Source organism: Rhineura floridana, chromosome 3 (genome assembly GCF_030035675.1).
Source record: "Rhineura floridana isolate rRhiFlo1 chromosome 3, rRhiFlo1.hap2, whole genome shotgun sequence".
Lineage (NCBI taxonomy): Eukaryota > Metazoa > Chordata > Lepidosauria > Squamata > Rhineuridae > Rhineura > Rhineura floridana.
In genome coordinates, this window is record NC_084482.1 from 50,791,687 (window position 1) to 50,935,865 (window position 144,179).

Sequence of the window (144,179 nt, forward strand, 5' to 3'; positions counted from 1 at the left end):
CGAACTCCTGACGGATGTAGTCATTCTTTGGTGAGTGCTTCCACTAAGTTGTATGTAAAAGCGGTTAGGGCGGCAAAAAAGTCATATTTTGCTGCCACCATCAGATCATCTCTTTGCCGCCCAGCGGAGCTTTTTAGGGTGGTACGAGGGCTTTTACATTCTGGCCCTCCTGATACTAAGGAAACATCGGAAGCCCGCTGCAACGAATTTGCAGAGCACTTCCAGGACAAGATTGCTTGCATCCGTCAGGACTTAGACTCTGATGTTATGACAGATGACTCCATTGAAGTGTCCAGAGCGCGGCCTTGTCCTTCATTGTTGGATGAGTTTCAGTTGGTGCAGCTCAAGGAAGTGGACAAGGTGCTTGGAATGGTGCGGGCGACCACGTCTGCCCTTGATCCTTGCCCATCTTGGCTAGTGAAGGCCGGCAGGGCTGTAACCACCGGCTGGGCCAAAGAGGTGATAAACGCCTCCTTGAGAGAGGGAGTAGTCCCTGGTAGTCTCAAGGAGGCAGTAGTGAGACCTCTGTTAAAGAAACCTTCTTTGGACCCAGATATTTTGAACAACTATAGACCGGTGGCGAATGTCCCTTTTTTGGGCAAGGTCTTGGAGCGGGTGGTCGCCGGCCAGCTCCAGGCGCTCTTGGATGAAACCGATTATCTGGATCCGTTTCAATCCAGTTTTAGGCCCGGTTTTGGCACTGAAACAGCCTTGGTCGCCCTGTATGATGACCTTTGTCAGGAGAGGGACAGGGGGAGTGTGACTCTGTTGATTCTCCTTGACCTCTCAGCGGCGTTTGATACCATCGACCATGGTATCCTTCTGGGGAGGCTCGCGGAGTTGGGAGTTGGGGGCACTGCTTGGCAGTGGCTCTGCTCCTACTTAGCGGATCGTCGCCAGAAGGTAGTGCTTGGGGAACATTGCTCGACACCCTGGACTCTCCAGGGTCGGTCTTGTCCCCCATGCTCTTTAACATCTACATGCAGCCTCTGGGTGCAGTCATCAGGAGTTTTGGAGTGCGTTGCCATCAGTACACTGATGACACGCAACTCTACTTCTCCTTTTCACCTTCTTCAGGTGAGGCTGTTGATGTGCTGAACCGTTGCCTGACCGCGATAATGGACTGGATGAGAGCTAATAAACTGAAACTTAATCCAGACAAGACTGAGACACTGTTGGTGAGCTCTTTACCTGCCCAGATGGTGGATGTTCATCCTGTTCTAGATGGGGTTACACTCCCCTTGAAGGAACAGGTTCGTAGTTTGGGGGTCCTTTTTGACCCTTCCTTGTCGCTTGAGGCTCAAGTGGCCTCGGTGGCACGGAACGCGTTTTACCATCTTCGCTTAGTAGCCCAACTACGCCCCTATCTGGACAGTGACGATCTCGCCTCAGTTGTTCACGCTCTGGTAACCTCTAGACTGGACTACTGTAATGCGCTCTACGTAGGGCTGCCCTTGAAGACCGTTCGGAAACTTTAGCTAGTGCAAAATGCGGCAGCCAGGTTGTTGACGAGGACCCGCTGGTCTGCGCATATAACACCTGTCCTGGCCCGCCTGCACTGGCTGCCTATTTGTTTCCGAGCCAGATTCAAGGTGCTGGTTTTGACCTATAAAGCCTTATACGGTGTTTGACCACAATACCTTGTGGAACGCCTCTCCCGATATGAACCTACCCGTTCACTTCATTCAGTATCCAAGGCCCTCCTCCGGGTACCAACTCATCAGGATGCCCGGAGGATTGTTATTAGATCTAGGGCCTTTTCTGTGGTGGCCCCCAAACTGTGGAACAGCCTACCTGAGGAGATACACCTGGCGCCTTCGGTACTTTCTTTTAGACGCCAGGTTAAGACCTGGCTATACTCCCAGGCATTTTAATGTTCAATGTGTTTCATTTAATGTTTTTCGTTTAACTTGTTGCTGATTTTATTGTAATTTTATTGTAATATTGTATTTTAATCTTGTTTTGTTCACCGCCCAGAGAGCTATTCGCTATAGGCGGTTTAAAAATGAAATAAATAAATAAAATAAATAAATAAATAAGAGGGACTTTGACAGAATTTGGTAGGTTTGGGAGTAGCCAGACTGAGCACTTGATTGCACTTGCCTCTCATGCCCTGTATTGTATGGGAGCCCTTTTTAATGAAAAGGATTTGTAGGTATAGCCTATAAACGACATGTGGGGAACTTCAAGGGCAACCTTCATGGGCCGTATGTCAGCGGTGAGTGGGACTAGAAGCAAAAGTCGATGGAGCAATGGGTGTGGCACTTCTTTTGTACAGTAGGCTTCACTCTAGCCACACCACCAGGCATATTCTTTCCATCCACCATTCATGGAAACAAGAGGCATGATCACAGTTCAGGGACACATTCCAGCCAGGCAAAAGCACTCAAGGAGGCTGTGGAGCAGAGCCCATGAGGAACATAACCTTAGGGATGTTTTATGGGGACCGATTCATAACTTAAAGTGAATAAACATTGTCCTAACCAATATCTGTGAATAGGGAAAGATGTTTGTCCCCCCACTTTCTTTCAGTGACTCACCCCTTTTTTTCTGAATGGCTTCCAGAAGCAGCACATTTTCACACTGAGCCTTTATGCATGCTTTTCTGTTCTCCCGTGGTGCTTGCGGCAGCGTCTGGAAACAGGCCACCAGCAGATAACTGTTTTCATAGTGAATGACACTGCGCTGTAATAAATCATTAAGATAATACAAAAAAAAACCCACAGCAGTCTTTTTTGTCTGATTTTCTATTTTTGAAAGCATGTCATGTACTTGTGTAAAGCAGCTGGGTTAGAATGAGATCTGTTCCCTTGTGAGGTCTGGTCTTAAAAGCTGCTCTGTTCAATCAAAACTCTCTTTTACAAAAAGAGGGTTTTGTTTTGCGTGTGGTTTTTTCTCCAGCTCCCAAGAAATTCTTTGAATTTCTAGCTGGTGAGGCTGTTTTTAAAAAAAGCAATGGTACTTATGACACAGGTAGTACTACATGTAGTTAGTTAACCAGTTAGAGATTTTATGGGTGAATGAGAGAGCGGCTCCTTGATACCCCTGCATTTAACAAGACTAACTGCACAAACTAACAATGTCTATGCAGAAGTAAACCCTATTGAATTCAGTGGCCACTTACTTCCAGATAAGTGGGGTTAGGATTATGAACTAATTTACAGAGGGTGACTTCACCTGAGACCATATTACATAATTCTGTATATATTCTGTAAAATAACGCATGAGCTAGTGTGTCATAGTGCTTAGAGTGTCAGAGGAGACCAGGGTTCAAATCCCTGCTTGGCCATAAAGCTCACTGGGTGACCTTGGGCCAGTCACTGTCTCTCAGCCTAACCTACCTCACAGGGTTGTCATGAGGATAAAATCAGGAGAGGAAGAACCATGTTTATAGACCACCTTGAGCTCCTTGGAGGAAAGGTGAGATATAAACGTAATAAAATAAATCTGATAAGTGTCCACTTCCATCTTGGCCCTGTGATACTACAACCCTAGATGGGGAATTGTATTGGCAGTTGAATAGAGATGATGGACTCATAAGGACTTTGCCGTATTTGTATTACAGCTTACCTATAACTGGAATGGTTTCCTTTCCTTTGGTTATGCAGAGACACCAATAAAAGCTGAAGATGTCCTTTCATCACACAGTTTCTGCTATCATTACTGCTCATCACACCGTCTCATAGCAGGAACAACCTCTTTTGAACCGTAGCTGTGGTTGTTCTAAGTATGTTATTAATCCCATCCTGAACTTTGGTTAATGTCATAAAGACAGAGACAACAGCTGGACAAGGTCTGACTTATGACCAAATGGGGAGGACTAGGAGCTATGCAGGTTAGTATACCTGTTTCTAATACTTCATAACAGCATCCCTTCTATCTTGCTTTCAGGATAGATGCCAGATACCCCTTTATTTCAGAATGTCACAACCCTCTACAGTATAATGGCACCATAAGCCAATCTGATCCAAACTATTACAGGGTTCACTTAGTCTGATCTAAGGCAGTTTTCTATGTACTATTTGCCCATCTAGCTCAATATTGTCTACTCTGGAAACGGCAACCTGGGGTCTCAGGCAGAAGTCTTTATATCACCTGCTTCTATTTATTTTATATTTATTTATTTATTAAATTTATATACCGCCCCATAGCCAAAACTCTCTGGGCGGTTCACAACAAACAAAACCAGTAACATACAATCAAAAACCACATATCATCAATTAAAATAAGTTAATTATACAAAAGTTAAGACATAATTAAACACATATTAAATGCACATTAAATACTAAAATACAGGAATGTTAAAATGCTAAAATACTAAAAATGCTAAAAGTTAAAATGCTAAAAATGCCTGGGAGAAGAGGAAAGTTTTTACCTGGCGGCGGAAAGATAGTAATGTTGGCGCCAGGCGTATCTCATCAGGAAGGGGGGCCACCACTGAGAAGGCCCTTTTTCTTGTCGTCATCTTCCGGGCTTCTCTCTGAGTAGGCACCCGGAGGAGGACCTTCAATGCTGAGCGTAGTGTACGGGTAGGTTCATATCGGGAGAGGCGCTGCCTCAGGTATTGTGGTCCCATGCCGTGCAAGGCTTTATAGGTTAAGACCAGCGCCTTGAATCGAGCCTGGAAACATATAGGCAACCAGTGCAAGCGGGCCAGAATCGGTGTTATATGTTCGGACCGTCTGGTCCCAGTAATCAGTCTGGCCACCGCATTTTGCACAAGCTGCAGTTTCCGAGCCATTTTCAAGGGCAACCCCACGTAGAGTGCATTGCAGTAATCTAATTTAGAGGTTTCTAGATCCTTTTGAAATGGGGTATTTCAGGAACTGAATCTAGAACCATTTGCATGCAAAGTATGTGCTCTTCCACTGAATGACAGTCCCTTCCATGAGTTGTGCCAGGTTAAAGCCTGCCTCAAAGTCCTCCTATCTGATAGCTGCACATTTCCAGCTTCCTCCCAGATTACACCACATAATCAATTGTCTGTAGTCAAGATCCATGATACAACTGCATTTGTTCCAGTGTATTGGCCAAGGACTTGCATTTTAAGGATTTACAGTAGACATTTCTTATATTAGGCCTGATGAAGCAAGGAAAACAGCTCAGAGTGGCATCCAGGAATAATCTGTTATGGGACAAACCCGGAGCAGAAGGCAACATAGTTAAATTACAGAATATGCTACCATAAAATGTGGTAAAGGCTGCTAACTTAGATGGCCTTCAAATGACAATGAATTCATGGAGGAAAAGGCCATCAATGGCTGTTAATCATGATGGTTCTCTACTGCACTTTAGTATCTGAGGCAGTATGCCACCAAATACCAGTTGCTAAGTGGGGAAAGTGCTATTGCACTCAGGTCGTGCTTGCGGGCTTCCTACAGGCATCTGGCTGGCCACTGTTGAGAACAGGATGCTGGACTAAATACGCCTTTAGTCTGGTCCATCAGGTTCTTCTTATGTCCTTAAGACAGAACACATTCTTACTTATTCAATTTATGAGTTGCTTCCCATGAGACACCCTGAAGAGACTTACAGTACAACAAAAACATACACAAAACCATTGAATATTTAAACCAGCTAAAATATTTGCATACATTAAAACAATTTAAAACACCACCACACATATAAAATCAATGCAAATCCAATACAGATGCCAATATAGGTCATCTGCAAGCTAGGCTTCTGCTAAATCTCTCTCCGGTGTATCATTAGTGATCTACAGCCCATCTGGACAATAATACTTCCCTCACAGGCCTTGGGTTGTAAGCCTGAATGTCCTCACTTACAGACAGCCCCCTGATCCAAAATGTGTACTCAGCAACACCAGGCCACGCAATGGATACATACACTCAGGAACCAAACCCTGAAACAAATCTAGCTGCCAATTCTGGGAGGAAGGGTGAGAGATTCTGCTTCCTGACTCCTAACAGAGCAGAGCAGAGAGAGCTGTCTCAGTTGATCTACATATAAGCAAGACAGCTTTCAGAGAGAGAGAGAACAGGCAGAGCAAACAGGAGTTTGACAAAGGAGCTGTAGCAAGGAAAGGAAAAAGACGAGGGCTCTGAAGCCATGTGCTCTAAGCCGTGTGCTCTGAAGGGCTCCATAGCAGCTTGATTGGAAGGGGGTGTGGCCTGATAGCTATTGCCTTAAGGGCATGGCCTGAGAACTGCTGAGAGCAACAAGCAGCAGCTGTGTGTGCTGGGACTCTCATTCTGCTTCCTGACTCCTAACAGAGCAGAGCAAGCTGTCTCAGTTGATCTACAGATGAGGACATATAAGCAAGCCAGCTTTCAGAGAGCGAGCGAACAGACAGAGCAAACAGGAGCTTGACAAAGGAGTTCGACAGGGGAGGTCAAGGGGGAGGTCCATAAAAAAACAACCAAACAAATTACTAATTCTCCTTGTACAGCACACTGCATACTAGTGGGACTCTCAAGTTTACCCTGAAGTAGGACAGGACAAAGCACAGGCCACTGCAAAAGAAGTAGTTAGAAACAAAAGGTAGAAGAGAGTATGAACGGGAAGGATTCTCCAGTGGTGGTGACCTGCAAGGTGTGTGCCATGTTTGTTTTCTTGCCTGAGAATAACATGGCGTACACCTGCAACAACTGCAAGCTCGTGGCACTGTTGGAAGAAAAGGTGAGAGGCCTGGAACGGCGGGTGGCCACACTGAGGACTATAATATGGTCTGAAGGCACATATGTCCAACTCTAAGCAGGGTCAGGTCTGGTCAGTGCCTGGATGGGAGACCGCCTGGGAACCGTATGTAAGCCGCCTGGGGTTTCATGAAAAAAGAAAGGCGGGGTATAAATGTAATAAATAAATAAGAGAAGATGAAGAGTTCTTAGACAGAACGGTGGAACAACAGCAACAAAGAGATGTGGAGGTGGAGGAGCAATAGCATGCGGTAGCAGAAGAGACTGCTTTGGAGAGGAATAACAAAGTGGAGGAAACTCTGTGGGAAAGGGTGACAATTAGAAGCAGAAGAGCTAGAAGACACCCTTCACCAGTGGAGCTATGGAACCGCTTTCAACCACTTGAGGAGGAGACTGGAGGACAGCCTGTGGTGGAAGAATTACAGGAGACCCCATGCAACAAAGAGCAAGAGGCTGAAGCTCAATAAAGCAGGGACAATGAAACCATGCCCCACAACAAGAAGAGAAGAGTACTAGTAGTGGGAGACTCCCTACTGCGTGGGATCGAAACCCAAGTATGCCAAGAAGATCCGTGGACTCGCCAGGTATGTTGTCTACCAGGACGACGGGTTAGAGATGTGATGGAAAGGTTGCATCACTCATCAAGCCCACCGGCAGGTATCCCTTTCTCCTCATCCATGTAGGAACAAATGATACTGCCAAACGGAGCTATGAAGAAATCACATCAGACTATGAAGCTCTGGAAGGAAACTCAAGGACTTTGGGGCCCAGATAGTTTTTTCATCCATCCTTCCAGTACTCAGAAAAGGAGTAGAAAGGGGAAGAAAAATACTCCGTGTGAATGAATGGCTACAAAGGTGGTGCCGACGTGAGAGATTTGGATTTTGGGACCATGGGCTATGCTTCTTGGAAGAAGGACTGCTGGCAAGTGATGGGTTGCATCTCACAAGGACTGGGAAGAATGTGTTTGGCCACAGCATGGAGAAGTTCATCAGGAGGGCTTTAAACTGAATCCTAAAGGGGTGGGAGACATAAACTTGGTGGTAACGACTGATGAAGGCTTATGCACAGTAGTGGGACCAAAGAGATCGGCTCTAATCAGTAACAACCCTCAGAAAAATGTAGTAAGGAAGCCAAACCATAAATCACATAGTCTTCGATATCTGTATACTAATGCGCAGAGCATGGGAAACAAGCAGGACAAACTTGAACTCTTAATACAGGAGGGCAATTACGACTTGATAGGTATAACTGAAACTTGGTGGGATGACTCCCATGACCGGAATACAGCAATTGAAGGATATAACTTGTTCAAAAAGAACAGAAGGAATAAAATGGGAGGCGGAGTCGCACTATATGTTAAAAATATATATCCCTGCACCGAAATTCAGGAAGATGAGCTTGGTAGCTCCACCAAGAGTATCTGGATTAAAATTAATGGGGCAAGTAATAAAAGGGATGTGGTGCTTGGAGTCTACTACCGACCACCCAGTCAAGGAGAAGATGAGAATGTAACTTTTGAAAAGCAAATTGCCAATGTTTCGAGGAGGCATGATGTAGTAGTAATGGGGGATTTCAATTATCCCGATATGTGTTGGGAGACAAATTCTGCCAAACACGATCCCTCCAAGAAATTTCTGACTTGTGTTGCAGATAACTTCCTCCTACAAAAAGTGGAGGAAGCAATCAGAGGATCAGCTATCCTGGACTTGATTCTAACCAATAGAGATGATTAGGTGGATGAAGTGGCAGTTACGGGAACTCTGGGGGAAAGTGACACCATACTTGAATTCTTGATTTTAACAGAAGCAAAAGCTGAGAGTAGCCATAAGTGCACCCTGGACTTCAAGAAAGCTGATTTTAATAAACTCAGAACAATTGTAAGTACAGTTCCATGGCAAGCCACCCTAATGAGAAAAGGAGTCCAAGATGGGTGGCAGTTTCTAAAAAAGGAAATTCTAAAAGCGCAATGGCAAGCAATTCCAACAAGGAAAAAAGGAGGAAACAGTGGAAGAAGCCAATGTGGCTTCACAAAAAGCTTAGAGATGACCTGAAAACAAAAAAGGATACATACAGGAAGTGGAAAAAAGGCCAGGCCACAAAGGAAGAGTACAGGCAGGTATCACGGAATTGCCGGGATGGTGTCAGGAAGGCTAAAGCTGAGAATGAGCTGAGGCTAGCGAGGGATGCTAAATAATAAATTTTATTTTCAGCCGCCTATCTGTCCGGGTTAGGGACACTCTAGGCGACAAACAACAAGAATAAAAACAATACATATAGATCAACATAATCAAATGTTAAGCTAAAAAACCATTCATTAATTCAGTTGTAACATAAATTAATCTGTCCCAATCTTGTAGGCCTGCCTGAACAGCCAGGTCTTCAAGGCTTGGCGATAGCTGGACAGGGAGGGAGCATGTCTGAGATCGAAAGGGAGAGAGTTCCAGAGGGTGGGGGCCACAACAGAGAATGCCCTCTCTCTGGTCCGTACCAGCCTAGCTGTTCTCACCGGTGGGACCGAGAGAAGGTCTTGCGAGGCTGATCTCGTCAGGCGGCACAATCGGTGATTCTGGAGGCATTCCTTCAGATATACTGGGCCGAAACCGTATAGGGTTTTAAAGGTCAACACCAACACCTTGAATTGGGCCCGGTAGACAACTGGTAGCCAGTGAAGATCTAATAACACTGGGGTGATATGATCCCAGCGACACCTATGCGTAATCAAGCGTGCCACCGCGTTCTGTACCAGCTGTAATTTCCGGACCGTTTTCAAGGGTTACCCCACGTAGAGTGCATTGCAGTAGTCTAAGCGAGAGGAGACCAGGGCATGTATCACCTGAGGGAGCAGGTGAACAGGAAGATAGGGACACAGTCTCCGTATCAGATGTAATTGATACCAAGCTGCCCGGCTCACTGCTGTAATCTGAGCCTCCATGGACAGCTGGGAGTCAAGTATGACCCCAAGACTGCGGACCTGGTCCTTCAGGGGTAAACTTACCCCATCAAGCATCAGGTCAGTAATTCCTAACTTCCTTTTATCTCCCACAAGTAATACCTCAGTCTTGTCGGGGTTCAGCTTCAGCCTATTCTCTCCCATCCATCCACTTACAGATTCTAGGCACTTGGACATGGTATTCACAGCCAACTCCGGTGAGGACTTAAAGGAGAGATAGAGCTGAGTGTCATCTGCGTACTGATGGCACTGCAACCCAAAACTCCTGATGATTGCTCCCAGCGGTTTCACATAGATGTTGAATAGCATGGGAGAGAGGATAGAACCCTGTGACACTCCACAATGAAGAGGCCAAGGGTCTGAAACCTCATCTCCCAATGCCACCCGTTGCTGCCTATCCGAGAGATAGGAACGGAACCACTGCAAGACAGTGCCTCCTATTCCTAATCCCTCTAGGCGGTTTAAAAGGATACCGTGGTCAACGGTATCGAAAGCCGCTGAGAGTTCCAGGAGGACAAGGAAGGTGTATTCACCCCTATCCAATGCCCTCCGCATATCATCTACCAGAGCGACCAAGGCTGTTTCCGTACCATGACCAGTCCTAAAACCCGATTGGTATGGATCTAAATAATCCGTTTCCTCCAAGTGTGTCTGTAATTGCGCAGCCACCACCCTCTCAATCACCTTGCTCAAGAATGGTAAATGAGAGACTGGGCGAAAGTTGTTTAACTCTTGGGGATCCAAGGACGGTTTTTTTAAGATGGGCTTTATTACCGCTTCCTTGAGGGCTGATGGCATTGCACCATCTTGCAAGGATGCATTCACCACCACCTTGATCCCTTCGCCCAGTCTCTCTTTACAGCTCATGATGAGCCATGATGGGCAAGGATCAACCAGACAGGTGGCCGGCTTCACAGTACAGAGCACCTTGTCCACTTCCTCAGAGAGAAGAGGCTGAAACCGATCCCAACAGACCGGAATGCAACTGGCCAACTCTGGCCCACTTCCTGTCTCCACGGCGAGCGGAAGCATGCTCTTCAGACGTTCGATTTTATCGGCAAAGTGTTTAGCAAAAGTATCACAGGAGATTTTAGAATGTTCCATGGGTTCCTGAGCAACTGGACCGACCAGGCTTCGGACCACTTGGAACAATCTCCTGGGACAACACTCTGCCGACGCAATAGAGGCAGCAAAGAAAATTTTCTTTGCTGCCTTTGTTGCCACCTGGTAGGCAGCTATTGCTGCTCTAACCCGTGTCCGATCATCTTCAGTGCAAGATTTCCGCCACCGGCGCTCAAGTCGTCTCACCTCCTGTCTCAGACCCCGCAGCCGTGGTGTATACCAAGGTGCTGTCTGAGTTCTGTTGAGGGGGAGAGGACGTTTTGGAGCCACCCAGTCCACCGCCCTGGCGATCTCCTTATTCCACTCCATCACCAGGGATTCGACCGGGCGACCTTCAGTCAGCTCCATATCCCCCAGCGCATTCAGGAATCCTTTGGGCTCCATCAGGCGTCTGGGGCAGACCATTCTAATAGGTCCTTGTCCCCTGCGGAGGGCATGCGGCATCGAGAGATCTATATTCACCAGATAGTGATCTGACCATGACATGGGGTTAGAAGAATTCACCCCCATTTTCAGAGCACTATCCTCCCCTCCCGAGACAAACACAAGGTCGAGAGCATGACCGGCTACATGGGTAGGCCCTATATTACTAAGGTGCAGATCCCAGGAAGTCATGGTTTCCATGAAATCCCGAGGGGCTCCTGTGAGGACAGCCTCGACATGTACGTTGAAATCCCCCATCACCACAAGATTGGGGGAGAGCAATCACACAGCCAAGACTACCTCGAGCACCTCAGTCAGGGATTCTGCTGCGCAGCGGGGTGGGCGGTACACAAGCAGAATCCCTAAACTGCCCTTTGGGCCCAACCTCCAGTACATGCAATCAACAAACTTGGTCTCGTGGAGAGGGGGTCTGGCGAAACACAAAGATTCCCGGTAGATAACTGCCACTCCCCCTCCCCGCCTCCCAATCCTAGGCTGCTGTGCATATCGGAAACCGGCTGGACACATGGCCTCAAGTATAGGAGCTGAGGCCTCATCCAGCCATGTCTCCGTAATACACACCAGGTCTACGTCCTCAACCAGGATCATATCCTGGATGAGTGATGTTTTCTGTACCACAGACCTGGCGTTACACAACAGCAATCGAAGATTGGATGGAGTTCTGCTTCCCCCAGATATCTTCTGGTGGTAAACAGGCCCGGAACAAGGGATGGATATTAAGCATCTATCCCTAGTTCCCCGATGCTGGCTTGGCCTGCTACCCACGCCCCTACAGAATCTGCCGCCTAGCCTTTCAATATTGTGGCCCCCCACCCCCCCACACACTAACCCCCTCTGATCTACACATAGCTCCCTCCAGTACGCCGACAGGCAGGCCTTCTCCTTCGGTAACAGTAAAACAGTAAAACAACCCCCCGCCCCCCCCCAAAAAAAGAAGCAGCAAAACAAAACAAAACAACTAAAAGCAACAAAAAAGCTTTCTTCAGGTATGTACATAGTAAAAGACAGAGAAAATAAATGGTGCCACAGCTACTCAATGAGGATGGCAAAATGGTAACAGATGACAAAGAAAAGGCAGAAGTGCTCAATTCCTACTTTGGCTCAGTTTTCTCCCAAAAAAGGGCCTATGACCCTCCCGGGAAACATGAAGTAGAAGGGTCAGGATTGGACCTTGAGACTGATAGACGAATGGTCAAGGAATACCTAATTACTTTGAATGAGTTCAAATCGGCAGGGCCCGATAAACTGCATCCTAGAGTATTGAAGGAACTGGCTGAAGAACTCTCAGAACTGCTGTCTATTATCTTTGCAAAATCATGGAGGACTGATGAAGTGCCGGATGACTGGAGGAGAGCTAATGTTGTCCCCATCTTCAAAAACGGCAAAAAGGAGGAACCGGGGAACTACAGACCAGTCAGCCTAACATCAATCCCTGGAAAAACTCTGGAGCAGATTATAAAGCAGTCAATCTGTAAGCACCTTGAAAGCAATGCAGTGATTACTAGGAGCCAACATGGATTTATAAAAAACAAATCCTGCCAAACTAATCTCATCTCATTTTTTGATCAGGTAACCTTCCTTGTAGACTGTGGGAATGCTGTGGACATAATATATCTCGAATTCAGCAAAGGTTTTGACAAAGTGCCCCCTGATATTCTGATTAGCAAGCTAGCTAAATGTGGGCTGGATGGAACAACTATTAGATGGATCCACAGTTGGCTCCAGAATCATACTCAAAGAGTGCTTATCAATGGTTCCTTCTCAAACTGGGTGGAAGTAATGAGTGGGGTACCACAGGGCTCGGTCCTGGGCCCAGTGCTCTTTAACATTTTTATTAATGACTTGGATGAGGAGGTACAAAGTATGCTTGTCAAATTTGCAGATGATACAAAATTGGGGGGTATAGCTAATACCATGGAAGACAGAAGCAAAATTCAAAGGGACCTTGATAGGCTGGAGAAAAGAAGACTGAGGGGAGATATGATAGCACTCTTCAAGTACATGAAAGGTTGTCACATAGAGGAGGGCCGGGATCTCTTCTCGATCGTCCCAGAGTGCAGGACACGGAATAATGGGCTCAAGTTGCAGGAAGCCAGATTTTGACTGGACATCAGGAAAAACTTCCTAACTGTTAGAGCCATACGACAATGGAATCAATTACCTAGAGAGGTAGTGGGCTCTCCGACACTGGAGACATTCAAGAGGCAGCTGGACAGACATCTGTTGGGAATGCTTTGATTTGGATTCCTGCATTGAGCAGGGGGTTGGACTTGATCGCATTGTAGGCCCCTTCCAACTCTACTATTCTATGATATAAATTTAATAAAAAATAAATAAACTCTGTCCTCATATTTAATTAATTAATAGGCATTTGTAGCCCACCTGTCACTGTGTGGTCCCAGAACAGCTGCATACAGCTCAATACAATAAGTAAACTGAGTAATAGCTAAACATTAAAGCAAATGCATAAAAACCAAAATCCACTCAGCCAATTGTATTAGTGGACCTGATGCCATCAGCCACACCATCAAGGGTTTGCTTGCCTGCGTGCTCATCTTCCAGTGTGGTATATTCTCTCACCTGCCTACAATGCCCTTCTGCTTTCTACATAGGACAAACAGGGCAGTCTCTAAGCAAAAGAATTAATGGACATTAATCTGACATATGAAATGTCCTCATTCAGAAACCAGTTTCACAGCACATCCTGCTGCTGACCTGAAGTTTGCCTTTTTCCAGAAAAGAAAATTTAAAGGGAGACTCCAGTGAGAGGTGAGGTTGTCAGGCTTTGGGATTAGTTCTGTTTGTTTAGGCTTGAACTGAGACAATGGTGTCCTGCCCTGCGGCAGCTGTTTCTTAACACTGCAAAGTTGGGGTGATTGTGTTATCACCAGTTACTGCAATTGTAAATATTCATTTTGCTTATCTGAAGCTTAAGCAGAATTGCACCTTTCCCCCCTTCATTGCTATTTGGCCCCATTCCTGCCCCCCCATCTCTCTGTGTGTCAATATATACACACACCTATACACCTGCCAGCTGAGGAGGATAGCACATAATCATTATGCAGCTGATGAAGTGTAGTAGACTCTACCCAAGAAAGCTTATGCTATCATCAGTCTTTAAGCTGCCACAAGACACTTGGTTGATTTTATCTGACTGGGAAAACCTCCCTATAATCCTAGGATGGGCTACAGATAATGGCATGGTGTTACATATGAAGAGTTAAAGGGGATTGACTGCAATCATTGCCCCTCCTATGGCTCAGTGGGTGGGAATTATGGTCTCGGTGTACATTTCAGCCTTGTACCAGTTCAGTACTGTGTAAACCAGTCTCAGTTCTGTAGCCAGGGTACACATACACACCAAGCTGTGCTTTGCTGCCCCCCCCACAGATTTTTTTGGAAATTTGTTTTTTAAATTTGTGACATGACAGGCAAATGGCAGCTCCCACTTAAATAATAACAGATTGTTTTCAGAGCAGAAGCAAATTAAGAATAGGAGCCTCTGAAAAATTCAGCAATAAGGCAAAGCTGGTGCACAACAAAAGCCTCAACTGGAAGACTCCCCAAAAGTCTGCTCACTCAAGACTTTCCCTGACTGAAAGTGGATTTTTCATGATCACAATCACTCTATAATTACTTAACCTATCCTGGGGGGGGGGCAGCCTGTATAAGAACATGACCCTTGAAGAGTTAAATATTAGAACTGTATATTAGGAGCTAGAGTTAGACTCCACCCCTTGGCTTTTCCTTTGCTCTCTTTTTCAGTTTCAGCAATAAAGCAGCATGTTCATGTGCCTGCAAATAAGGTCTGTTTATTCTACAGTATACTCATGATAATTATAGCAGGATTGGGTGCTTATTGCTAAAGGGTGAAATAAAGAGAACTTTTTAAAGCACTCACTGTAGTCACTATCAAAATTGCTTTTTTTTCCACTTCTTTTTCTTGAGTATCTGACGGCAAAGGATAAAAAAGCCCCAGAGGAATAGAAACACTGCTGTGCACACTGTGCATGTTACAGTTAGCTGGCTGGCTGGCTACCCAGGCTGTAACTCAGTCCTAATTTCTTACTTTTCCAACGTGTGCAGCTCAGCATGAGATCTTTTTGGGGTTTCTGGTCAGAAAAATCAACTCAGCAACCAGTAAAAAAAATCCCAATAACTTTCCACAATTAGTTTCCAACTGCTTAGTTAGTCCTTTATAAAGCAGTCAGTTAAAAAGTTGTCCCTTGATCGTCCAACAGGAATGAAAATCTAAAGGTCAAGAACAAGCCTAGAAGGAAGGGTCCTCAAGAAGGACAGACAAAAGGAAGTACTTCTTTACTCAGCGCATAGTTAAACTATGGAATTTGCTCCCACAAGATGCAGTAATGGCCACCAGCTTGGATGGCTTTAAAAGAAGATTAGACAAATTCATGGAGGACAGGGCTATCAATGGCTACTAGCTGTGATGGCTGTGCTCTGCCACCCTAGTCAGAGGCAGCATGCTTCTGAAAACCAGTTGCTGGAAGCCTCAGGAGGGGAGAGTGTTCTTGCACTGGGGTCCTGCTTGCGGGCTTCCCCCAGGCACCTGGTTGGCCACTGTGAGAACAGGATGCTGGACTACATGGGCCACTGGCCTGATCCAGCAGGCTCTTCTTATGTTCTTATGAATTAACACCTTTTGGTATCCACTTGTCCCTTGGCTGGGCTGGCCCTCACATCCTCTCCACCATTGGGGGGTTGGAATTAGCAGGTGCTATGTGCCTCTCTCCTAAAAAATGCCCCACCTAACAAGGAAGGCTGGTGACGGGCTGACTGGCCTCAGAGATAGTCCTATTTATCTCCTGTTTAATAAAGCAACTGTTTCGCAGTTCTACTGGAGTCTTCTGTGGTGCATGGTCAACAGGAAGGTGTATAACTATGTGCGTAGATTGCAAGAGGGACCCACTTAAGAATATTACATCCAGCAACACGCTTTCTACAATCAAGGTGCTCCGGCATAGCAAATTAGGCTGCTTCCTCTACTGATCTCCCTGACCCCGTCTCCAATTAAGCCTTGACTGCCAAATCCCTATACTGTATGAACAATTCCACATCCTCTCATTCTCCTTTAAATGGACAGGGACGGAGGGACGGACACTAGTGAGGTTTCTTGACTTCCGCTTTAATTCTCCCTCGGAGGATCTGCAGTTAGCTTCTTCCTCACTTCTGAGAACGAGTTCTCTCCGCCACTTCCTCCTATAGCCCCGCCCAGCTCGGCACGTAATACTCGCGGCGGTTGCTAGGAGACGAGTAAACGCTACTCCAATCGGCGGAATCTGCCTGGTCGGGGGAAGAGCAGGGTAAGGAGGCGCGGGAGAGGGGGGGCATTGAGGGTTTTTATCTCGGCGCATGGAACACGCACGCACCCTTCAGCACTGCGCTTCCCACCTTCCCACCAAGGAATGGTACAAACCTCAGCTGCCGCCGCCTCCCCCCCGCCCCGCGTGCTCAAGGCTGTTCAGGCAGTTCTCATTAATAGCCACCATCTCCCTCCCTGCCTGCCGTGCCAACTTTCTCACCAGAAAGGTGTTGGGGCTCAGATTCTCTTTGCCGGGCAGTCCTCATCCCAGATGTACGAGATGCTGATTATGGTTGCCCAGTATGATGGGGGAAAGGATAGTCCATTTCTCTCATGCTCAGAGGCACAGTTTTACTGTTCGCATGTCCCAATGCTTTTTCTGGCACTGAAAAGAAAAGGATCCAAATGTCAGCCCAGGTGAGCCTCGGCTCAAATTAAGCCTCCCACCCCTTCTCCCCCCTTCCCACCCCTTCATTGTCTCTTAATCCCACACACTCTGGCACCTTTTAATGTGAATCCCACATCACTGCTGCTGTTTTGTTGTTCTTGGTTCTTAATTGGAGGTGGGGAAGCTGTGGTTGATTTCCTCCACGACTGGACCTACCATTGTCAAGTGTATGAAAAAATAGGGGTTGCTTTGGCTACTTCTGCTCTGCCTATTTTCTTTCATATTGGACTATGTCAGGCTCAAGAATAATTTAAGCCTTATACAGACATTTTAAAAAATCTATGATTTCCCAGTAGTGTTGTACTTATAAATATTTAAAGATCACAACATGGAGCCGCCATGGGAATATTGCATCACTCTTCATTAATGATGTCATAGTCACTAACCAATTAGTGCCTGTGACATTGGTGTAAACATAATCTGCATGGAAATGGCAAGGTTAATTGACTCCCTAAGCTAGTTTCCCAGGAACAAAATATTGTGGTTTGAGTTCTGGGGAAATTGTGATATCTTCATAATAGAAGTCCTATCCTGAATAAAGATGTCTGGAGCTGTGACAATTTCACTCCCATAGCCTAAAAAAAAAATTCAATATAGGATGGTCACTTTAGCTATATTGATCTTCCATTGTTATCTGCCTTTAAATTAGTTAAGAGTCTGCTGCTCCAGTATTTTCAAGGTTGTTAAGCCAGGCTTGCAGTGGACTCTGTTTCCCCACCAAGGATCATTTTGTAGGGTATGGATTATGCTCTAAAATAATAACTGTGAAAAAGTGATGCTGAAGGAGCAACAGGAGCTTTTTCTGTCCCATTTGCAGTGAGCACCATGGAGATTGTCTACGTTTACGTGAAGAAGCGCAGCGAGTTTGGTCGACAGTGCAGTTTTTCTGACCGGATGGCGGAGGTCAATGTGGACATTCAGCCAGATCCAGTGTTGACTATGAATTTTATTGAAAGAGACCCCATTGATACTGGAGTACAATGTGCCAGTGACATGTCAGAGCATGAGGTAGAGTGCCTGATCTTGAAACCCCATCTTCTACAGTACATTAATTTTCTGCCTATTGGGGACTATCTGATGATGAGAGAGAAATTTATGACTGATTATGTAGGATTTCCAAGCTGCAAAATTCAGCTGGACAAGAAAAAGAGAGTTCTGTTTACAGAACCCTGGCACTTGGAAGAAAACATAGTCAAGGGATCTAGATTTCTGTACTTTTCAGAAACCATTGTAAAACCTGCAAACAATGTGGCTTTGTGGCAGCTGTTGTTTTTGTTGTTTTATTTTTCAAATAGAAGCTGAAGTTAGAAACCCTAAGTCCTGAAAGAAGCATACATTTCATTAATTGTCTGAATTAATTAATGGCAACATCTGGATTTTGCTACACATTTAACAGTAGGTGGAGCCAAAGCCAATGATAGCTGGAGTCCACTAATTCTGGTTTGGTTCTCCTCTTCCCTGCTGAATTCTACAAGGGCAACACTGAGACTAAGGAGGAGGCTGACAGCCAGTGCCGCCCCAGGGCTGGTTATAAGTATGGAGGCAGGTGGGGGCTGGTTGAGAACCAGTTATGGTGATTCATAATCATCCAGCTTCCGCTACCCCAAATTGTCCATGCTGAGAGTGTCCAACCACGTTAAGATACAGTGCCCTACAGCCTGCATCTCACACAGGTTGTCTAGCCCTCAGCTCTCACAGAGGGTGTGTTTCTCCATGGACGTCTCCTCCTCCTCTTATTCATGACTATTGAGAATAATGGTTGTGTATGTGAGGCCTCTGCTGCTGCTATTTAAAAAGAAAGGGGGAAAAAGACTGAAGGCATTTGTCCTCTTTCTTTACATCAGGTTAACACTGAAAGGTTTGAAATGGAAACTCGAGGCATCAACCACATCGAAGGTGGCTGGCCTAAAGATGTCAATCCCTTGGAAATGGAACAGACCATTCGCTTCCGCAAGAAAGTTGAGAAGGATGAAAACTACATCAATGTGATCACTCAGCTTGGCAGTGTAAGCCCCTTTGGCCCCACCCTGTTAGTGCATCCCCCTATATCAGACCTTGGCAACTTCCTTTCCTGATTTTGTTTTCTGCAAAACCTCCCCAGATTTGTTCTCCATTGCCTCTTTTGTAGTTGATGGATCACTGCATCAAACAGAATAATGCCATCAATATCTACGAGGAATACTTTGAGGAAGAGGAGACGACAGGGGTTACCGATGAACCTCCATCAGCAAAAACTATCAACGTCTTCAGGTAACTCTGTCTTGAGCGGCCAGAAACCTCTAGGCTTTCAGGGGATGCTTCTAATCTAACCTGAGATGATCTTTGGTGTTGCCATAATGACTGAAATATTTCTGCTGAAGCAGTCTTAAAAAATACAGTGATCATTATTAACCCTAAATTATTTGGACAGTCTGTATTTGAAGAATGAGGTTGTCTTTTTTTATGTTCACGTTCATTTTCTTCTGGCTAGCTGCAAATTGCGTCCAGCTGCCATTCATTGATGATCCCTAAAACCAAGCAGTGTCTATGAACATACTCCTGGCTATTTTCAGTTAGCTTACCAGGGTGGGGTGGGGTTTATTATTATAATAAACTTTTTATTTGCATTTCCCACTTTTAGATTATTCAGGGCTAAATGTAGTGGTAAATGTGAGGTTGGAAACCCTTGTCATTCCAGACATAATGCCCATAGAGTTAAAATAAGTCTAAAGTAACAAACAGCTGTCACTTTGGGCTCTTCCAGATGACCTATTTATTGAGCATTCATATTGATTTGTTTACAGGGCAGTTATACGACAATGAGCATTCACCCTGAAATCTCACTGATTTGATTGCAGGGTGTTTATACATCTTCCTGTTATTCATTAATTCATCCCACACTTTTCAGCGTATTTCCACATCACTTTCCAAATTTCAAAATGTCCAATTCTTTTTGCCCTATTAGATGAAGAAGAAACTGAAAAACTATATACTAATCAACCCGTAATGATAATTTTTTGAACAATTGATTTGTAGGCATTTGAGATTAGAAATAGCCTGTCTGCCCAGTGAAGTACCTGCTTCAAAATGCTGATGCACATAAGCCTAATTTCCCTGTGAGATTTCATAGTACAGTTTGTTGCATCTTAGCGAATGAAATGACATTGTCTTCTGCTTTCTCTTCAAAAAGGGACCCAAACCCAATCAAAAGAACAGCCACACATCTGTCCTGGCATCCTGATAGAAGTCAGAAGCTGGCAGTATCTTATTCCAGCCTAGAATTCCAGCGGAGTTCAAAAGACATGAGCTATGATTCATACATATGGGATCTTGGTAAGAAGGGGGAAAAGTAGGGATTATAGCTTCTGCATAATTTTCCCTAGACAGAACCTGAGTGCTGGCAGATCCATCTCTTGACTGGGAACTACAGGGGACATTCTTACTTCCTGCCGTGACCATCCTACACAGTGCAGAGGAAGCAGAAATTGTCTCTGACTTGGATTTTGCCTGACTCTAATGCAACTCTAAAGAGTAGTTCCCCTATTACTTCTGCCCTCCATTTCCCTGTTCTAGTCTTCAGTGCACCTGCACTTTCAGGTGAATTTGTTCCAGTTGAAGAGCAGGCTTCTTACTGATGGCAGCCATGGGGGAGAGATGAGTGAACAAGACAGAGAAATCTACCATCCACTGTAGAACTGGAAAATCTGGATGTTTCTTTCTTTCCCCCCTTTCTTAGAAACCCCCAACAAACCAGAACTTGTTATCCGGCCATCCTCACCTCTGGTGTGTTTAGAATATAACCCAAAAGACTCGCATATCCTGATTGGTGGATGCTACAATGGACAGATAGGTAATGGAAATAGCATAGCACAAGGTGAAAGTTGTGGGGGAGGGGTTCTTTGTGTACCTTGAATTCTATTATTGTTTGACGCTAACTGTCATGAATCATCACTAGCCAGCCTTAACTCCTGAAGAGGAAATGGAGGAAGGTGGCATGTAAAACCAGAGCATGTGCTTTCAAATAACATTTATCTATATTATTATTGTTGTTGCACTGACTTCAATTTTTGAAAATGTTTGCTGCTTTCAAATTGCACACAAGTTTTTTTTTTTAAATCTATAGCTATGGGCACTTAAAACCAAAAATAAAATAAACTGGATGCAGTGTTTCTCAGTATCTAGGTTTAGTGGATGATCTCCTGATTTGAGAACAAAGAAAGACCATGGCCGAGGCTTCAAGTGCATAACTGCTCATTCTCTCAGATGCACTTGTACACCCACTGCTTTTGAAAGATAACACAAATAGTGTAATAAGAATGAACTATGAGGAAAAAATGTGATTGTGTTAGATTTGCACAACTCAGAATTTGGAATTTCTTGGAATGGCATTTGAACTGTGGAAAGCAAGATGCACACCCCTATTTTTATTTTTTTATTTATTAGATTTCTACCATGTCCTTAAAACTTACACAATTCTGACTTAAAATAATATCACCAAAAAAATTAAAATAAGAAAAATAATAGAGCAAAGAAAAATGTATTTCTCTTTAAAAGCCTGGAAAAATGAAGTCTGCCTGGTGTAGAACAGATGGCAGCACAGATGTCAGGCAAGCCTTCCAGGGGAGAGCATTCCATAGGCAGGGTGCCACCAATGAAAAGGATCTTTCCCCAGTTGCCACCCACTGCAACCAGTGACCCAGAAAATCTGTGGCTTTACATTCCAGATTATTCCCTCCACTTTCTTAAAACCAAAGGCTTAGAAACAGGAAGTGGACAAAACAATGGCAATTGAAAGTATGTGGGTGTGTTTAAAGCTATTTTCAGTGCTCATGAAATCACAATGCCCTAAGACTGAAGTCTTCCACAAATTTCCCCCCTAAACCAAGGCATTCCTGCACTGTTATTAATTCTTATTAACTGATGGGTTCTATTCTGAACACATGTATTAAGGAAACCACTTTAGAAGGTGGGCTCAAACTCTCTCTGTGGGTTCTCTGGTTGATCTGACATACTACCTGGGTTACCACCTACTAGCTCCACTTCATCCCCCATTCCTTAGGTCAGTGGTTCTCAATCTTTTTTGGTTCGTGACACACTGTGAGACATATACAAATTTTCTGGTGCACTTCGTCTACAAAATTTAAAATATATTAATATATTTTAAACTATGAATAAAAATATCTTAATAATAATATACTTTCATAATGTTCGCGGCACACCTAGCCACCTCTTGCGGCGCACCAGTGTGCCCTGGCGCACCGTTTGAGAATCACTGCCTTAGGTTATAATTGCCAGAAGTTTCATGTGGTTCTCCTTTGGCTGCTGGTTGGTTTGATGCATCTTTCATCATGGGCTGTAACGGAGAGGCATACTTGAATGTCCTGCTCCAACTGGTCACCTAGCACCATTCTTTGTTTTGAAAAGAGACCCTTGGGTGTGCTGTATCCTCTGTCTCGTACTAACTGCCATGCAGATGGACCATAAGGACCTTATTCACACATGACACATTGTTGATACTTGCCTTGAGTTCAAAGAAGAGAGGGAAACTGCTACAGATGCAGATCACTGGGATCTCTCATGCTTGAAAGAATCGCATGTGCAGCTGGAATTTAGCTTCCTACTTTCATTACAGAGGTTCCCATGCCAAAGCCATCACCCTAGTAGTAGGACAAACTGCTCCAAAGAAAACAGGAAGCAAAGTTCTGACTGTGCACACAATTATCTCCCATGCCTCTCATGTCCTTTTTTTGGATAGGCACTACTGTTGGAAGCAGGAAACTGGGTGAGAGGACCTCAAGGCTGACCCACTCTAATCATTCATTATTGTCCCACAGATACCATTGGGGGCTCCTGCTTCCCATAGGAATGAGTCTTACCATGTTGTGCTAATGTTAATCCTTTTCAGTATTATGATGGTTTGCTATTCTGCACACTCCAGCCTGTCTTTGGCTGGCTTTGCCAGGGTGCTGTGGGACTGAGTAGTCGCATGCGTAGCAAGCAACAAGGCTGCTCTAGGGATCCTGTTCAGACTGAGAATGATATGTTACATTGCTGCTGCTGCTGCTGCTGTGTGTTACCCAAGAAGTGCATGGCCCCTTTATTCATAATTGCCCGTTTGATTAACAAGAATTATTTTCCCCTCCATTGTTTCAAGGGTTCCACAAGGCCCAGGTTTGCCAAGTTCATTTATGATCCTATTACTTTTCCATTCACATGTGCCCTTTGATTTAATTACACTCCCTTTTATGTTTCTGTTGCCATTTTCAGCAGCAATCAGATCTGACAAGATATATATTTCAGGGATGTTACCAGGCACTCCGTAGGTGATGGAAGAGAGAGTTGATTTCACTTTGTCCTTCACAGGCCTCCCAAGGCAAGCAATAATGGCCCAGTGAAACACACTCTGTCACTTCCAATTGCTTAATTGTAACAGAACCATAGACAGCAAAAGCAATTCTCTGCTGCATCTGCATAATCCAGCCCATTTGTATGTGTTTTTTTTAAGTGGTGGGCTTATTTAATATAAGTCTTTGATAATGAACCCATTGTAACATGGGGCTTAAGGGGCAGAGCACATGCCAGAGACATCTGGCCAATTTCTGCTTCTGCCACAGATCACTTGTTTGGGGGGGGAGAGGGTTATCTGTAGAGAGGCAACCAATAAATGCAAATAATAATCACCTTCTGTGTCATTTGAGGTAAGGTTGGGTAAGAACACAGAACACTTCGTGGCAATCAAGAGCACCAAGTATTAGGCCAGTATGACACTTACATTGGCTTTTCCATTTGTGCATCTGAAAGCGGAATGCAAATGTTAGAAAGCTAGAATGTATACTTGATTTTAAAATCGTTCAATATATACATATTCCTGTTATTAATGAAGAGAGTTTTTTTCAAAATAAAATGTATTTATGGCAACACTTTTGAGGGTGAACTGTGGACTCAAATGTTGTGGTTGGCAAGAAGAAGCTAGATTTAACTTTTTAGAGTGGCTTTCTGCATAACCATAACCAAGAAGTGTGACATATTTTCAACAACATAAGCTAGGACCTCGAGTAATGTAACAGCCAAAATGAAATAAGCTTCTGTTAACCGTGTTTTTGAAACACAGTGGAAGGAGACGATCAATGGCAGCTTTAATGTGGAAGCCTGACAGCAGATAGTAGGGAAGGTGGCTCTGAGCATATTGCAAGCAACCCACAACTAAAGGGAAGAGGGAAAAGAGGAAGCTATAAAACTACTGGTAATTCTTTTTGGCTTTCACTGTCCCTCAGCTTACTGGGACACCCGAAAAGGAGGACTGCCGGTGGAACTGACCACAGTCGAGCTTGGCCACCGGGATCCTGTGTATAATGTGATCTGGCTACAGTCAAAAACTGGAACTGATTGCTTCTCTGGCTCCACTGATGGGCAGGTAAAAAACAGAACAGGGTCACCATAAATATTGCAGTTTGTTATAACTAATTATATCAATGGATGGCCGTTACATAGTAATGATGGTGCAATAGGTGCTATTGGGGAAGGGCCGTAACTGAGTGGTAGAGCACCTGCTTTGCATGCACAAGGTCTCAGGTCCAATCCCCAGCATCTCAAGAATAGGGCTGGGAGAGACTTCTGCCTGAAACCCTGGACAGCCTGCCAGTTGGTATAGACCACTGTCCTTCAACCTTGGGTCCCCAGATATTGTTGGACTATTGTAGTCCAACAACACCTGGGAACTCAGGGTTGAAGGACAGTAGTATAGACAATACTGATGGCCCAATGGTCTGACTCAGTTATAAGGCAGCTTCCTATGTTCCAGACCTCTGGTGCAATTGGAGACAGCTTCTGCTGCAGCAGCTTGGCTCTGGGCTCTGTTATAAAAAATGGCATGAGCTTGTCCCTCGGTTGGTTCAAATGACAGACTGCATTTATCAGGTAAGAAGCAGTGTTGAATACAGTAGTTGTATTATGATGGTATTCTGATATAGCACAGTGGGGAGGAGAGCCTGGCTGGGAGTCCAGAGTCTGTGAGTTCAAATCCCCGCTCGTGTCTCCTGGGTGTCAAGGGCCAGCTAAAGATTACCCCCACAGTGAGTGGCTCAGGGGTTACATGCCCTGCCACCTGTGCAGCCGTGGGCAAGCTGCATAGGCCCAAAGAGCCCAGTTGCCCCCCAGCTGGCAGTTGCGGACAAGGAAGGGGCTGGCTTGTGCAGCTGTTTCAAGCTGGGGAGGACTAGCCTCAGAGGGAGGCAATGGGAAACCTCCTCTGAATACTGCTTCCCATGAAACCCCTATTCATAGGGTAGCCATAAGTTGGGATCGACTTGAAGGGAGTCCATTTCCATTTTTCATGGTGAATCTAGCTGATTATATTTATCTCCTAAGAGTAGCCAATAAGGGTTCTGGGTCTGTGCCCATCAAATTCAATCCAGGCTCATGGTTGATCATGATTCAATCCAACTGTGAGAACTGTAGTAGAATTTGGAGCTAGATTGAAAGAGGAAGATGGAGTGGTAGATGCTAGGAGAATTGTATTGTCCCAGAAAGTGAAGACCTCTCTGATAGACTGCATATAATATTTGTGGAAGGTTAAAATAGAGTTGGACATTTAAAGGGCCAAAACTGTAAAACCATTTTAAATAAATTTAACATGGAGTTTCAGCAGTTGCCTATGCCACATTCACACTATACATTTATTCCACTCTTATTCCACTTTAAATAGTCATGGCTTCCCCCAAAGAATCCTGGGAAGAGTTGTTTGTGAAGGGTGCTGATAGTTGTCAGGAGACACACACACACCCATTCCCCTCACAGATCTACAATTCCCCAAGTGGTTTAACAGTTAGTCCCTCTTCCCACAGAACTCTGGAAATTGTAGCTCTGTGAGGAGAATTGGAGTCTCGTAATAACTCTCAGTGTCCTTTACAAACGACACTTCCCAGGATTCTTAGGGGGAAGCCATGACTGTTTAAAGTTGTATAATAATGGAATAAATGCATGGTATGAAAGTGGTTCTAGTATAATCAGGAAGGTGAGGTTGAAAGTACATTTATAAGCCATCATTGATGACCACCAATGGAGGGCATTTGGTTAGGAAGAACTGTGCTATACAGCTGATAAAAACTTTATCTTGAGGCTCTGTGAATGGAATCAGTTTCAACATTCCATTTCAAACTGATGACTGTATATTGAGGTTGGTAGGTGACTTTCTTCCAGATCAGATTGCCCAGTGACTTTGAGTTTCTCTTTCTCTTTTTCCTTCCCTTGTGTCACATGACGCAGCTTGCTTTCTTGAGCCACCTGAGTGTCGTCGTCCCTTGGGCACCTTTGCTTCCTCTTGTTCTTTGCTTGCATAGCATAGTATAATCTGAAGGCTTGGAATAATCTGATAGGAATGTTTTGGGTACAGCAAATCCTGGCTCTGTACAGAGGATTCAACTAAATGATGATCCTTTTTTTTTTTTTTTTTTCAATAATTTTTTTATTCAGATTTTCATAAAACATACAAGACAAAATCATAAAACATTCAAAGACAAAAAACAAAATCAAAAATAGTTAAACAAAAAGAAAAAAAGAAAAAAAAAACAAAAATAAAAAATAAAGAGTAAAATATTGACTTCCCATTTGTCAAAGATCAAATCAGTTATAAGTCTATAATATATAACAATCCTGTCTCTTAAGTCATATTATAAAATCACTTTCCTCCAGTAGTTATCTTACTTAATCATCAAATCTCATAAACATTACTTTATTCTTTCCACAAAAAGTCAAAGAGAGGTTTCAATTCTTTAAGAAATATATCTATCAATTTTTTTTTCCAGATAAGCATATCGATTAATCCATCTCATTACTAATTATGATAATCTTATTGTCATAACCATAGTCAAAATAAACATTTCAATTAATCCATCACATCAGAATCTGTTAGGTTCAGTAATTTCAGTAGCCATTGTTCTATTATCCCTATTAGTTCCATTTTCCATCTTCCATCTTCAGTAGTCTTGTTAAGTCCAGTAATTTCAGTATCCAATCTTCCATTATCAGTATTCCATAATAATCTTGCTGTCAAAGCCATAGTCATATAGTAAGAGTCTAATGGGAATTACCTCTATCCCAAATATTTTCTTGCCATCCATTCTGAATAGGTTGCTGAAATACAGCTGTAAAATCATATCTCTGTTCTTTTTTTCAAAATACACTGGGTCATCTCTTGAAAGTTTTTCCATTGTCACATGGCTGCAGTTAATTCCATAGATTTTCTCTATATTGGGCTCCATCACATCATTCCAGTCCAGAAGATTATCCATGCCATTAATAACTTTATCTCTAGAATCTTCATTAATTTCTTCAGAGATAACATTGAGTTCCAAACAGTAGATTTTATTTCTAAAGTCCATAGACTCCAAATCTTGTTCCTGTTCCACGTTTGTTCCAATCTCCGGGATCTCCTCTCTCACAGGGACCCCTGTTCCAGTCTCCAGGGTCTCCTCTCTCACAGGGACCCCTGTTCCAGTCTCCAGGGTCTCCTCTCTCACCCCTATGTCTTTAATCTCCTGTGTCTCCAAACAATAGATTTTGTTTCTAAAGTCCATAGACTCCAAATCTTTTTCCTGTTCCACGTTTGTTCCAATCTCCGGGGTCTCCTCTCTCACAGGGACCCCTTCCAGGGTCACCTCTCTCACAGGGACCCCTATATCTTTAATCTCCTGCTTCATTTTACTCAATTCAACTTTCAGCTCCTTACAACCCTGTCGCAGGTTTTGTTTCGTTATCTCAATCTCATCCATTATTTTCTGAAACATAGTTGTTTCCAGCTTCTCAGCCACTTTCTTAATTGCCATTTTAAAAGAAAAATATAGGAAAACCACTTCTTATTTCAGCAACAATTGGGTTAATACTCCAAACTTGGTGACATCACAGTATAAACAGAGCAGACAGCCTTATCTCTCCATAGTTAAGTAAACAAAATGCAGTTCCCAGGATCGAAACAATTAATGGCAGTCGTCAAGAAACAGATTCGTCAAAATAAAATAGACCAAAAAGAGAGTAGTCTCAGACAGTATAATATTCTTCAAAATAAAAATCTGGAATAGAAATCCCTCTTCTGTGTATATCTTTAGAATGCAAATCCAGGACAGCTTTTTGCAACAAAAACAGAGATAAGCTATTAATTAGTGCGTAGCAGAGAGAAGTTATGGCTCCCCAGTGAGATGTCAAAAACCGATCAATCTGGCAAATCTCTTTTAAACAGCAACAATTTAAGTCAAGTAAAAGAAAAATATAGAAAGAAGGGTGCTTGCCTGTTAGTGCGTTCTCTCTTAGAAGATAAGATGAACGTTCGCTTTAACAGATAGAGCTTGCTGTTGAAAATCCGTCCCACCTTCGTCGGCTGGACCTCGTCCCATAAATTAATGAGATCTGGTCGTCCCAACAAAAATAGGCTTTGAGGTTAATCTCTTCGTTTCTCCCTACCCGGGAGAAGTTTAATCAGTCAAAAAAAAAAGAAAAAACTGACTGATATATCTGAATAAGCTTCTTTTGAGGCAGGAGCCCGTCTCAAAAGCAGGCACAGGCTAAGTCACCCTTCCCGGAAGTCTAACTAAATGATGATCCTGAAACTTCCAGTCCTACAGTTCAATGATACGGTGAACGCATTTACCAGGAGCAGGGTTGAAGGCCAAGATAGTGGATTGGAAGAGTAGTGTCTAGAGGAGTTCAGGAGACAACTCTAGGAAAGAGCATACATGTCTGGTTCAGGCACAATGTACAGTCAATTTGGCAGGAGCTATTGATGAAAGATTAGGCATTTTGAGATTAGGCTGGACTCCTGCAGTTCCTGATATTATAGATTCAGATGACCATGTTATCCACCTGATAGTTTCAATTAATATGATAGCCTGGTCATTTGAAAACTATGAACATTTTTTCATCACTTGAAAGCAAACTAATAGGACCTGCAAACTAATAGGACCTGCAAACTAATAGGACCTGCAACATAGTGTTGCAGTGTGGATAGTTCCAAGATGCTTGCCAGCCAGTCATGCCCTTTTCTGAGATATACCATTCCCATTCCCCATAGTTTTCCATTCTCTTTCCCAACAGATGCTCAGTATTCCATGGCCACTGAATATTTACAGTCCTCATTGTGTTGATCTTGTAGTTTGCTGGATGGGATCCCTGTATTAGGATTTTTTCTGAGCTTTTTTGTTCTTCAAACTTTGGGGTTCTCCCGAGCTTGCTGATAACTCCCTATTGCATGTGGTTGGTGCCATTTTGGTTGTATAAAGGTCGGCAATCAGAGAATTGAGTTTGCTATGAGCATAGCAGAAATCATTCATGTGATGAAATTATCACCAACTCAGTGAGTTGTAAAATGGCCATCTGAAGCCACCCATAATGTGGGCAAAAAAACCAACAACCACCAGCAGTAATGTGTATTTCTCTTATCCAGGTCCTGTGGTGGGACATTCGTAAACTATCCGAGCCCACCGAGACACTGGTGATGGACGTCAGCAGGAAAGGAATCTTGGAAAATGCTTTAGGAGCCATTGCCCTGGAATTTGAGCCAACCATGGTAAGTGTGCCCTGAATTCACTTCTACATATGTGAGCTCTAGGGAGGCTTTAGCCCTTCTTTCCCCACTTTTTAGGCTTTGGGAGCTATTAAAATCTGCCTTGGGTTCCTAAGCAATAATATGGAGATAAGTGACTTAAAGGAAGACAAATGAGAATTAAAAAACAATCTATCAAGGAGAAAGCTTAAGGGTGAAAAGGCAATAGAGATGTGCCTAGAGGAACAGAGTTTAAAACCAGGATGTTCTGAGTTAATCGGGGCCAATTCCATTTCTAGCACAGGATAGGGCATCCTGTCTTTTTATAGTACAGAACCTCCTTACTGGCATTTTCTTTTGCAGAAATTTGACTAGGAATTGGAGAGGTACAGGGGAGCAAACTGGACTTTTGAGGATGTAACATGGAACAGCTTACCTGAGGAGATACGCCTGGCGCCTACGGTACTTTCTTTTAGGCGCCAGGTTAAGACCTGGTTATACTCCCAGGCATTTTAACGTTCATGTTTTATATTCAATGTTTTTTACTCTACCTTGTTGTGACCTTGTATGTTTTATTGTAACTTTGTATTTTAACTCTGCTGTTCACCGCCCAGAGAGCTATTCGCTATGGGCGGTCTATAAATAAAATAAAATAAATAATAATAAATAAATAAACAGCGAGAGAGCTGGGGAAGGTGAGGAACAGAGAAATTCTCATCGTTCAGATGTCATACTTCTCTGACAGCTAGAAGACACTCCCAAGGCCTCTTCATTACTTTTTTTCCCCTGGTATGAACATCAGTATTCGTATTGGACTACCACTTTAGAGGACCATCTGAGACCATTTTGGATTCCTGGAGAACTTGTGATCTCCAGAATGTATTGGGAGCTCAAAAGTGATGAAGAACCTTGCCACACTGTATCCAATGGGTAATCACACCTCTTTTTCAAAATGAAAGAATATGCCTGGAATATTTTGGCAATGCATAGATCTTCACAGAACCTTCCTGTATTCCTTTGCCATACTAACTACCTGAATTTCCTTATCAAAAGCTTGAACACAGATCACAGTCATTCAAATTCCACTGTATTTCATCAATGAGTTTAGCAGAGAACTAGCCTCCCCACCTCCACCCCACTGTGGTAAGCCCAGACGTAGTGGAGGACAGAAAGAATTTGTTTATTTGATTTCAGTCCCACCCTTTATAAAATTAGCAATCCCAGGATGGGTTACAACAACCAAAAAATCCACCAACGCAAAACACTTTAAACCACCATTAAAATGGCACAGTCTTAATAACAGAGCAGATAATCAAGTTCATTCATTTGTAGCTGGCCTCATTTACATCCAGCCACCATAAAGGCTTGAGCAGAGAAGTGTCTCTTCCAGTGGCACCAAAAGGTATACAGCAAGGGTGGGGAATCTCTGGCCCAGGGGCCTAATTACCACCATTTGTACCTCAGAGGGGAGAGCATCCTCTTACTGGAGTGTCACCAGGGGAAAAAACCATCTCCCAAGGCCTTCCACAATGTGCTTCACCCATTGGTGAAGCAGGAAGAAAGCCTCTGCAGCAGGTCTTAATACATCTCAGGCTGATGTACAGGGAGAGGTACTCCTTCAAGTATTCTTCAAATGTTTAACCCCTGTACTTGCTAATTTGAGCTGCTGTAGTAGATTTCCTTCCTTCAAGCACAACTGAATGCAATAAAATCACAGTTTATTATTAAAGTTCTATTCTATATATTAAGGGCCATAACTCAGTGGTAGAGCATCTGCTTTGCATGCAGAAGGTCCCAGTTTCAGCCCCAGGTATCTCCAGATAGGACTGGTTAGGTCCCCTGTCTGAAATCCTGGAGAGCCATTGGCAGTTAGTGCGGGCAATACAAAGCTAAATGGACCAATGCTCTGACTTGGTATAAAGTAGCTCTGTTCCTAAAATACCCAACCTTCTTCTTTTCAGTATAAAGCCTGAGGCCTCCATCATCATATCTGAGTAATAATAACTCACAAGCGCGCCTTGTAAATTGGAGCATTTATTGAAGAATCATGCAATTCTAGCATGTTGCTCACCTCCATGTGTGGGGAGGGGGAAACCAATTTTCTAGCATTGTTGTCAAATCTTCTAGTTCTAAAATGGCTGCTTCTGAGATTGGGGTGTGGGAATCAGTTGCAGCTTGCAACGGGGTTTAATCTGTACAGCCAGCAGGGACTGAATCTTGATAAGTGTCTTTATCTCTTTGTTAGGTGGCCAAGCAAGCCCCTAATCACTGAGACTGCAGGTTTTCTGAGAGCCAGCAGAGAAGCTAAATTGATATGTGCATCATGCACCCCACCCCCACCATACAAGCCTAACTTTGAAGATTTGCTGGGGAGGGTGGGGGGGGAAGCACAAGGCCACAGATCCTAAACAACATAATATAGTGTTGCCAGTGGGAAAATATTGTTCTCCCCTTTCCCCTCCCCTTAGCTTGAGAGTCTGCATGCTGGAAGTGGAGGGGAAAAGGAGGAATCACCATGTTCTGCTGTTTGCTATGGCGCAAGGTATGAGGTCAAGACATAGGACATCCCTTAGGCCAGGTTTCAGAATAAATCCAAAAGTCAGCAGTAGTTTGTCATGGCATGGAGATAATCGGATGTCTAAAGCAAAAGTCCAGAAGAGGGAGGAGGGGAATTAAGAGGGGGCAGGGATTGGGAGGAATTGCTTCACAAACCACTAAGGCAGAGATGGGAGAACCTGTGGCCCTTCACACATTGTTGGACTACTACTCCCATCATCCCTGACCACTGGACATGCTGGGTGAGACTGGTGGGAGCTGGAGTCCAACAATATCTGGGTGGTAACAGGTTCCCCCATCCCTGCACTAAGGGATTCTGATGACTGATTAAAGCAGGGGTTCTCAAACTGTGGTCCATGGATCACCTGTGGTCTTCAAGTTTCATTCAAGCAGCCTATGGCGCATCTATAAAAAATACAATTAAAAATCATGCAGTGTCTAGCATGGCACATTGCAATCGCTACAAAAGGCAGAAAAATCCATTAAGTGGTATGACAAGATCCTCAGCAACTTTCAAGTGGTCCAGGAGGAAAATGGTTTGGGAACCACTGGATTAGAGCACAAGCCCTTATAAAAGTTCTAGGAACAAATACAGGGAATTGGTGCACTAGCAACTGTTGCTTCCCAGTTGAGGGGTTAATATTTGGCCTTATCTCGGCCATTCCCAGCCATACCTGGCCAGGACCCAGTAGTCACCCCTCAGCCTAAGATTCCTCAGACCAACATTTGGACTTAGACCTAGTCCTCCTGACAGAGTACATCTGTTCCCCTCCCATCCTTCCTTCGTTCCGCACTAGATCTGTATCGCTCTGGGATTTTTTACTAGATTAGATAGCATGCCCTGTCCCGAAGGGAGCTCACTGTAGGAGAGCTCATCTAGTTTTTATAAAAAGTTATGAATACCGCAAATCTATGGGTAGAAACACACTCACTATTCTGCTGTTTCCAGTGCATCTCCACCTCTCTCTTCTGAAAACGGGCACATAACACTAGTCAAACCCTGTCCCTTTTTACGGTAAAACTTGGTGGGAGCAGCTTGAGTGCATTTTTAAAAAATTCAACTGCGATGAGATTTCGCAACTGATTGGCAGATCAACCCATTCCCCCTCTGGGTGTGGCTAATGGAAACGCTTTGCTCTTGCGACTAGTGTGTTCACAGCCTATCTCTTTAAAAATCATTCATCCAGCATTGCTTGCCTTTCAACTCCATGCGGGTCCCTTCCTGAGGTTTGTTCTTCATCCAGTGAAAGAATTTCCCCACACCTAAGTAACAAAAGCATTCTGTTGTGTTTCCACAGCCAACCAAGTTCATGGTGGGAACAGAGCAAGGGATGGTGATTTCCTGTAACCGCAAAGCCAAGACTCCTGCTGAAAAAATTGTCTGCACGTTCAGTGGACACCATGGCCCCATCTATTCCCTGTCGAGGAATCCTTTCTACCCCAAGAACTTTTTGACAGTTGGGGACTGGACTGCGCGCATCTGGTCAGAAGAAAGCAAAGAATCATCAATCATGTGGACTAAGTAGGTAACACATTCACTAGATCTCTTATGGTTATTTTTGTAATAACAAACATGGCAAATGGCCACAATGGTAGGTGCCTTGGTACTGTCTATCGGAAGTAATGAGGCCACAATGTGGCGAGAGACAGTCTGCCTTGCAGGTGCTCCAGTGTCTGTTTTTTGGCATATGTATCCATGAAGTACATGTCAACATAACAATTGGAAGAATCCTGTGTGTGTCTTTTCATCCTTTCCTCATTCAGTTGCTGTTATGACTTATGCTTGTTGCGTGGTTTGGGGAGACAGCATGTTTTAACCAATTACTTGGTTGAAAGCCCACTGAAACAAAACATCTCAATGTAAGGGGCTTGCTTCTCTGTGCATAACATGCAAGGCAACTCTAGCCAGCAGAAAAATCAGTAAGCTGGGGGAGTTTCCTTCCTTCAGCTGTCTTCCTCTAAATCATCTGCCTGTCTGTGAGCCTTAGAGCACAGCCAGGACAACAGTGAAGAGTCAAGGCACCATGTTGGACTTATTTGATTGGGAACGGCTGCAGAAAGACAGAGCAGGCAGTAGATACAAAGAGCAAGTTCTACTGAGGATGGGATGGGCGAGACTTTAGAATCAGTTCACATTTTAGGCCAAATCTATCAAATTCACACTTTCTGAAACAATATGAGATCTGAAACACAGCCATCCTTCAAAATTTGCACTTATTAGAATTGTGCAATGCAGTTCGCCAACCAACCAATGTTACAAAAATGCATGTTATAGGAAAGTATACATAAAAAGGAATATACGAGTGAAAATAACATAATAAAATGTATTATGTGATGAGAAATTGCCTATAAAAAGTGTTCATTAGGAGAAGTTTACACTAACGTGCTGGTGAATGTTCATGAGGATCTTATTAAATTGCAAATTGCTGCAGAAATGTGGAGAACTGAATTTATGATTGGAAAATGAGAAATTGAGAGAATTGAAATTGACAGATCTTTCCATCTCTAATTGAGGATAATGGGAGAATTCAGAGATCTGAAAGCAATTAACCACAGCTCTATTTTAAATCTGTTTTTTAATTACCAATCAAGTAACCCATTGATTAATTCATGCTTTCATTCCTAGTATTTACAAATGTTGATCTTATGGAAATATGGGATTTTGAGGTTTAGGAAAGATCTGGTCAACCAAAGAACTGTGAGACTGATATTAGGAGCAGCTGAATGTTTGTATCACAACCATAGGAAATTAATCAGGTTGAATTTGCCCCTTTGTTACAGTGGACACATATAAATGGCTGATCCCTCCTTTAAAATATACTGTTTCATGCAAAGCTTCACTTGTCATAAGCAGCATGAGTAGGAAGTCTCTTAAATGGCATCTTCAGAACATAAGAAATACTGTGTTCTTTGACAGATACCATATGGCTTACCTCACAGATGGGTGTTGGAGCACTACTCGGCCAGCCGTCTTCTTCACCACCAAGATGGATGGGACTCTTGACGTCTGGGACTTCCTCTTCAAACAGAACAACCCTACACTCAACCTGAAGGTGATTCTGGGAGGAGAGAAAACATGCACCTTTCAGATTTCTGTATCAGTTTTTTTGCTCTGAGATTTCCGTTCAACTAGTTGGAACATTAATCAGAAGATCTCTGGCTTGGTGTACGTATTCAGCACAGTTCAGAATAATGGCCTGAGTCACTTCTGGTGGGCTTCACAGTAGCCCTAAATGACTCTGGTGCACCTCTAATGACCTAGTAGTAGGTCTGAAAGTTAGGTGGGCTCCAACAACTAGCCACTTCCTTGGAAGGGAAAAACATGCACATCTGTGTGCATTGTCATATTTGAAAATGGCACAGGTGCTTAGTTTGCAGCAATTACATTTGTTTGAAAAGCCTGTGCATGAAATGGTTTCCAAACATATGTAAGATCTGTAAGCTGAATACTGATTTACAAACTTGTGCCTTTTCTTTATTCTGTATGGAGATAACCTCTGTGCAAGGAAAATGTGTGGGTGAAGCATCCCCCATGAGGGGGCAGGATTGGGCACCAAAATGGCATTGGGGGAAAATCCTGACAAACTCATCTGTTCTGCTGTTGATCATTTCCTATGAATTTGAGCTGAGCACTCGGTCCTTGAAAAGGTTTGAAAGGACTGACATTGAAATACAGCCCCCTTCCCTCCTGAATTGGTCTTTCTTCAATAGGTCTGTGATGACCCTCTCTTCAGTCTGCGCTTACAGGACAATGGACGTTTTATTGGTTGTGGCTCCAAACTAGGTACAGTGACACTACTGGAAGTTTCCTCTGGCCTATGCACCTTGCAACGGAATGAGAAGAACTTGGCTTCAGCAGTGAGTGTCCCTTGCCTCTAGGAGGCAGATTCAAGGCTGAGGCACACATACCTTGCACCAGGAACATGTGTATGTGTTGTTGCTTTTCTCTAGCCCAGGGGTGGGAATCTCTGGCCCGGAGGCTGAATGTGGCCCTCCAGGCCTCTCCATCAAGCCCCAGACTACACCCCTCTGCCAGGCCACACCCCTTACTGTGGCCTGCTCTGCACCCTCCTCAAGTGCTTTTGCCTGGCCTGAATGTGTCCTTGAACTGTCTTGATATCTCTCTTACTTGCCAGGATGGAGGTATGCTTATAAACCTCTGTTTTTTGCATGGCTGAAATGTGGCTATTGTGTAAAGGTAAGAAGTCGCATTTGGTGCCCCACCCACTTTTATCTGTGTCCACACCCACCACTGGCATACAATTCCTAGAAGGTTACCCACAAGAGACTGCGGTCCTTGGACTGAAAAAGGTTTCCTGCCCCTGCTCTAGCCAAATGAGCTCTGCTCTCTGCCCTTGTTCCACAGTCTAGTTTAGATGTGAAGCTGCCCATGTGGAACCCAGCACAGATACACTTTTCCTTCTTTTCTTTTACATGTCTGAGGTCACATTTAAACTAAGCCTGAGCCCAACAGTTTAATCACTAAACCACAGTGGTGGTGGTTTTTTCCTATTTCTAGTGTTCTAGCATTTCCCCCCCCACAAAAAACAACAACCCAAAGGAAGGCTTTTCCCTGCTCCTGCATCAGTCCCTGACTACCATAAGAAAATAAAATGGAAATAGAATGGAACTCTTCCCTAGTTCTCTGGCCATTCTGGGCCCTGCACCGAGAAGGGCTCCACTTCTCCTGCCCTTCCATTTTTAACCAAAGTTCTGGGGCAAAACAGCAACTGCTGGTGGACTGACGGTATTGGGAGAAGGATTTTGTGGGGCTGGAGCAATTACAATTCTTTTAGTGCCTGACTCCAGTTTGGTTTCTCAAAATGGGTTGCCTGACACCCCATCCAATAGAAATGTGAGGATCCACATGAAGAGAGGGAAATGGGTTAGAGGCAGGTCAAAAGAAACTGAAGGCAATCTGGTCTTCTCCATGGTGCCATGCTGGATTGGAAAGAAGCGGAAGGCACTGAGACCTAACTAGGTCTGAACCAAGTAGGCAGCCTAGGTCGCAGCCTGCAGAATAGGATAATATCTTAGTTTCTTATAAACCTTTTTACCATAAACTTTTGGAAAACAGATGGGATGGGCAATTTATTTAAAAGGGGATAGGTCTGCAACTCCTTAATAGAGGCATAAGGAATTACCACAGGACCCAAAAGAGTGAGAGAAAAGTGCTCAAAAAACCATGGTCCAAAGTGATGGCGTTACAATTTAGCCGCCATAAGGTAGACCACTTAGATTCCCCCAGTGTTTTGGATTCCCCATCTCTGATGGGGCTTGATTGAGTTCTTTGGTTGAGAAGCTATAATCCTTCTGTGCATCCCAGATGTTTGAGCGGGAAACGAAACGAGAGAAGATACTGGAGGCCCGGCACCGTGAAATGCGGCTCAAGGAGCGAACCAAGACAGAGAGCAAAGAGGACGAGGTCAAAGCTGACATAGAGGAGGAGAAACCCGAGGAGATCCTGGCCCGAGTAGAGAAGGAGTTCTTTGAAGTAATTGAAGGAGAGCTCAAGCGCAGGGAGCGTGCTCAAGCCAAGCTCAGAACCACTGTTGGCCAGGTAAGAGGGCCACTAATAGGCGAAAGAGGGAAATTCCTAACCGATAGAGGATATAAAGGCTACATCTGCTTCTCAGCGCAGTACAAGGTCAAGGGAGGTTGATGAGTCTTAAAATGGCTGCCAGGTATAATTTCTGTATAACCCTGGGATTGTCCAGTGATGAAGGCCAGCACAGAAATTGCATGGATGGATGGACAGACACATATAATGTCATTAATCCAATGTCAGTATGAAGTAGACAAAATCGCCTCCAAGATACCATGTGATAATTTGTGATACAGGGGCATTTATGCATAGCAAGAGATGTAACTCTCTAAAGATTTGTCCTCAACTCTGCAATGCACTTACATAAGAACTACCCAATAATATTCTATTGCCAGGAGAATTTTTATGGACTGTGTGTTAGGTCCTCCATATTAGAAGTGCAGCCTAACTGCTGTGCAACATTGCAGCCATAATGTTTGCTTTCTAGCAGTCACCTTGAGAAGATAAGTAAGGGATCAAAAAGGGATCATTCTTTGAAAACATATCCTGCCTAGAATGGCATTACAGGTGGCTTACATCAATTGATAGGACATCAAGCCATAAAAATTAAAGCAATAAAACAAATCATAATATATGCACACAAAAATGAAAGAAATTTGAGCAGCAATAGTAAAAAAAACAAAAACAGGAGAATCAAAAGCTAGAAGTATACAGGCTTAAAGCAACGAATGGAAAACTCAGAACTGAAACCAAATCAATGGCAAGACAAAATATAACCTCAGTCTGACTAATACAACTATACATCTATTCACTAATAGGCAAAAAACCCTTGCAGTTTAAGAATGTACCTACAGCCAATAGATATTTCTATAAAACATTAAAAAGCAGGGAAATTGGGCAGCTATAGTGATTGTACCAGGGGAACAGGAGACCTGACCTCCTCTCTCAGATATTGTATTGTCCTACACATTTGTAAAAATGCAAACACCATTTGGGTTGGTCTTTCACAGTCCAATCCACTTCCTGTGTAGCTTGGAAGAATTTGGTAGCATGTGCCTCTGAGCATATGGTGAGTGGTGGCAACACCTGCCATCTCCAAGATGGAGAATTACATTTTTGTATGTTTGTTGGTGTTCTTCTTACTTTGCTTCTTTCCTGTGTTACTACTGTTTCTACAGTGAATCTAACCTAGACAATTATATTTTCTCATTATTCATCATAGAAATCTGTGTCAAATTTATTTTCATTAATTTCAAAACCCTTTTATTGGTCAGTGGCATGTGATAGTGAAGACAGGCTTCTGTGTTTCAGACTGGAGGTTATGTTCTGTTTCTATTTGGGGTGCATTAACAGTTGAATCTGAAACTGCAGTTTGGTGTAAAACCAGACTGTTTACAATATGTTGCTACTTAAGCAATGACTCTAGCTGTTGGAAAAAAACAAACTTGGCCTGCCCAAGATGCATGTTTTCAGCCTGCTGTGCTTAAACCACTCCACTTAAGGAAAGGTGGGCATGGTCAATTAAAAACATAGAGCACACCTAGAATTTTGCTAGAATATATTTCACCTCCCACTGTTTTATCTTGTGCAAACTGAGACACTCTTCATGTCCATTGGAGACTATTCTGCAGGATAGTCAGTGCCATTATTCCACAATTGTTTTTGGAGTTTTTTTAATGCAAATTATGCAGTGTTGCTGTATTTCACATATGCACAGAAACAGAAGCAAAAGAAAATGATTTACTATAGGAAACTAAAATTGCAAAGTAAAACATATTTAAAGTGACTTTCTGAACTATATCAACTGTCTTAATATTGTTGGTTCCTCTCTGCTAAAACAAGATCAGCATAGCACATGTCTTGTTTCTGTTATTTGGGCTGATTGACCACTCACCATATGCTCAGAGGCACATGTTACCAAATTCTTCCAAACTACACAGCAAGTGGATTTGGACTGTGAAAGACCAACCCAAATTGTGCTTGCATATTGACAAATTTGTAGGGCAGTACAATATCTCAGAGAGGAGGTCAGGTCTCCTGCTCCCCTTGTGCATTCACTATAGCTGCCCAATTTCCCCGCTTTTTAAAGTTTGATAGAAATATTGGCTATAGGTACATTCTTAAACCGCAAGGTGTTTTTTTGCCTATTAGTGAATTTCTGTTTTTTCATCCAGGAGGTAAGAAATGGCATCCTGTGCAAGTTTGCTGAGAATGGATTGATCATTTACATGCTTATTGGGTTCAGTGGGATTTACTCCCATGCAATCATGCTTAGGATAGGTGAAACTGACCATGGGAGAAGAGGGAGGAAGGGCTGAAGTGGTCAGAGGAGGAGGAAGAATGAAGAGGGGAGGGGAGGAAGAAGGGGGGGAGGGTGCAGGGGAGGAGAAAGAGGGAAGGAGAGAAGGGGAGGGGAAAGGCAAGTCTGATCATTTGCATGCTTAGTTTAATGGGATTTACTCCCGTGCAATCATGCTTAGAATAGCTAAAACTGACCATGGGGAGGGAGGCCTGGAGTGGGCAGGGGAGGAGGAAAAAGGAACAGGGGAGGGGAGGAAGAAGAGAGGAGGAAGGGAGAGGAGTTGGGAAGGAGGGAAAAAGGAGGTTTGATCATTTGCATGCCTTTTGAGTTCAATGGGATTTATTCCTGTACAATCATGCTTAGGATAGGTGAAACTGGCCTGGAGGAGGGGCAGGGAGAGAGGAAGGGGGAGAGATGGGGAGGAAGGGGGAGGGAAGGAGGAGGGGGAGGGGAGGAGATTGAGTAGGTGGGTGGGCACCAGGCAGAGGGAAAGCCCCTTTCGTTTCCAAAAGGAAAACATTGTGAAAAGGAAAACATTGTGAACAGTATCATCAAAGGTGGGTTTCCCCCACCTTTTTATTCTACAGCAGGCGCATGTAGCTTCCCACCCAAATTTAAACCAAAGCTGTCACTGGCCACATCCACACCAGACCTTTATTTCACTTTAGATAGTCATGGTTTCCCTCAAAGAATCCTGGAAAATGTAGTTTCTGAAGGGTGATGAGAGTTGCTTGGATATGCCCTATTCCCCTTACCCCCAGGAGAGGGGGCTGACTGTTAGGGCTGACTGTTAAAGCACTCTGGGCACTGGAGCTCTGTCAGGAGAATAGAAGTCTCCTTTCAACTCTCAGCACCCTTCACAAACTACACTTCCCAGGATTTTGGGGGGAAGCCATGGCTGTCTAAAGTGAAATAAATGTCTGGCGTGGGTGTGGCCACCTGATTAGCCAAGCCAAACAGCTGTGAGTCTGGCTTTTAGAACGCTGACAGTTGGTTCTTACTAAGCATGCTCATACTTATCATTGACTCTAAATTTCCTAAATTAATTAAAAATCAGTCAGGCATTTTTTTAACTTTTAAACCGCAGAAGATGACAAAGTATGGGGCAAGGTCAGCAACAGGATTACAGCTATTTGGTGAACATGGCTGATTTTTAACTAATTTCAACAAATTAGAACTGATAGAAAAAAGTCCAACGGGTCTGGATTTCTTTTCTCTTTTTTACACTTTGAACTCTCGATTCTCTCTGACTGTTTTATATATCACCGTGAAAACTTAGAGGGTTGTTAAGCAAGCATTTCTGGGTTCAGGACTATACATTTTGTAAGGTTTTGTTTTGAAATGAGCTTATGGGAAGCAGCAGAATGGCATGGGGGGTATTTTCAATGTAACATGGCTGTTGCAAAAAAACCATACTTGCTGTAGCATACAGCCACTCTTGCGGCTGTATAATCCATCACAAAAGCTCAGGAGAACAGGACTAACTTTGCCCAGCACTTAAAGATAGCCATGATGGCATCAAGCAAACGTTTCTTGGGAGGAGCTTCCATAATCAGGGTGTAGCCACAGAGAAGACTTTATCTCTAGTAGGCACCTACCTAATCTGTGATGGTAAAGGCTCTGCATAAGGGCCTCTATCTTAGCTGTTGGACAAGTTCATTTAAGAGAATACAGGCCTTAAGGCACCCCAATCCCAGACTATTTAGGAATGTGTAAGGTCAAAAACATCACCAAATGTATCACCTAAGACTCTGTGGCAGGGATGGGTCCTCCAGCTGCTGCTGGACTCCAGGTCCCATCATCCCTGACCATTGGCCATGGCTGATGGGATTTGTAGTTCAGCAACATCTGGAAAGGCAATTCCCTGCTCCTGCTCCTGCTCCTGCTCCTGCTCTGTGAGGTTAAATTTCTTACACCAATAATTGAGGCTATTTTTGCATCTGTTTTGTTTGTTTAATCATCTGTTCCCTGCTTTTAAATTATAACATTTCCCCAAGACAAGTTACATAATAAAAGCTGCAAGACAATAAAGCTTCAGTTAAAATGAACTAAAACAAATGAAAAGCACATCTGGCTTAATAATGTATACCAGAGCCAGAAAACAGGCTTTTTTAAAAGCTTTGCAAAATGAGCAGGTCTGAGTTAATGGGATACTAGAGAGTGAAGCCTGAGATGATGATGATCTAAAAACTTGAGTAGATTCATAAGGACAAAAGTATAATAATAAACTTTAATTTGTTAGTCGCCTATCTGTCCAATTTTTGGACACTCTAGGCGACTTACAGCAGCAACAAATACAATTCAATAAATACATTACACACGACAATAAATAACCATATTCATCAATTTAAAACTAGCATCAAAACATCAGTTAAAACATTACAACTAATCTAGCTCGAATTCCTGTAGGCCTGCCTGAAGAGCCAGGTCTTTAACGCTCGTCGAAAGCTCATCAGGGAGGAGGCATGTTGAAGATCGTAGGGGAGGGAATTCCAGAGGGTGGGAGCCACTACTGAGAACGCCCTCTCTCTGGTCCGCACCAGCTGAGCTGTTTTGGCCGGTGGGACCGAGAGGAGATCCTGCGTGGCTGATCTTGTAAGGCGGCTCAATTGGTGATACTGGAGGCGGTCCTTTAGATAAACTGGGCCGAAACCGTATAGGGTTTTAAAGGTCAATACCAACACCTAGAATTGGGCCCGGTAAACCACTGGTAGCCAGTGAAGATCTATCAACACCGGGGTGATGTGTTTCCGGCGACGGCTATGTGTAAAGCGTGCCGCCGCATTCTGCACCAGCTGAAGTTTCCGGACCGTCTTCAAGGGTAACCCCACGTAGAGCGCATTACAATAGTCTAAGCGAGAGGAGACCAGGGCATGTATCACTCGCGGGAGAAGCTGTACAGGAAGGTAGGGTCGCAGCCTCTGTATCAGATGTAATTGATACCAAGCTGCCCGGCTCACTGCCGAAACTTGAGCTTCCATGGACAGCTGGGAGTCAAGAATGACCCTGAGGCTGCGGACCTGATCCTTTAGGGGCAATCTTACCCCGTTAAACACCAAGTCGATGTCTCCTAACCTTCTCCTATCACCCACGAGTAACACCTCGGTCTTATCAGGATTTAGCTTCAGCCTGTTCTCGCCCATCCATCCACTAACGGACTCCAGGCACTTGGACATGGTCTCCACAGCCACCTCTGGTGAGGACTTAAATGAGAGATAGAGCTGAGTGTCATCCGCATATTGGTGACACTGCAGCCCAAAACTCCTGATGATGGCTCCCAGCGGCTTCATATAGATGTTAAATAGCATGGGGGAGAGGATAGAACCCTGTGGCACTCCACAAGTGAGAGGCCAAGGGTCTGAAACCTCCTCACCCAATGCTACCCATTGATACCTGCCTGAGAGATAGGAATGGAACCACCGTAGAACGGTGCCCCCCATCCCCAATCCCTCTAGGCGGCTCAACAAGATACCGTGGTCGACGGTATCAAAAGCTGCTGAGAGATCCAGGAGGACGAGGAAGGTATATTCTCCCCTATCCAACGCCCTCCTCATATCATCTACCAGGGCGACCAAGGCTGTTTCAGTTCCATGTCCAGTCCTGAAGCCCGACTGTAATGGATCTAAATAATCCGCTTCATCCAAGTGCGTCTGTAGTTGTTTAGCCACCACTCGCTCTATCACCTTGCCTAAGAATGGTAAATTAGAAACTGGGTGAAAGTTCTTCAACTCTTGGGGATCCAAGGAGGACTTTTTCAAGATGGGCCTTATCACTGCCTCCTTGAGGGCTGATGCCATTGCACCCTCTTCCAAGGATGCATTTACCACCGCCTTGATCCCTTCGCCCAGTTTCTCCTTGCAACTCACAATGAGCCACGAGGGGCAAGGGTCGAGTAGACAAGTGGTTGGCTTCACAGTAGAGAACACCTTGTCCACTTCCTCAGCGAGAAGAGGCTGAAACCACTCCCATCGGACTGGAATGCAACTGGCCAACTCTGGCCCACTACTTGTATCCACGGCGTACGGAATTGTGCACTTCAGACGCTGGATTTTATCAGCAAAGTGCTTAGCAAATATGTCACAGGAGGCTTTAGAATGTTCCATGGGTTCCTGCGGAACTGGACCGACCAGGCTTCGGACCACTTGGAACAACCTCCTGGGACAACATTCTGCCGACGCAATAGAGGCAGCAAAGAAATCCCTCTTTGCTGCCTTTGTTGCCACATGGTAGGCCGCTATTGCTACTCTAACCAGTGTCCGATCGTCTTCAGTGCAAGACTTCCGCCACCGGCGCTCTAGTCGTCTCACCTCCTGTCTCAGACCTCGCAACCATGGTGTGTACCAAGGTGCTGTCTGAGTTCTATTCAGGGGGAGAGGGCGTTTCGGAGCCACTTGGTCTACCGCCCTGGTAATCTCCCTATTCCAATTCATCACCAGGGTTTCAACCGAGTGACCTTCTGACAGCTCCATATCTCCCAGCGCATTCAGGAATCCCTTAGATTCCATCAGGCGTCTGGGGCAGACCATCCTAATAGGTCCTCGACCCCTGCGGAGGGTGAGCGGCATTGAGAGGCCTATATTTACCAGATAGTGATCTGACCATGACACGGGGTTAGAAGAAACAGCCCCCATTTTCAGAGCACTACCCTCCCCTCCCGAGATAAACACAAGGTCAAGAGCATGACCGGCTACATGGGTGGGCCCTATATTACTAAGGTGCAGTTCCCAAGAAGTCATGGTTTCAATGAAATCCCGAGGGGCTTTCACGAGAGTGGTCTCAGCATGCACGTTGAAATCCCCCAAAACCAACAAATTGGGGGAGAACAACCGCGCAACCGAGACCACCTCAAGCACCTCGGCCAGGGAGTCTGCTGTGCAGCGGGGTGGGCGGTACACAAGTAGAATCCCTAAACTGCCCTTTGGGCCCAACCTCCAGTACATGCAATCAACAAACTTGGTCTCGTGGAGGGGAGGTCTGGCAAAAATCAAGGACTCCCGATAGATCACTGCCACTCCCCCTCCCCGCCTACCAATCCTCGGCTGCTGTGCATATCGGAACCCAGCTGGACACATGGCCTCAAGTATGGGAGCTGAGGCCTCGTCCAGCCAGGTTTCCGTAATACATGCCAGGTCTGCGTCCTCGTCCAAGATCATATCATGGATGAGAGATGTCTTCTGTACCAGATCTCAGATTCTTTAGGGTTTTTAAGATCAGTACTGATATCTTACAAATATTCAGGAAGCTGTTTGAAATCACTACGTATACCATGTCCATCAATTTTTCAGGAGCGGGAGTTTGAAGATGATGATGAGGAAACAAACCTTCCTAAGGTCAGTATCCTTATGCCTGACGCAGTTCCCAAATATCTTTTGATATCATTTGATTGGTCCCAGGCTATGGTCAGAAGGTACATAAGGCCAGCGCCCTGCTGAAGCTAAGCAGGGTCAGGTCTGGTCAGTGCCTGGATGGGAGACCACCCGGGAACCATATGTAAGCCGCCTTGGGTTTCTATCATGAAAAGAAAGGTGGGGTATAAATGTAATAAATAAATAAATACGGAGTGCCCTGTTCTTGATCTTCCAGATATCTGCAATGCTCACGACCAGCCCCAACCTCCTATTTTAGAAGATGTATTTTAAGAAAGCTTTTGTTAATGGTGTTTGCTCTCTGAACAAAGCAAACTTGTCACACTGTTTAAGCAAACTAGAACCTGCTGGATCAGACCAGCGGCCCATCTAGTCCAGCATTCTGTTCTCACAGTGGCCAACCAGATGCCCATTGGAAGCCTGCAAGGAGGACCTGAGTTCAAGAGCACTCTCCCCTTCTGCAGTTTCCAGCAACTGGTATTCAGAAGACTACTGCCTCCAAACTATGGAAGCAGAGTATAGTCATTATGGCTAGTAGCCATTGATAACCTTATCCTCCATGAATTTGGCTAATCCTCTTTTAAAGCCATCCAAGTTGGTCGCCATGACTGCCTCTTGTGGAAGTAAATTCCATTGTTAACTATTCACTGTGTGAAGAAGTACTTTCTTTTGGCTGACCTGAATCTTCCAACATTCAGCTTCATTGGATATCCCCAAGTTCTAGCATTATGAGAGAGGGAGAAAAACTTTTCTTTATCCACTGTCTCCATGCCATGCATAATTTTATGCACTTCTATCATGTCACCTTACTTGCCTTTTCACTCAACTAAAAAGCCCCAAATGCTGCAACCTTTCCTCATAGCAGAGTCACTCCATCCGCTTGATCATTTTGGTTGCACTTTTTTGAAACCTTTCTGGCTCTCCAATAACCTTTTTGAGGTGAGGCAACCAGAACTGCACACAGTGTCCCAAATGAGGCCACACCATAGATTTGTTTAATGGCATTATTATATATTTATATTATATTATATTTTCTATTCCTTTCTTTTTTTTTTACAATAATTTTTATTCAAATTTTCATAAAACAAACAAAACAAAATCATAAAACATTCAAAGACAAAAAACAAAACAAAACAAAAATGATTAAACAAAAAAATAAAATGTTGACTTCCCATTTGTCGCAGATCAAATCAGTTATAGGTCTACAATATATAACAATCCTGTCTCTTAAATTATATTATAAAATCACTTTCCTCCAGTAGTTATCTTAATTAATCATCAAATCTCATAAACATTACTTTATTCTTTCCACAAAAAGTCAAAGAGAGGTTTCAATTCTTTAAGAAATATATCTATCAATTTTTCTCCAAATAAACATGTCGATTAATCCATCTCGTTAATACTAATAATAATCTTATTGTCATAACCATAGTCCAAATAAGCATATCGATTAATCCATCTCATCAAAATCTGTTAGGTCCAATAATTTCAATAGCCATTATTCCATTATCCATATTAATTCCATCTTCCATCTTCAATAGTCCTGTTAAGTCCAGTAATTTCATTGTCCAATCTTCCATTATCAGTATTCCATAATAATCTTGCTGTCATAGCCATAGTCATATAATAAGAGTCTGATGGGAATTTCCTCTATCCCAAATATTTTCTTGCCATCGATTCTGAATAAGTTGCTGAAATATTGTTGTAAAGTCATATCTCTGTTCTTCTTTTTTACAAAATGCACTGGCTCATCTCTTGAGAGTTTTTCCATTGTCACATGGCTGCAGTTAATTCCATAGATTTTCTCTATATCAAGCTCCATCACGTCATTCCAGTCCAGAAGATTATCCAAGCCATTGATAACTTTATCTCTAATATCTTCATTAATTTCTTCAGAGATAACGTTAAATTCCAAACAGTAGATTTTATTTCTAATATCCATAAACTCCAGATCTTTTTCCAATTCCACATTTGTTCCAATCTCCAGGGCTTGTATCTTCCCTTTATTTTTTTCTTTTCTCATCTCTGATCTCATTCTCCTCTCTCACAGGATCCCCTATTTCTTTAAGCTCCTGCGTCATTTTGCTCAGTTCAATTTTCAGCTCCTTACTGCCCTGTCGCAGGGTTTGTTTCGTTATCTCAATCTCATCCATTATTTTCTGAAACATAATTACTTCCAGATTCTCAGCCACTTTCTTGATTGCCATTTTTAAAACCACGAAAACAAAACAAAACAAAAATAAAGAACCACTTCTTATTTCAGCAACAATTGGGTTAATATTCCAGGCTTGATGACATCACAGTATAAACAGAGCAGCCTGCCTTATCTCTCTATGTTCAAGAATACAAAACAAATTTAGTTCCCAGCATCAAAACAGTTAGTGGCGTCGTGAAGAAGCAGATTCGTCAAAATAAAATAGACCAAAAAGAGAATAGTCCCAGACAATATAATGTTCCAAAGTTCATATTTTTTATTTTTTTCTCCTCGGAATAGAAATCCCTCTTCTGTTTATATCTTTAGAATGCACTTCCAGGACAGCTTTTTGCAATAGAAACAGAGATAAGCTGTTAATTTCGTGAATAACAGAGAAGAGTTATAGCTCACCCAGAAGTTCTTTAAAGCTGATTCATTTGACAAATCTCTTTTTGCTGCAACAATTTAAACCAAGTAAAAAATAGAATAGAAAGAAGGGTGCTTGCCTGTTAGTCCATTTTCTCTTTGAAGAAAAGATAAACGTGTCGCATTAATTAGATAGAGCTTGTTCGGAAGTCCGTCCGGCATTGCTGGCTGGACCTTTTCTCATAAATTAATGAAATCCAGTCCTCCCAACAAAAACAGGCTTTTGAGGTTGATCTCTACGTTTCTCCCTGCCCGGGAGAAATTTCATCAGTCAAAAAAAAATGTTCTGACTGATTTATATCTGAATAAGCTTCTTCTGAGGCGGGAGCCCGTCTCAAAAGCAGGCACAAGCGAAGTCACCCTTCCCGGAAGTCACCGTTTTCTATTCCTTTCTTAATGATTGCTAGCATGGAATTTGCCTATTTCACAGCTGCTGCACCCTGGATCAACATCTTTTGGGCTGTCCACTATGACTCCAGTCATTCGCTGCCAGTTCAGACCCCATGAGCATATATGTGAAATTAAGATTTTTTGGTCCCATATACATCACTTTACAGTTGTTTACATTGAATTGCATTTGCCATTTTACTGCCCATTCAGTCAGTTTGGAGAGGTCCTTTTGGACCTCTTTGCGATCTTTTTGTTTTAACAACCCTGACAATTTAGTATCATCAGCAAACTTGACCACCTCACAGCTCACTCTCATAAACTCTAGAAAGTTTATGAACAAGATAAAAAGCACAAGTCCCGATACTGATCCTTGAAGGACTCCACTTTCTACATCTCTCCACTGGGAGTACTACTCTCTGCTTTCTGCTTCTTAGCCAGTTCCTGATCTACAAGAGTAGATTTATAGTAAAGACTCTAAAGAATAGAAGCATCTTACAACAGTCACAAAGCCACAGATCCCTATGACTTGGTGACCTTTTTGGTGTATCCAGATGTTGCATTTATCCTCCAGTGAATAGTTATGCCTGTTGCACTTGAAAATATTTGTCACCAAAACATACTTGTAAGTCTCTAACATGTTCCCATTTATTCAGCTGTAACTAGAAGTGACATACACTTTTTACACAAAATGCTAGTATTTCCCATTTTCAGTGCATCAGACAAAGTGGGAAGACTAGCCCATAACCATTTCCAGATTTCTCTAGCAATATTCAGTATGTTCTAGAATATGCTCCTGAAATTCATTTGTGAATGGGTTCTGTTCTTGTGAGTGGATGATGTGGCCAGGTTAGATAGTCTTTAGATTTGAATACATGGATGGGATTGGTAGATCAGTACAGGGTACTTGCCATAACTATTGTTATTATTATGTGCCTTCAAGTTGATTTTGACATATGGCGACCCTATGAATCAGTGACCTCCAAGAGCATCTGTCATGAACCAACCTGTTCAGATCTTGTAAGTTCAGGTCTGTGGCTTCCTTTATGGAATCAATCCATCTCTTGTTTGGCCTTCCTCTTTTTCTACTTCCTTCTGTTTTTCCCAGCATTATTGTCTTTTCTAGTGAATCATGTCTTCTCATTATGTGTCCGAAGTGTGATAACCTCAGTTTCATCATTTTAGCTTCTAGTGACAGTTCTGGTTTAATTTGTTCTAACACCCAATTATTTGTCTTTTCCGCAGTCCATGGTATCTGCAAAGCTCTCCTCCAACACCACATTTCAAATGAGTTGATTTTTCTCTTATCCACTATGCTGGGACATATCTACTCTTATCACCTTCTTAGCATTGTTTCTGTGCCAGCTGGTTTGCATAGCCGCAGTGACCACTTGATGCTCAGGGCTGATCTGCACTTTCAGCAACATCATACGATAGAGATCCTCAGGGGCTGCATTTTCTCCTAGTGCTAGTGGGGTTCCATACTTTTGAATGCTCCCTACATTTTTTTAAACTTGTTTGTAGAAAGTAGTTCACCAGGGAGAAGGTTAAGTGAAAACCCTTCCCCTCAAAGTTTTAGTTTTCTATGTACCATGAGGTGTTTTTTTTTACATATGGGAGAATTTTTTAAAAATGCAATACCCCACATGTAGTCTGAAGTGGTACAGTCCAGGTAAGTGACTTCTCTGAACTTGTTAACTTGACTGTCATTATAGTAACTTTTCATCTAGAAGTTATAAGGATATACCTCTCCCAAGGACTGATTTTGATAGGGGATCATTGCTAATGAGAACACAGAAAAGAAATAATCCTACTTTCTCTGCAGGAGGAAGAGGAGGAAGAATGAATGCTGAACTCTGAAATTCCTGCATGGAAATTATTTGTCCTCTTTTTTGGATTTTGTTCTCTCTTTTTATCCTTCTTTTTTTTACACAGACTGCATCAATAAATGTAGCAACATTTTTTATACCTTTCTCCTCCTAATCTGTTTTAATCTATATGAGTGTCCAACTGAGTTCTGACTGCCTTTGCCATGGAAACTCACAGTAACTCACTAGAGGGACAAAAATAAAATTCAAAATAGTATGATGAATGGAGAACAATTTTGGACTGAAAACAACGAAAGGAACTTCAACATATTTCACCATTTAATATTACATACACGAGAGATAAATACATGAATGCCAAAGAAGGGAAATGAACTCTCTTTTGTAGCATCTCTGAGGTGGGGGAGCAAGGTGATTTTGTTGATTCCATCTGAACAGGAGTCAGCAAAGTGGTACAGTACCGTTACAAAATGACAACATGTTGAGTGGCATTAACAAGCATGTTATGCAAATCAGCAAAGACACATAAGTATACAGAGTTTTCAGATGAGGGCTTAATTCACAAACAGATCACTGAGACATTGTAAGCAGATCGTTTGCAATAGGGTTCTCCCACTCCAGATTTTCCCAGAAAGGGTAAATCCACATTAAATAGGGAGAAAATACAGGCTGGCATGCATGAGGAACACCGGTCCACCAATAAATACCAATTTGAAAGCACCCCAAGTTGGTTTTTAAGTAATACCAAGCCTCTTTCCCCTACCTCCTACCCTGGCATGCTCTGCTTAGTTAGTTCCTGCTTTGTGACAACCCATAATTTGTCATTACATCCCAGCAAGCAAAGGATGGGGGAAATCTATCCAAAGTTACAGTTGCACTTGTCAAAAGACTTTTGTTCCAGCAGAGGAGCCCACTAACAAGAAGGGAGGTGATTTCCCTGCATCCCCCAAAATCTGTTTCAGAGGGTTGAAAGGCCATCCAGAGTAGAGTGAAAGATAGTAGTGCAGACAGCTGCAGGAGGAAGGGGGGAAATCAGAGGAAACTGCCTCCCCTCTTTGCTAGAACAAAAGCTGCTCCACAGATACAGCAGCCGCATTTACTATAATTTCACCATATGAGTTGCACCTGTCCTCCAAACCAGGATTGCAATGGCTAGAACTTGGTTTGCAGCTTTGCTGGTCTCTGCCACGTTGAGGTAACTGCTAATTCTTCATTGTGTTTCATCATCCCTTTCAAGAAGGAAACTTGATGCATTTTTGTTTTGTTTTGGCAGCCTCATGCTTTGTGACAGGGCAGCAGTACTTTCTGTGTAGTCATTTTCAGTGGGGTTCTTTCATACCTGAGGCTAGGCTTGTATCAAGACTTCTGTATTGGACTAAAGAAGCAAGCATGTGAGCATGAACCCAGCCATGGGTTGTCTACTTAAGTATCCTGATAATCTGTTGTTTGCATTACTGGTTACTCAAAACTCCTTTGAAGACAAAGTGCAGCTCAGAAGTTGCTTTTCTTCGAAACTCCTTTGAAGAAAAGAGTCAAACCCCCAAGTTGCCCCAGGTGAGAAACTATGCAATGCATTGTATTTTTTCCCTTTGGAGTTGCTAGCTTGGTTTTATTAAAATGGTTTTACTAAATAAATTGTGACCAGAAAGATTGAATCCTTAGAGCTCTGGCAGCTGAATATGTTCCCCAATGGATGGGTTTTCTTTTCCATGTCGCCACTCACTTTTCCAAGCGATAGGTATAAGGTTTCCTCTTTTTTCATCTGGCCAGTAGTAGCCATCTCCTTCTCCCAAAGCCCTCTTTAATTAGATGCCAGATCAGAACTGGCCATCACAGCACTGTTTTCACTTTGTGTGGCTCAGGGTGTGGCATGTGGTCTTATGATTGTGGTTGGGGAGGAGGAACAATCCTTTTCCTGTATTCTGTAACATTTTGGAAATATTATGCCTGATCTTTAAACGGAGCACTGTTGTCCTGCTCTTATTCATGCATGAGCCAAATGCAGCTTCACACAGCTGCTTCCAAAGTGACAACAGAAGAAATCCCGTTTCTACTCAAATGCACCATGTTTCAAATGGCAAATGACACATGCACAGCCGGTTGAACTACAGCATCCAGAAGCATCAGTGTCTGATGAACCATCCAACCAAGAGAGAATGCCAGTTATCGCAGCAATGTCAACATATCCAGCGCTTATTATTGCAGGGCAACAGCTCCACCAGTCAAGCTGTTGGTTAAATTATTAACGGGATACTCATCTTACAGTTCATGCAAAACACTTTCTCCTCAAGGTGGAAACAGAGGATGAGACTAATGGAGAGGAGCTGCCTCAAATGGAGTCTTGTTTCAGGTGTTTTTTTCTCAGACCAGGTGTGCATGCAACATATGGCCCATGGGCAAAATGCACTTGAAACAGCAGCCCCTGCTATTAGTTTGCTAATTAGTTATTACTAAAATATGGATTCCGCTCTGTGGTAAACTCCCCTCCAGTCTACAGTAGAGCCCCACTCATACGGCGGGTTACGTTCCAGACCCCCACTGAAAAGCGGAACTCATTGAATAGAATGATGCACGATGCCCCAAAACCACTGTAAAAGCGGAACAAGTGCCATATGAGTGGGGCTTTAGTCTAATTGGGTCTAATTGAGACCGCCACATTAGCGAAGCACTGTAAAGTGAAGCACCGTAAAGTGGGGCCCTACTGTATAGGAAAAAACAGCACCTATATGATTTAAAATACTTATATACTGCTTTACAGGTGAACTTCACAAACCATTTTACTTAATACTGGGTGGTATTCAGAGTAATTTCCCATTGAAATTAATCTGTTAGTCATGTCCATTAACTTCAGTGGGTCTACTCTGAGTAGGACTATCGTTGATTGCCACCCATTAAATCAATAAGCATCAATTAAAATTATATAATGAAACAGCAAAGACAAGCTACAAGGGGCAAAAAAGTAATTTTGGAGAGGTCGCTCTCTCCTCCCTCAGGGTAAGATAGTTCTTGAGTAGCCCTGTGGTGACAGCTGAGGGAGGCCACCTCAGCAGGATCCCCAGGAGCTGGAAGGGGAGAAGGTCAGCCAGGCTGTTCTTTCCCCTCTCGCTTTCCTCCCCTCAGGGCAAGATGGTCCTTAGGTTAGCCCTTCAGTGGTAGCTGGAAGAGGGGGGGAACCCAGAAAGGGTAGCATTTTTGATATTACACATGAGTATCATTCATAAAAACTAGTATATGCAACATACACAACAAAAAATTATTTTCAGGGCTTCCAGATTATCTCAAGCACAGTTCTTTTGATAATAATTGAGAACTTGACTGACTGACTCTCGTGATTCTTTTCATTTTATTTTATTTATTATTTTATTTATACCCCGTCCTTCCTTCCAGCAGGAGCCCAGGGCGGCAAACAGAAACACTAACAACACTTTCAAACATCATAAAAGGACCTTAAAATACATTAAAACAAAACAACGTTAAAAACATTTAAAAAAAACATTAAAAACATCTTTAAAGGGAAAAAGGGTTAAAGATATTAAAAGACATATTAAAAGCAATTCTAACACAGATGCAGACCTGGGATAGGTCTCAATTTAAAAGGCTTGTTGGAAGAGGAAAGCTTTCCATGGCTTCCAGATGATCTCAGACATAGTGCTTTGGATAGTAATCCAGGAGAACAGCATTGTCTGACTCTTTCTCAAGGAGATCCACCTCTTGAACTACTGAGATTGTAATTCCAAATGACCAGCCAAAGTGTTCAGGAATAACATTAAGAGGACTTGAGTACACATTCTTAGCTTTCCCATCCACCCTGACTTGTCTACGTAAAGTGCAAAAGCAAAATTCCTAGGGCCAATCCCTACATAATTGAACCCCCCCCGCTGCCCACTGATGGATGGAGGAAGGTCAGTCCTGCTTTCTGAAGGGATTGGATGCCCGCCCTAATACCACACAGGAAACTAGAGCTTGCAGCTGAACCAAATAGGGTTGGGGGAGATACCATCCAACAGGTGACATCACCCGCCTGTTGAGGTGACATCACCTGACTGACAGGTGGATGTGAGTTAGGAAAAATGCCCTCGCAGGCCAAATTGGAACCCCCTAGTGGGCCAAGATTGTAAAGCAAGAATCATGCTTTACTCTGTGGCTGCGCAGCACCCTTTGCCAACCTGGTGCCCTTCAGATGTCTTGGACTACAACTTCCATCAGCCCCAGCCAGCACAGTCAGCCTGCCCATGGGCAGGTGAGATGAACTAAATGGAAGTCAAAACTGAGTCTTGATCAGACAAGCTGCTCCAGTGATTTGCAGACACAGCTAGCAATGCCATGGGAACTACTGCTAAGGCAACGTCTGGAATGGCTGGCACTCAGCCTCATCTGAGTGTAAGAGCTTTTGCCTCTAGAAAAACCTGAACCTCTGGGGAAGCTTCAGAGGAGGGAAGCATCTATGGAGAAAGTGTTTCCTTTAGATAAAGCCTGCTCAGCTGGAAGTGTTAGAGGTCAAGGGCCAAAGGTTTGCAGGCAATGTGTTGAGCTTGGACACAGGAAATCCGGGTTCATATCCCTGATCAGCCAAACAAGCCCACTGAGTGGTTTTTGCTCAAGTCACTAGCCTACTTTACAGAGCTGCTGTGACAATGAAATCAAAATTATAAAAGTCTCTGCACACTGGCAGGTGCTATCAAAATAATCAGTGATCATCTCTTTGCCACTGACCAAAGTTTCTTCTGGAAACAGAAGGCAGAGCCTTATTCCACACCTTTGGAAACATGTATTTCTTTCCAGTGTCTACTTCCACTTCATCCTGAAATATCTTATCTGCTGGCTGAGCAGTTCCAAGTTCGCTTCTGTGTCCCAGAAGAGAGAGAGAGAGATCCTATCAGGGCTATTTAACAAATAGGGCTTTTTTCCCAATGGAGATGCCTTGTTAAGGTAAACTCCAGTCGCTGAAGTTCTGGCTTGGGCACAGATGTAAAATGTGCCACGTTCCTTGCTTTGGTATACAGATTTAGGGGCACAGCAGGAAATATCTTACAACAAGGGGGGTTTCAGCCCCTGTAAGTTGCCACCACCACCCTGGGCAACAAGGGCTGCCTCCTTTCCTCTTGTTCTTATTTGTGGGTAGGGATGGAAAGATCTGTCAGTTTTGATTCTCTCATTTCTCATTTTTCCAGTCTTAAATTTGGTTCTTCAGCATTTCCATGCAAATTTCTCCAGACAGGTTTTGTCTGCAGTTTTGACTAATGTGCACATTTTTGCAAGCCATTTCTCCTAATATAATGCATTCTTGTATTTTTTTCACTAATATTTAATTCAAATTTTTTCATATATATGCAATGGTTAGAGAATTGCATTACAAAATTCAGATAAGTGTGAATTTCAAAGGATGGCTGGTTTCAGTTCTCACATTGTTTCGGTGAGAATTTGATAAATTTGGCTTTAAACGTGATCAGAATCAAATTTCTCCCTCACTCCTACTTATGAGTGATATAAGAGATCAAATTGCATGAAGTCTTTGACAACTGCAGCTCTCCCACTCACTCATGTGGGTAACAATTATCTTGCCAGGTATGATGCTGGACAAATCAGGGGTGACCATGAGACTCTGGGGCAGCACTGCAGGCAAACAGGTTAGAACTGCAAGTTGTGTTATTTTGTGTGTTGGTAGAAACCATTTGGACTGGTCCCAGTAGATCCTTGTGGCAGCCTGACTGTAGCCACAAGTGCATCCGGGGGTGCTGGGTAAATTCCATACCCCTTTCTTGAATGAATGAATTGTGATGTCATAGACCAATAAAATTCGATAAAAACAAGATAAGTGACATAATACAACTGTAGATAAATTCACAAAGCCAAAAGAGAATCCTTACTTTACCATCTGCTTCCAATGGAAGGTAAAAAGAATTTAGCTACCTTTTCAGTAGTACAGAAAAAGTCGCCACATAAAGAGAAAGATATTCATGTTTCTGTGGTCTTCTGGGTAGAGTTCTTCATTAAGAAACAATCAGCCCCTCTTTTGAATGTTCAGCTTTTAAAAAGAAAAACTGCCCCTTTTACTTATGGAGATATTCGGGTGGGTGGGTATGCACAGACAGTATTCCACATACTTGCTGTGTCAGAAGGAAACTTGTTCCCACCTTCCAGCATTCTCTGACCCATGAGTATGAAGATACATGCAGGGACTTGGGGGTAATTGGCATCTATTTTGAAATTTTATTTTATTTAAAACAATAACTTGAAACATAACTTTAAAGTTGACTACTTGGATATAGGTTTCTGCTCCCTCTTTTCCCTCTCCCCCCACCAAATTCTGACTGTCCCTGCCAGGGCGGGGGGGGGTGGAGAGTGCCACAACAGGGAGAGAGAGCTTGAAAGTAGGAGGTTGAAAAGTGCTACCTCAACCTAGACGAATGCCAAGTATGAGAACCTGGATCATGAACTGGAAGAATTAGAAGCATGGGTATTGTTGTGTTGTGAAGGCAAAATGGCAAAACTTTCTGTCGAGCAGCGATGGGGAAACCTGTGGACCTCCATAGGTTGTTGGGCTCCAGCAACACACATCAGCCCCAGCCAGCATGGCCAGTGGTGGGGCCACAACTCAGTGCCAGAGCCACTGCTAGTCATGCAGTGAGTAGCCTGCCAAAGGTCCCAGGTTCAATCCCTGGCATATGCAGGTAGGAATGGGGGAAACTCCCGGAGAACCACTGCTAATCAGCTCAGACTGAAATACTGAGCTCCATGAACCAATGGTTTGATTCTGTGTTAGGCAGTCGCCTCTGGTTGGGGTGATGGGCGTGGGAATCTAGCAACACTGGAAGGACTCCTCCCTGCTTTAGAGAGAGTGGAATATACGTTTGTTTGATTTTTTAAGCCACTGGTGGGACAAATATGGCATTCAAAATATTTCCTTGCCTGCACAACATCGCACAGGACAAACCAGAAACAAGCGACTGCAGCAGCCAACTATAGCGCCTCTTGCAGTTACCCATTCCCCTCTCGGAGGTGTCTCCCCTTAACACAGCTTCGCAGCCTTTCAACTCGGCACCTTTAGCGCTGCGTCCTCTAAACAGGAAACCTTTTCACCTTATTTCGGCTCATGCGCTGGGGATTAATTCAGTGGCGAAGGAAACGCACTCTGCACATGTCCAGAGGCAAACTGATTTATGGATTCTAGGATTGAGCGCTAGAGATCAGAATCTGGGGGCAGGGGCTGAGATTTGTTTGCCGTAAAACTCTACCCTTCTCTCCATCCTTCCAGACTGCAAGGACACCCCTATTTTCTCTTCTGTACTGAGCGGCAGAGGGCGACGGAGAGCCCAGCCCAGCCAATGGTGCGCCACTGTGTCACCAAGAGGAAGCCTCCCCGCGCGCCTGGTTGTTGTGTACACTTTGGAAAGATCTCCAGGGGACCCGAAACACCGGGAGGCAGACAGAGAGAGGCGTGAGACTGCGGGGGCAGGGAAAAGGCTGAGCCTCTGCAGATCCCCGATGGGGAACGGCAGAGTCGCCAAAGGCGAGGCGCAGACAAAGCAGCAGCTCGCGAGAGCTCTCCAAAAAGGGAAGGCGCCGGCGTAAATTTGTGGGGTGAGGTGGGGCGCAGTTGACAGGAGGGGGCCGGCTAGGGGGGCGAGTTCCAGGTGCCTGCTGAGTGGCGGAGCCGAAATCCCTCAGGTGGGAAAGTGCCTTCCTTGATTTCACCGGCTAGAATTAATTGAGCTTGAAACAGACGAGACTCGGGAAAAGAAGCCAGAAAGAGAGAGGTGAAATTGGCCAGCAACAGAAGATCCGCACGTGGCTGCCGCGGTTGTGTTTTGTTTCCTTTCATTGCGTAGTCTTCAGCTGGCCTTCTGGGTCAGTACCTGTCATGATCATGAAGGAGACGAGCGACTCCAAGGACCAGCAGCTCACGGTGAGTGAACGTTGCCTCACATTCCTTACTCATCTCCAGGGATGAAAAGGAAGGAATTGAGGCGATGGGATGAGGGAGAAAGGACTATTCAAGAGCTGAGGTAGAGTTTAAAGTCCATCAGGGCTTCCTGGGCAATTGGAAATTAGCGGGGAAACGTACAGTCCCCGTTAATACTTGGCAAATGTTTTCTTAAAAAATAAATAAAATTAACAAGTAACCCGCCGAATACAACGGAATGGGATTGCTCTAATTAGCTTTTATTTATTTTTTATTTGATTTATATTCCGCCCTTCCTCCCAGCAGGAGTCTAATTAATAACGGAGTTGTGTCAAGACGGTAATTGTAGGAAGGGCCAGAGCAGATAGTTCTAAGGGTGCCCTTTGGCCTTAAAAGATCACTTTCCTCATGTATCAAAGTGGGATCCAGAGAGAGCTTAGCTGACTGTTTACATCAGCAAAAACCATCTGGCAGGCTAGAATAGCTGTTGTTATGCACTAAACTAAATCCTCTTACCTTATGCCTAGACCTAAGAGGTCAAGTCGCTATAAGCATCTTTAGCTGCAAATAATCACCTGGAGCAGAGAAGTCTGTCTGAGTTCTTCTTCCCACTAGTTTAATTACCTAGGTAGAGATAGAACTACCAGTTGGCTCATCATTGCCTGGATCATATTGCTAAATAAAATGTTAGCCAATGTGGGTTGGACTGCATCTTTGTGTAGTTTTGCCCTCGGGATGCTTTGTAGATGCTTTGTGACTGTAACCTGTGGTGCAAAAATACAAAAAGCTGTGTGTTTTGTAGCCCACTGTACCCGTGCAGTCTTGAATATATGGATGGATATTTGGGTAAGAAGCAGAGAGGGGCTACCCCGGGATGAAAACAATGGGAGCTGGCATGAAGATTATATTACAGCCATTACTGTGCACAGTCCAATCATCTTGGTAATCAGTCTTTCAATAATTAAATTTCTACTGCAGTGTACATACATTCTACTGTCTTCCCTCCCCCCAAAATTATTTCAATTACAGCATCATAAATGCACATGCATGGGTAACCTAAGTAAAAACAAAACCAAGTTCCCAGCCCATGGACCTTCTCGAATAAAATTCAGTAAAGGAGAGAGACTGCCCAATGGGGATGGAAGGGTGAGAGGCAAGGGTAGTAAAGGGAAGGGCCACAGCTCAGTGTCTGCAGAGCATCTGCATTGTATGCAAAAGGTCCCAGGTGCAATCCCCAGCAACTCCAGGTAGGGCTGAAAAAGACTCCCTACCTGAAACATTGGAGAGCTGCTGCCGGTCAGTGTAGACAGTACTGAGCTAGTTGAGACAATGGTCTGACTGGGTATAAGGCAGATTTCTATATTCCTATGTATGAGTATAGAGTGAAAGATGCCCATGTGGAACCAACCCTGCTGAGAAGATAAACATCTTTAATCAAACATGTTTGTAAGCCATGTTGTATTACATAAACTGCTTTGAGACTTTCTGTTGAAAAGCAGTATACACATTCTAACTAAACAAATAAATAAAGAGGCAGTTTACACCCACTGCTCAAGAGGATGCCCTTGATCTAAACCCCAGTAATCTGAAATTCTAATTCAAACAGGAAAGCTCGCTTAGTGCTGTGCTTGGACATACATGTGTGAACAAAGTCCTAGCCATACAAACTGACTGGTTCCCCTAGGCTACTCAGTCATTTGTAAACTGCATTCCATCTTAATTATCCAAATTTTGCATTTCCTCTCTGCTACTGAATGATGCTCTGGCTTAAGATAGGTGAAGTTCTACTGTGTGCATACAACAAAATGTCATTAATCAGGTTTCAGAGGGGTGGTTTAAAAACTATCAGCAGAGTTGCTTCAGAACCATTCATATGGTGCTGTATAAAATAGGATGCATTGGGGGTTTTTTAAGGAAAGGGGAAATACACTCTACATATGCTTATAGGTACTTTCTTCAAGGGCTCTCCTCCCTACACAGAAGCAGGTCCCAGGATTGCACCCTGCTCCAGCTAAGCCTTGGAAATGGATTTTGTACTTTGGGGAGTTTGTATTAGGGTGTGACATCTGGTTTGACTACCACTCACAGAAGGAGACGGAAGTTTGAACAACAAGCAGCTCAAGTTATTGAATATCTTGCAGCTTCAGGCTGTTGGCTTTAGAGGGCGAGTGGGACCAAGAAATGAACTTTGTTGGGTGCACTTTTTGGCTCACGCAGCTGCAACGGCTTCTGTGGTTCCATGGCTCAGCAGTGTGTGAAGCCAGAGATACTGCTCCTGAGGCAGAATTTCCTTTCATCCAGGAAAAATATTGTAATTGTCTGTGTGTGGCTGTCTGCCAGGGCCTCTGAGAGATGCAGATTGTCTCTCTAGACAGGCAGTGCCCGAGGTGAAGCACACTGGGCTGTGCAGAGGTGGAAGGAATTGACGAGAAGTGCTTTTCATAAAGTTTAGACGTGGAAGGAACTTTCTTCATGCTTTTTGCCTCTGGAATGGCTGCGGCTCCCATGAAGGTGCTAATTCTAACCCCCCTCCTCTGCTAGGTAAGGAATACCTGTGTAGCTCACCCATCTCCTCTTTGTATTTTAGGTGGCCCTTCGCATACGGCCAATCAGCTTGGCAGAGTTGGAAGAAGGAGCCACGCTCATCGCCCACAAAGTGGATGACCAGGTATCATGGTCCCTTCTGTATGTCTTGCAAAGGGGTGGGAAGGGGACGGTGATTGATAGCTCCTGAGCTGTTGAACCAGACTTTAAAATCCAGGGTCAAAGCAAGCTTCAGGAAGAGATTTCAGGATGGGTTTCATGAATTTCAGCACATATCTGCACATAGAATGTGACGTGGGTCACTGACAGGCTGTGCAATGACAGGCATCAGTTCAGGACAGCGAGCTGAACTGTGAATAGCCAAGGGAGTAATAAATTACATTAAGAGAGCCACTAGGACTCCAATCTGCCTGGGCACCACAACGTCTGATTCAGACGTTCTGGTGCGTCGTCTTGGAGGCTGTGGCAGAGTGGTGAGGAAAATGCATTCCGCATAGGGATCCAGGAAGCTACTTTGCCCTGTTGCCCTTTTTATCCATATAGCCCAATGGTAGCCAGCATGGTGCCCTCCAAAGCATTTTGGACTACAAGTCCCATGATCCCTAATCATTGCCCCTCCTGGCTGGGGCAGATGGGAATTGCAGTCCAAAACATTTTACTACCGCTGATCCAGCCTGTTATTGGAAGGCAGTTGGCCTTCTCCATCACCTGCTACCTGGCTCCTTTGACCGGTGTTGCCTGAGATTGAACATGAGACCTTTTGGGTGCAAGTATGAGTTCTGAGCTACTGCCTGCAAAGCATGTGCCACTGAGTTATGCTCCCTCTTAAAGTGATGGGGGTCTTATTCTTAGCATTCTCCATGGTGGGGCTTGAACCCACATTCTTGGTTCCCAACCCACCCGGTGCCTGAGGCAGTGAGCTACTAGAGGCTGCAGAGGCGTTTTGCACTTTATTCTTGTGATACATGCTTCAGGATTAGATGCACTGGCGGTGAAAACAGGGTAACCCTTGCTTCAAGTGGGGCACTGGCAAATTTTAAAGTAGATGAGAAAGGGGAATCCTAGAGTTGGCACAGTGTCAGGACTGAAGATTATAATTGCAGGGCACAGAACTGCCAAGAGACTAGGAAAATGTAGGCTGTCAGTTAAGACTAAGCAACGTTAAAAATCTCTGTGTGTGAGAGAGAGTGAGAGAGACAGTGAGAGTGTGAGTGAGTGTGAGTGTGTGTCCGTCCTGGTAGCATGGATGACATTAGGTTAGATTTCAGGCTTTCTATCTGCAAACAGCCCTTTTCCAATTGGCTTCCTTACTGGGGATTCCCTATAAGTGGCTTGAGGGATGCAATCAGGTGCACTCTCAATTCACATTGGGCTTGGCTGCTGCCCCTCCCCTGACCTGATGAACTGAGTGCCTCTGTCATTCAGGGAAGGTTGTCCGATATAGCTGGTTTTCCAATTACTTGTGAAGAATCCAAAAGTTCTTATGAGCACAGTTCGGAAGTAATTGCTATAGACTGAGCTGGAGGAAAAAGGCATTTTAGGTTTTAATTTCTTTCTGCGCAAGGCCGGCCCTACCATGAGGCACAGCGTGGCAATTGCCTCAGGCAACAAATGTTGTGAGGTGGTGGCAGCAGCAGCAGTTCTGTTGTGTCTCCCTGTTGGAAGTCAGAGCTGTGTGTGCCGTGTGGCCTGCCCAGCACCCCCTAAGCAAGTGCTGCCCTTGGGTACAGTGGAGAATGCCAATGAAGCTAGATTCAACAGTCAGTCCAGGTAGCTTCTGTACATGGAATGGGGGCTGCCTGTGGGGTACCATCTTGTCCTTTGCCTCGGCAGCAAAATGAGGCTGGCCCTGCTTCTGCGTATAGCACCCTGAATTAAGCGGACTTGGTCTCCTATAGTTAACTTGCCTTATCTGTAGTTTGTTATGGATGCTGGAAATGGTAGGTCTGTGAGGGGAAACTGCAGTTCCCTGGATTCTTTGGTGGCACTAATGTGCTTTAAATGTATAGTGTGTAGGGAGCCTTAGTGTGCATTCTCAGTGAAGTGCTAGAATGACCTGAAGTGCCATGACCATTCTTCCCACAGTGATATTTGTTTATATATGGGCAGAGCAATCCCACCAGGTTAGGGGTGAGTTGCTGGGGCAGGAACACTGCCAAATCCACAGGCCTGCCACTCGCATTGGCAGGGTGGAAAAGGGAACAATGACAGAGAGATTGCATTCTTCCTTTTGCTTCTTTCCATTTGATGATGATGATGGTTTTTCTTCCCATTAGCCCCAGTGGGAGGGAAAAGAAATACACCAGCCCCAGACTAGGGATGATAGGATTGTGCTCTGAAAAACAGAGGGAAAGGCTATCCAACCATATTTCTGAGCATTCCAGGAGGATCAGCAATAAACCATGCAGATAGTTCCAGTTCACAGCAAGTATTTCTGTCCTCCTGAAAGGAATCGTTGCCCAGAGAATATCCTTCTTAGATGCAGCACATGTCCCATACATCTTTGCACTCTGTATTTTGAAGCACCACAGTGGGATGGCATTTCAAAGCATGAAGTATAGAAAAGAAGAAACTGGTGCAAATGCAAAGCAATTTTGTTGGGTATATGGATGGAACAGAAGCGAAGTAGTTATGATGGAAGTAATCAGTATTCGCAGCATTGTTTGTTTGTTTATTCATTTATTTGATTTATTCATCTCCTTACACCAGAGTTTCAGTGTAATTTATAATCTATATTAGAATCTATATAATTTGCTCAAGGAGAAGGGAGAAGCAAAGAGAAATATCCTGTAGGATTTGGGAAGGTAGCTCCAAAGGTATAGTCAGTCAGTATTGTTTTAAAACAGTTATTCTGGCAATCTCATAGTCATTGCTGATGTTAAAAATAGTGGGTGAGTTTGTAAGGAAACTAAATGTGAGACTGTAAGGAAACTAGACTATTTCAGCATCCTTTTCTTTTGCTGCAGTTTCCTGTTCCCGCTCAGAAGAGCGCACCACTTCGCTTGTCCCATGGCCCTGTGTGAGGCTTTGTATAGGCTTCTTTGGTCCCACTGCCATTTAGGCACACTGTCTCTTCCATCCCTCTTGGCTTGATCCACTTTTCCTGGGCCTTTGCCTTCTCCCTCTGCCTCTACCTCCATTCTAGTTGTTTAACCCATAACTTCACTTGGCTCCTTCACCGTCACCCCCCCCCAGGTAACTGTTGCTGTATTCCTCTCTTCTCTAAAAATTAATCTGTGACAATGATTAGAAATAGACTTCTTAACTCTCATGGACATTGAGATAAGATTTTTTTGGTTTCAAAGGCAAAATTGATGGTGTTAAAAGTTAAGCAAAGACTGCCACACTTGAAATATGGAATGAAAACCTTCAGTTAATCCTCACTTCTGTAATCATACCGTTAAACAAAAGTTTCATAAATGTTCTGTGCTTCCAAAACAGCTGGCAGTCTTTAAATTTTAATCTGTGAAATGTAGCAAGTCAGGAAACAGGCATTCTGGTTGGCCTGAATATTTAGGGCTGTGATGGGCCTTGTCTACCTTCAGGGTGAGGGTGTATCATGAGGCTGAGCTAATTAGAAGCATAATTTCCCCCCAATCCCTCCTACCTGCCAAGGGAAATCCAAAGAATATATTCTCTGCTCCCTGCCCCGTATTTTATCCTAGTTTCCACAGATCATCAGTACCCTCTCCACAGCCCACAAAAATGCATCTATCATTCTACACCAGACGTAGCCAACGTGGTGCCTTCCAGATGTTGTTGGACCACTACTCTCATCATCCTTGAATTTTGGCCATGCTGAAATGGGACTGATGAAGTTGTGGTCCAACAACTTTTGGAAGGCATCACATTGGCTACTTCTGTTTACACCAATATTCAAATTGCCCCATCTTTAGTTCCACTGGTTTCCATAGTCTCTCTTCACTAGATGTCCCCCAAGTCTCTTCCCCCAACCTCCACCCCCCCATCTGCCTTGTTTGTTCTGCATTCTGCCTTGTCACTTACCTGCTTCTTCCATCTTCATCTCTTCTCTTTCTCACACCTGCCATTTTGGGTTGCACAGAGCTGAGCTTAGGGGTGACACCTTGCCATGAACAAATGTGTGTGAGCATTCTCCATTAATCCTGAGCTGTGTGTTTTCTGTAGGGTTTCTCATGGGTGCGCTGGGGGCTTTCACAACCTGTTGCCATCCTAAGGTTACGCAGAGCACAAAAGGTAAACTGAGATTCTCAATTCTCTGCAACACTGTCTCTGAACTATTTGTGGTTCCTCCGTCTATGCCACTGAACATCCTCATTAGCAACTGCTAAGTAGCCCTGCAGTGGTTCCCGTTTGCTGGAGTCAGGAGGGAAATTAGGTGTGTTGATTAGAAGGATATTTTTGACTCCCCTTGAGAGATGCTGGGAAGAGCTGACTGAAATTGACCCAGTACGCTTGGCTCCTGAGACTCAGACAGTCTAGGTTTGAGGAATTGCATCAGGTCTGGGTAACGCAGAGCCTTTCTAAATCTTCTGGGAACTGGAAGCAGATTATAGCATGTATGTGGCAAGATGAAGGCAGCTTGAAAGAGGGATTAATGCTCTTGATATTGTTATGTTTGGCCCATTTTTCTGAGTGATGAGATGTTCCAGGGTGTAGCACTTGGGTATATTAGGTTCCCTCTGGAAGGAGGTTGCTCAGGGATTCTTGGCATTTTGTCATATTTGCGTTCATTTACAAATATACAAGTTGAATATAGATGGTGGCACAGCTTATACACTCCAACAGACAGCCAAAGTCTACTGCTCCCACATCAGATCTCTAAGAAGATAGCCAGCACCCTAACAGAGCCCAAACTCAGCTCTGGCCATGCCCTTTTTCCAAAATGTCTTTCACCTTCCAGGGGTGTTTCCAACTAATTTCTAGTCATTAAAGGCCATTTTACCTTTAATCTCCGTATTAGGCAACTTTGCCGGGACTCTTGTCTCCAGCAATACTCATAGATCAATAAGCTTCTCCTGTCCAATCCCTAATTTTACAACAATATGTATTGTATACTCATTCCACTTTCACCTGTAGCAGATAGGTCTTGCATGTTATGGGTCAACAGGTTTTACATTGTTCTTAATAGTATTGAGGTGATGGGGGACCAAATAAATGTGTGTACACCATGGCAAGCTAGCTTTCTGTCAAATCACTCTCGACTCTTTTTAAAAACAAAACAAAACAGTTTTCTGTCGCCAGCCTTTCAGGGCAGAAGGCACAATGACAGAAGTTCCCAAACTGTGTTCCGTGGATCACCAGTGGTTTATAAGTTTCATTCAGGTGGCCCATGACATATTCACATTAAGTACTGTATTCATATTAACTTTTCATTGTATTTTTATTGCTTCTTTATTTCCTATATTGCCTTAAAATTTGAATTCTATGGAATGCAGATTGTAACACGATAAAATACAATACAGTAGGGCCCCGCTCATACGGCGGGTTCCATTCCAGACCCCCGCCGTAAAGCAGAAATCACCGTAAAGCAAAACCCATTGACGATGATGGGATGCATTGCGCGAAAATTACATCAAAACGGCGCGCGATGGAAAAAAACCGCCATAAAAACGGAACAAGCGTCTTAATGCGGGGACTTTCCCTAATTGAAAGCCACTGCATTAGCGAATCGCTTTAAAGCGAAGCGCCGTAAAGCGGGGCCCTACTGTATATAAGAAATAAAAAAAGCAATAAAATACAATTAAAAATCATGCAGCGTCTAGCACAGCACATTAACATTGCTACAAAAGGCAGAAAAATCATGAAGTAGTCTGCCAAGATCATCAGCAATTTTCAAGTGGTCCCAGTGTAAAAGATTCCTGGGCTACCCTATAACAACGCCACTGACTGTAGCTGTATGTTTCTGCCTGTCTCCTGTGAGTCTCCCTGTGGCTCTAAGTTCATTTGAATACCACCCAAAAGGAAGGCCAAAATCAGAAAGTTGCATTAACATCAGGAGAGCAGAAGGTCAAGCTGCATTGGCTGAAATTCTTTGTTGTTGCTTTTAATCTGCCTGGGGAATGTTTAAACTTGTCGGCTTTCTCCTTTCCCACACTTTTATGTGAAACAAGAGGAAGATAGGAGGGGGGAAGCGATATGAAGGTAGAGGGGATGCATATTGGATGGACATCAAGAAGGACAGGCAAAGAAGAAGAAAGAACGTAAGGCTTGGGGTGAAAGTGAAACTGGGAAAACGTGGCATGGAAATCCAAAATGGTGAGCTGGAGAAGAAGGGGTGTAGGGTATACAATTAGTTCAGGATATATCAATGACCAGTAAATGGCTCTGTCCAGAATATTGGAGCTGGAATTATGGAGGTGTGTTCAACCAAGATATTGTGCCTGCCTGCCTGCTAGGAAATTCATGTTTGTTTAAAACAACAGAGTCCTGTGCCATCCGAAAGACTAATAAAATTGTCACCTGATTAGCTTTCAAGGTGCCATAGGACTCTTAGTTGTCTTTGCTGCAGCCAACTACCATGGCTACCCCTCTGGGAATAGTATGTATGTGGTCATCTGTCTATTTCACTGCACCTATACATAGCACACAACTAAATCACAACTGGCGGTGGCAAAACAGGCATTTGTGTACTCATCACATATTACAGCATACAGATGTTGTCAATTTCCTACCCACAAGTGACATCCATATAAGAAATCACTGGGTGTGAAGAGGTGAAATGGATACAAATCAACGCGAGTGGCCAAGGATTAGGGTGCTGATGATCACCAATGAGCATAAATGGTCAAAAGCCTTCTTACAGTTCCTCCAGTCCTTGTGCCTCACTGCTTCCTTTGCTTTGACTTCCAGTTGCTTGCTTGCTTGCTTGCTTGCTTGCTTGCTTGCTTGCTTGCTTGCTTGCTTGCTTTCTTTCTTTCTTTCTTTCTTTCTTTCTTTCTTTCTTTCTTTCTTTCTTTCTTTCTTTCTGTGGCAACAGTATGAGCAGAAATTGTGCAGATGAAGAAGTGCTCTTTTGAGAACAGGAGCTGGCTGCCAATTGTGAGGAGATAGGAGTTTCTTTTGATCGCTCTGATAGTTCCTGCTCCTCCAATGATACAAATTGGAGGGGTTCCTCCCCTTTTCCTATAAATGCGGGTTGCCTTGGAGACAGCCTCCCTCTCTGCCCCATCCAGCTAAGGACAATGCCTTTATCAGGCCATGCTAGCCAATTGTTTACGGGAGTGACTTGTTGTCATGACAATAATACTCTGGATTCAAAAAGGAGGGTTAAGCAGCAAGGGGGAACAACACCAGAACTGTTTCCGGGGTTTGATGTAGGTCTAATGAAGGGATTAGTAGAGAGACCCATAAATATATATGCCCATCCCTGCCTCAGGCCCGCAGCTGGCAACTGCTTCCTCACAGGGCTAGTGCCCCTTGCTGTGGCCAGGGTTTAATTAGAATGCACTTTAGTACATTTTTAATTTTAATCAGAGCTCATTTAATTACTTATTTATCATTACATTTCTATCCCACCTTTCCTCCAAGGAGCTCAAGGCGGCAAACAAACATGCTACTTCCCCTCCCCATGTTATCCTCACAACAACCCTGTGAAGTAGGCTAGCTGAGGGGCGACAAGTGAGCTTCATGGCTAAGTGGGGATTTGAATCCTGGATTCCTAGATCCTAATCCGACACTCTAACCTCATATAGGCCTGCAAGATAAAAATAACAGGGCTTTCTTCCTTTCCTTTTCAGCCTGCCTCATCTCTAGTATCCAGGCAGCATAACATATGTTGATTATCATATCTCTTTATCCCTGTTCACCAAAAGGCAGGTGTTAAATAGAAAGCATTCGGCGCTTTTCTCCCAGCAGAGTGTTTATCAGGAAGGGTTTCCAGGTCAGGAGGGTGCAGCTACCAGATCGGAGAGAAATTCAATTCAGTTAGCTTTTAAAGGTGAATCTATCAGATTTGCACTTTCCAAAACAATACGAGCACTGAAATGCAGCCATCTTTTGAAACCCACACTTAACCAAATTTGGCAATGCAGTTCTGCAACCAAACAATGTTTACAAGAATGCATTATGTTAGAGGAAATTGCAGAAATGTGTACGTTAGTCAAAAGCGCATATGAAATGTGCTTATTTAGAGACATGCCTGCTAAAATGCTGATTAATTTTCATGAGGAATTGTCAAAAATCGCAAATTGCTGTAGAAACGTGGAGAACAGAATTTATGATTGGAAAAATTAGAAAGGGAGAGAACCAAAAACTGAGAGGTCCTTCTGTCCCTAGTCCTGTCACTGTCCATTTTCCAGACTAAGCGGTGCCTGTGGCACTGGGCCTTCCTAGGTCTCTCAACTCCCATTTCTCTCTCCTGCCACCCATATGCAAATCTTTGTTCCCAAAGGCCACCTCTCCTTGTTTTCCATCTGGAAAGGGTGACAGAGCAAAGGACAATTATCCCCGTTCCTTTGTGTTTGCTTATTAATATAAATACACACACATTTTAATTTGCCTGTTGCCCAGCAGAGAGATAAAAATTGCAGGTGGAAAAACGAACCAACGAAACCACAACCTTGAGCTGCTTTATAAATAGGTCACATGGAAAATAAGTCTCACAAGAGACAACTCCCCCTACCCCCACCCAAGGCGAGATTCTTTTGTGTCTCAGCTATGTACGATCTGATAAAAAGCTGACTTTAACTAAAGGTTCTGTGTTTTCCAGCCCTGCTACAGGATTTGTAAAAATCATTTGTAGTGTTCTGCAGTTTCTGATGTATCTGTCATGAAGTTCTCAAGAAGCAGCCAGGAGAGATTTGACAGTAACACAAACAAGCTATTTCCTAGCTTTTTCCCAAACTCCTTACGACTGAGCTGAACTAAATTTGGAGTAACACTTCACTTGACAACGTTTACTTTTAGATATGTAAAATAATTATGTATGATAAAAGAGCCCATCTCCTGCATGTATTGATTTGTGGAACTTCTTGTCTTCTTACTTGTGACCTTATTGCTGCAATTATTTACTGACCACACCCACCCCATATTTTAATTCAGTTCATTTAAATTTTTCGTCCTTTTTATGCTTTCCTCTATGTAATGACGCTGTCAGTGTTGTAATCTGCTGAAGACAAATTGAAAAACTTTTTTACATATATAAAAGAGCCTATCCCTGATGATTCTGCAGGAGTTACTGTTCTGAGTGTGACTCCCTGTTAAAAGGTGGCAATATCAAAGAAATGGATCATGCAGAGATGCCATGGGGAGACTCCTCTAATAATATGTCCTTGCATTGGGAATGATTGCATGATCCTCAATGGCACCCAGTGCAAAGGTACAGCAGAATTTGCTGCCTCCAGGAAAAGCTGACTGGGAGGAGACTAGGTCAGAGCAATGGATCATGCAGAGATGCACAGGCACACTCCTTTTTGGATGGTTGATTTGGGTTCATATGACCCTTAAATAAATAAAATGTATTTAATCTCATAACACACTGGTAGGTCACAGCACACAGTACAGATATCACTCTCCTAGTTTTTTCTAGAAATTTTTTAAGTAGGAGGAAATACACAAAGAGACACACCCTTATCTAACTTTTTAAAAAAACGCAACTCCTTCATTAAAGATCCATTAAAGCTGTCTCCTATACTGTCCCTTTAACAACTGCATTATACAGCCAGAAACCAACAGGTGAGGTTGTTTCCTGGCATGGATATGCATGGTGGGGCAAAGATCTGCCTGTTGAATTGTTGCCAGCTGTTCAAGTTATGGATCCAACCTCTGTTGTTGTTGTTTTTAAAAAAGGAGGAAAAGGAGACCACCCTATTTGTGAATGTCCCTCTCAGTAGTAAGTCACCTCCTCTCTCATCCTTCAGAACCTCTGCTCAAGCCTCAAGGCAGAATCAAACACAAGCCCAATTGTCCAAGTGAAGCTATGAGGCTGGCCAGTAGAGTTCTTGGCATTGTTCACAAAGCTCCCATTAACGCCTACTGAAACAACGTCCTGATTCTCCAGGCACAATGGGCAAAAGCTGCCAGCAGAACAGGCTGTTCTTGTTGCTGAGAGTTACCTGCAGCTTCACCTGAAACAGAGCGATCAAATCCAAATGCTGGGAGAAAAAGGTGGAGGGGCGGGCGGGGGGAGACAGAGAGAGAGGGAACACTTTCACAATATTAGCAAAACCTCCCTTTACTCAGGGCCAACAATACCACCAAGGCACACACAAATACCTGAATCATGTTACACTAAACCCTTTCCTTCCAATCTAGTCATGCTATCCCATCCCCCCTCCTTCCACTCCCTTTTGCACATTTAATGCACATCCCAGAAGCCATCCCGCGCCCAAGCACAACCGCTCCACCAATGCCATCATTTTTATTGGAAATTGCATATGCATCCATTAGGGATAGATGGCTCAGTCTAAGACCATTCTGAGGCAGGCTCACTAGCACTCAGTCATAGGTCCAATGTGTTCTGATTTTTTTAGTGAACTTTCTGAAAGGGTGTACAAAAAATTCTACATGCACTCTTCCCAAAACAAACACATTTTCCAGTGCTTTTCAATGCAGTTTCCTCCTACAATATACATTTTGTACACATTTTGAACATAAAGTATGTATTTTGTTCAGAGCTTGGAAAAGTTACTTTTTTTTAAACTATAACTCCCATCATCCCAATCTAGTGGCCATGCTGGCTGGGGCTGATGGGAGTTGTAGTTCAAAAAAGTAACTTTTCCAAGCTCTGATTTTGGTGCACACTTTTTGGGACACAACTTGCAGTGCAAAATTCAGAGGAGCACATTATCCGTCTGATTTTGATCCAAGTTCAGGCATGTCAAATTGGATTGGTCTACTGTGAAAATCAGACTGAAGTAATTCCTCTCCCATTCCTAAAATCCATGCAGACACAGCCTGTGTGTGTGTGTTTAGTAATAATATTTATTCATTCATTCAATTTCTATCCAGCTCTTCCTCCCAAAGAAGTCCTCCTTGTTGGCTAACAGGAGCTTGAAGAGGAATCCAGTAGCTCTAAGGCAGCATTTCGGCAATGATGGCCTAGTGATCACAGGTGGGCCTCAGTCCACGTTCAGGTGGGCCTCAGTGACACAGCCCACCCTGTGCCTCCTCACTCACCTGCCCTGCTCTCTGGCTTTTTGGTTGGACCAATGCCAGCAGCTATTTCCCGCAAGATGACTAAAGATTGCTGGGAGACGGAGAAGTTCCAGGGGGCAGGGGGAAAGCCATCTCCCTTCTCTTGAGTGAAAAGGACCAGAGGAGATGCTGAAGGAAATTAATGAGACAAACGGTTAATGTTTTTGTTATAATTAAATAATAAATAAACTGGAATCAGAAAGGAAGGGGATAAGAGAGGAGGCCTGTTATATGAGGGAGCGGTGAATGTAAGACAAGAGGAAGAATGAAAGAAACTGGCAGGTTGGGGGAGATAAGGTACAAACTAAATGTAAAAAAGAGAAGGGAAAGAAATAACAGGCACTGAGTAAAATACTTTCAGAGGCATAGAGGCGAAGAGGAAAATATAAAAAACCTATAGCTGTCTAGCTGTATTAATAGTTCTAGTTGCTTTTAGTTTACATTGCAAGTACTGGACAATTAGGCAAAATTACAAGTAATCATCACTCAAATACTTCAAGCTATACCTTAGAACAGAGGTTCTCAAACTTTCTGCCCCCAGGACCACTTGAGAGGGCTGAAAACTATTGAGCAACAGTCACAAAACTGATCAGCCTCAGTCACAAGGTACAGGGGCGGAACCAGTCACAAAATGGTGGCAGATGGAGACAGATTTTGGCATAATCATCAGGAAATCATTGACATCATCCCAATTGATATCTAATCCCACTTTGGAAATTTATACATTCTTTGCCACAACAATTGCCTTGTGGTAAGGAGTTCCATATGGGCTGTTACTGAATCCCAGGTAGGCATGTATAGGATTTCATCCTTAATGCTGTTACATTCTTATATAAATAGAAATGTTGCAAGCAAATTGTTTAATTTGATTTAGAGTGTTTCCTTCTATATTTATTTCAGCTCTGTATACAATACTGGGTCACCATATGCATGGCATTCACAAATGTCATGTGAAATTCTAATGGCACCGAATTCAATTAAATCCTACTCAGAGTGGACCCATTGAAATGAATGAACTCAAATTAGTCATGTTTATTAACTTCAGTGGGTCTACTCTGGGTAGGACTATCACTGGATACAATCCTGTAGTGTTTCACTCATTAAAATTCCCAAACCTGACTTGAACTTTAGATGGTTGTCTAGCTATAGGGGCCACAGTCCACTGGCGCAACACATGCTTTGCATGCAGAAGGTTCCAGGTTCAATCCCTGGTTTCTCTAGTGAAAAGGATCAGGTAGCAAGTAAGGAGAAAGACTCCTCTGCCTGAGCCCCCTGGAAGGCTGCTGCCACTTAGAGCTAGATGGACAAAGAGTCTGAACAGGTATGAGGTTGTTTTCCTATGTTTAGTTGAGTTATCATAGTATTCAGAGTCAGGAAGCAGTGTTACCCTTACAGGAATTCAAATCTGCAACTGCTTTCTTTTCTTTTTTTTTGTCTAATAATTTTTTATTATTCAAATTTTCATAAAACAAACACAAACAAAATCAAACAACAAAAACAATACAACAAAAATAAAAAGAAGAACTTGACTTCCAATTTGTTACAGATCAGCTATAAGTATATAATATATATCAAACCTGTCCCCTAAAACATACGAAATTCACTTTTTTCCATAGTCTATCTTAATTAAACGTCAAATCCCATTATCATCATTTCATTTTTTTCTTTCAACAAAAAGTCCAAAAGAGGCTTCCATTCCTTAAGAAATGTATCTGTCGTTTTTTCTCTGAGAAGGCATGTCAATTTGTCCATCTCAACTAAATCCATTAATTTCAATAGCCATTCTTCCATTGTTGGTATTAATTCCATTTTCCACTTTTGTGCATATAATAATCTTGCTGCCGTAATCATATATAATATTATTCTTCCATATTTCTTTTCCTTTTGTTTATCCATAAAACCCAATAAAAAAAAATCTGGCTTTGACTGAATATTTATCTTTAAGATTTTTTGCATCATCCTACCTATCTGTGCCCAAAATAATTTTGCCTGTTTACACGACCACCACATATGATAAAAAGATCCTTCTTGTTGTTTACATTTCCAACATACATTAGAAACATTACTATACATTTTTGACAACTTTTCTGGAGTCATGTACCAACGATACATCATTTTATAAAAATTTTCTTTAAGATTATAGCATAATGTAAATTTCAAACCTTTTTTCCACATATTTTCCCATTGATCCATTTGTATATTATAACCAAAATTTTTTGCCCACTTGACCATACATTCTTTTACTTGTTCTTCTTCCATGTCCATTTTCAATAAAAATTTATACATTTTTGCAATTATTCATTCATCAATCTGCAACTGATTTCTGAGGGTTGCTGAATGCACGTGGCGGAACCCTTCTGTTCGACCTGGATTCCAGCCATGAACAAAATCATGGAGCAGGAAAGCCGGGGAAGTGGTGCAGAGGGGAGAGCAGTTACATTGAATGGCACTGTGCATAAAAAGCACTACTCCACTTTCTCTTTGAGCATTTCCAGATAACCTGTTTATTAAGCAACATTTTGATTTGCTGGCATGACGGTTAGATGATGTTGTGTCAAAGCAAGCGTTATCCCACACTTTCCAGTGCATTTTCCCATCCCTTTTCTTATCACCAACTGTCTGATCTTTTGGGAAAGGGCATTTCTTGTGCAAGACCTCCTAATCAATTATAATTTTATTTTATTGTTTATAATTGCACAACCTGAATTTTCCTGGATATGACCGAATCCCATCCAAAAATTGAAACAATCAGGAAGGGGCCTTTGATAATAATTCTTAGGGTTCACACAATAAGATGTGTTTCTCAGCCCTGGTGTTGTCTTTCTTTGGTCCTTTCCCAATATTTTCTTTTTGGAATGTGGATGCCATACCTGCATTCCGTGGCTGAGTGATGCATTCCCTACAGGGTACACTTCCTTACTTCTGCTTAGGAGACTCCTTTGTTCATTACAAACAAGTACTTATTATACCTTCTTAAGCAATAGTATTGCTGTTGAAGCCTTCTCCTTCGCACAGGTAAGATGATAAACTGAAGTGACCCATACAGCTGTCTCCAGAGTAAAATGCAAAGGCTGAACGGGTCCCTGGGCCATCAATACATTTAGGGGCTACTAAAGCATAATGGCCTCCTTCCCTGTGTAGAACAGACATGCACAAAGAGGGGTTCTAGCCTGGTGAAAGGAACCTGGCTTTCCCCTTTTTTACTCCCTCCCTCCTTTCCTCCCTCTCTCCTTTATGGCTGTGTCTGTTCAGACTCGGAGCCATTTGTGCCTTATTTGCAACCGTCAGAGTGTGGTCATTATTATTCTATACAGTATTACTTTGGTAGCATAGAAGGATGCTGAAACTCTTTTACATGACTCTTGCTGTAAATGCTAGCAAGGGGAGCTATCAAATGATTTAATTCAGTTATAAGGATCTCTCTTCTTAAAGGACAAATAATACCAATGAAAGGTTGCCAGGGAGGCCAAAATATGTTCCACCATGGTTATTTATTTACTATACTTACACCCTTCTTTCCACTGAGGAGCTTAAGACTCTGTATAGGGGTTTTTCCATCTTCATTTTATCCTCACAACAACCCTGTGGGGTAGGTAGCTTAGGCTGAGATTGCCGAAGGTAGACCAGTGAGCTCTGGGACTCAGTGGGAATTTGAACCACAACTATACCGTACCATATCACACTGGTTAATCTATCCCTGTGTCTTTCCAAGTCTCCCTTTTTTAATCTGGTGCCTGCCTAGCAAGGTGATTGCCTTACACACAGTCCTTTTTAAGGCCTCTTGGAAATGATGAAACCCAACCTAACGTTGCTGTCTAGAGCAATCTGATCTCTGCACACACAAGGACGACAAGCTGTGCTCACAGGGGACGGATGCTGACATCTATGGTACCATCAGTAGCTCCTTTTGTAACAGGTATCCAGTTCTACTGCTGAACAGTTCGACTTAAAAAAAAAAAGCCTGCCCATCATCAGTAAAAGCTGTGAAGTGTCTGAGGCCTTTAGCTGCCACCCCACCTCCACGTCCACCCAGTGGGAATGGCATTTGGCATTACATAACCATCCCTAGGTTGAGACAAAAATTTAACGATGTGAAACTTGTGAACCATTCCCACAGGACCAAGCCATAGCACTGAAGGAAAACTCTCTGGGATTCAAGTTCACTTGGTTAAGCAAGCTCCACAGAGAAATGATCTCATTTCAATGCAAAATCACTAAATACAAATCCGATAATTCCACTCCCCTTTCTAGTATCTGGGGGGGAAATCCCCAAAAGGTGTGCAATCCATAGGAAATATAGGTGCCAATAGGGCACCAAGGCTGAATCCCCTCTCAACACTAGTGACCCCATAGCACACAAGTGTGCGCACACACATCTTTCTTTCTCCCATCTCCCTCTGTAGTTGCTGATCTTCTTGGGATTAAAGCCAGCAAACAGACACCTGATCTAAGCCTAGTAATGGCATCCACATGGCTAGTATAGGCCTGTCTCCTTTGTCACCCCAGATTAGGGTTGGCAGGGATCAGAGGCATATAAAGGAAGATTAATGATCTCCAGGCAGGTGGGTGGACACCTGGATTAAGGGTAATGGTCAGTGTCTAAGCTCTAATAGCTATAGTCAATGTTCTCTGTTACTTCTCTTCTGCTTGATTTCACTGGGTAGAAACACACTCTCCCCAGACCACACCTCCTCTCCCCAGACCACATCCCTTACAGGCCCTGCTTTGTACCCTTCTTGAGTGTTTTTGCCTAGGTGGCGTGTGTCCTTGAACTCTGATGATGCTTCTTTCTTGCCTGGATAGATAGGAGTATATGAGTGTGTGTAGAAACTAGCCTATTGAACAAAGGCAAAATTCCCATTCATTGCCCCACCCAGTGTTGCCTCTGGCCCTGCCCACCACAGGCATGTGCCCCCTGAAAGATTGCCCAGGAAAAGGCTCCCCACCCTGGAGTGGACCATACTAGGCTTAATGGACAAGTAGTCTGTCCTGGAATAACGGAGCTTCCTGTGTTCCTATGGCATGTGCTGTTAGGGAAAAGCAGGACCATCCCATGCGATGCTACTCGGTGATTATGGCTCATTTCTGCATTCCCATGACAGATCTGTCCCCTTCTCAAGCCAGTACAAAGACCAGTGGTTCGTTTGCTTGCTTGCTTTGTGATGGAACTCACCAGTACAGAGTACCGGCACCTCCTCTTTTCTTTTTGCTGCCCATGGCAATCATTTTGTGCTGGCACTCACAGTACTGGCATCTCAATTTAACCAAAAAGAAGCAGCCCTTTGAGCTTATCTGCTCCTCTGCTGGTGGTGGGCGGCTTGTGAACACGCTACTGGGCTACTACTGTGGTAATATATAAGCTAGTCCTGGGCTCACAGCACTGACTACAATAAGAGGCAATGGAAAAACCATCCATCAAGCTCTCCATCAGGCCCCAGCCTTCTAGTTGATATTTGTTCCTCCGGGTGTTTCCCAACTCATCTATGCTTAATGCAGCTGTGCAGTCTAATTAGTCAGGAGCCAGTTCCCAGTCTCGAGCTCAGCTCCCACGGGGATCCAGGTGTGCTTGGCTGCTTATTAAAAGCAATTGTACCTTAAGGGAGATGATTTCCGGAGGATGTTGAAGAAGCTGTAGGTGCTACAGCTACCTTGGATAGGACGTAGCTGAATCTAGATATTTCATTGGCCGTGGACTATAGCCGAGTGGTTCCTAAGTCTGGAAGCCATCATGATGGTCACTTATTTGCTCCCTCTTAGCAGGGGAGCAGAGAGAAAGGATGGGCAAATCTATTTACTCTGGAAAGACTGGATTTAGAAACACTGGATAGACATGGCTGCAATCTATCTCCCCTGGACCAAGCAAGAGCTGGTGCACACCTTACTTCATCCACTTTCCAGCTGCTTCTGTGCGGTTTGCTTCCAGTTCTCCAGGGTAATGCTTATTAGAAAGGTCCCATCACTGTTCCTTGCAGATGGTCGTCCTGATGGACCCAATGGAGGATCCTGATGATGTCCTCCGTGCCAACCGCTCACGGGAGAAATCCTATATGTTTGATGTAGCCTTCGATTTTGCCGCTACCCAGGTAAGTAGCACAAACATCCACACCTGCTTACCCAGGATCCTCAGGCCATAGTAGATGTGATGTGACAAGTGTGTATCCAATGGTTTCCTGGCTGCTCAAAGGAATGGTGGGGGTGGAATAGCCTAAAATTACCCGGTGGGGTGTTTTTTCCTGTTCCGAATCACCCTCCCCATGCTACTTTTCCACCTGCTGGAGAAAAATGTACCAGTATCCTTATCTTTCCTGCCCTCAGAAACACACACATAAAAAAGCAGCTGGGGAGACATGAGTGGGGAAATTGCCAGAGGAAAAAGGGTTAAACAATTCCTCCCCCTCCCTATTTCTCCATTCCCAATCACAACCTCTCATAGCTGTTTTTGATTAGAAAAGATAACAGGAGGAGTATTGCACAGACCTGCCATGTAACATCTAGTGTCTGGCACTTCTGTAATCCCAGCCTCCCTTCTTGCAAGCTATCGCAGATGTAGTTCCAGGTGGCAGGTGGGATGGCTGGGCCAAACCGCCAGCTCCCATTTCATGAGCTCCATTTCAGACTAATTTGCACATGAGAGTGAAACTGGAGCTCCTTGAGTGAGATCAGCCATTCCTCTGCCAGTTGTTGCTCCTGGCATGAGAATTGGGAAGGGGGGTTTGATGGAGCAGGAGTGGTGGGGAGAAGTCTTTGTGGAAGCAGCTGAGAGTACATGACCAAGACATTGTCAAGGGCTGGATGGGTGCTGCCATTCAGCAGCTCATGGCCATTGCTCGGGGCAAAAGAGGAGAAGGAACACTCAATGCTCCTGGTGCTAGAAGTCCTCTTGGTCCCAGTTTGTGTTTGGGGGAAAGACTACAACAGAGGAAAATACCGAGGGGTGTAGTCGTCCAAGGTCTCAGGAGGTCTTATACCCCTTACTTTTTTTAGGAGCAGGGTCCCAGCATCCTATTAGCCAGTCAACATGAAAGGGGAGAACATTAGTCACTGAGAAGAGTCTTCTAACATGCTTCTTTGTCCTTTCCTGCTGATTGGAGCTAATCTGAGTGAAAGGAGAAGGCTCTTATCAGTAGCTAACACACTCCTCTTTCATGCTTATTGGCTCCTAGAAATATCTGTTATGGTGAGCAAAGGCATTAACGAGGATCTCATTCTCAACCCAGCAGCAAAAAAGGAGGGGGAGGGGGCGTGGCTGTGACTATCATGAAGGGACCCTGCACTTCTGAATTTGCCACTACATTACTGAAAACACCACAGGCAGGGAAAATAAGAGGAAGGAACTCCAGGTGCTCAATAAACCACAATATGAGTTTCTATAGTGGTTTATGGACTTGATCAGTATGCTACCTAAAATGTGCCCCCAAAGAAAGATTATTCTGAAACATGCTGGACCTGAAATAAGCCTTTCTCCAAGAACCTAGAGTTCCATCCTCTTTATTCTTTTGCACCCCCCTAATTTCGGTGAACCCGTCGCAGCTTCGTGAAGATGTCATGTTTCTGAGATTAGAGAGTTCACTTCACAAAGAAGGTACGTTAAGAGGGTGGGAAGATGGGGGGGGCAGGAGAGGGAGAGAGAGAAATCTGTCATGTCAGCCACGTTTTTATGGCACTTGATTTGGCCTGGATTTGAAACAGTTTCAGCCTACCCTGTCCCTCCAGTCAACATGATGAGAGGTTGCATGCATACGTGGGTGATGTTCAATATTACTATACTGGCCCCTTCCTGCCACTCCAAAAACAGTTCTATTTCTATGGAACCAGTTTGTTTTAGCCTACTTATTTTCCAGCTTGGGATGACAGTGAGTGCTACCAGTAGATATATCTCCTGTTAGCTCTATCCCACAAAAGGCACAGTAGGAAGAAGTTGAGATGCGTATCTGCTGTGACTTGAAAATGTCAAAAGGCATTTCTGTTTCCCACAAAAGTGGATGTATGAGGGTCAAACTATATGTTGCATTAAATGTGCAGTATGCATCTTTCTCTTAATACATAGTGTGGGGGTATTTTAATTGGGACTGCAGCACATAAATCAGAGAGGGGTCATCTCCCTCCAGCTGCAATCCTGATGAAAATTACCCCCCCAGCAATTAGCTTTAGAACAGAAGCACCTATTGGTGTTAATGGGTGCTTTTCCCCCTAAGGTTACTTGCCACACGGGGGGGGATTTGTCAGGATTATGGCTTGGGAGTGAAGGGTTAAACTTCCCTCCATGCTGTGGTCCCAGTGAAAATCTCACAGACGTGACCCACACATAAAGCTGCATGCTATCCATTCAATGTAACATATAGGTAACATATAAGTTTGCTTTGAATTTTAGGTGGTTTTGATAAAAGCCTGATTCATGCCTGAGCAGGAAAATGGGGCCCAACCATTCTCCAGGTATAGCAAGCAAATCTTGCTGCCCATACTAGCAAAAGTAATATGTAAAACAGAGCCTGATAAAGCCTGCCCAAGATATTGTGCTGTCCCAAGCAGTTGCACTATGTGATCTGAGGGATGCAGAACAGCTTCCTCTAGCTTCCTCTTTGACATTGCCAGCACTTCTGGGCATACTTTCTCAGGTTGCACGCTGCTCCTTCAGCATGCCCCCCCCCAAAAAAAACCCCACTTGGGTGCACCAAGAGATCACTTGGGCTGATTCTGCAGTTGGGCTGGCTCTGGATCCCAGCTTGTTTGTTTGCTTGTTTGTTATTGTATATCCCTCCCTTCAAATAACCTATTTTCAGGGCGACTTCCATAACACTTCATGAAAATAGCATCACAAAATTTTAAAAAAAACACCCTACAATAAAAACAAAACAGCAAATGATGTAGCATAAAACCAGCTCATATTCAGGGCTAAAAAGTTGTTTCAAGAAATGCAGTTTCTTCCTGCCTTAAGAGGACTCACAGTGGCAGTATTTGAGAAGCTTTGTCCTGCTGTGCTGGAAGCAGAAGAGCAAAGAGTACATGGTGTTAGAGGGGAAGGCAGGGCTCACTGCCACCTGCTTCCTCTTATTAAGCTGTTTGCTTCCATTGCCTTCCTGAAAACAGGTTGTTTCTTTGATACTGTTATCTGTTCATCCCGCCCTTGTAGGAGATGGTCTACCGTGCCACCACCAAAGGCCTCATTGAAGGAGTCATCTCTGGCTACAATGCTACCGTTTTTGCCTATGGCCCCACTGGTAAGAGAACATTCATTCGGCTCTGAATGAGAGACTCCTTCTCATCTCACTATGATCTTGTGACAACCAAGCTCTATAGGCTGCTATAGTCATTGACTGTTCTAGTTGTGGATGCAGTGGGACAAATTTCAAAACTGCTCCCTCTCTCATGGGTCTCCTAACTCTATTCTCTGTGTGCAAGGAAGGGTAGGATCATGAGAAGGTACCTTTGGGTTCAGATCTATATCATTTAAGTAATGGATCTAAGTAGAGTGACTCAGGATCTAGAAAGGGAACAGGAAGTATTAGGACAGCAAGTCTCAGGGTGGCAATCTGACAGCAGATTTGTGTGAACATCCCAAAAACTGAATAAAGAGATTACCTCTGATCTAAAGTCTGCAACCACCTCATATTAATGAAAGAAAAGCCTTGCCCACTTCTAACTTGTGGTGGTTTTTCAAGCACACACTATAACGTATAACTTTTTAATTTTAAAAAAATGAATTGTCCTTTGACTAACAACAAAGTAAATCCGAAGCACAAAAGTAGCGTGAATGCTCTTGCCATATCCTTGAACAAAGTCAGATTCGTACTATCCCTTCATCTGAACTCCATTCAACTTATTCCCATCCATTCCAGAATAACCATTCCAGAGATGACCCTATTCCAGAAAAGATATTTTTAGCCTCCATAGTCTATCTCTGACAATCCACTCTTCTTTTCTGAGCACGTGAGCTAAGAAATTGGACACCCAGAGAGTCATTCATTTCGTCTCATTTAAGCATATTATGTGGGTCACACATCTCACGGTTTTTAGAATATTGAAAATGACCTCTGTTAGGAAGGAGCATAGAGATCTTTTAAAATGCAATTTTGTAAGATGCATTTCCAATTTTGGGTCGCCCCGGATTGAAAATACATTACCTGTTTAGCAACCATCCTTGCCCTACTCTCCTCTCAACTTCAGGCTGTGGAAAGACCTATACCATGCTTGGCACAGACAATGAACCTGGCATTTATGTGCGAACGCTCAACGATCTATTCTGCGCTATTGAAGAGACCAGCAATGACATGGAATATGAGGTGTCCATGTCATATCTGGAGGTGAGTCACCTTGCCTAACTCTGGGGTTGTCAATGTGGTACCTGGGAGCACCATGGTATCCTTGAGGATTTCACCTGGTGTCCACAAAGCCTTTGAATCCACCCCCCCCCGGTTGTCATCCCATGTGAAAATCATGAAAATCAGAACCTTGGATCAATGTTTTTGTAGGGTTGGCCAGCACCAGCTCTGTGATTTTTTATTGCACTCTTTACCAATATAAGCTTTAATTTGATGGGGGAGGTTTAGGGGGTTGTGTAAATTCATGCAAATTAATGATAAGTTTTAATTCTGCTGATCTAACTTTTACCCAGATGCCATGGAAAAAGAAAGACTATGTGTATTCATGCACATTTTCTCTTTTTCTATCTGTTGGAGGGGAGGGAGGAAAAAACCTGGAGGCGGGAGAGAAGCAACCAGAGGGGGTGGTACCCACACCACTCGCTCAAAATTCCAAATGTGCCCACAGGCCCACAAAAGTTAGCAAACCAGAGCTTGGAAAAGTTACTTTTTTGAACTACAACTCCCATCAGCCCTAGGCAACATGGCCACTGGATTAGGCTGATGGGAGCTGTAGCTCAAAAAAGTAACTTTTCCAAGCTCTGAAAACCTGGCCTAGTTAGTCATCATGGCCCAAAGATGGAGGGGGATTGCTCACTAATAATGATGTTTGTTTCCCATCTCCTATGTACTGATTTTTGATAACTGTTTTTGAGGTGATCCCAGAGTTAAAGCCACTTCCAACATTGTTTTTCTTTACTTATGTTCTTAAGAAGTGTTCAGGGAAGAGACTGAAGTGCATCTTTGCAATGTGCGAACAGAGATACACACCTGCCTAATAAACACAAGCTGGGCTACCAGGCACATCTCAAATCATACCTATTTGTACATGACAGTGATGATGCACATGCCTTAAAAACTTGAGATTGCACGGGAAGCAGCCTTCATAACACAAACACATTCCTGTCTTTATAGCTTGTTGTTGCCTAAGTGTTCCTACCCCTTTCCGTACCCAATAAGTTGACTCTTCCCTGACACCCCTTCCATCCCTTCTGCCTTTATGGCCGATGTGCACACCACACTGGGCACAGATAATCTCCTTGACAACACACCAGAACTCAGGCTAGTATAATATTGACACATGTTCGCAGCTTGGAACAAGCACCCACCCAGCAATAAAACAGAGGGCAGGAGTAAGTGACTGGAAGAACACCACTAGGACATGACTGCTACAGCCCCTTTCTGCCTCTTTCCAACTCCAAGAGAAAAGCGGGGGGCATAAGAGAGAGACAGTGAGGGAGATCACCCATCATCTGCCCAGCCTTGCTTCCAGAATCCCATGTATGCTGGAACCCAGCTCTCAACGGCTTCTATTTTCCCCACAAATCAACTCACTCTCAAGGCTTATTCAGAATATTTAGCCCATGGAAGCCGTAGTTTTTTCAAACGTTGCATTGACCTGAACATATCTACCATGCAGTGAATTTAGCCCAGATCAGCTCCTGGTAACACTCCAAAGGCAACAGCATTCCAAAAGCTGATCCAAGCCCATGGCAGAGGTATCCAGTCCACACTACTGCCTTGCTACAGATTGGAGCAGTATGTAGTCAACCCAAGCTGGCTGGAGGGCATAGTTGCTGGTATAGACTGACAGTAGTGTGAATAAGGCCTCAGTCTCCCTTCCAAGCACTGTGTCCTTGCCCTTCCTAGGGGAAACTGGATGGCAAAAAGAGAGATAGCTCCATAGCAGTCGTTATGGACACAACTGAAATTAATTGCCAGTCACAGGAATCTTGACACTTTCCATAGATTTGATGGGAGATATCCACAAGGAGTCATGGCCAATAGCAGTTTTTAAATTTGTTTGCTTGCTTGCTTTTTAGCTAATACCAGCAATTAAGGTGAGAATCCTTCTAAACTTGGTCTTAAAATCTCTATGACCCAACAATTGCTGCTATGATTCCTGTTGGGGTGAGGATTTAGGAAGCAGACTTTGAAGCAGTCTGCAAGTGTAGCTCTGTGATCTGGCTTCCCAGAGTTCTTGGTGTTGACATTAGTGTCCTATATTGCTTATAGCCAGTGCTATGGACATAAGCAGAACCAGTGCAGGAGACATATGACATTTTATCTACCCATGAGCAGCAAGAGGAAGAATGTCCAAATAAACAATTATGTTGCCAACATATTTCCTCTTTTGCACCTCTCTTGCTCTGGGCAGGTGATAAATCAGCTTACATAGCACAGTCTAGGCCAGGATATATATGTAGACTGTGAACCTTTCCCCCTATTTCTGATCTCCAAGCTGCAGGTGCCATGGCTTATGTAGCCAAATTAGCACCACCCACAAACAAAAGGGGAGGTATCATCAGGTTTGGGGGAAATCCTGAAGTTGCAAAAAAGGGGGGGAAATCCTAAGGGTTAGAACACCTCACCTCAAAAAGTTTGGCCAAGAATGCTAATTAACTGTTGGGTGAGGGAGAGAAGAAACTGAAGGGGGATAGAATGGCATGCCTAGAGACCTCAACAGCAGCATTCTACACTATACAACACTTTGCAGCAGGCCCTGCTACTGATTCCAAACCCATTTGGCTTCCAGAGTTTTCCCTGAGGAATTCTCAGGAACAGTAGATGGGTGCTACGAATTTTGTTCAGTCCAATTCATTTGTTATCCTGATGATGTGGTTTCTGTAGAGGTGTCATACTATATAATTAGCCACTTGTGTGAAGTAGTGCCCACTCTCTCGCTAGCAAGCAGTCTGAACTTCAACCAAGGGAGCCTTTGCATTATTCAACTGTGCCTGACCAAGCCTCTGACATGCAGATGCCCAAGAAACCTGTATTTGTCCCTTCCGGAACCTGCTAAAAGATAGCTAAGCTGCTTGCTACAGTCTGTCAGCTCTGCACTGAGTCAGCAATGGGGGTTGGAAATTCCTAGGTCGTTAGCAGGGAAGGGAAGTCCTTAGCTGGCAGACTGGTTGTAAATCTGCCAGGCCAACGAGGAGGGAACCTGATAAGGGCCAGGCCTGTCTGAAGCTTACTTGCCAAGTCACAAGTCCAGAAGCGAGGTCAGTAGAGGTCCGAGATCAATTGCCAAGGGGTCAGTCCAAGAGATGCTGCAGGGAAACTGGGAATACACAAACCCACGCCTGACGTTGCAGTCAGCAACAAGCTGCAGCCAAGGTGTGCCTTATAAAGAGCAGGGTTGACAGCAGGTGTGAGCCCTCAGCGTTTGGGCCTTAAGGGGACAGGCCTGCCTCTCTTCTGCCTGACCTTCTGCTGTCTACGTTCTGCAGGTGAGGGGGGAGTATCCTGTTCACTGTCTGCGTCTAGCTGCAGGGCCTCCGCTGTATCTGGGGTGCTCTGCAACTGAGGGGGAGAAGGAGCTGGATTCTCAGGAGTCTCTTCCGTGTCTCCTTCTGGGTCTGCAGCTCCTGGGTCTGCTGCTGTTACTCCTGAGTCGTCCTCATCGGAGGAGTCCTCTGAGGGGGCCATGACACAGTCCTTCAGCCCTTGTCACAAGCATCTCCTCTTTTTCTCTTAACTAGGTTTACAATGAGATGATCCGGGACCTGCTGAATCCTTCTCTGGGCTACCTTGATTTGCGTGAAGATGCCAAGGGTATAATCCAAGTGGCTGGGATCACGAAGGTGTCCACCATCAATGCTAAGGAGGTGAATGGAAATTAACCAATTATACTTCTGGAGAATATCAAGTGGCCATACATTTCACTGCTGCCAAATGCAGTTCTGCAGGGTAGTGATCTCAGTTACTGATTATATATTCTGCAGGAGCCTGCCATAATTGTGTATGTGTGACTGTGGGACAGTAATAGGGAACAACTATGAACAAAGATGCAGCCAGTTTGATTCAAGGAATGGGCAGCCATGGATAAGACTTAATGGGTTCATCTAGCCCAGCTTCCAGGTTCCTTCAGTGCCCAGAATGGCATGATTGATTTGCCCTTGTTGTCAGGGTCACTGTCAGCCTAGGATCCCCACATAGCATCCTGGTTACGGTCCCCAAATAATCTGATCCTCTTTTTGTTTTGTTTTGTTTTGCTCTATGTTGGTGCTTTTGTTGCTAAAGTTTTGAGTCCTTTCAGTCATCCCAGTTGTTTGTTCTGCTGCTTATTGAGAGGTATTAAGGTAGGAATAGGGCTGAGTTTGTAAAGGTGATTATTTGCGTTTGGATTTCGTATTTGAGATAGAAGAGCAAAGCATTGGCTGTAATAGAACAAGAAATTCAATCTTCCTGCCCAGATATTAAGAGGAAAAAATCAGCCAAGTACTTCTTGGCAACAACTAATGCTGTGGTTTTGAGGAAGGGATAGCAAAAATGCTAAACATGTTTACTTGGAAGTAAGTCTCACTGTGTTCTGGGGGGCTTACTCTGAGATGAAGTGTGCATAGAACTGCAGTCTTAGATTTGTTTGTGAAATTGCTGGTGTAGGTTCTCCTACTTGTCTTTTTCCCCAGCTGAGGAAAATGACTGTTTAGGGTTTGGCCTCCATGGGATGCCCTTAATAGTACTAGCACCAAACATTTAAAGCATATGGCTTCCCACAAAGAAACTTGGGAAATGTAGTTTGTAAAGGATGCTTAGAACTGTAGCTCTATGAGGGGTAAACTACAGTTCCTATAATTCTTTTTGGGGAAGCCAGGGCTATTAAAATACTATAAATGCGCTTTCAATGTATGGTGTGGATGTGGAGCTAGAATGATCAATGTACCAGTTAAAGAGAATTTTTATCCCCAACCCTTTCCCTTGGCTACCTCAGCTGACCAGGACATTCCTTCTTGTCCTCTGCCTTTGACCCCCCAAATTTCCATAACAACTTCCATGGACTTTATGCCATGGAGGATGTCCCTGTCTGCCTCTCCCTGATGACTCCATCCTGGTACCCTCTCCACCTAGGTTGCAGCTTCCCATCATCTTACAGACAGAGGAAAGTTTGTACACTTAATGATGTGGAAAGACTCCACACTGCATGAGGTGATAGCACAAAAGTGACCTCACTTTACTATTTTAAACCTATACTGCTCACATTAAGTTGTTACAGCAGGGAGAGATGGACTCAGACTCCTACTCCTAAACTGTGCTCATGTAAATATTACTACCAAATATAACTACCCATTCCCAAGATGCCACTGGTCCACTCAGGAGAGAAGGATGATCTCTCTCTAGAAAGTGGAGAAGAGGGGAAACCCTGGGATATTGCCTAATAACTTTCCACAAGCAGAATAGGTGGGGAATATACTCCTTGCAAATCTGATATGGGACCAATACAGCACATTGCTAAATAATGCCTACTGACATGTATAACGGAACTCTGTTGGCCTTTGTTTATGTGAACAGTGATCAAGAAGTTTGCAGGCCCAAATAATCCTGCTCCTTTTATCTGTGGTTCCTTTATTTCTTTCTGTTATCAGTGGCACAGATCTGCCAGAGCTTCCCGCAAATAATATTCATGGCTGCTGGATAGTTTTACAATGGGCAGCTAAACTTTGGGCCTCCAGATGTTTCTGGACTACAACTCCCATCATCCTTGACCACTGGTCATGCTAGCAAAGACTGCTGGGAGTTAGAGTCCAACATCTGGAGGGCCACAAGTTCCCAGCCCATTTTACAAGGATCCTCTCAGCTCTTTCTCCTCCCTGTAGATAATGCAACTGTTGATGAAAGGCAATAAGCAAAGGACACAGGAGCCCACAGCAGCCAACCGGACTTCCTCACGCTCCCATGCTGTGCTACAGGTCACTGTGCGCCAAAAGAGCCGTGTCAAGAATATTATGCAAGAGGTGCGCGTGGGCCGACTCTTCATGATTGACTTAGCTGGCTCAGAGCGGGCCTCTCAGGTATGAGGAGAATAGGGAAGTATTCTCAACACTGAATATACTCAAACAAATACACACCAGTGCAACTGTAAGGCAAAAAGGACTCAAGAAAAGAGGACTGAGGAGCACAGACAGTTAAAAGTGTTGATGGCAACACCTGAGAACTGAAAACACACACATACTTCAGTGCTAACAACATCATAACAATAGAGTTAGCCTTATTTCCCTGGCATTGGTTACCACCTAAATGGTCTATCTGAAACAGGGAGTGCCAGTGAAACTGTACTGGTCCAGGACTGAGCCCCTTGAGAGAATATCCTCACATCATTTTAGTGAATTGGGGGGTAGGAAAGGCTGAGGAATGTGCCTGAGTGGATAAGGAGCATGTGCACGCGTATGTAAAGTGTACAAAAGTTCAGATATGCCCTCCTGAATAACACCTACTTGAAGCTCTTTGCCTTTGTTCTTATGACAATACTCAATGTTATTTTGGTCCAAACGTTTGGAAGGAGACCTAAATGTTCTGCTTCAGTCCTCTTACCCAGTTGCTTTTGCCACCTTCCTTCGCTTGCCATGTCCCACAGCTTCCTAATTCCAGTATTTCCACCTGTAAATCTCCACTCCTATCCTCCAGGCTTAACTTGGCTTAAGTGTCTTTGCTGCTATCCTTCTCTCCCAGTGACTGTTACCTTGAAGGCAGCTTAAATCTGAGAGGAGGGGACAATGATGATGAGGGCAATAGATTCCAGCCCACTCTCAAAATTACAGCCAAAGAAAATGACTGAGCATGCCCCATGCCTGGTTTTTATCAGAAGAACAACTATTTCATTCTCGTGTCCATCCTACCTTCTTTCTCCCACAGACACAGAACCGCGGCAAGCGAATGAAGGAGGGAGCTCACATCAACCGCTCCCTCCTGGCTCTTGGGAACTGCATCAATGCCCTCAGTGACAGGGCAGGGGTCAAATATGTCAATTACCGAGACAGCAAGCTCACCCGTCTCCTAAAGGTAGGTATGTGGGTGGGACTGGCACAGAGGGGGCCGAATCACACAAAATGGATGGAGGTGGGCATAGCCTGAATTAAATTATACACTCTGCCACATGTTCATGAGGCAAGATTGACTTGCTGGGAAGGAGTTTATGTATGTTTAAAATGTTGTACTTTCAATTAACAAAAAGAACAGACCGGTTCTCTCTCCCACACCACACCCAAATGTTTGATACTGTCTACTCCTGTCCTGATGTGGGGAAGAGGAAACAAGCATAGTTGGCTGCTGCTGTCAAGGAAACATATATGGACAACAGTTATGTTGTATTTGAGGTTACACAGGTGGGGGGCAGTGGAGAAATTCAATATGGATTTGATATTGTTGGTGGGAGCCTGATATTTGCCATAACATTTAGTCCTGCTGCTAGTGCTCTTGTGTTGGAAACCAGATCGTCCTCAGTGGAGACTGGGTGGGATTACAGGGCTACAATGCCCACTCTTGCTCTGGAGCGGAGCCCATGAGGCATGATCCACATCCGAGGATGGCTTGGCAAGTAGGGATAGGCTGGAGTTGCAGGACTTTAGATAGCTCCAAGCAGACTCCCTTGTAAGTGCTGAAAGTCAAACAAAGCCTTTTATTCCCCCTGGGCCAGACTACCTGTATCAGGTTCTGCCCCCTTCCTGAAGAGTCCTTTGACCTGAAATCTAGTGCTCTGTAGCCTCTCACTCAGCAACTATTTTGTTTATTACTTGCACTGGTGAGATGAGGCCCCTGATATAAATGGAGCCAGTTCTTATGGTTCTAAGGGTATTTTTTTGGGGAGGTCCCAACTTGGGGGAGAGGGGTTTTGGCTTAGGAGGTTCCTAGCTATCCAGCTCAGGATCAGTATGGGGGCCTGTGTCTGGCTCTTCAGCTTGCCCTGCTGCTCTTCCTGTTCCTCCTCTTCTGTATCAGAGTCCTGGCTGCTGCTCAGTTGCCCATATTAAGAGCCACAGCCTTGCTTTCTGATCCCAGGACTCGTTAGGTGGGAACAGCCGGACGGTGATGATTGCTCACATCAGCCCTGCCAGCAGTGCCTTTGAGGAGTCACGCAGCACCCTGACCTATGCCGAGCGTGCCAAGAGTATCCGCACCACGGTATGGTTCTCCAGACTCTGCACCCTTTCTCCCTTGTCTAGATTTCTCACTCCTCTCTTAAACTTTGCAATAAGTGGGCATCCTAGTTGTTCCACTGGACTCAAGTCAATCCTTCAGTCCTCCAATCCTGAGCAGTCCTCCAATCCCAAATGCTTGAACCACTCTGATTGTCACAGATTTTTAGTGAACAAAACTTTTTTCAGAAAATGACAATTTTGTATCAGACATAATGGATCTCTCTCTTCAGAACACTGCAGCTATATGGTTGGCCCCTGCTGGAAAAAGGATGCTAGGCTAGATAGACCTTTGGTCTTCTCCAGCAGTGCTCTTCTTAAGTTCTTCTATAAGAATTGACATCACAACTCCAGTATCTCACATTTCTGATTTAGCAACCTCCTAATTGTTCCTCCCTCACAAAAATTTCTCCAGACTTTCATCAAGCTCCCCCATGTGTATTTTCACACCACCCTTGAATTCTCCAATCTTCCCATTTACTATCCATCACATAATGTTTTTCCAATATTTAATGCTGGTGGGATGGCCTTGAGTTTTCCTCCTACAGCTAGCAGCTTATGAGAATCTATACTGAATGCTGCAGTCTCCATGCACTTCCAGCACTCATATCGTTCTCTCTCTCTCTTTGCCTTGGTAGGTGAAGCGTAACCTTCTTAATGTCTCCTATCACATTGCCCAGTACACGAGTATCATTGCCGACCTACGAAGCGAGATTCAGCGGCTGCAGCGCAAGATAGAACAGCAAGAACCACGCCCCACGCGGCCTGATATCCGCAGTATTCAAGGTAAAAAGAGCCCTGCAGGGAGCAAGAGATGCTGAACATTCCTCCCTCCAGCATTCATGCCCACTATACCTGTGATGGCTTCATACCTTACACCTTACAGAATGACAAAGGGAAGAAAGGGTGGGATGGGTGGGCAAGATGCTTCTGCGGCCCTCAAGTTGAATGACTGCACTTCATATCACGTTGACACATCAGACTAAAAAGGAATTCTACTGTCAAATAGATTATGTGATATGTTTAAGATATGGAAGAGACTGCATGCAAAAGTGTTGTGGTGGAGTGCTCAGCTGCCCTCAAAGTGGAAATTCAGAGAAGGGAGAAAGAATATGGGTGTTCAGTAGCTTTTTCTCTCTTGACATTTGGACTAGACTTCTTGCATCGGTTGAACACTTCTTCTTCCCCTCCTGCTGTTCATCACAGCTGAAGTACAACTCCAGGGGAACCCCTTTGAGAGGCAGGAGATGGACCAGCTGCGGGAGCAGCTGATCAGCACCTTCCGGGAGCAGATGGACGTGCGGCGCCACCTCATGGAGCTAGAGAACAATTACATGGAGATCCAAATTGAGAGCTCTCGACATCTCCTCGCTATTGCTGAGTAAGGAGGGAGCCGAGAGTGGGCAGGGCACCTTTCCAAAGTCTTGCCCAAATTCTTTAAAATGTCCAGTTCAAATTCTCTCTCAGGAGGCACTGGCGAGTCTAAGCTGCCACGATCTAGTAAGGGTGGGAGAAAAACACGGCTGGGTATACTTGTTGCTAAGAGATCTTGGTCCTCTTAATGTACTTCCTCTCTCTCTCATCCTGCCCTATAGTTGGGAGCAGGAGAAGACACGTCGCACCCAGAAATGGCGAGAGGAACAAAGGAAAGAGACCTATAGCAAAGATGAAAGCGAGAAGGACTCGGACACTGGCGATGACCTGTCGGATGTGCCAGAGCCACAGGAAGTGATATTAGCTCGAGAACATATTGCCACCCTCCTGGGGGAGCAGGATAAACTTCACAAACAGAAGGTGTCAAAAGCCAAAGGAGTGGAGGGCTATCAGCTAAAATGGAGAGGGGAGGGACCTCAGGACTGTAGTCACAGGGATACTGCAATATCTGTGGGGTGGGGTGGTTTGCAGTTAGCAGGGGTCCTTTAGTACCATCTCTGTTTGCTTCTTGCTGGCCCTGTGACCCTGTGTGACTTTTTCCCTCTGCCAGACAGAGCTGGAGAGACGGTTCTGGGAAGTTCGGCAGCGTGGGCACCGGCTAGAAGAGGCTTTGCCATGGCGCATTAGCTCAGAAGAGCAGCGTGAGGTTCTGAGCCTGCTGTGTAAGGTACATGAGCTGGAGGTGGAGAACACAGCTATACAGTCAGGTGCCCTGCTTAAAGATAACCTCATCCGCCACCAGGAGCGAACTGTGCGTCGCTTTGAGCGCCACCGGAGCCTTTGCCATCGTATCATCCATGAACAACGACAGATCATTCATGGTATGGCTGCAACTGCTGCTCAGTGTAGACATACGGAATCTGCTGCCCTTTGCATTCACAGCCCACACCCACGCTTCACATTAGTACAGTACATGCAGAAGCAGCATTTTCCATCTTTTGCACTTATCGTCAAAAGGAGTGTGAGTGAGAGAGAGAGTGAGTGAGAGAGAGAGAGTGAGAGAGAGATCAATATGAAAATCTACTTTCCAAGAATCTCTTCTTAAAGCATTTTAAACCATAGCATGAATCTATGTGGTATGTCCCCCCCAACCCTACCCTTTCTTTCTGACACAGACTGTTTACATATGACAAGATCATTTTGCATCACAGCTGTACGGCAAAATGCAGTGCTGTTACACACAATATTCAGGATTTTTTTAAAAAAAACATTCACGCAGGTATTTGATGGCTGAGAGATACTATTCTTTGCAAGCTTGAAATAATTAGCTGTGAAGATATTTGATTGTTTTAGAAATGTTTTAAAATGTTCTAATGTTTTTATCTCTTTTATTTTTTAATTCAGTTGTTTGCTGCTTTGTTATTTGCCACCCTGGGCTTTTTTGGGAGGAAGGGTAGGATAGAAAATTCATAAATAATAATATTGCAACTTGATGCCTTTGTCCTGAGTTAGGCTGATGCTATCAGGGGTGGATGCCCTGACCCATACATGGAAGACCTTCCATAGCTGGCCTTCCCTAATACATTTCTAATAGGGATCATGGATGTAAAGTGGCTGTAGTCTCTGTTGCCGACTACACCTAAAACATGTATGGAACATTTGTCTCTCCAGTGTTTAACCCTTTTCTGTTCCCTCTGCTCTTGCCAGAGTCTCAGCTGTCAGTGCCTTCCCACTTGGAAGAATTGTATCAAGCCTACTTACATGAGCTGAACGAGGGTGGCTTAGATCGTGTTGCTGCCACTGACCGAACAACTGCTCGGGTCCTCAAGGTACCATGCTGCTACCATGTCTGATGCCTTTTAATCCTTTTCTACATGTTGGTGTCACCAACATCCACTTATAAATCATAAATCATCCCCTGGACATCATTGTCTGACATATGATGCATACCATTTTGCAGGAAATGCCTAGCTTGGCCTTACTTTATAAAGCAAAACCTTTATGGACCTAGCCAGACCCCTGTTTCACTACACTATCTGGAACAGCCTGACTCAGACTAAACCAATAGGTAGAGGGCTTTTCCAACTTATCCGCCTTGAATGGAATCCAAATCAGAGGCAGCCTTTGTAGTGCATGGCCAACCTCACCCAAAATTTATCCTTGGGCAAATCACTGCATCTGAGTATAATCATCAGAAAGATAAAATAGAAGCCAAAACCCCAGAGAAGCCAAAACCCCAGAGAAGCCAATCAGAGAGCAAAGCTAGGAACTTGTTTCCACATGGTTTAAACTACCAATGCTGTTGACACTTTCCCATTGGGTCATGAACTTCAACTATGAACTTTGGCCAGAGAATGCATTGTTGCAACTGCCTATAACTGCAAGACTATCAAAGCATATGTGCTGTTTGCCCTGCAGGACACTTCTGTGCCAAAGCTCCCCCCACTGCCGGCTGAAAATACCCTGGACTCTGACCAAGAGAGTGTAAGAACACTGGGCTCTGAGTATCAGCAGCTCCCACGGCGGGATTCTCAGAGGGGTATTCTCCCACCCCTAGTTCCAGAGACAGACAGGTAAGATTAATTTGGAAGTGTGTGACATATGGGTTGCAGGAGAGTTGTTCCAAATTGGTTTGTCCTGCACAGTGTATGAAGTGTCTTTGTTTGAGAAGCCTGGATAGTGGATTTCTGCAGTGAAAGGACTACAGGTCCAAAAGATGCTTCAGAAAAAGAGCAAGTTAAGTTGTCATGAACCAGCTTCCCCGCTATAGTCCCAGAACTCAATTCCCAAGCCCAGGGTAATTGATCCTGGCAATGCACAGACCTGTGCCTCCCTTACCAGGGCTGTGTAACCAATGCCAACCCTGCAAGGTAGGTAGTCTGCCACCACCCCTTAAACTGGTCACCTACTCTGGGCCAAGGGGATACCCAAAGTGCCAGAAATAGACCTGCCAAGGATTCTAACAGACAAGAACCAAAGATGCACTCCTTGTCTTGAAGCCTTAGGCGAAATACCCAATATATGGTAGTCTGTGGTCAGTAGCCAAGGTACCAGATTTAGGGCCACACTACTACTGCAATGAACACACACAGGTAAATAAAAAGTAGCTTTATTAAATAGAATATAAGTACACAGATATAGCAGCAAATTGGTTCCTTGAAACCCACACCCCTGAGGGCCAGGTAAAATATACAGAGAGTTACAGTCAGAGAGTTATAGTCACAGACAAAAATAACAAAACCGTCTAGTCCAGTCTATACTTACAAAGAGGTAAACAGCAAAATAACTTCATGGTTCCACATTTCCCCAGATATGTATATGCTGGATAGCAGATGGTAAGATGGAACCTCAGCATCAAGTAACATCATCACATTGAGAAACAAGTACTAAAGTTTGAATTCCATACTTATGGGAAAATGCCCAGCAACAGCCAGGAATTAATTAGCCAATCAGGGGGCTTTCAGATGATGAAGTGCTTCTGGAGTTTTCACACCTAACGGTCACCTACTCCCCAAACCTTCCCAGGCCTATGGCCTTGAATACCAGGCTCCTCTGATAAGGTGTTCTTGCTTGGGCCTAATTAACTAGCTTCAGCTGTGAAAACTGCAAGTCATTGCCTTCAGAGACCCCATTTCAGACAAGATGAAATCGCCACAGTTCCTTGCTTCTGAGCCATTTTAGAAATCAGACGTTCTTGACATGTTCCCCCTTCAAAAAGATGACACCAGAGGTTCAAACACATCTGTTTGATCGTTGGCCAAAACAGGTAGAAAAATAAACCAAAAATAATCAAAAGAAAAAGGACAGCTTAAAATGCTTTAATAAAAATAAATATTTGAATGCATCTCCTAGGTGTGTCAGGCTACTTCTTTGCTTATACCTTTAAAAAGCTATGTTTCAAAAGATTAAGGAAAAAAACCTTAAAAGAGAAAAAAGGACCCATAAAATACCCATAGAAGAAAAAATCTGAAAAGGACTTTAAAAAGCAAATAAAAGATTAAGAAAACTTAAAATAGGGCAGTCCAAAAATCAGGTCCAAAATTTAGAACATAAGTCAACAGGGCCAAAAAAATCAGTCATCTGGAGCATAGGCCTGAGACAAGCTGTCAGCAACAATGTTGTCTTGTCCTTTAATGTGCATGACAGTAAAATCAAAATCTTGCAAAGCCAAACTCCATCTCAACAACTTCTGTTTGGAGTTTTTCATTGTAGAAAACCAACACAATGGTGAATGGTCAGTCTGTAACTGGAAATGTCAGGCCCACAGATAGGGACCCAATCTATTTAAGGCCCAATAGATTGCCAGACATTCCTTCTCAACTAGGGTTGCCAGGTTCCTGGCCTGAGACTGACCCTGTATCTTTAGGAGAAGAGAAGGTCAGCCAGGAGCAGGTGTTCTTGCAACCTTGTAATGAGAAAAACCACAAGGTGGAATTCTCCGTTCCCCCTGCACAACTTTTAAAGATACAGACCTTTTGGTTGCCAGGCCCAGCCTCCAAGAGGTCTTCTGTATCTTTAAAAGTTGTGCAGGAGGAAGGGAGAATTCCACCTTGTGGTTTTTCCCATTACAGTGTTGCAAGAACACCTGCACTTGGCTGACTTTCTCTTCTCCTAAAGATACAGAATCAGTCTCAGGCCCTGAACCTGGCAACCCTACTTATCAAACATTTTTCTTCCTTACCTCTCGATTACATCTTGAATTCCTTTTTTCACCTTTGTGTGAAGGCATCCTGGCTACTCTTCAGAGCAAGTTGAGCAAGCCCTTGAGAATAAATCAACTGGTGAGCAAAGCACCAAACCTGCCACGAAGCAGCTCCATTTCAGAGGAACTGTGCCAGCCTTAATCATCTTAAGCATTTTCCCTTCCTCTTGAAACAGACCCTCATGAGGACCTGTTTCTAGCAGTTTTTCATATTCCTGGAAGGTTGGCGGAATGAGATGAAGCTGGACATGTTCAAGATTGCTCTGAAACCAAGTGCTGATACAATGCTGGATAATCTTGACCAGCTGTTCTTCTGAGTCTATATATTCTTCCTCAGAACTATTTTTCTGCAAACCTGCAGGGCTTAAGTGAAGGGCGTGATCAAGCCCTGAAACAATTGTCTTCAGATGAAGTACTTTACCTACTAATCAGAAGATTCTGGTACTTCAGGATTACTGCATTGATACTTACACTCAGTGCATGCTGAATAAGCTTGATGACAAACTGCTGTTTGCTAAAGGCTGGAGAGTTTCCCCAAAAGGATATAGTCTCCTAAGAAATCTCAACTGTTAAAAACTCTTTTCCATCCAAAGGAAGGCACCAAGATTATCAGTACATAATAGCGTGCAAGCGTTTGAGTTCTCCAGATATCAGACTGATGAAGCATTCTGGAAAATTCAAAAGCTTGCACATGATTTTTGTAACTTTTTTGTTGACCTAATAAAAGTATTTTTCCCAGTGCGGGTTTTGGACTTGTACTTATGGGCCAACACAGCTATCTTTTTGCTTTTTATACACCAAATGTAAATGGCACTTTCTTAAACGAATGATCTCTCCAGCCTGCTACAGCCTAGCTGATAGTGCATCTGTGGCTTATCTCAAGCAGAGGCCCTTCTTGGCCTTTCTGCTCAAGGCTTTTTAACTGGAAATGGAAGGGATTCAACATGAAACTTTTTACAAGCAAACCACATGCCCTGCCAGTGAACTACAACAACATCAACGTAGCTGGCATGTGTAAGTCTATTTTTTCCTAGTGACACAGCAGAACTCGACAACAAGCATAGGTCTGGGAACTCCAGTTTCTGACAGACAGCTGCAGAACAGCAGAAGAGGAAGATTTGCAGTGAAGTGGGGTGATTGCGGCTTAACAATTTCCTGTTTGCACTTTCCCCTGCTGCAACCACCATGTCCTTGCCACTTTCCCCTGCAACACCTCAGTCAGGGGAAACCATAAGGGGAAAGGAGTTATTGACATAAAGAACAGGTAAGAAAAGAGTTAAGCATCCCCCTGTACCTCTCCAAATTCCTCACCCAACACAAACACTGCTCTAAATCTATTCAAGGATTCAGTGTCCACATCAACATGTCTCATGCAGCCCACATCTCAGGCTGTGGTATTAACAGTTACCTTTCTTTCTCTTCTCAGCAGTGAAGCAAGTCAGGTGTTCAAGACCAGTCCTCGGGCCCGGCAGATCAAGAATTCAGCAGTAGCGATGCCACCTCCTATCCATATCAGCTGCATGATCAGTCAAGAGGTGTGGGCCAACAGGGAGGGAGTGGCTTGATATGCAGAGGATGTGTGCCTTCATTCCAAGACTGCATGGGCATTCCTCTGTAACAAGAGATAGTGTTACCTAGTGGGTAACATTCTGCAATGACTTGTTACTTCATAGCACAGCTGCTTTACAGAAGATTATGTTGAGTGGAAAAAGGAAGAGCTTCAGTGACTGAAAGCAAGGGTGATGGTGGTGGAAATCCACATACAGTATATTTCCAAATATGGTGCTGGTAGTGCCATGTGAGAGAGGGGGCAGAAACAACAGGGATGGCTCCAGTGTTTTGGGGAGAGTTGTTCTGTCTTGATTTTGTCCTGCCTCTCTTCTTCTCCACAGTACGTACCCAGAGAGAGTCTGGTAAGCCTGAGTAGCCAACGAAATTCCTCCCCTGACAGCAGTGATCACGGCTCTGATGGCATCTTGCCATGTGGAGGTAAATGTGACCCAGATATCAAAGGGTTAATTGTTTTCCCATCATGCCTTCTCCCTGCTCTCAGTCTTCCTGCTACAAGCTGGTAGCAGCAGAGGGAAACTGCAATTGCCTCAGTGTGGGGAGGCTACCCCAACCAGCTCCTCCATTGTATTGGAGGAATACGTGCAATCATGTCCTTCACCCCTCTCCCACTTTGTGCGATTGAAATGGCAACTGTGTTTCTGTTGCATTCTGGTGTTTCTAAGCCAGCCATCTCTGCTGTCAGGCCATTTGTGTATTCAGGCCAAGGGTATCTAAAAGCTAGGGCAAGGAAGCATAACTTTGAAAATGTACAATGTGGTTAAAAATATGCTTCTACTTTTTTGGCACATACATCCTCCATTGACAGAGCGCAAAAAGATAGCGAGTGGCACTAAGAGCATTGCTGTGAAGGCTGCCCGGCGCCGCTCCCGAGTGCTGGAATATGACCGGCTGACACTGCTGGAGCCGACCAAGGAGCACAGCAGCTTATCCCTGCATTCTCTGAGTGAGAGCGAGGACCCTCTGTGCCGGGAGACCCCAGCCCTCTGCCAGCCAGCCAGCCCCAGCATGCAGCATGCAGTCAGTGAAGACAACCTATCCAGCAGCACCGGTGAAACTGTCCCAGGGAGAAATGGCCCCAGACGCTCCCCTGGACCCTGGCTTCGGGTTAGCAAAAAGGAAAGCAAGAAGCTTCAGAAGAAGGAAGAATCGCTAGAGACCAAGAGAAGGAAGCGAAGGTCACGATCCTTTGAGGTCACCGGTCACAGGGTACGTCTTCAGTATCTCACAACTATAACCAGGTTGAATCAGGGTTCTTTAGCCTTGGATCCCCAGATGTTGTCAGACTACAACTCCCATCAACCCCAACCAGCTTAGTCAATGGCCAAGGATGATGGGAGATATAGGCCAAGAACATCTAGGGACCCAAGGTTGAAGAACAGCATTTAGCCAATTGGAGCAGAATGAGATGCCTCTGGGCTGCTCATCTAAAATTAGTTCTGTGGCAGAGCAACTCCCATAGTGCTGTTTCTGCAAGGATCTGGAGTGTGTGGGCTTTCACTTATAGTCTGCAAGTTGACCAGGTGATCAAAGCTCAGCTTCTTGCTGCTCTTTTCAGTTTCTTCCAGAAAGCCCTTACATGAACCTAGACTTCATTGTGTCACCCAGTACTCCAACCCCTTTGCTCTTTCTTATGAAATCCACACAAGACTTTCACATTTTCCCCCTAAAGTGGGAAGGCTGGTTTGGAAGGCTCACATTTATTAATTTTATTATTTATTTATTATTTGATTTCTATCCTGCCCTTCCTCCCAGGAAGAGCCCAGGGCAGCACATGAAATCCTCCTGCAGCTCTGAGGTTGCAGTCTCCAAAATGCCCAACCAGGCTATTGTCCCTTATTTGTCTCCAATGTCTGTTTTGGGCATGGCAGGTTTGCACACTATCAGCTTAGAGCTATAACACTAAACCAAAAGCACAGAAAAAGTGTACAGGAAGAGTCCTTCCATTAAAAGGAGCACTGTATCCCCATGTTCTAAATCAGAAAACTGTTCTTGTAGAATACATGGCTAGCACAAATGCAAATGATACAGACTGACACTAGATCCTCCCTTTCAAATCTTTCTTGCAAAATGCTCAGTAAAAAATTCGGGTATGGTAAAAGAGATCAACTTACTCACAAAGCATCTTCTCAAACTGTGTCCACCTCTTGCCCCTACAGCTTCCATGTCCAAAGAACAGTGCTGCCCACCATCCACTGGAAAGCAGTTCTGAACACAAGCTAATAGCAGCAGGAGGGACTCACAACACCCGTGGCACTGGAAGAGCTGTTGTGCCGTTGTCCAGAGTGAGGCTTCTGCAGGCCCAGCCATCATCAGGTAGGTGAGGCTAAACAAGCAGAGCTTAGTTGCTCTTAACGTTTGCTCTCCACTGCAGCAAAGTCACCCATGGGTCACAGCAAGGAATTTAGGTGCCAAAGCTTAAGGAAAATGTATGTCCTCTAGTGCACATACGAGATCCCTTATTTTTACTTTGGAGTAATTTAACTGGAATAAATGCCACCCTTAAGCAATCCTCGGGCTTAAGAATTGGGATGTTGCAGAGATGGCACCATTGTATTGAAGGTTGTTGAACTAATGCAAAGGTCAGTGTGATTAATTATCATCATGGAGGAATATGAGCTGAAGGGTCATATAGTTGTCATGCAATCTCTGGTTGGGGTATGGTGATAATACAAACACATATGAGCTCTAATAAATATCTTCTTCTTCTTCCCTTATAGGCCCTACTGAGGTCTCCTCTCTCTCTGTCACCTCCAGCCAAGCTGGAATCTCCAAGAAAACTTTCCAGCCCAGCCAGCGCCCCCCACGCCTGAACTATATCACAGTGAATGGTACCAATCCTCATGGCAAGGATGGCAGGAACTGGAGATGCTAAGAACTGAGGGGACACAAGCAGGTTGAGAAGTGAGCTGCATCTAGTGCTCAGTCAGGTGGCAAAGTGACCAAAGGCACTGTGGGTAGATAGCTTACTGCAGAAATGACCCTAGGGAAGGACAAGGGCTTGCCTGGTTGATTGTTGGTGTTTCCCCCTAAAATCTTTACAGCTCCAAGACTGGGTCCCCCAGAATAAAATAAAATCTCTGGATGGGCATAAATACATCTATCCGCAGTGGCATCTGGCACAGTAACTGGGAGGAACCAGAGGGACCTTTCTCATCAAGCAAGATCTCCATTTTAAATGGAAGCACTTGTGGCTCTGTTGTGCCTTTGTGCTAGAGAACAGAATACCACAGCCTCTATATGACCCCATAAGGGAGATGGGTTACTACAAGTGCTGTGTGTATGCTTATTTTTGCATCACTCTAGTTTAATACAGTTCAGTAAATTTCAGTCTTTTAAACTAGCATCTTTCCAGAACTTCCCTCAGGAGGATAGGGCTCTAGGAATATAAAGAAATGACAGTTGAACCCACACAGCTTCAGTTGTGACCGTGGAAGCAATTATATACACCTGATCTGGTTGACTGTCTCCCAAGAAGGGACAATAGGGCTGCTTGCCAACTGGAAGCCATCCTGGTTACCTGAAGGAATTACACAGGTCTTTGAGATCACACAGAATTTCAAGTGAGCCTGCCATTGGGTTGAATGCCATGAAGTTCTCTTCAACACGAAATAATCATGAGAGTTGGCACATAGTTTTGAAAAATGTGTATGATGGAGGTAACACTGGCTTTTGTATGTCCAACGAGGTGTGGCAAGGTAGGATGGGGGGGAAATAGAACCATACCAACTCCAAAGCGTTTCCAGAGACCATTTCAGCTTCTTGTATTTTTGCTGCCTACACTGGGGTTGCAGGGACTCAAGTTTCATATATTGCTATCTGCTGCAGTCTTTAAGGCCAAGGCTTCCACACAGGCATCGGTTTATAGCAGACCTGCATGGATACACCTTTGGATATTCCCCATGCTATTAAAACAACTTTTCAGAATACAAATCCTTCCAAGGCAGTGGACAAGAAAAATCCAGTCCATTTTAATATCAACATATAAAAAAACTTGTCAGGATCCTTCACACAGGGCATTCTCCAGCTGGAGTGGACTCTAAGATTATCTTCACTTGCCTTCTCTGATCTGAGAAGAGACAAAAAGGGAAAAAAACAGGAAAAATGCAAGATGACAATGACTGGCTGATGGTATCATGTGGGTGCCTCATAAAGTGTGAATCACTATAGTATGGCAGTTCATAGTGTACAAGTACACTCTGGTATTCAGACATATTGCCTTTGATCCTGGAAGCAAGGTATAGCCATTGTGACTAGCCACCACTGAAAGCCTTATTATTTTTTAGTCCACTTACCAGCCACTGACTTTGAAGCAGTCTGCAGTAAAGAAAAATCAACGTACAATAAGCACAATTTCAAATTATTTATGTAAGAAAAATCCAAATATATAAATACACATCCATAATAACCTCCATGAGCTTTATTTAGTCCATTTATAGCCCACTTGAAGCAGTCTACAATTAAGATAAATCAAAATATAAGAAGCACAATTTCAAATGATTTACATTAAGAAAAATCCACATACATAAATACACAATATCCATAATAACCTCCATGAGGTTTAAAGCCACTTAAGGTGGCCATCGCCACATCTTGTGCTAGTGAATTCCATACTATGTGAAGAAGCACTTTTGTCTGTCCCCACCTCCCAACACTATAGTCCTACTCTGAATCCTCCCACCTCCATTTGCAGCTGTATTTGCCATTTAAAAGGGGTGGAAGGGACCCAGTCATGAGTCTCCTGCCATCTTGTTTTGTTGGCAAAGTATATTATGTGACCAAAGCAAATGGGAGGTAACTTGATTCTTATTCATTAATGTTCTTTAATCAGGAGCATGATTAAAAGATTGGGTTCTATACCCTTTTATGTATGGCTATGGAAGATGAGGAATCTAATCTGTACAAAGGATTATTTATTGCAGAGGTGGGAATCATTTGCAATCTGCCATGCTGGATCCTTAGATCCCACTCTTCTAGCAGGCCACTGGGTAGGACTGCTCACCTGTCAATCATTGTACATCAGATTACCCATTTTTTCTGTGACAACCATTCAAGTACTTGGAGAGGGCTATCGTATCTCCCCAGTCTTTTCTACTCGAGGCTAAACATGCCCAGTTCTTTCAGTCTCTTCTTATAGTACTTTGTTTCCAGTCCCCTAATCATCCTTGTTGCTCTGCTCTGAACCCGTTTCAGTTTGTCTGCATCCTTCTTGAAGTGTGGTGTCCAGAACTGGGCACAGTACTCAAGATGAGGCCTAACCAGTGCCAAATACAATCCAATGCTCTAGCCTAGCAAGATCCCTTTGAAGTTTATTTCTGTCTTCCAGGGTACTAGCTGTCTATCCCAATTTTGTATCATCTGCAAATTTAATAGCATTCTCTGGACAAAGATCTTTCTCAATAGCTGCTCTCTGATAGCAGTCTGTATCGGATGCAGCAAAGTATACAGCAAGGATGATGAACCTGTGGCCTTCCCACTGTGATAAGGCTGCAACTCCCAGCAGCAGTCAATGGTCAAGAAAGATAGGAGTTGTGGCCTTCTAGATATTGTTGAACTACAAGTTCCCCACCGCAGCATACAATACTGCAGACCAAAAGCAAATACTCCATTTTTTTTCACTCTACCAATTTTTTTTGCTGGTGTGAATGTGAGTTGTGATCCCTTTGTCAAATATTTTTTGATATTTTAGTGATAATTCATACTCCGCAAATGGATGACCTTACTCCCAGAGGAGGCGCTAGGTATTGAAAAGTTTAAGAGCCTGGTGCCAGAGACACCAATATGCTACTTTATAAGGGGACGGTGTAAAAGCCGGAACGGAACAGGCCAGAACGGGCCCTTTATAAAAGAAATTGATGCCAAAAACACTGGGATGTGTTAGAGACACTTGAGAACAACATTTAGGAACAAAAACCATTCTGATAGGATTTTTATTAACCCTTTAACAACTAAAATGCCCTCCGGAACGGAATGAAACAGCCCATAACGGCGACTTCCCAGCCGAATTTGGTGGGTCTGACTGATTGGGAAGTCGCTGTTCCGGGCTGTTTTACATAAAAGCGTATTATAGCCTGGAACAGGTATCGGAACATGGTTTGTGTGGATGTTTTGTGTTACTGCATGCATCCCATGTAGTCATGTAGGACTGGTGAATTTGGTGGGTCTGGCTGATTGGGAAGTCACCGTTCCGGGCTGTTTTACGTAAAAGCGTATTATAGCCCAGAACGGGTATTGGAACATGGTTTGCGTGGAAGCTTTGTGTCTTATTGCATGCATCCCATGTAATCATGTGGGACTGGTGAATTTCAGAGGTCTGGCTCGCTGGGAACTTGCCATTCCGGGCTGTTTCATTCCATTCCAGAGGGGATTTTGGTTGTTAAAGGGTTAATAAAAATCCTATCGGAATGGTTTTTGTTCCTAAATGTTGTTCTCAAGTGTCTCTAACACATCTCAGTGTTTTTGGCATCAATTTCTTTTATAAAGGGCCCGTTCTGGCCTGTTCCGTTCCGGCTTTTACACTGTCCCCTTTATAAGCATATGTAGAAATAACTATAATTTAAATTTTACAAAGGCGCCAATTAATTTCCCAACCCTATCAGGCCAAACATCTATGAACTCAAAGCCAATTGGAGCCATTTTTCCTGTGAAATGCCAAGAGGAAGGAAAACTCTAAGCCCAGGAAAAGGGAGATTTTTTTTTTTTTTAAAAAGCACGGCTCTCTAAAGCCAATTTAATCCCCACCCCTCCTCATTTGCAGCACACTCAAGGCTTCTCTTAGGGGTCAGCAGCGGCAGCTTCCGTGGGATCTTGTTCGGCCTTTCCCGCCCTCAAAAAAATCGGGGCCGGCCCCATGTGGGGCCTTTACCGACCCCCCCGCTTCCACGCACCATCATGTGTGTACTCTCCTGTCCTTTATTCACACACACACCACCTAAAAAGACGGCCGTCTTTCCCATTATGCTGCATGGTGTAGGCCAGAAGGAATAGCAGATTGTAGACAGATGTGAGGGAGGAAGTCCGTTTTTCAGCGTGAGGAGGCGAAGACATCGAGAAGAATAAGAAGCTTCCCGCCATCACCACGGACCAGCCAGGTTCTGGACACCATTTCATGTGGCGTCAAGTGGGCTTAGTGATGGCAAAGGGCAGGGAGTGACCGGCAGGAGCAGAGATCCACTGCCGCTAAAGATGACAACAGCGGTGGCAAGGAGGAAGAGCAGCAGCCAGGGTTGAAGCCGAGAAGAGAAGGGGGAGGCAAGGTAGCAGCTTCGTCTCACGGTGGCGGCAGTAACAATACCCCTTACTGCCCTTTTGCAATTGCAAACCAGCGCTTACTTCTCTGCCCTGCCCAGCTAGCCCTGATGATGCACCCCCGCCATTTGAGAAAGGTCGAGTACTTATTGCAGCCGCTGTCCAGCTGCAGAGACCAAGGGCAAAGTTTGAAAACACAGATGCAATTCCTGGCTGAAACAGAGATCCGAGGCTCTCGTGAACAGTTTTGGGGCTCTGAGCACCTCGGCTAGTAGCTAAAGACGCCTCTTCCAAGAACAGACCCTTTGTGTAGGGGACTAGTCACATAATGTTGGATTTATCCACAATTTGCCGAGGGACGGTGGGTGGGAAGACAACGAGAATCATCTGGCGTTATGCGACCGATTAGCTCCTCGTTGCAGGGCAGCGAACAAACAGCACAAATAAAACATTACTTTGCGGGGCCTCACACAACTTGAGGTATGTTAATAAATGTATGAGACGCAATAGACCTTTTCAGACATTATAACTAAAATTAGGAAGAACACGCAAGAACTTGTGATTGCCCAAGTAGAGCCTTTGTATTTGTAGAGGGTTCCATAAGGATCTCCTGGAAGTCGGGAAATCGGCTTCCTTCCTTCAGACGTTTCTGTCTGTACCTTCTGCCACTGACATATTTACAGCAGGGATGGGCAACCCGTGGCCCTCCTGATGTTATTGGACTGTAACTCACACCATCTCTGACCATTTCCTGTGCTGGCTAGGACTAATGGGAGGTGGGAGGGCACCCGCTTTCCCATATCTGATTTACAGTTAAGGAAACCACATGAGAAGAGTTTGCTCCAAGACATTCTGCCATACCCCTGTGCTATAGTGCAAACATTTATTTATTTATTAAATTTATATCCCACCGTTCCTCTCCCAGTAGGAGCCCAGGGCAGCAAACAAAAAACTAAAAACACTCTAAAATATCATAAAAACAGACTTTAAAATACATTACATTTAAAAAAAAAACTTTAAAAACATCTTGAAATGCAAACATCTGCCAGAGGGTAGGTCCCCTCCAAAGTTTATAGGCAGGGAGCTGTATGTAGATCTTGTAGAAGTCGCGACCTACCAAGTCTACCTGCTGGCCTTCATACTTTTGTACGCTTAAAGCAGGGGGTTGAATTAAGAGCACGCTGTAGCAGAAGCATTGGAAGGAGGTTATTATACAGCCATGAGAGTGGCTGTATACTATAGCCAGCAGGGATTTTTCACATTCCGCAATTTTACATTGAAAATACCCCCATGTCATTCTGATCCTTCTCATAAACTCATTTCAAAACAAAACCTTACAAAACTTATAGTCCTGAACTCAGAAACGCTTGCTTAACAACCTTCTCAATTTTCATGGTGATACACAAAACAGTCAGAGAGAATAGACAATTCAAAGTGTAAAAAGAGAGAGAAAAAACCCCAGAGCCCTTTTGGACTTTTTTCTCTGAGAGTTCTCATAATCTGTTGAAATTTATTAAAAATCAGCCATGTTCACAGAGTACCTGTAATCCTAATAATGACCTTGCCCCATACTCTGACCTCCTGCAGTTTAAAAGTTAAAAAAAAATGCCTGACTGATTTATAATTAATTTTAAAAATTTTGGCTGGAACCCTATGATAACATTGGGCATGCTCAGTAAGAACCAACTGTCAGAGTTCTAAAAGCCAGACTCACAGCTGCTGGGCTTACTTAATCAGGGGGCCACACCCACACCAGACTTTGATTTCACTTGAGGCAGTCATGGCTTCCCTCAAAGAATCCTGGGAAGTGTAGTTTGTGAAGAGTGTTGAGAGGAGACTCATGTTCCACTGACAGAGCTCCAGTGGCCAGACTGGTTTAACAGTCAGCCACTCTGAGTGAAGTCTGTGAGGGGAACAGGGAGTCTCCTAGCAACTCTCAGCACCCTTCACTAACTATACTTCCCAGGATTCTTTGAGAGAAACCATGACTGTCCAAAGTGAAATAAAGGCCTGGTGTGGATGTGGCCAAGGACAGCTTTGGTTTAAATTCGGGTGGGAAGCTACGTGTGCCTGCTGTAGAATAAAAAGGTGGAAGAAAGGCTGAAAAGCAATGATATTGTTCACAATGTTTTCCTTCTGGAAAGTAAAGGGGCTTCAGCTCTGCCCAGTGCCCACCCACCCAATCTCCTCTCCTCCCTGCCCCTCCCCCAGGTCAGTGTTGGACTACAACCTGGGAGACCAGGGTTCAAATCCCCACACAACCATGAAGCACACTGGGTGACCTTGGGCCAGTCACTCCCTCTCAGCCTCAGAGGAAGGCAATGGTAAAACTACCTCTGAATACCGTTTACCATGAAAACCCTATTCACAGGGTCAACATAAATCGGGATTGACTTGAAGGCAGTCCACTAAACATGATTGCACAGAAATCCCATTGTACTCAAAAGTATACAATTGATCAAACCTACCCTCCCTTCTCCTTCCTCCTATCCCCCCTCTTGCCCCTTCCCTCCCCTTCCCTTTGCCCCTCCCTACCCATCCCCATCCAATCCCCTCCTTCCCCTTCCCCCTCCTCCCGCTCCCCTTCCTCATCTCCATGGTCAGTTTTACCTATCTTAAGCATGATTGCACGGAAGTAAATGCCATTGAACTCTATCAGCATGCAAATGATAAAACCTGCCCCCTCCTCCCCCTTCCTTTGCCCCCCTCCAATAAGCCCCTTCCCCCTCCTCCTCCCCCATGGTCACTTTTTCCTGTCCTAACCATGATTGCATAGGTGTAAATCCCATTGAACTCAATAAGCATGCAAATGATCAGACCCGCTTTTCCCCTCCTTCCCCTGTCCTCTCCCTTCCCCCTCCCCTCTTCCTTCTTTCTCCTCCCCTGCCCACTCCAGCCCTCCCTCTCTCCCCCCCTTAACTTTTACCTATCCTAAGCATGATTGCAAGGGAGTAAATCGCACTGAATTCAATACAGTAAACATGCAAATGATCAAACCTGTCCTTCTTCTCCCCTTCCTCTCCTGCCTGCTCCCATCCCAGTCCTCCCCTCTGCATTTCTTCCTCTCCCTCCCCTCCCCATCCTCTGTGGTCAGTTTCACCTATCCTAAGCATGATTGCAGGGGAGTAAATCCCACTGAACTCAATAACCATGCAAATGATCAATCCACTCTTAGCAAACTTGCATAGGATCCCATTTCTTACCTCCAGGATTAAAAAGCAGGGAAATTCACTAATAGGCAAAAAACCTTGTGGTGTGAGAACATACCTATAGCCAAGAGGTATTTCTATCAGACTTTAAAAAGCAGGGAAATTGTGCAGCTATAGTGAATTCCTCTCTGAGATATTGGACTGCCCTACAAATTTGTCAAAATACAAACACAATTTGGGTTGGTGTTTCACAGTCCAAGCCACTTGCTGTGTAACTTGGAAGAATTTGATAACATGTGCCTGTAGCAGAAGCCTAGGAAGGAGGTTATATAACAATAGCACAAGCGCCCCTAGGGATGCACAGAGCGCTCCTGGGCACCCACTGGTTATCTCTGAGGTGTGTATGGCGGGGATGCCCATGCAACAAACGCAGGCCTCCTCCTGCTGAGGCACCAGGAGCTTGGAGGGCACCAGAAAGAGGACCATGCCACCGGGGAAGCAACGGTAGAAGTTGTACGTGACCACAGCGGCCACCAGCGATTTGCCCAGCCGTGTGTTGGACTGCAACGCTCCTCCACAAGGCCGCCCGATGGAAACACCTCCTTTCCGTCTCCCTTGTCCCGCGACGGGACCGGGCACGTTCCCTACACCTGGAAGAACATGGCCTGCCTATTGTCGTTGCCTTTCATTGCAATCCCCCCTCAGTGACTTGCAATGCCATCTTGATGCGGCGACGAAGCTGCCATCGAAAAACCCACCGCCAGCGCACTGATTGGCTTGCTCTTCCCAAGACTTCGGTCGGTCACCTGCTGCTCTTTGCCAGAGCGGTCAATAGAACGGTTTTAGAAATCTAATTGGGGGCTAAAAATTGATGGCACAAAAAAAGAACATATTTATTCTTTCTGTCAGAAACTTCCTTGATAGCCTTTAAGGTACCACGATACTCTCTTGTTTTCGTTGCCGCGACCGATACAGATACATTTGGAGGGCGGGATACAAGCCTTCATGTTTGACTGACTGAGTAATCAAGACTATAATATCACTACACTACTCGGCATGCTGCGGGTATTACTGGTAGTCTGCTGTTGGCATCAGTATGAGACACGCAATTAGACATATTTTCTCAGCGCGGACTACGTTACCCAGCATGCCCAGCCGGAAGGAGGGGCCATAATTGCCAATGGATGAGCGCGTTGGGTGGCCTAAGGTGTGCTGGGAAATGTAGTCCCTACTGCGTGAGGAAAACTATAATCTGTGGCTGCGGAAGCTGTAGAGTCGCTTTCCACGCATCCGAAAAAAGGTTTAACAGAGAGAGCTTAATCGGCGCGGTCACATCCATCCTTCCCCTCCCCCCCTTTGCGCTGAGGCGGTGCCAGGGCGGTCTCCACACGCCCTCGGAGCCTGGAAGAGTTGCGCCAAGAGGAGATGGGCCCGCTTCCTGTCGGTGGTACACCGAGCAAGTGAGGGTAGAAGGCAAGGCCGTAGGGCGGGTTGGTGGACATTTCACGTATTCACTGCGAGGGGCACGAAGCGTAGCAGGTCGTGGCCTTTGCCACCGTTGCACTCTTTTGCCACATTCTTTTGCTCAACCTCACTCTTTGCCACATTCTTTTGCTCTTTTTGCGTGCATCGAAAGAATGTTCATGCTGTCATCGTAGGCTGGGGGGTGGGGGGTAGATTGGAATTCTTGCAAAATCTGGCCGGTGAATGGATCCACCCTGCACTGGAGCAAGAGCAACTACTACCACATGGAAGCCACACAGATTGCCTGAAGACTGAAGCATAATAGGATATTAGGGGGAAAGGAGATATTGTTACAGGAGAAAGAGATGGGGCAGGCACAGTGATGGAGCCAAGGCATTAAAGGCAAGCTTGAGCAGAAGACAATGAAGTCTTTTGAGGTCCTCCCATGAGTAAAACACTGCAAACAAGACTGGGAAAATTCTCATCTCAAAATAACACCACATGGTCATCCCAACAGCATGTTTCCGGTTTTTTATTTAGAAATCTGAGTGATTGATGGTCCATCCAAAGGGCTGTGGGCATTACCTGAAGGATTAGCACAAGCACCATATTTCTACCTACTCTGTAGTCTGCAGTCCAACTACTCCAGTTCCAAAAGGGTTTTCACCCGTCTGCTGTGCACAGAGCATCATGGATTCCAGTGGCAAAAAGGGCTCAGACAGCATCTGCATTTCATAGAATCATAGAATAGTAGAGTTGGAAGAGGCATATAAGACCGTTCTGCATAATGAATCACATCATTCAGCTGGCCGCCCTCGTAGTCAATCTCTTCTTCCTTTACTGAGCTAGAAATTATGATTTAATGGCACCTACATGTGTGCATATGTTGGGAAGAGCAACCTGAATGTGAAAAAAATCTGCAAGCCATTAGTGATGTGAAATCATTGGAACTGGACAATAATTTTTTCAGAGAATTGAAGGTGGTATGATAGAGATGTTGTCAGGCCATGGTATGTCTACTCATCCCACTTTCATCTGGTAAAAAAAATGCAGATTTTTCCTGCAAATCTAAAATCTTCAGCCTGCATGACCAGATAAGACAGTGGGACAAAAGAAGGGTATGGGTATATAATGTATGGGTGTATAATATATTAGTATAGTGTAGTGAGCAACCAAAGGCAATGATGCCACTTTTAACGTTTACCAACTTGTCTGTTTCCAGCTAAAATTCAAAGGGCCAAATTCCACTGATAAAAAGCTGGTTCTTTTTGTATCCATCTGGTATCAAACCTACTACAGGGACCTGGGGGAGACTGGAAGATCTGATGTATAAACAAATGAGGATGACTAGAAGAAACTCATTTCAATGTTTTTGCAATGAGTTTTTTTCTACCAGGGTGCTGCTGCTTCCCCCCCCCATACACATATATCAACTTGCAACAGTCCCATAGGAACACAGCCTTGTGGGCATGACATGGAGAGCCTAGGGCAGATTCTAAATATGTAAGGGAGGCAAAGCTCTTGCTAAGGGGGTATATTTTGAGAATGATCTAATAAAAAACACCACTGAGATTCTCCAGTTCTACCTGAGATCCTCTGGGTACAATCCTATGTATGTCTATTCAGAAGTAAGTCATATTAAATTCAGTGTGACTGGCTCCCAGATAAGCATATATAGGATTGCAGCCTTTAAATAAGATGGAAGAGAACTTAACATAAGCAGTTGAAATGGAGATAAGGGAACCCCCCCTCCCATGACATATGTTTTAATTTCCTATCTATCAAAAAAAAAGTCCCATGATTTGCAGGGGCAGAAGTTATTTTTATGAAAGAAGCACCCTAGGCCTCTCTAAAAGAGTCTACTCTGGGGTGCATAGATTATAAAATGCATAGCCTGTGTCAGCCAGTTTTGTATTGGATTTGTTGCTGTTCATCAATGCAACCTAGTAATCATTTTCCCCTGTTGTTCCCTGTCTCTCCCCACTTCCTTTTACTTTTTGACCTTGATCAGCGAATGGTAAACTGGCTTGACGATGATATGCAGGTGCAGAGAGTTGTCAATGAGGTATTCAGAGGTGCGCTTCTGCAAGTCAGCGTGCACCAGGAAATCGGCCACTTCATCTGTACTCTGGTGGAAGCTGTAGGCGTGTTTGACAAAGACTTTCCCCTGCTGCCTCATGCCTACCAGAATGGTCTTCTGGAAACTAACTCCAGCAAAGTCAGAGCTAGTTGTGGCCGGAGTGATAACCAGGCGGGGGCGCCCATCCTCAATCCTGATAGATTGGATGGCCCCAGAGACAGAGTCAGAGTAGACAGGACGTAGGCTGACTGGAAGCCAACGTGGGGAGAATAGAACATTCCAAGTCACACGTTTGGCAGAGTCATGGTTGCTGGGTCCCAGTTGAGTCTGGAAACTTGTGCTACGGTCATCCCGCGCTGGGTTGTTAATAACCCATTGGGAGCCCCAAAAAGTGGAGAGGTAGTTGCGGGGCAGGAACATGCTGCAGTTGACATCAAAGTATTTAGCAAAGTGGATTGGGGAGGCAGAATGGAACTGGAAGGCTTGGAAGAGCAGAACTTGCACAGCACTGTAGTACTTCACCATCACTGGAGACTGCTTCTGAAGGTGGAAAAGGTGGCTGGGGGAGATCATAGGGTAGCGCAGGGATCTCAACATCTTCTCTACTACAGGGTCCTCAGGCTGGTGTGTGGCAACCCACTCCTCTACAGCTGTGTACAGCTCCAACTCGCTCTGCAGAACCAGGTCAGACCGTTCAAGCAACAGCAGCAGGAGATCTACACTGACTGAGGCCCACTCAGCACTACTCATCACAGCAGAGAAGTTCCAAGCCAGGAACTGGAGGCAGCTCTCCTGTAAAGCCTCATCACCAATTCTCACTGCATAGTGGTACCAGCCTACCACATGGCCCTGGTTCGACTCACTGGCCAGGTGGCTTTTCATATACTCTGCTACCCCTCGTTGCAAGCTAAAGACACTGTATTTGCTGGCTAATCTGTGAAGCGGGATGGCTTGATGGAGGAGGATGGATATCTCACCACAGTATAGATATCTAGAGAAGGGAAACAATGATACAGTTATTCATTTCGACCATTTTTCTCTCAAAGAAAGCCTGATGGCTTTCATAATTTTTTTTTTAAAAAGAGGTTCTGATTTAGCTACTGAGATACATAGTGTATCAAATTCTTGGCACTGGATGAGGTCACTATCTACCTGGTTTTAAATTAGCTTCTGACTCCTGGTCATTTTTTAAAGTTCAGGATAAAGGCAAATCATTTGTAGCAGCCATGGGAAGTAGCACATCCTTGGACTGAGCTTTGCTCCCTGGAAGCCTTGCACAAATTTCTCATTTGTTTCTGAATTTATGCACACTTTATGAGAAAGAAAGAGAAGATCAGTAATTTTGAAAGAAAATAGATTTTATTAGAAAACCAAGTTCCAAATGATGTGCCGTGTGGTTACAAGCATTGTTTGAATATAAAAAGTTCATATGTGTGAATCATGCCAACAGTAGGTCCAGAACACATCCACACTTTAAAGGGGACCAGATTTGTGTCCAAACTATTGGGAGATGGAAGGAGCCTCTTCTAGTTTTAGATGTAAATCATCCACTCCTTCTTTTGCTTTTGCCTTTGTCTTTGTCAGTGTTTTAAACTTCTCAAGAAGACTCTTTCCTTTCAAGTCTAAATGCAGTCTTCTCAAATGATCCCTCAAATTGTCACTCTGATTATTATTCATTATTAATACTGTATAGCACCATCAGTGTGCATCACATTTCAAAGGCCAAGAGGACAGGGTCCTGCCTTGAGGAGGTGTTTTTTTGTTTTTTTATACAACCTTATATTTGGCCCAGGGGAGACAATAAAGGACGGGGAGGGAGGTGTGGGCAGAGGTAAACCTGGAGAATAATGTGCAGTTATTTCAGTTACAGGTACCTTTGCTTAATTTCAGCAGGTTATAGGGATTAAGGGATTCTGCTCATAGAATGGATCCTTTGAGGTTCATTATGTCATATGCTCCATTTGCTAGCTATGCATCAGTTCCCCTTACCAGGTGTCCCTGGGTTATTGGATTTATTATTCTGGAATTGTATCTCATTTTGAGGTTCATTCAACCACATTTTGGATTCTGCTGATTTGCTATGGTATTTCTCACTCCAACCCTACCCCGCTTACTTCTTACCCTCCTTGCTTAAAACATACAGTTTTTCCACTTCTGCTGTTTCCCTACCCACATGTCAGCATCTCTTCACTGGCCTTGGTTACTAAAAGGCTGATGTTATAGATTAGGGGAAAGAAGCATTTATATTACTAATGGGAATTTAACTGTAGCTCCAAAGTCTATAATTACACAGCATCTGGAATCAAAGTAATTGTTTCAAATACAGTCAAAACCTAAAGGGCTATGGAATAAAGAAACATGGACTGTAGCCTGATTCTGCCTTTTCTTCCCCAAAACCAAAAACAGGAACTGTTGAGGAATCTTCCACATCACAAAGATTACAGTCAAAGTTGATGAGATTCTGGAGATCCATGACTGATCTCCCATCTTTTAATTTCTAGGACCGCAGTACTGGTGGGATATACCCTCTTATCCCATCACCACCATTTTCCTGATCTACACTGCCCCCCATAGTAACTATGGGCTGATCTAGGCCAGGAAAACAGCACAAGGGAAAGGGCTAGTCTCCCCCACATTCATTGTCCTCATCTAATTTGAAGAAGCCAACACTTCCCCCCACCTCACAGGAGCTTTTAAAAAAAATTAGATCACAAATCTCCCAACATCTTGTCTCCTTCTATACTTAGAGGCCCAGCTTTGCTCTTGGCCACACAGATCCATTCTGGCTTCTCTTAGCCTAACAAGGTGGGCATATACTGTGTCAGAACTGTGGGGCAGGTTCAGTTCCAGTAGGCTTTATTTAGAAAGCTAAAACTTGTAGAACAACTGCATAGCTTTGTGACTAGGTCTAGGCCCAGGCAATTTTCCATTTCCTAGCCAATGGCCAATAGTCAGGGATGGTTGGAGTTGTAATCCAGGGCATCTGGAGGGCAGCACATTGGCTATCCCTGCAATACTGCATCTAAAGCCTGCATTTAAAAGGTTCAGCCTCACAATTAGGAGAGATGGAGGAAAACAGAGGGAAAATATAGCCCTGACTGAGGATAAACAGAGTCAAGGCTACTCATTCACTCACTCCTTCCTGTCTAGGTCAGTGAGTTCTTCCAATTTCTATATGTGAAGAGCATGCCACAACATCTTACCTAATGAACTTTTCAAAAAGGGCTGCACTGTCAGGTGGCTCATGCAGAGTGAGTACTGTTTGGTTGTGCAGGAGGCTCTCAAAGATCTTGCTCTGCAAGCTGAGCATCAACTGGTGGGTGTGAAAGACTTTGATTTCATCAGAGCCAGCAGTGTGCACTCTCAAGGTGGTGTCACTGGAGTTCCTGTTGTGCAGGAGCTCTTGTAATCGTTGCAGCAATGACAGTGAGTGGTTGATGGTAGCCACTGTGGAATCTCCACTGAGATCTGCCTTCTGGACTGCAGAAAACATGACACAATGGCATGAACAGGAGGTGAAAAGCATTTCTGATTTTTTAAAAAAACTTTAATTTTTCCCTTTGTGATGCTCATTGTGGCTTTGTTTGCCATAGCACTGAGCGCTATGTCCAGTGTGGGCTGGCCTTGGGCTCTTAAGCTTGCCTCTCCTTTGACACAGCCATGAAGAGGAGATGAGAAGCTTTTGCTTCTGTTTTGAAGTAAGTATGGTTACTCATTTTGTCCAAACTGCTAATTGGTTTGCATTAACTATGGTTTAGGACTGGGGTGGGAAACTTGTGGTCCTCCAGATGTTATTAGACTCCTCAACCCTAGCCAGCATGACCAGTAGTCAAGGATGATGGGAATTTTAGTCCAGTAACATCTGGATGGAGGGACACAATTTTCCCTCTGAATAGTTTATGGGAGCAAGCCAGAAAAAACCATGGCTAAGTTGGTAGGATGGGGTGAGCAACCTGCGACCCTTGATCTAATTTAATTTACAGATTACCCCCAAAGGAATATGGCCTTTAGTAGAAAAAACAGTTCCCCATCCCTGCCTTAAACTGTAGTTAATACTAAGCACAGGCTCTCTGGGTTTGGACAAAACAAATAACTACAGTTAGTTGAAACAAACACATGCTTCTGAGCATGGAGGAAGAGAGTGGAGGGAGTCATACACAAACCTGGAGGCTCATACATATAATGTTAAACCATAGTTTAGTGTTACATGTGAACCAGACCTGTGTTCTAAATATGCCTTTAACTTAAGGAGACCATGTGTTCTATTTTACAGAGGAGCGTCCTTTATTTGAAAGGCTGTCTGGCCCAAGTCTGGTTTAACAATAACCATTAGAAGCGAGAGCAGGGACCCTGAAGTTGCCCGTCAGCAATTAGCACTTGGACAGCAGACTGAGCAAGGTACACAGGCCACCTGGTCACTGTCTTCCCCACCATGATGTATTTCTATTTTAAGTTATAGTAATTATTTATAAATTTGATCTATATATTTTGTGAAAATCAGTGTCTTCTTTTTGGGTAATGTATTTCCTCTTCTACAACAAAGGCTCTTACCATATAGAGTGAGAAATGCCAGGAGTCCAAGCTGGATTTAGAAAGGGAAGAGGCACCAGAGATCACATCGCAAACATACGTTGGATAATGGAACGGACCAACGAATTTCAGAAGAAAATCACCCTGTGCTTTATAGATTACAGAAAAGCCTTTGACTGTGTAGATAATGAAAAACTATGGAATGCTTTAAAAGAAATGGGGGTGTCACAGCATCTGATTGTCCTGATTTGGAACCTATACTCTGGACAAGAGGCTACTGTAAGAACAGAATATGGAGAAACCGATTGGTTCTCCATCGGAAAGGGTGTGAGACAGGGGTGTATTTTCTCATCCTTTTATTTAATCTATACGCAGAACATATACGGAAAGCAGGATCGGACCAAGATGAAGGAGGTGTGAAAATTGGAGGGAGAAATATCAATAATTTAAGATATGCAGATGATATCATACTAATAGCAGAAACTAGCAATGATTTGAACCGGATGCTGATGAAAGTTAAAGAGGAAAGCACAAAAGCAGGACTACAATTGAATGTCAAAAAGACTAATGACAACAGAAGATTTATGTAACTTTACAGTTGACAATGAGGACACTGAACTTGTCAAGGATTATCAATACCTCGGCACAGTCATTAACCAAAATGAAGACAATAGTCAAGAAATCAGAAGAAGGCTAGGACTGGGGAGGGCAACTGTGAGAGAACTAGAAAAGGTCCTCAAATGCAAAGATGCATCACTGAACACTAAAGTCAGGATCAGTCAGACCATGGTATTTCAGATCTCTATGTATGGATGTGAAAGTTGGACAGTGAAAAAAGCTGATAAGAGAAAAATCAACTCATTTGAAATCTGTTGGAGGAGAGCTTTGTGCATACCTTCGACTGCGAAAAAGACCAATGATTGGGTGTTACAACAAATTAAACCAGAACTATCACTAGAAGCTAAAATGATGAAACTGAGGTTATCATACTTTGAACACATAATGAGAAGACATGATTCATTAGAAAAGATAATAATGCTGGGGAAAACAGGAGTAGAAAAAGAGGAAGGCCAAACAAGAGATGGATTGATTCCATAAAGGAAGCCACAGAGCTGAACTTACAAGATCTCAACAGGGTGGTTCATGACAGATGCTCTTGGAGGTCGCTGATTCATAGGGTCACCATAAGTCATAGTCGACTTGGAGGCACGTAACAACAAACAACAACAACTCTCCTCTCTTCTGTCTCTGGCAATGTGTAAATAATGGCCACCCTACTGGCTTTAATAGAGGCCATGAATGTGCCCATCAGATTAAGCTTACTTGTCATTCCCCACACAAACCAAAAGCAAAGGACCAGTTGCAACCAAATATTCTGATAGCAGGAGAGGCTTTGTCTCCCCAAACTATAACTTCTTTCTATCAAAATGACTCTACATCTTGGACACCTTATTCAACCTTATCCTTTTGAGAGGATACACTTGTTAGGAATTATACATCATTTTTGGAGGGACTGAGCTCTATGGTATTGAAACATGGTGACAATTATGAATCCACTTTAGCTGCAGCCAGTGATTGATAGTCTGACCGTGGTGGGTTCAAGAAGCAGTCCCAAGATGATTATCATGATGATGCCAGTTCTGGCCTTACTTTAAAATTGGGGTTGCTAAGCCTGGATCTGTGATATGCTGTGTCTTATTATTATCATTTATTAAGCATCTATAACTACCTAGGGTGACACAATACAAATAATAAATGACAAACTCTTCCAAGGCTCAGTTGCAATCTTAGCAACTCCTAGTATGAGACTATAAAGGTGTACTTGGAAACACATTTGTAAAACGTAACAGTGAGACAAACTAGCTGCATAGGCTGTTTGAAGGGAGGTACACATACTTGCGAGAAAAATATGTGATACTGTATTCCCAACTTTTCTCTCAAGCATCCTTTGTTATGCTTCTGTAGTAGCATACTTCTGTTATGCTTGCAGCTCGGAATGGTCACTCAATGTCTCGTCATGGAAGTTATTAATAGGAGATGGTCTGCTAATACCTGGAAACCTCTCTTGAATCTTGAGTGCTTCGAAGGTGTTTCCCCAAGCTAAGGGGAGGGTCTTACGTAAAGTGTAGGGCGAAGGTCTGATGTGAAGTGGGTGGGTGGGTATCTCACAGGTGGAAGGAGTTTGCTTCCATTTGCCTCTGTTTGTAGCTTTGTGAATAAAGCAAATATTACGAAAAAGGTACAGTCTCTAGTGCACACTGTCCCCTCTCCCCCCACCTCCCAATCAAATCCAGGAGCACTGCCCCCTAGAACATATCACCACTCAAGGACATAAAGAACACACAATAACATATTTAAGGAAACTTATGAGCATGCTGCAACCAAAAGTTAATTCTCTATTGAAAATAATGGGAGTTATATTCTTGTTTACTCTGGTTCATATTTCCTGTACATATTCTTAGTCTTTGATAGAAAATGGAAATGGACTGCCTTCAAGTCAATTCCAACTGATGGCGACCCTATGAATAGGGTTTTCATGGTAAGCAGTATTCAGACGGGGTTTACCATTGCCTTCCTCTGAGGCTGAGAGGCAGTGACTGGCCCAAGGTCACACAATGAGCTTCATGGCTGTGTGGGGATTCGAACCCTGGTCTCCCAGATCATAGTCCAACACCTTAACCACTACACCACAGTGGTGTAGACCACAGTAATATTTCCAAATCTAGAAATGAGCTCCTTTTAAAAAGAAATGGAAGGCCATCATTTCCAAGATTTTAGTACATCTTAACAATTCTAGCTTCTAGAAATTCCCCAAGGTTTGTAATGAAATCAGTAGCGCTTGACTGCATGACTCCCTAACATTAACGATAGTAATTAAAGTCACCCTTACTCACTGCTCTGCCTAATCCTAGCTAGCTCTTGTGGGTATTGGAGCTTTTACTTTACTACTCTTGGGAGTTGGATCTGAGCCAGCAATTTCACAGCCATCATTAACTCAATGAAACCACTGCCACCGGATGAATTAAATTCTCACACTGAGCCAAGTTACACTCTTTTGTCTCCCTAGGGAAAGAAAGCTTAGCCTGTTCATATGCTCTATATCTTGGCTTGCTTTTCCTGCCCAGTCCAACTTGGGCAGGAATGAAAGGTTATAATTCAGTGACAAAAGAATCCTACTCCCTCTAAGGACAAAGAGACACAGTGGGATGGAAAGAGCTACTTAAAGGGGAAAGCACCAAACATGGCTCTTTCCATAAAAACATAATCTTTGTGGAGGCCTCTCAAGAAGAAAAGTGTTTGTAACTCTTTGCTCCAGATAACAGAGGGGAAAATCCCACAGCTGTAAAATCTCTTTTTTTTCCCCCTTCAAACTTGAGATTGTGTGTCTTTCTGTGTGGTCTTCAGTCCACAAACCCCTATTCTGGTTTGGACTGCTATTTGCATGAGCAGCCATATCATAACATCCCGTACTTCAGAGAGGAAAATTGGTGTGTTTATTTTACATTTAAGTCATTGAAAGGATCACAGCATGTAAATGAGAAAATCATGTCCTTGGGCTGCTAAAGAAATGTTGAAATACTGACTTCAAAATATACATTTCCTTACATTCCTGAGAAACCACCAATTAATGCTAGCCATCTGTGTTGTCCTAAAACATTGTGCTCTCTAAAAATTCACCCAAGCATAATTGTGAGATCTAGCTGCCTGTGTCCCCTCAAAAGAGGGTTGCCAGTGAGTTAAGTACCGCCAACAGATCCATTATGAATCTGTACCTTGTGCCCAATCCTATTCAGTGGGGATATAGAGTTGAACGGTATGCAACCCCAACTTTTCCTTTGCCTCCTTTGCATCTGCCCTGCCGCTCCTTGTGCCTGCAATGAATCTGGCCCCCATATAATATCTTTTAAATCCATGTGTTATCCAGAGGATTAGCTTCTTCCAGAAACACAAGTGACACAAGCTGAGTCGGAGATTGGAAATGGGAGACTCAGTCTTCCGCTTCAGATAGTCAGCTTGATCCAGCATCAACAAGATGCAGGAAGTTGTCGTTATTATGTATATGCTTGTTTTCTATTACAATTATGATCTAAGTGGCCTTCAATAATACTGAGTGTGGTAGTGTATTATTTCTCTTTAGGACACAGTCCAATTTTCTGTAACCCATTCGGTGGGTGTTGTAGAGCAGACGCCCAAATAGGCCAAACCTTCAAGGTCAAGGGTATGTTGAGCACCGGCTGGATGCAGCCTGTTCAGTATATGAATGCATTAGCATGATCCATTAGATGGTTACTTTTGCAGAGTGGTCTAGCAATTGGAGAGTAAGCCCCATAATTTGGGCGACCTAGCATCAGTTCCTCCCTCAGGCAGACTCCTTGTGTAACCTTGGGGAAATTTATTCACTTCACTGGAATACAGCAGTGTGAAATAATTTGCTCTGAAACAGTACAATCCCACTCCCTTTCTCTCTGGGATGTTAAAGCCAGGGAGTGTCTGGAGCATTAGAATACCTGCTGCTCAATTCTCATCAGTCCATTAAAGATTACATTGCATTTGGCTAATACGGTTTAGTAAAGTGTACCTTACTAGATTCTTCACTGGTACTAAAGTTTGGCAACATGTCCCACTTTCTCGCCATTTTCTGTGGATACACACTCTGTAACCTGAGTTCCTCATGCCACGCCAACCCAGCCAGCTCACCTGGCAATGCTCTTCCCCAGCAGCCCTTCCCCCTTACCTGCTTGAACAGCCAGGCATAGTAGTGACAGAGCAGCAAAGGAGAAGGTCCATCGCCTGGGCTTAGCATGCCGGACTTTAGCCATGGCTTCTTCCTTAAGCATGTCCGCAGAGGGAATAAGCCCTCAACTGAGTGTGCTAACGTGTCTGACTCTTTATGTAGGACACTGAATCTCCCTGCCCCACTTGCCATTGATTGGTGGAAAACTAGTAACAGCTGTTACCAAGGAAACCACTTAAGATTGTGAATTGATGCCTGTTGGGCATTGTGGGACCCCCTGGATGGTCCTCTGAGCCTCCCTGGGACAGCAAGACTACCTTGAGTCTTCAGCACGCAGGAAGCTGTACAAAGAGTACTCATCTTCATATTTTTCCATAGTCATTTCTTAACTTCAAAGTATCTGATTGTAAAACATTGGGTTTTTCCTTGCACACTGGCCCCAGTCAATTAGAGATACGTTCAGTCAGGCTGTCAAGATAATGTGCCCTCCTCACCAGTTCTAAATGCTGAATTAGACCTGATTAACATTGTGTGAACAAAACAGGCCTTCCTAGACTGCAGGTTTACAATAGGACAGGAGGAGTGTTAGAAGAGACAGAACATTTGTTACCCAAACTCTGTTTGCTCACACATGGAATATATTTTTCTGATGTTTGACTTGGAGGAAGATGTATGCATTGTTACATCATGCCCATTAGGGAGCAACATGTTTCTTCCAGGTAGCATGGCAAGGCACTCCAGGGGTATTTGAAACAGTCATGGCCTGTAGAGAGGTGCAATTCTTTACTGCCACTCGGGGTAGCAGCTAAGGAAGAGAGGAGGGGACTTCATTACAAGCCAGTACCACCATCAAGCAGGAAAGCCTGGTCTCAGGTATTAAAATACTGCATCCAAGCAGAGACATTTAGTGGTTTGCACTCCTGCAAACTAATGATGCCACCAGCCAGCATTACAGCTGCACACTTGAGTGTGTTATGACCTGGCCCACAGAACCGTCTGCTAGTAACCTTGAGCCAGGTCCATATGCCCACATTGTCCGATGGCCCAAAATCTACTGGGCAAAGAGTCCAAGGGACAATTTTGATGAGCATGCAGAAATGCTGCCAAACAGCAAACTTGGGAGTGGCAGCTCAGGTTTTTCGGGTGAGGAGCCTGGACTGGGCAGCCCAGGGCTGTTCACTCTCCAAATGTTTGGAGAAAGCAGAGGCCACAATCCCAGGCCAACAGTGTTTCAGTAAACAGCTCTAAGCCAGAGCACTGTGCTCCACTACTGCTTTAAATTCCCTGCAACTTCGCTTGAAGGATGGGGCTCTGTCATCAGGCCTTTAAACTGTTGGATCAGTACCTGCTCTCCTTAGAAATTATTAGGGGTCCTGCAAAGCTTACCTCAACCTGTACTTGCTGCTGGACTATTCCTCAGACCATTCCCCTTGAGTCCTTGTTTAATCTCACTTAGCTAACAATAATGCAAATGCAATATCTGTCTTTCAGCCTAACCTACTTCACAGGGTTATTGTGAGGATAAGATGGGGCGAGGAGAACTATGTACACTTTGAACTCCTTGGAGGAAAGGTGGGATATAAACATAATAAATGAATGAATAAACATATGTATGTATGTATGTATGTAATATCTGGATAGCACAAACTGGGCTCTTCCCTCTTTAGATGCCACATTGTTGGCAGCTACTTTCCCTTCCTCCTGGACCAAAGTTCAGCAATGGCAGGCAAAACTTGCCTTGTACTCATCCATATGGACTGCACCTCCCAGTAACATAACAAATACAGATCATTCATAGAGATTATTTATTTATTTATTTATTTATTTATTGTTGCATTTGTATACCGCCCCGTAGCCGAAGCTCTCTGGGCAGTTTACAACAATTAAAAACATTAAAAACAAATACACAAATTTAAAAACACATTTTTAAAAAGCAATTTAAAAACACATGCTAAAATGCCTGGGAGAAGAGGAAAGTCTTGACCTGGCGCCGAAAAGAATTAGTGGGCTATACACCACTAATTCAAAGGGCTCTTCTAGACAACCTGTTTGTTGAACACTAATCCTAATTTGTTTTCACAAAGTTTATGTGAAGGTTACATTGTGTGGCACCACATCACATCAAACTATTGTTATCCCAAAATTTGTAGTGAATTTTCCCACCAGTGTTTGTTGACAGACAGAGACAGACAGACAGATAGATAGATGGATAGATGGATAGATGGATAGATGGATAGGGCTTGGGGAGTGGATTTGTTGCACAAAAGCACCAAATCCTCTTTAATCGTGCAACCTAAATTTGCCAGTTTACAATTGAATTCCACCTGCAAAATAGTAACAGTCTGGAAGCAGCCAAAAACTTCAGAATTTAGAGCCTGCCACTGCACAAGATACTTAGATATGCTCTTTTCTCAATCTTGTGCAAATACAGTCTAAAAACCCCTTAGAAATGGCTGTTCTTTTTAGAGTTTTCTAGGGATCTTAGATGCCCCCTCACAGCTGATTAACTTTAAAAGGAAAACTGTCTGCTAACTTTGTATCAGCTGTGAGGGGGCATCTTAGAGCCCTAGAAAACATGCAACTAATTGCTTGGGGAGCTGTATCTGCATAGTGGAACCCTACACTACAGGGGTATGCATGTGCATAATGCAAACACATGGGCAGAACTGATTGCACTGGTCTTGCCCATTCAAACAACACTTAGTGGGGAGCCAATTGCTTTAGAAAGATGTAACTGATTATTGCTGTTCACATGGTGGCATTATATAAAAGGAGTCATAGAATCAGAACCACAGGGAACTAAATCACACCACTGACATCAATGTTCATACAGTACAGAGGCAGTTCCACAGTACTGATGGGCCTTGAACTTGTTCATCTTTGACGAAACCATTTTGGCTCTTTTGTATCATGGTTCTTTCACTCATAATGTTTTTCCCTAAATGGAGATCACTGTTGTAAGGGGTGGGAGCATGTACATAAACTATGTATACTGCCATGTGATGCATGGAAATGGACTGCTTTCAAGTCAATCCTGACTTATGGTGACCCTATGAATAGTTTTTTCATGGTAAGCAGTATTCAGAGGGGATTTACCTTTGCTTTCCTCTGAGGCTGAGAGGCAGTGACTGGCCCAAGGTCACACAGTAAGCTTCATGGCTGTGTGGGGATTTGAACCCTGGTCTCCCAGGTCGTAGTCCAACATTCAAAACCACTACAATACACACCTCTTTTTTGCTATACGTAATTGGTCATATCATCCTACTGTGTATACAACATGCACCAAAATAGACGTGTGTAGTTGTTATACATGCTTTTGGTTACATACAGAATTATATATGATAGGAAAACCACTGTGTAAAGCAGCCTGCACTATAATAGGGTATATACATATTTCCATGTTCAGATAATAGGAAAACATCACAGATGGGTTTCCTTCTCATAATAATGTGTTAATGTACAATTTAATAAACAAGTGCTGTTTCAATCTTAAGAGAAACTCTTCAGAGTTCTTAAAAAGGACATCTTTCTGAGAATTTGCCACATGGCGATGATGTAGTTGAAACCATAACATATAATGTCTAGAATCCTTAATGAAATCAGAGGTCTGCTCCACCCTAAGACAATGGCAATCAAGATTTGCTTCAACCAATTTTTTTATATACTAACAGGACCATCTGAGTTGACCCAGAAACAGAGAGATAACAAAGGTCATCCTGTGAGTCTATGAGGTTAGACTTGAATAATTTTTGAAGCTACCTTATACTGAGTCAGACCAGTGGTCCTAGTGCTGTGTTGAAAATTTCTCCTGTGCTTTTTCCAATCATTTCCCATAAATTAATGAGAAAAGAAATTGCATTCAAAATTTATTAAAGAACAGAGAAAATTTCAGTGAAATTCTCATGGGTGGGGTTTAGGGTTTTTGATGCCTCACCCTTTTGAGGTGTTTGTGAGTGTCTTTTCTTTTATTCTACAAGTCATCTCACCAGTAAACTGCACTCTGCAGCCTTCCCAGGTACTGATGCTTCAGCCAATGCCCAGGGAACAGGTCACCATGAGGTAATTCTTCCCATGGGGCTTTTTCAGACCAGGAAGTACAGGCAGCCAGGGAGGCTACAGAGTGCTGGAGAAATGTTTTACCGGAGAAAACCCCCACATACACCTCCCTTGGCCACCCCACAATGAGTAAGTAAGCTGAAAACCCCACAAAGACCAAAATTCTACATGAAATTCTCAAGTGCCCTAAGAATGAGACAGGTAAAGGGAAACTAGTGGCTCTCCAGGGTCTTGGCAGAGGTCTTTCCCAGCACCTGCTACCTGATCCTTTGAACCAGAGAACAGAGCTTTCTGAAACATTCTACACACAAAGCATGGGCTTTTCCACTACACAAATTTCCATGGTGCCACCAGTCTCCAAGCACAGGTCAAAGGCAGCCTCAGACCTAGGACTTTGCTGACAGAAATCCTCAGCCTCTAGAGCCACATGGTGACTTACCATTGACTTAACTAGTGACTAGTGACTTAACATTGTCAGTGAACTGAATGAGGAAGGATTAGAAGGTGTGGCATCTGAATCTACATTTCTTGACCTTCTCTACCAACTTATGCCTGAGTAAAATGATCTGGTTGGCAGGAACGTTTGTACAAACTTGAAGTTGGTACAAACTGATCAAACCCAGCTCTGTACTTGTGGCCTGAAGAATAGAATATACTTGCAACTATATACTGTGTGTGTGTTTGTGTAAGATTACCTGGCCAGCCAAGGTTTGTGTGTGTGTGTGTTTTTGCTACTGTTTGTGGAAATAACTCAGCTAACTGACCCTGAGGGAAGAGCCATGGCACAAATTTGGGGGAAGGACTGGCAATGAAGCAGCAAAGCTGAACATGAAAAGCTTGTGCTGAAGCAGGATGGGAGAGTTTACACTTCACTTGCCTGCTTAATACAAAAGCAGATGCCAGCATAAATCCCATCAGTCCAGACAGCTACTCAATACTTGGGAACAGGCTAATATTCCCCCAGCTGTGACCAAACTGGATGCAGCATGGATGAAGGCCAAAGAGTTTGCTGGAGCATGGCTCTGCAGCAGGGGTAGCACTGGGCAGGAATGAGACAACGCAGAGACACACAAACATTGCGTGGAGGTGTCAATATAACTCCTGCTGGTAAGAGGACAAAATAATGAAATTCTCATCCACAGCTACATGGTTGGAAAGAAGAATCTGCTCATGACTTGTTTCAGGCCCACCCAACAAAGTCACAATTGTCTGGTGCCCTCAGCACAACATTCCCATCGCTCCTGTATGGTATCAGACATGCCACCCAAGCTCTTAATAAATCATCTTTGGCAATCCCCCCAGTGTCATCATAGCTCCAGTGCCCATTGGTCCCTGTGCAAGACCCAGTCAATGCCATTAACCCCCACCCTTTCCCCAAGCATATCCATGTGCCCCACTCCAGACCCCCTCTGGTGCCACCTGCATAGCCAGAACAAAATACAAATGGCCTGCCCTTTAGATCCAGAGAGCCATTTTTCTTCCCAGGCAGTTGGGCATTACCACACCGGGGGGTGGGGGGGAGGGGGACAGGAAGCACAAGTGATTTGTGCCCCATTTTTCCCATATACAAACACATAGTTTTACCTACACATACTGCACTGTGCAGGATTATGTCCTAAACACACAGGGATTGAGATAACCCATAAGAATTAGGTTTCTGTGGGCCTCAAACAAGGAACCTCCCATTTCCTTCACTCTTCAATTAGCCTATAACAAAATTCCTAACATAACTGATGCTACTTCAGTAACACCAGCACCCATACATCTGACGGTCAAATGTGTAATTAGCTGGTCTATAATAGATTTGAGAAGATAAAGGAGGGTCTCTCCACCACTTAATTGAAAAGGTTGTCAGTTGCCCACTTGGTTTATTGTGGTCCCTCTGTTGCTGCTGTGCTGCTGTGACCAGGACAATCACTGTTATCTTCCATACCCTAGATGTCTGTATGTAGTGGTGTAAATATGCATAAATAGTGGACACTCAGGCCAGACTCCACTCCCTTATTTATGTACTTAATAAAGTCAAACAAAACCTGATAAAATGTCTCCCTTTTTTTTTTTACAATCTCTTCTTAATTATGACTTCTCATAAGCCACCTTATAGTAGGGTCTAGGATGGAGCCGTGATCAACTTTGGCTCAAATCAAAACTCTGCACTGAGAATAGGTACTATAATATATTTTGACAGGCATGAAATTCAGAGTACAGGAAGATACTGAAAGCTTGAAAAACTCAGGGATCACTTTTGTTAACTTTGTAGCAGCATAAAATGGAAATGGACTACCTTCAAGTCGATTCCGACTTATGGTGACCCTATGAATAGGGTTTTCATGGTAAATGGTATTCAGAGGGGGGGTTACCATTGCCTTCCTCTGAAGCTGAGAGGCAGTGACTGGCCCAAGGTCACCCAGTGAGCTTCATGGCTGTGTGGGGATTCGAACCCTGGTCTCCCAGATTGTAATCCAACGCCTTAACCACGACACCACACTGGCTCTCTGTAGTAGCATAGTAAGCTACCAAAGACAACTTCCTTAGGGCCCCTCCAGACTAGTGTGCTTTTTTGCAGGTGTTATCTGCAATATGTCACCATGTTGCACCAGCAAGGTATGCGAGTTTATGGAACTCTTAACAGCAAAAAGACTTGACATCAGAGATCAGGGACCATTATCTTTGGATCTGCATGCTGCACACTAAGGAACCTGTGAAGAGAAACAGAATAATCAGACTCAACACTAACCTTCTTTTATATCTCATTTGTTTTTACTTGCCTTCATTGTCATTCTGGATATTTCCCTCATGCGTTTGATTTTTATTATCTGTATCCTTGCCTTTTACAAAATTAATAAAAACTTAATTAAAAAAAAATCTGTGCCGAGGGCATTTCTTTCCATGCTGATTAGCTGTAACCACTCTGTACAAATCAGAAATTGTGAGGAAGAGCTGCCAGGACAGACTTCCAGAGGCAGACAATACATTCCCCAGAACTAATGCTGCGTGGTGTCTATTCCTGTTAGGCTCTGCTACAGTCCCTTTTTATCCTCTGCATTTGTCCTCATCCAGTAATGGTCCTGAATCAACGAAACCAGCGAATGTTACTGAAGAGTAAGCATGCTTCAGGTTTCCTAGGACCACACGTTCAGCTCATAACTGCAACAGCTACCTTGAGTACTAGAGCCTTCTATAAGACCACTTCATATTGATCCCAGGAACGTTAGTGTGTGTTTACTCACCATTAGCTTCACTTGCTTTGTTGACTCAGGGCTATTATTTCTTGCTGGGAGGAGAGAAGCATCGGCAGGATTATGCTCAGAAACACACAAATGGGATGTGAAAGGCTGGCAAGAAGGAAGAGAGACGGCTTCTTGGAACTGTGGTATTGGCTGCTCTGATGCATGACATGGTAGCAGACATATGCTGAGATGAATGGAGAATGGAGCTATTGGCTCCATAAATCTACAGTGAAAAAAGCAATTTTCCTAGACAGTGGAACAAAATCCATACATTTTCCATGCATCTTATGGCCCATAGGTGGCATTATCTTAGAGATAATCTTCACAATGACAAAGATACACATTGTCATCTATGAAGGGAAGGGACAGCAGCTAAGTGGCAAAGCACATACTTTCTATGCAGAAGGTCTCACTTTAAATGCCTGGCCTCTCCAGGTGAGGCTGGAAAAGCCTCTCTGCCTGAAATCCTGGAAAGCCACTGAGGCTGTAAACACAAGAGTCGCCAGAGCAACACGTTTCCATTAGTCACACCTGGAGAGGAAATGGGTCGATCTGCTGATCAGCTGCAAAATCTCTTTGAAGTTTTTGTTTTTTGTAATGCACTCGAGCTGATCCGACTAGGTTTTACAGTAAAAGGGGGCAGGATATTATGACTAGCGTTGTGTGCCCCCATTTTCAGAAGAGAACCGACAGAACAGTGAATGTGTTACTACACTAACAGCCAGTGTGGACAATACTAAGCTCGACAGAACCAGCTCGACAGAACCAACTCAGTATATTCCTAAGTGAGAATTTATTTTGCCATGAGTACACTGACGAGACAAATGAAATATGTTCTTGTGACGAACTTCATACATGAGATGTGATCAATGTGAAAGCTTCACAAAGGTGCTTCAGCTTTGTCCACAGTTTTTCCTACATGGAGATTATCTCCATGCCAGGAAAATAAGAAGCAGCCCCAGAACCAAGCAGAGCCAGTGAGGTGCATATTCTTGACCTATCTTTTGCTCTAAATTCAGTGGGCTAAAGAGTCATGGGGTGGTACTATAATTCCCACTCTTTCCAATGTATATTTGTATGTTGAGATAGGATTCTAATCCACATTAGTGATGGTGTGTATAGAATGTAACCACATACACAATCACAGCCCCTGGCCTTCATACCCCTAATAGGCTTCTGCACATTACTGGATAAAGAACCCTGGACAACAACAACAATAATAATAACCCACCTTTGTCCTAAGGTCTCAGGGCACATTACAACAATTATAAAATATATAATTAAAAAATAGTTTAAAACAACCTAAAATCACAACATCACAAAAAACAGGGTGGGCCCTGAAATATACGTCACACATGTCAAAGGCCAGGGTAAAGAGGTGCATGTTCAGCATTCACCAAAAACCTCTGTGGGGAGGGAGTTCCACAACTTAGGGGCTGCCACAAAGAATGCTGTCTCCGGGGCCACTGCCACCCCCCCCAAGTTTCTGAGAGTGGTGAAACTACTAAAAAGGCCCCCTTTTCTAGATGGAAAATGGAATATGCTTCCAAATATGTGTTGGAATGCTTATCCAAGTGCAGACATACACCAGCTATTCACCTTCTTTAAAGGCATACCCCAACCCCACTTTCCAGCACAGCTGATGCGCAAATACCTTTCTGAAGCATGACTAGAGCTGGATTAGTTGGTATGTTGATTAATCTGGAACATCTATTTTTTAAAATAAATTAAAAATTAAACCAGGCTCTTAGTCCCAAAGTTGTCATCTTTATAATGAATAGTCACATTGTTGAATATGTCAGTTTAAAGTGAGTTTTATTGAACTAGAGAATTAACCATCTCATTGTGCACTGACAATCTCAGGGCTGCTTCAAGCATCCATGCTTTTCCTATGCAAATCTCACTTCTGTGTAGGAAGAATGACAAATAGGAACTGACTTATTTTGTCACATGCTGGGAAACTATGATGTCCCAAGTGCCCCTCCGTTTGTAAAAAACAGATTCATAAAATCAATTGAAATTCATTTCTGTAATCTTATAGCAGCCCTTTAGTGATGGGCCTCATTTCAACCTTATCTACCAGGGGTGCGAGTTAGGGGGTTAACTGCCTGTTTCCCTATTCCTTTAATTCTCAAGGAGCTAGAAATAGACTTCATACAATTAGTTTCTTGACTAAGAGTGTCTCCTGGTGGCTACATGAATAGACTGCAGATCCAGTCTTTCAATCCATTGCACAGCCCACTTAGCTGCCCCTGTTCATTTCAGGAAGAAAATGTTTTGAGGCAAGTCATTTTTAAGTAATAGTTGTGTGTCCAAATGGACATCCAGCCCTAGCTTTTGGACACCAGTCGACACAAATGGACACATAAAATTTAATCAATGAACCAAGAACACAACTTCAGACTGGAAGCCACTGAAATACTGCCTAGAGGTATGAATTTTTTAGTGGAATTGAATAGAAACAGTAGAACATAGGGGCACATTAACACAATATTTCTTAGGGTTATTGCAAACCATCAATCTTTCTGAAAAACTTTAGAACAAATTCTCCCTGTACACTGTGGTGTCTGGTTCCTTTTATTTGGGGTCTTTTTTGGGGGGAAGAATTTTGCCAGGGTGGGGCATTGATCATAAGCAACAGTTATTAATTTTGGTTTGCTTTCTAATTCATGTACTTACTGGTGGGTGGGCAGGCTAGTAAAAATTTTGCAGGCTACTAACTTGTGTAAATACATTTGCAAGGCTGTATTCACTCCTTTTTGCTAGTTTTTTGTTGTAGCTTGAACCACTTCACCTCAATCCAAATGTCAGAGCTTGTACATGGTAGAGAAGCTTCCACATGCAAGCCATTTGAAGGAAAACATGGACACCCAGTAACAATTCCTTTAAAAATGCCCTGCTTTGAGGGAGAGGCAAAGCTGGGACTGTTTAAGTGATTTCCTTTCCTTGCATAGTGAGATGCAGGAGTGCATTAAAGGAAAAAACTCCACTATCCTAAAGTTTATTTATTTATTTTATTTTATTATCGTTATTTTTACCCCGCCCTTTTTCCAAAACTGGAACTCACGGCGGCTTCCAGATAAAAGCACACATATAATTAAAAACATACAAAAGTCTAGATTAAAATCAAATTAAACAATTTACAGTATTAAAACCATTCATACATACAGTTAAAATAATTCAAACTCAGTTTAAAATAATACAATTAGGCAACAGCAACGCAGCACCCTTCAAGCCCTGTCCTTAACAGCTTTCAGTTCCGAAGACTTGTTGAAATAAAAAAGTCTTTGCTTGCCGACGGAAGGACTGCAAGGAGGGGGCCATTCTTGCTTCCCTAGGAAGGGAGTTCCAAAGCCTTGGGGCAGCCACTGAAAAGGCCCTATCTCGCATCCCCACTAGTCGTGCTTGTGAGGACGTAGGTATTGAGAGAAGGGCCTCTCCTGAGGATCTCAGGGCCCGGGCAGGCTCATATAGTTCAGCTCCTCATCTTGACAACGAAGAGTCCACTCTTCAGATTAGCAAAGCAGTCACCACAGGCACTTTTCTCCCTTCTCAGTCAGGAACTGAGGTAACTAAGGACAGAGCTCTGCCAAAGTTCATATTGTGGTTCACAATGGGAGGGTGAAGGAACCCTTTGCTTGTGTCACAGCACTGGACAAGCCAATGATGCTTGACCATCAGCCCTTGCTAGGGATGAGAGCAATTTGGTTTGATTCAGTTTTTAATGCAAGCCTACCTAACTTACACTTTCCAAAACAATATGCAAACCGAATACACAATTATCTTTCGAAATTTGCACTTTTCCAAACGTTGTGACACAGTTCTCCAACCAGATGATGAGTACAAAAATGCAGGTATTAGAGAAAATTGTGCATAAAAATGCATATATTTGTGAAAATAACATGTTAAAATGCTTTATATTAGGGGAAATTGCTTGACAAACTGTATGTCAGACAAAATTGCATTCAAAATTTGTATATTAGAAGAAATTTATACTAAAATGCTGGTGAATTTTCATAACATTGTAAAAAGTATCACAAACTGATGCAGAAATGTGGAGAGCGGAACTTAAGACTGGAAAAATTAGAAACTGTGAGAAACTAAAACCGACTGTTTCATCCATCCATAGCCCCTGCTCAACTAAAAATAAGGTGAAGTACATAATGGAGAAGGGCCATAATTCAGTGGGAGAGCCACATGCTTTGCATGCACAAAGTCCCAGGTTCAAACGCCAGCATTTCCAGGTAAGGCCAGGAAGGATTCCTGCCTGAAACCCTGGAGAGCCACTGCTAGTCAGTGTCAACAATACCAAGCTAGATGGACCAATATCCTGACTTGATATAAAGTGCTCTCTAATTCCTGTGAGGCTCTTTGGGATTGAGAGCTGTGCTGGGGGCCAAATGGGAAGCCGCTGGGGCTGGACTGAGTCCCTGAGCTGCCAATTGCTTATCCGTTTCACAGGTACAAACTCTTTCTATAAAGAGATGAAGAACCAAATGTGGATTGGTTGGTTGTTGCACATTTTGGCCTGTATCCCGTTACTAAATCTACCTCCAGATGTGTGGCCTGAACCAAGTGGTGCTTGCCGTCTGTGAGCTGGGCCACTGCATTGAGTGCTCAAAGTGAGGGTGGCTGAGCGACAAATATTTTAAGGCCACGTTCTTCAGTTTCCCTCCTGTGTGATAAGTGCACACTGATTGAGTTGATCCTCTTTTGTAGCAAGGGATCGAGGTGTCTTCCCTGAAGTGCCATTCCTCTTGCAAGAATATCACATTTCTCCCACTCTCCCAACACTCAAACTACAACATTTTCTTGGCAAAATTAGATAATTCCACCACCCCAGCAAGCTAGCACATTCATTGCTACTGTCAATGACATACAGAATGTCATTGTGGCAGTGTCACGGTTCTGTTAGGTAGTCCCTGCAAAGAACACTAGCGATGAGTGACGTGACTCGCATGATCCCATTCCTCCCCCATACGTTCAGTCTAATAGCGCAATCCTATACCTCCTAGCCAAATGCTGCAACGGGAGGAAAAAGTGCAGCAGAGAGAGCACTTCTCCTCCCAGCCCATGGGGAGGAAAGCTCCAAAGCTCCACCTGCTTATTTCTGCCAAGGTGCCTCTTCTCTCTCTGGAGTGGTGCAATTGCTAGGAGGACTTAGCACTCAGGAAACAGGAAGTAGGGCTCCAATCATTTGCCAGAGCACTAAGAGCTCCCAACAATGATGCTGTTCCAAAGCGAGAAGAGGCACCGAATTTTCCCAGGGCTTGACAGACCAGAGTATATTCTCCCACTGTACCACTCAAGCATACAAGCACTCATATAGTCCCATTTTTAAAAATGGCAAGCACAAAGCTATCCTTTCCTTCCACAGAAATGCCTCATCATTTGAGGACCTTTTATTTTATTCATATGATTTTGTTGTTATTATTTGATATTTGAAGACTGTGCACTGGAGCACATATCCTTCTTATTTTAAAAAAAGCTGCAAACAGTATTATTTATGGCCTGTCATCTTTAACTGGGTGGGGAGGATTCCTTCTTTTATTTTTATTTTTATTCTTGTTGGATGAACACTTTTAGTATTTTTATGTTTTATTTTCTGTTTATCCTGTGATATTTTGGATTTTAAATGTTTGATAAGTTCTGTATTTTTTAATTATTCTGTAAGTTTTATTTATAAATAAATGTTTTATTTATTCAAGAGAGCCAGTGTGGTGTAGTGGTTAGAGTGCTGGACTACGACCTGGGAGACCAGGGTTCGAATCCCCCCACAGCCATGCAGCTCACTGGGTGACCTTGGGCCAGTCACTGCCTCTCGGCCTCAGAGGAAGGCAATGGTAAACCCCCTCTGAATACCGCTTACCATGAAAACCCTATTCATAGGGTGACCCATAAGTCAGAATCGACTTGAAGGCAGTCCATTTCCATTTTATTTATTCATTTCTTATACTGTTTATTTATTTATTCAATTTATATCCTGCCCTTCCTCCTTCCAACCTGACTCGCTGCAATAAAACTGCCCCATTCCAGGATATCATATTTTGGCTTCTACAAATGTAGACAGACAGACAGATGGATAGATAGATAGATAGGAACAAGTCCCCCAGTTCAGATAATAGTCTGGGGACATGAGAGAGGTTACTGTGCTAGAAAGAAGCTAATAGTTCTGAAGTGAGGATGTGACTGGAGAAAAATACAAAGACAAAAGCAAAGTTACCCCTTGGCCTTTTTAGATATGAAGTACAGCTGCATTGTCACCCTGCACACACCACTATCTGTCACTAAGTGAGTGTGCCAAACTGGGCAAATACAGATTCTTGCATAACTAGTGGTGATGGTGCTCAGCACAACCTGCCATCTGTAGGTTAATTGCTTGACAGTCCATCTGCCAATGGCTCATTTAACTGCCTGCATGAAAAACAACAGCTTGCTGTAACAATGCAGGCAGCCATATAGCACAAAGGAGGGAGAGGGATGTATGGAGAAATGGGGGGGGGGGACTATGCTGGGCCTTGGACAATTGCTGAAGGTTGAGGAAATGGGTATGACTCCTGTGGGTGAGGTCCCAGAGGGGACAAACTCATCAGGGCCATTCCAGGAAATATAATTAACAGGCAGTATAATAATATAATAAACCTTTCTCAAGCAAGTAGGGCAGGCGCCATGCTGAGCTGTTTTCCGACAGGGTCACCTTCTTCCTGGATCCAGTCAAACTATCCACTGCTGAAAGCTTCTCTTCATTGGCCCTCCTTCTGATTATATGCAGCTAGCTAACTGGTTAGTACGCTTCCTCCCCACCCCTGCCCATCTCTTCCTCTCTCACCTGTTGGTGGTAAGAATCAAGGCAAAGTGGCTTGAAAAGTTTGAACAATTGAAGTGTACGTGATTACTATAAGGCCCAGGTGTCCAACACAGTTGCCACTCGACATGTGGCAAAATGGCTAGTGATCTGTGGCGAATTGGTGCTATATTCTGCCATGTTTTAAAATAAAATTTTAAAAATAAAATTCTTTATACATGAACCAGTTGAAAAAAGTGTCCATCATCTGCTCTTAACAATCACGGATTTGTCTTTGGTCCTATACACCTGCACTATGCACCCGTAAATGCACTTGCACTGTAGAGAGAGTCCACACAAGGCTATTCTTTTTGAACATCACATATATATCACAAATATTGGATGAAAATTTGGAAGCAGAGGTGAGATGTAGTCTAACTGATTTTATACCTGATTTCCCTGCACTACTTAATGAAATGTCAGATTTTTCACTAATTTTATCAATAAATAGTTCAAAACATTTTTGTGTATTTTTCTATGCTCAAAAACACAATTTTTTTTTTTTGTCACGTGGCAAAAATGTTAACACATTTGCCGCAATTTTGGCAAGGATGGAAAAACTGTTGGATACTGCTGCTATAAGGTGATTTGCACAGAAGAGTGAATGACTCCGCTGATGGCCTTCCAATTGCCTTGGTCAAGGTTGTTAATTCTTGCAGGTTCTGTGTTGCAACTGGTTGCAGCTGCCAGTGAGCCCTTCAAATGACCAGGTTATCGCATTATAATTGCAACCACCATACAGAAAACATAGGTGTGTGAATCCATCCTCGCTATGTTAATATCAGTGTGTTATGATGTTAAAATTAACTCCAAAAATGATATCTAGAACATTATAGTTGTATTTATTAACTCCAGGTGTTCCTCCAGGCCAAACTGGTCTTAAATGTTTCAAATATTCTACTCTGGGCAAGGATCTAAAGGCTAAGGGACTGAGATACAAGGAACCAGGGTATGTGCTTCAGTTAAATCAGGCCTATGTTTTGCAAGGTGTTCCCAATGGTCCCACATTGTCCATTTTCCAATATAAGAACATAAGAAGGCTCATCTAGTCCACCATCCTCTTCTCACAGTGGCCAACCCGATGCCTATGGGAAGCCCATAAACAGGACCTGAATACAATAGCTCTCTCCCCATCGTGGGATATTAGAGGCGTATACGGCTTCCAAAATTCACTCTGTGGTTTATAGATTACAGCAAAGCCTTTGACTGTGTAGATCATGAAAAACTATGGAATGCTTTAAAAGAAATAGGGATGCCACAACATCTGATTGTCCTGATGCACAACCTATACTCTGGACAAGAGGCTACAGAGGACAGAATATGGAGAAACCAATTGACTCCCAATTGGAAAGGGTGTGAGACAGGGGTGTATTTTATCACCCTATTTGTTTAATCTATACGTAGAAGAAATCATACGGAAAGCGGGATTGGACCAAGATGAAGGAGGTGTGAAAATTGGAGGGAGAAATATCAATAATTTAAGACATGCAGCAATGATTTGACACGAATGCTGATAAAAGTTAAAGAGGAAAGCACAAAAGCAGGACTACAGCTGAACGTTAAAAAGACTAAAGTAATGACAACAGAAGATGTATGTAACGTTAAAGTTGACAATGAAGACATTGAACTTGTCAAGGATTATCAATACCTTAGCACAGTCATTAATCAAAATGGAGACAATAGTCAAGAAATCAGAAGAAGGCTAGGACTGGGGAGGGCAGCTAGGAGAGAACTAGAAAAGGTCCTCAGATGCAAAGACGTATCACTGAACACTAAAGTCAAGATCACTCAGACCATGGTATTCCTTATCTCTATGTATGGATGTGAAAGTTGGACAGTGAAAAAAGCAGGTAAGAGAAAAATCAACTCCTTTGAAATGTGGTGTTGGAGGAGAGCTTTGCGGATACCATGGACTGTGAAAAAGAGAAATAATTGGGTGTCAGAACAAATTAAACCAGAACTGTCACTGGAAGCTAAAATGATGAAACTGAGGTTATCCTACTTTGGAGTCATAATGAGAAGACATGATTCACCACAAAATACCATAATGCTGGGAAAAACAGAAGGGAGTAGAAAAAGGGGAAGACTAAACAAGAGATGGATTGATTCCATAAAGGAAGCCACAGACCTGAACTTACAAGATCTGAACAGGGTGGTTCATGACAGATGCTCTTGGAGGTCACTGATTCATAGGGTCGCCATAAGTCATAATCGACTTGAAGGCACGTAACAACAACAAATGGCTTCCAGCCCTAGAGACAGAACATTAACTTAATGGCTAGTAACCACTGAGAGCCGTATCCTCCATGAAATATACATAGTGCTTGTCACCACGGCTGGTTCTAAAGGGCGGCCAGGTGGGGCACTGGCCCTAGGGCCTCTGGAGCTACAGGGGCCCCTGAGGTGCCCCTCCGCTCACCTTCCACGATCCATGGCAGCAGCCATGGATCGCAGGGCAGGAGCTTCCGCCTGGCCGCCATTCCCTTGCCCCACCTACTTGTCTCCTGCCTTTTAGCATTGCCCTTAATGAAGACGGCGGCTGAGGTTTCCCGAAGGTGCTGAAGCCCCTGCTGCCATCTTGGTTGATGGCAGAGATGCGCATGCATAGCGCACACACGTGCCATCAACCAAGATGGCGGCGGAGGCTTCATCCCCTTAGGGAAACCATGGCCGCCATCTTGGTTAATGGCAATGCTAAAAGACAGGCAACAGGTAGGTGGGGTGTGTGTGGGGTGCATACGTGTGCATGTGCACTTGTGCACATGCACGCACACACACTCACCAGGGCCTGGGGGAAGCTGATGCCCAAGGGCCTCGACATGCCTGGGGCTGGCCCTGCTTGTCACCTTATTTTTTATTATTATTATTTATTTATTAGATTTATATCCCAACCTTCCTTCCAGTAGGAGTCCACCTTGTCAACCACACCTTCTTCCTTACGGTTGGAAGCCACTCTACAGTCAGTAGCATGGATTCCAAGAGTCCACATGCCAGAAACCACAGATAAGAGCTCTCTATTTGGCTTCTGCTTCAGCCCTTCTTCTTATCCCTGGTACAACCCCGGCCTGTAAACTCAGCAGCAGGACAGAATCCAAGATGCCTCAAACCTGAAATGCACAGAGCAGATCATGCACTCTAGTGTGGCACCAGCAGCTTCTACTGCGGTTGTCATTTCTGAGCAGCCAGAGCCACCAGGCACTGCAACCTGCTGGGGAGGGGGGAGATCTTTCCATAGGGAAGAATCCAAGGGGTTTGTTTTCCCATCCCCAGTCTGTAGGCTGTGTACAGAGTAGACCACAAAATGAAATGACTCAAAACTCTTTCTCACATGTTGATTGACTTCATCCTTACCCGACCTTGTACTTATCTTTGTACATTTCTCATTCAAGTGTGCTTCCTCGTCTTGGAATTGCAGGCTTCCTTTTTTAACATTTCTTTTTCTAATATGAAGGATAACATTGACTGTGCACAACTGCACCTTGGCACACAAACAACCCCACTTCAGTGTCTTCACTTGAAGACAGATACAATGGAGGGTTTTTTTTGAAGCAGCAGGGCTGCTCTGGAAGCTTGATCACTCCATTCAGCCCAAATGTATTTTTCCCAGAATCATTTTCTGGAGAATAAAGTGAGACTGCAAGTGTGAAATGCTCACAATTGACTTCCAACCTCCTCCCCATTTCCTGAGTGGTTTGCACGTTTAACAAGTTTCCTTTTAAAAGTTCACCAGGTGACAAATAAACAAATGTAGCAACTGGGTGGGGTGGGTTGGATAGCCTTCCCGACATGGAGTGGGGCCAGGAAAGATGAAACGCCTGTCCAAGCTGTTATTTTTAATTTTTACTTTTTTGCGGGTGTATTCTGCAACATGTTATGGATGCAATTAATAGTAGATTGATACTGAGCTGTCCACGCATCATTCTGCTTTATTAGTTGTTCTGCAATGCTTCCCCAAAGTTACCAGCCACATTATTGCTGTCTGGAGGGGCATTCTTGCACTACAATTAGGGATGGGGTTCACTGCCTAGTTCCGATCCGCTTGTATTCCAATAGTCCAACGTTCAATCCCGATCCATCTTTTTTGGTTCCCACTTGCTTTTGCACTTGCTGATTCGATCAGTTGTTGTTTTGGTGGTGAAAAAAATTACATAATTTTTAACATAAATGCTTATATAAATCCATGGAAGTTAATGGATAATAGCAATTGTAATTATGAAGATAATTACATACAATCGGGGGGATTCAGGAAAAAAAAAAGAGAGACATACCCTGAGATTACAGGTGCAGCCTGCCACAAGAAATCAGTGCTGGTCTAAAAAGACAGTAGGCTGTCGGATTCAGTTAAAATCCGGTACTAAGTCCGATTTAGCGGTTAGTCTGCCCCATCCCTAACTACAAGGCAACAAAAGCAAGGAAAATAATAAAATAAACTGAAACTCTAGTGGTATAAAAAGTTAGAGGATTTCAGCAAGAAGACTAAGTGGTGCTGAGAGTTGCTGGGAGATTCCTATCCCTCACACAGAGCTATAATTGTCTGAGTGGTTTAACAGTCAGTCCCTCTTCCCAGAGAACTCAAAACTGTAGCTCTATGAGAGGAATAGGGATCTCCTAACAACTCTCAGCATCTTTCACAAACTGCACTTCCCATGATTCTTTGGGGGAAGCCAGGACTGTTGGAATAATAGTAGAATAAATGTATGGTGTGAATGTGGCCTTAGATGCAGCATACCACATATGGGAGCAGGATGCGGTGGGGGGTGGGGTGGAGAGAGAAGCTTCAAAAGGGGTTGAGAAGCGACTGGGTTCCACAACTGCAAAAGACCTGATTCAGCATTGGCTATAATAAGAATTAGCAGACAAAATTAACAGGGTGTCTAGGTAAATGGGTGCACAGACTCCTACAAAATATTAAGTTTTTTGAAAGCAAGCAAGCAAGCAAGAAACTAGGAGGTACAGGGTCGTGCTTTGGAAAAGGGAGCGTGCAAGGCTTAACATCCAGGTAGAGACGGAAGTATCTACCAATTTCAGTTCTCTCAGTTTCTCATTTTTTCAGTCTTAAATTCAGTTCTCCACATTTTTGCAGCAATTTGTGATTTTTTTTAAAAAAACCTCATGAAAATCGTTCAGCATTTTAGGGCTCATCCAAACGGAGCAGGATAATCCACGTTTTCCATATCCGGTTCGTCACCTGACAGTCCTCACTTTGCCTGTTTGTTCGCTCTTTCTCGATTAAAAAAAACACTTTTCTTGTGCCCGCACACGCAGTGGGAGGACCCGTACTTCTTCTCGCTTTTTCCCAGCTCCACCCATAACACTCCCCCCTATCAGCCAATTGGTCCGCAAAATATGATGTATGCTCCTCTCCCCTTTGCAACAAAGCACAATATCGCGCATGCGCTTGACCGTAACAGCGCAAAAGTTTGAATTTCCTGTGGGTGTAATGGAGTTCCTTGCCGCTGGCCACTCTGGAGCAGGGTTTGTGTGCTTATATGCCACTAATTCCTGTATTTTTGTGTGCTTGTATTTGCGATATAACGCAAAAATGAATGTATGTGTTTTTGCCTTTATGCATAGTAAACATTCTGGAGATAGACAGGGCTGGCAAGTCTCAATCAGCAGAGAGAGCAGAAGGCTGCAGGCAAAAATGAAATCCTGGCCTGGAGCCACGGGTTCCTAGCCAAAGGATGCTGAATGCACTCTGGAGAGGGGGAAGGGGCGCCTGGACGCCTGGCATCCCTTCCTTCTCCTTCGCCTGCTGCCCCTTTTGCTCAGCGCCTTGCCTGGCAGCACCCCCTACCAGCCGCTGCCGGGCCGCCTGAGCTCTCCTCCCCTTTTCGCCACTCTGGCTGGCTTCTCTCTGATCCACCCCTGGGCTTCCAGCGTGCCCTAGCCCACCACTTCCCCATACGAGCGACTGGAGTGAAGGGGCAGCAAAAATGATTTCCAGCTCTCCCGAGGAGGGGGCCAAGGGCCCCAGGGGCTTAGCGGGAGATGGGGCATCCCTCCGAGAGCCCTTGCCACCCCCATCTTCCCCCCTCCTCCCCAACAGCCAGGCTTGCACTGCAACCGCCTGCTTCCTTCCTTTGCTCTCTCTCTCTCTGCTCTGGCTGCTCCACGTTAGGCAGCCGTCCCCCCCCCTTCGCCAAGCCACCACTCAGCTGGGCTGACAGCTGAGCTGTCAGAGCACCCCACAGCTGATTCGGCAGCCCCCTTCCCTCGCCGCTCAGCTCTCCCTCAGGCTGGCAAACATAGCTTCAAGCAGCCTGTGGGAGAGAGGCTCCTGAGAGGAAAGGGGTTGCCTGGGAGCCTCCCTGGGGTCTCCCCCCACATGGGGGTGGCCTGGCATCACTGCCCGCTCTCTCCCCAGCTGGCCCTCGCCACCAGCAACCCCTCCCTCCGCTCTCCTTCCAGAGCCTCCTTAGATGGTTGCGGGAGGCCATCTAGCAAACCACTTATATGCCAGTAATTCCTGTGGGTTTTTTGCTTGTATTTGCGATATTTCACAAAACCAAATGTATGCTTTTCTGCGTTTATGCATATTAACGTTTCTGGAGATACACACGGCTGGCAATTCCACTTATTTCTCCAAAACAGCTCCTCCCCATTCTCTCTCTCTCTATCTCTCTGCCTGCCTCTCGCTCTCTGTGTAGGGGGCGGCAGCAGCAGCATAAGGGAAGAGCCACCGTGAGCTGGCTAAAGATTAATGACTGTTGAGCTTCTGCGCAAATGCGGTTTTTTGCATCTGCACAGTAGAAATTGCCGAGGCCTCCCCAACACCACACCATTGCTCTGATTGGTTCCATTTTCCCATGCTTTCCCCAGACATTCGCGCACATGCGCAAAAGTGGAAATACGTGATTGGCTGGGGATGCGGCAAGGGGTATGGGGAAACACCCAATGACCACCCACGGAACGCCTCCTACTTTAAAGTCCGCAGTATTGCATCCGAGCCCCTAATGTTGCAGCGGATGATTCCCGATTTTAAAAAGCAAATCGCATTTTTTGCAGTAATGCCAAAGCGGATTTAACAGCATGAAAATGCGCAAAAGCGCTCATCATATGGATGACCGAAAAATAATGAATACACAAAGTGATCATGTCACACATTATACAGTTGTCTGGATGAGCCCTTAGTGTGAATTTCTCCTAATAAACACATTTTTATATGAGGGTTTGACTAATGGGCACATTTTGCAAACAATTTCTCTTAATATAATACATTGATGTATATTACGTTCACTAGTATATTCTTTTTATGCACACTTTCCCCTAATATATGCATTTTTAACCATTGTTTGGTTGGAGAACTGCATTGCAAAATTTCGGATAAGTCCAAATTTCGAAGGATGCCTGTGTTCTGGCTCTCGTTTCAAAAAGTGCAAATTTGACAGACTGACCTTTAAATGAGAACTGTACCAAACTTTTCCCCCATCCTTACATCCAGGCCAAAAAAGTAAATATGTGTTTTTGATACGGCTCAAGTCTTCTATGTAAAAATACAAAAGAAAGGGGCTGATGAGAAGCAAAGAGTGAGAGAGGACGGATGTCACCACAGGTTCTTCGCACTGTGAACCTGGCTTCACAGTTTGCCTTACATGTCTACCACCCTCTTCAGTCCTTTTGGTCCAGTGTTCAGCAAATGTGGGGGAGGGAGACAGTAGGGAATGGGGATGAGTGCACTAGCTCCGTCCCCATCCTTGTTTTTATTGCCTTCAACTCATGGAGGTCAACTGTATGAAGTGGAGAGTTTCCTGGATCCGTAGTTTAGAGCATCCATGGCTCTTCTCCCTTGCCCCCACCCCATATTTTATCTTCACAACAAAACTGTGAGGTTGATTTAGGCTGCGAGGTAGTGAATTGCCCAATGAGTTTCATGGTTGAACAAGGGTTTGAACCCAAGACTCTTCAGTTCTTTTCTGACACCCAAGGATGGAAAACCTGTGGCCTTTGTGTTGTTCATGTATTTATAAAAATATTTATATACTGCTGCTCAAAAAAAAATCAAAGTGGTTCACCACAATCATATACATATACTGTATACACACATGAAACCATGTTAAAAAAAATAGCTACTAGACCGCAGTTCCCACCATCTCTGTTCTTTCGCCATGCTGACTGTGGCTGGTGGGAGCTGGACCTCAACAACATCTGAAGGGGCACAGATTCTCCAACCCTTACTGTAACCACTATACCACGCTATCTCTCCTCACAGCTGAAGCCATCTCAGGGAGAACAATACTTTCTCTTAGTGCAACTATCCGTTACAAAGCATCTGAACAATATTGCTCTGGACACTCCATTATAATCCCAGAGCTGTCTCTTTCCCATTAAGAGCATAAGAAGAGCTGGATCAAGCCAGTGGTCCATCTAGTCTAGCATCTTGTTCTCACAGTGGCCAATCAGATGCCCATAATTGTCTCTTTCTGCTACCCGCCTTTCCGTACCTGTGGGAAGCCCATGCAGGACCTGAACACAACAGCGTTCTCCCCACTTCTGATTCCCAACAACTGGCATTCAGGGGCGTATCGGCTCTGACAGTGGAGGCAAAGCATATCTATTGTGGATAGTAGTCACTGATAACCAGAGAAGCCTCTTTACTTGAGCTTGCGGGGGCAGGAGGGGAAGAAGAGAAATGTCAGGAATTGGGAGGATAAGGTGATATTTCTTTCATTGCTGGTGGTATTGCAGCTCTCTCGCTCTCTCACTGAGTGGCAGCTTCCTGTTTACTTTGAGATGGTGAGGGCAAAGCTCCTATATCAGTCCATCAGTTCACTGCTGAGCACCTAGTGATATTTACCTAAGACTATACTCAGCGAGCCCCAGGGGACTGTGTGAGCAGCAAGAATGGACGATGTGAAACAGGGCCCCTCTCTCCAAAGCCAGTTGCATTGTGTGCTCTGTGCTACTGGGAGCTCAAGGCAACACATTTAGGGGCAGTCCTATTGCCACTTTGCTGGGAGTAACCTCCGCTGAACTTAATGGGACTTGTTTCTGAGTAGACGTGCATAAGGGCTAGATAGGGCTGTATCTACATTAGTCTTCCCTGCCTTGGGGCCCTCCCAATGCTTTGGACTACAGCTTCCATCAGCCCCAGCCAGCATAGCCAATGGCCAGGGATGGTGGGAATTGCACTAGCTTGAGGAAGGCAGATCTGCCAGATCCCCATATTTGTATGTTGCTCCTGCACCCAAGGAGGTGCTACCTAGGGAAAGAGCTGCACCACCACCAGGGTACAAGAGGTTTATATAGTGTAGTTACTCCAATTGTTCTTTCCTGCTGATCTCTCTGTTGATAAGCAAGATCGAG

At 44.0% G+C, this 144,179-nt stretch overlaps 3 protein-coding genes across 7 annotated transcripts; 2 read left to right on the forward strand and 1 right to left on the reverse strand.

Annotated features, from left to right (window-relative positions):
- Positions 1–16,327: 16,327 nt before the first annotated feature.
- On the forward strand, positions 16,328–50,177 carry DNAI2 (dynein axonemal intermediate chain 2). The gene is made up of 14 exons (XM_061621785.1): positions 16,328–16,496; positions 17,761–17,951; positions 18,788–18,949; positions 19,072–19,193; positions 20,113–20,255; positions 20,659–20,772; positions 24,197–24,336; positions 29,356–29,478; positions 33,309–33,532; positions 34,928–35,063; positions 35,722–35,868; positions 37,337–37,570; positions 45,143–45,187; positions 50,056–50,177. Exons 2-14 carry the CDS (start codon positions 17,769–17,771, stop codon positions 50,074–50,076), a joined length of 1,794 nt encoding a protein of 597 aa, XP_061477769.1. The 5' UTR covers positions 16,328–16,496; positions 17,761–17,768; the 3' UTR covers positions 50,077–50,177.
- A 1,005-nt stretch (positions 50,178–51,182) lies between these two features.
- On the forward strand, positions 51,183–102,472 carry KIF19 (kinesin family member 19). 5 transcript variants are annotated; one of them, XM_061615713.1, is made up of 20 exons: positions 51,183–51,251; positions 60,547–60,627; positions 77,591–77,701; positions 80,749–80,836; positions 81,783–81,919; positions 85,462–85,587; positions 87,577–87,771; positions 88,613–88,759; positions 89,756–89,878; positions 90,531–90,678; positions 91,099–91,273; positions 91,488–91,686; positions 91,877–92,147; positions 92,974–93,095; positions 93,685–93,839; positions 97,395–97,503; positions 97,861–97,957; positions 98,346–98,746; positions 99,697–99,853; positions 100,258–102,472. In XM_061615713.1, exons 3-20 carry the CDS (start codon positions 77,591–77,593, stop codon positions 100,410–100,412), a joined length of 2,916 nt encoding a protein of 971 aa, XP_061471697.1. In that variant the 5' UTR covers positions 51,183–51,251; positions 60,547–60,627; the 3' UTR covers positions 100,413–102,472. The 5 variants fall into 5 exon arrangements, with proteins under 5 accessions (XP_061471697.1, XP_061471696.1, XP_061471694.1 ...); XM_061615712.1 differs by having other exon boundaries at positions 51,210–51,610; XM_061615710.1 differs by lacking the exon at positions 51,183–51,251 and adding an exon at positions 57,764–57,962.
- An 8,549-nt stretch (positions 102,473–111,021) lies between these two features.
- BTBD17 (BTB domain containing 17) lies at positions 111,022–120,828 on the reverse strand. Its single transcript, XM_061615715.1, has 3 exons — positions 120,744–120,828; positions 114,682–114,958; positions 111,022–112,469 (listed from the first exon to the last, which is right to left on the reverse strand). The coding sequence occupies exons 1-3, from the start codon at positions 120,826–120,828 to the stop codon at positions 111,389–111,391; spliced, it is 1,443 nt and encodes a 480-aa protein (XP_061471699.1). The 3' UTR covers positions 111,022–111,388.
- Between the last annotated feature and the right edge of the window lie 23,351 nt (positions 120,829–144,179).

Excerpts from the sequence above, each read along its gene's own strand:
- KIF19 (XM_061615710.1), top strand. The coding sequence starts at position 57,918 with ATGATCATGAAGGAGACGAGCGACTCCAAGGACCAGCAGCTCACG. Across the intron at positions 80,837-81,782 it reads TTTTGCCTATGGCCCCACTG|GCTGTGGAAAGACCTATACC; the intron begins GTAAGAGAACAT and ends TCTCAACTTCAG. Across the intron at positions 87,772-88,612 it reads GCTCAGAGCGGGCCTCTCAG|ACACAGAACCGCGGCAAGCG; the intron begins GTATGAGGAGAA and ends TTTCTCCCACAG.
- DNAI2 (XM_061621785.1), top strand. The coding sequence starts at position 17,769 with ATGGAGATTGTCTACGTTTACGTGAAGAAGCGCAGCGAGTTTGGTCGA. Across the intron at positions 20,773-24,196 it reads ATGCTACAATGGACAGATAG|CTTACTGGGACACCCGAAAA; the intron begins GTAATGGAAATA and ends ACTGTCCCTCAG. Across the intron at positions 33,533-34,927 it reads TCATCAATCATGTGGACTAA|ATACCATATGGCTTACCTCA; the intron begins GTAGGTAACACA and ends GTTCTTTGACAG.
- BTBD17 (XM_061615715.1), bottom strand. The coding sequence starts at position 120,828 with ATGGCTAAAGTCCGGCATGCTAAGCCCAGGCGATGGACCTTCTCCTTT. Across the intron at positions 114,959-120,743 it reads ATGCCTGGCTGTTCAAGCAG|TCCAGAAGGCAGATCTCAGT; the intron begins GTAAGGGGGAAG and ends TGTTTTCTGCAG. Across the intron at positions 112,470-114,681 it reads CTTTTTGAAAAGTTCATTAG|ATATCTATACTGTGGTGAGA; the intron begins GTAAGATGTTGT and ends TCCCTTCTCTAG.